We start from the raw sequence: 144,179 nt of genomic DNA, 5'->3' as shown, positions 1-144,179 counted from the left end.
CCTCTTTGGAAAAGAACTATGAACTCTCTGATGGGCGAGTTATCACCATGGGCAATTAGTGGTTCCGGTGCCCAGAAGTTCTCTCCCAACCATCTTTCTTAGGTATGGCATCCTGTGGAATCCATGAAGCTACCTTCACCTCCATCATGAAATGCATTGTTGAAATATATAATTTCAGGCCTAGTCCTGAGCACAATGAAAATCAAGATCATTGCCCCACCTGGGGGCAAATACTCTTGTCTGGACTGAAAGATCAATCCCAGCATATCTTTCCACATTCTAGCAGATGTGAATCATATGATGAATCTGGGTCCTCCATTGTCCATTGCCCATTGCAAAATGCTTCTAAATTAACTGGGTTTTTTTTTTGCTTGTCAGGGTCAAAAGTGTGTGATAATTGCCCCCCTCCCCAAAAGAAGATGAGATTGTCATGACATTGTTTGATTTGTTTTTGTTCTTGTTTTTGTTTTGTTTTGCACTTGATTCAGGATGTAAAAATTGGAATGGTGAAGGTAATGAGCAAACATCCCCAGAGTTTTACTGTGATATAAGTAATACTGAATGCACGTATTTTTGGGGGGTGGTTTTTTAATGACATTACAAATTATTCCATAATGCATTGTTACAGAAATTTACTTTCCTCTAGGAAAGTTATTCTGCTCTACAAATTAAAGCAAAGGAACTACTTAACAAAAATCTAGATGGGGGAAGGAGGGGGAAGGGTACTAGAATTGTTTTACATGTAAATTATGTAATTCTTTAAAGTTTTTTTTGTATTTTCCATCTTAAAATTTGTTCCTTTTTCAAAACTGACACCCATAATAGATAACCCCGTAAAATTCCTCCCTGCCCACAACATAGATGAGAATGAAGACTTTGTAGTCTCCCTAGTAGTTTTATGAGATTGATACCAGCACCTGGGGGAGGGGAGGATCTTTACCTGTACATTGACTTTAAGACCAGTTCAAATAAAAGTGCACGTGTTAAAGAAAAAAAATAAGAAATTTAGTTATTTTACATGTCCAGATTAATTTGATTGTGGCTTCTAAGAGAAACTAGAAGTCAGAGAAGCAGAGCTTTAGAGTTCCTAAACATCTTTATGATAATCTGGTCCAGGAAAGGAAGTGAATATTCAAAGTTCCAAGGTCAATGAGTAATAGAGTCTAGTTTAGCTTTCACAATAATCTTAGTTAAGTTTCTTTTCTATTGTATACACATTCATATGAACTAAAAAAAGATCCAGTTTTATTTCCTATGATCTTTTATTCTCTTCTGAAACATGAAGTTTCTCACATCTTTCTCATCTCTCAATTTGATTAGGAGATGCAGACTTTTCTCACTTTTGTATCCATAGCCAATCTTACCCAATCAGTACTGCTAGAGACAGGGCTATGCATAAGGTCACTTGCATTTCTTTGTGTACATGATTTTCTTCTCTGGCATTATGACTTCTTAAAAATAGATCAATTGCTTCCTACAGAGATATCTCATAGCGAAGCAGTTTGGTCAATAATCTAACCCGTACCAATACCAACCCCACCCAAACATCTGCAACTGCCAAAAGTCTTTTAGAACTCTTAAATGACACATGGAAAAATTGCAAAATTAAGTATTAAATGACAAATAAATTGGGTTTGAAATCTGATCTAGAAGGGTGAGGAAATTTCTACAACAGAAAAAAAATTCTCAATTATGCATTTTAAAATATTTCACAAACCATATTTAGCTGATGTGACATTGATAAATATTTAGAACTCTCAATATGGATGTTAAATAGATAAGAATATCATATCGTGTTTTCCTTGCAAAGCTTATTATGTCTGCATCTGAGTTCCAAAGAAATAGACAAATGCAAGGAAACAGAGGAGGGAAGGGGAAGAAGACCCAAAGAATTTTTAAGTTTAAAGGCAATTTCACAGTCCAGTCAAAGGTAGAGTATCTTTGACCTGATAGATATACTTTTAGAGAGGTGGTCTTTTGTAAATTTAAGTTTTTCTGTTTTTGTATTCCTTGTCTTTGAAGGACTTGAGACTAGGACTTGAGCAGTGGCCATGGCAACCACCTTTCACAGCAGTAATTCTGGGAAAGCTGAGCAGAACTGGAGCCAACCCTGTACCACTTTCCTTGGTAGACCTCAGCTCTATTATGCAAGTCGACCAGACCCTCTTTTCCCCAGAACATATCTTTTTTCAGCATAGCTAAGACAAGTATTTCAGAAACCATACAAGAAAAATGTGTTAATGTTCAATTTTGATCTATGCTTATCATGGATGCAAATGTAAAGTCTTTATCAGATTGCCTTCTGTTGGGGGAAAGGGGGGAAAAAGGGATGGTAGGAGAAAAATTATAAATCTAAAATCTTACAAAATATGATTGGTAGACACTATCATTGTATGTAACTGGTAAACAAATAAAATATTTATATACTATGAAAAATGTGATAAATGCCAAAAATAAATTATTTTAGACTTGATAATCTAGGCCTTGTTTGTGGTAAACGAATTTACATCCCACTCATTCTTATTTGCCAAGATGGAAGGACAGAAGGGAAAACATCTTGACATTTTTTTTCTTTCATTTGACAGTGAAATCAAAGAGAGTTCCATTTCTTTTACTTAGGGAAATACTTTAGTCCCTCTGGAGATCTTTAACAATGCTATTTTGATTTTTAACCATCTTTGCCTAAAGTTATAAAAATTTAATCTATGGTAAAATTCATTATATTAATTTCTTGAAAGTCCTGAAAGATAGAATTGCATGCCTGTAAACAGACCTCTGAAGCAAAAATATTACAAATCATATCTCTCTTTTCCCAAGGCAGGAAATTGACCCCTCCCTGATAATTGAAAAAAATTAGTTTTAGAAAGAAATTCATTTGATCATTTGTTTAATAAGGAAAGCCAAAACAAGGCTCCCCTTACTGCTAATTGAAAATCACTAAGGACGTTTCCTGAAACATCCCCAACCACCACCAAATTCCTTTGAGATCAGATTTTAACAAGAAGGACCATTAATACTAACCATAAAGTAATGTTATCTGACAGTATCAATAAATAAATAAAAGCTGGGGTGAAAGAGAGTACTTTCTTATTTATCTGTTGGAGTGCAAATTAAATCTAAGTCTGCTGAGGCTCAGTGTATCAGCCCAGAAAAATTATGGCATTAGTTTATTTGCGGTTTATTTGTGCAGATATTTTAAAAAGACATTTTAGGAAAGTGATTAATTCAATAGTAGTCAACAAATGTTTGTTAAATGTTTGTGGTGTGCATGATTCCATAAAAATGCTACAAAATCATAGTTTAGAATGGAATCAGATCTTAGCAACTGAATTGTCCAAAGAAAACTTTTTTTTACCCTTCATCCTCTGATTGAACAATGAAAAGGAAAGCACTACTAAGCAAAGCTTCCCATTTCACTTTTGGATGGGGGCTCTTCTCTGACATTATGCCTGATTCCTTTTTTTGCAATTTCCACCCAGAGTTCCTAGTTTTGCCATCTGGGGTTGTATATAGAATTTAATTATTCTGTATATAGAATTTTTTTTAGCTTTTACAAGGCAAATGGGGTTAAGTGGCTTGCCCAAGGCCACACGGCTAGGTAATTATTAAGTGTCTAAGGTCAGATTTGAACTCAGGTACTCCTGACTCCAGGGATGGTGTTCTATCCACTGTACAACCTAGCCACCCCTGTATATAGAAATTTAATACCTTTGTGGATTGCTTGTTTTATAAACTAGTCAAAGTGAAAGAAATTAAGTTTTTTTAATCTTTCTACAGGTGACACAGTGAGAGAAAGATAAAAACACAATGGCCTTCCTTCCTTCATGTCCTTGTGATTTAATTTGATGGTTATACAACCCAACATTATAATATCCAATGCAAATAGATTCATGGATGGAATTATCTCTATTCCAAAAATACTTAAGGATTATCCAGGCTTATTTCCAATTATAATCAGTGAGGGGTTACACATTGATAAGTCTAGTGTCTTAGTTTTGATTGAAATACCTTTTTAAAAAAAACACCATTTAGTTTGGGAAAACTGATATTGCACTGGTGGTCAAAGGGCTCTCTAAAACTGGGATTCAAGCACATTTGCAAATTCTTTTGAAGATGGGGGTACCTTTCTATATTGTTGGATAATATTATTTCTCAAAATCTGGAATTTTTAAGTTTATTGTTATATATATACATATATATATATACATATACCTTTGAGAGTCTGATGAAACCTTTTGATGTTTTTAAATGCAAAATATAAAGTGTACAGAACTACAAAAGAAACCAATTATAGTATCAAGGAGAAAAATTATGTTTTCAGATCTCATAGTAAGAACTTTTGTTCAAACTATTTTCTGTCAATAACTGAAAATGGAAGATTTTGATCTGCTATTTGATTTCCATGTAAAATTGTTTTGCCATCTAATAGGATATGCATTAGCTAAAATATCTGGAGATTTAGTGCTGCCTATAAACAAACTGAACACACTGAAATTTACAACACTGTTTCCCAACCCAAACTACATCTTAAACAAGTAAGATATCAAATTCTCTGCCACCTATTTTAGTTTCAACTTGTCAGCTCTTGGTGACTCAGGACCCTTTGGCTGAGAGCCTAGAAAAGAGATGAAGGCTAAGGAGAGAAGTAGGAAAAAAGAAAAAGGTAGAAGGGAAGAAAATGAGCTCTGTTGGTTGTTTTTTGTGTTTTTTTTATTAACTGAGAAAAAAATTCTGGGCACTAGTATTGGTCTATGGAAGAGCAATTGGAAAATACAACTAAAGCCAAAGACTATAACTGAGGTAGCAAATGTCTTTCTATCTAAATTGCTCAAGTTCAGTATCATGGTCCAAACTTGCCACTCCCTTTATCCTATGAAGCATAATTGTATTTTACTACCTAGATACATTAGGTACTTTTCATTTCACTCTGTTCTGGATCAGAGTCATAAAGACATGACGGAAATAAAAACCTGTTGGCTCTAAGTCAGAGCAGTTTGCCCAATAATTCTGTTGATAATGGGCTGCTAAGCAATGCATTGTTCTTTGGGACATTACAGAACATTCCAAGAAGAAATACTTAGAAAAATATTCCATTAGATCAGAATGAATTTCACAGGTCATAAGTAGGACCAAGTGCTGGAAAGGATTTTAGAAACCATCTAATCTAACCATATTCATTTTGCAAATGAGAAAATTGAGTCCCAGAAAAAAGAAGTAATTTGCCCCAAGTCACATAAATAATTAGCATAACTGAGATTCAAATTCAGTGCCTCTGACTCTAAATCCAGTTCCCTTTGGATTAAAGGAAGCACTTTGATGCTAGAGCATGTTTCCATTTTAACCTTTGTATGATTTTGTCCTAGACTTTATATTTGACAAAAGCTGTTCAAATTGAATGCTCCATTGTGAACATCAACCAAGAAAATGAATCTATAGGATTGAAAAAGTTGACATTGATAATATAGACTGCCCTTCCCCCAAAATCTAGAACAAAATCTGATGGCTTCTATCTCCTTAGTGCCATTAGGCTGAGATTTTATGAAGAGCAAGAAATCTTAATATAATTTGGAAATTCAAATATAATTTTTTTAATTTCCTTAAGTAGCTTGATGACTTTTTTCATATAGGATAATATATTTATATTTAAATTTATATTTTATATAAAATGTACATATCAATATATTCTCATAAATATACACACAAACATTCATGCATAAGCATATATAGATATAGATATAGATATCACATAACATGTATCCATGAGATATTATTTTAGAAGTATATTCTATATTCAAGTCAACAGAGTATATTGAATTTTTGGAAATCATTGAATATAAATGTGCCCAGTGTACTGGGACTTGGAAAAAAACATCAGACAAAATAGTGAACTCTACTATTCATTTATCTTCTAGAGTACACCCACTGTTCCACTCCTCCCCACCTCTAAATTCAAACTTTAAATAGGCTGAATCATTAATCACTCAGACTAATACAAATAATGATCTAAAGTAAAACTGGGCTCTTTCTGAAAATTTGCTGGTTCACATCTTCCCACAGTTAAACTTCTTTGGTTGATAAGACCCCTGCCCTCTGAAACACCTGTTCTATTTAATAAACTCCTCTATAACCTGAATCTCTTCACTTCATACATTTTATATCTTTTTTAACATTCCTGGATACCCTCTCCAATAATAGGTATTCCCTTTTGCATTCCCTCAAAGCTCCACCAGGAAGGCATTTATTCCTGACGAAAAAATATATATTATTAAGGCCCTCATTGATATGCAGACATTCATGTATTCTACCCTAATTGGTGCTCTACCACACTCTCCACAACATCTATTTTAAACATTTTCTCCTCAAAACTTCTATATCATTTCCTCTTCCTACTTTATTGGGAAAAAATAGAGGCATTATGAATTCCATCTGTTCTCCAACTCAATACTTCAGAATCCTTTGTTGTCTTCTTAATTCTACTCTTTGATAAAGAGATGTCTTGTTCCTTTTGTTCTTGACCTGCACACCATCATATCTATGCCAAGAACTGGTTTAGAGACACTATGTCTTTATAAGCTTCCATTAGCTAAGAATAGTTTTTAATATCTTTAAATTATAATTATGATTATAATTCTCTACCTAAAATAAACTTCATACAGCCAAAAGAAGGGAAGTATATAGACCTGAACAGCCATTATATTATCTACAGATGATTATTATAACAGTGTCATATTAATTTCTCTTTCTGCTTGTAGTCTCTACCCTTACTAATCTATCCTCTACATTGCTGCCAAATTGATATTCCTAAAACAGAAATCTGACTATATCATGGCCCTAATTAAAAAAATTTCTGTATTTCCACATTGCACTAGAATAAAACACAAACCCTCAGATAATCATTTAAGTCCTTCCACAATTCGGATGTGATCTATCTTTCCAATATTAGTTCAAGAAATTCTCCATTCATACATTCTTTTTCTGTCAAATTGGAATGCTAAGTGCTTCCTACATGTCAATCGATTATTTCCAAATGTTGTCATAGTAATGCTTCAAGTTTTTCTGTTTGTGAGAATCCCTATTTTTCTTCGAAACATAGCTCTGACAGCATAGCTTAAATGAAGTTTTCTTTATCCTATCAGCCAGTGGTATTCTCTGTATTGATATAACTTTATAATACTTTATGTGTACATTTTATATCACACACACACACACACACACACACACACACACACACACACACACACACAAACACACACCCTTCCAGAAGAATGATCTTGAGATCAAGAACAGTTCATTTTTTTTTTACTTTGTATCTCTAGCAATTAGACAAGTACCTGGTTAATAAGCACTTTTGGAACTTTTTTGAGTTAAATTCATCTCTAACTTAATCATACCAAGCTAAACCAAATCAAATAAAACTCAATGTTTAAAACTCAAATAGAGACCCTCCTGTGATGTAGATTACTACCCATCTATGTCTGCTCATCCCACAAGTCTCTTATTCATGTTTTCTCAAAAACAATACCTATGGGGGCACACAAAATATGTCAGAGACATTCTTGTTTTTCTCTTAACATTAGAAGAGTACTAGTGGAAGGAGCACTCTGGTCATCCACCTGTAATTTCTTACTCTTTCTACATTTTTCTATTCTGTTCCTCGCTAAGGATCATTGAACAAAGATACTGCTATTATTATATCTTCCAAGGTATCCTGAAAGCTCTGTATATATGAATAAGAGACACCTTGTTGTAAGAAGGTCTGTATGGCAGTATTTTGCTCTACTGAGCCGAAAACTTTATTTTTTAATCATCAAACAAAAAGCACAGTAATAGGTTTTATTCTCTATATCTTCCAGTAAGCTGTAATAAATGTGACCTATTGTTAAATATGTCTATTATTCCCTGTAAATACATTCTCTAAAGATGTTCTAAATTCACATAAAGAACCATGAAAAAGACTTCATATCATAGGGAAAGTAAGCATATATAGAAAACAATAACATATTATTGTTTTGTCATCTTTTTTGTACAATTAGACCAAATATATTTCTCCATGTCTTTACTGTATATTCTTCCTTTAGATACCTTATAAATCAGTCTCTCAATCTCTTGAAAATTATATTACCTCGAGCAGTTATTCCTTCTTTTGAGAAGGTTTTCTTCTGTAAAGTCTACAGGAGCTGTAGCATCAGGATTTAAGTATAATGATCCTACTGTGCTTTATGGAGAAAACAGTTTTTTAATAAAACTTTCTGCAAATCTTTTCCATTTTTCTTCTCTCTCCAATCATCTTTACATTTTCATCCTGCAATGCCCTTATTATGATTTTGCTTAGTTAGATATCTGGCCAAGCATTTTTAGACTGGATTTGCCCTTCACTACCTCACTATGCTAGCATTTTTGAGATGGTATTGCTTTAATAGACTGGGCGCATTGTTAGAATGCCCAAAGTATGCTTGCCAAAAAGACTATTTTATGGAGAACTCACACAGAGCAAGTGCTCACAAAGGGAAACAGAAGAAGAAATACTGGGACACTCTGAAGATCTCTCTGAAGAACTTTAGAAAACATTTTACAACATGGGAGTCCCTGGCACAGGACCACCCAGCAGGATGTGTCCTTATCAGATAGTATACTGTGCTCTATGAGCAAGGCAGACCTGAAGTAGCTCAAAGGAAACATGAGATACATAACTTTAGAGTAAGCAACCAGGGTGTTCATATGGATTATTTGTGTCCCACCTGTTGCAGAGCATTCAGAGTTCATACTGATCTGTTCAGCCACAATCAGACACCCTTTACTTTGTCTCAAACATAATGATGTCATTTAGGTCTTCTTCACTAACAAAGGACAAGAACCAAACCAAACCAAATTGCTTAGAATCCACCATGATGCTTCCTAAAATTTTATAGTCAAGTTCATATCTTAGTATTTTACTGCATTTGGCAACCATATCTCTCATTAGCAAGTAAATCAAATGTCTGTTAATTAAGGCACTTTCTGTGCTACCCTTGGTCTTCTTGTCAATGCAATTAATTTATTTCATTATAACTTCTGGATGAAAAAATTATAATTGATGTCAATAATATTTCAGTTGCTGAAATAATATAAGGCTAAATCATTCTATACCCCACATTTTTCTCATCTTCCTTTTTTTGTTTTATGACTATGCACAAATAGCTCACAAAAAGATAATAGCCACATACATAGTTAACATCCTGTTAAATATAGTTAGTTAAAATATAGTTTAATAAATTAAAATATCGACAATTTTATTCTTTGTGATCTCATTTGATATTTGGTACATTCAGTCCCTACTAATGCTTAATTTTTTTGCAAGGCAAATGGGGTTAAGTGGCTTGCCCAAGGCCACACAGCTAGGTAATTATTGTATCTGAGACCGGATTTGAACCCAGGTACTCCTGACTCCAGGACTGCGCCACCTAGCTGCCCACCTAATGCTTAATTTTGAAGAAAGTGTTTATGATATAATAATATACAAGTTTTGTATAACCAACAGATATTTAACCTCTCATTTCCCACCAATTTCTCTCATAAGCTCACTAATAAATCATATTTATTCTATTCTCACTTTTTCCTACTTGGTATTGGTCACCACTATAGAATGCCATCTCCCTTCTCTTCCTTCCCCCCCTTCTATCCTATTGGGAATTAATTAGCAATGAAAGCTGTAATAGTGTCAACCACTCACAAATAAATTTACTATTTCATCCTCAACAGCCAATGTTGGTTCATAAACTGTAGCTATTTTCATGGCTGTCTTTTTAGAAAAAAATATTTGTTGAGGACTTCCTGGTTTGAATCAAGAAGAGAACATGAAGCTAGGAAGTTCTTCCTCAAATCAACTTTAAATAAGTCTCTACATAGACTTTAAAACTTCAGATGCCACACACAAAAAAGGGTGAAACAAGTTCTCAACTCAAGATATCATGGGCAAAAGGGAAGTGTAACCTAGTATAAGCAAGAGATCTAGAAAGCTAGCTGAAGGTTCTTAACTAGCTCAGGTTAAACTAGTTAGGTCAGTTTAACAGTAGGACAGCAGTAAGGGTCCCAAGTCCAACTTGGAAGACCAAGTTGGAGCCCTGGGAATGCCTGTTCAGCAGAAAGTACTGGGTTGAGTGACCCTAATGCAGGGAGCAAACTGCTGCATAGATCATGACTTCACAGACAGAAAGCCAGGGCTATCCTAAACAAGGGAACAAACTACTACATAGGCTATGCCATAGCAAAGTGATAAACCAGAGACTAGATCCTGGCCCCAGCACAAAAAGCTTGGGACCACATTCCCCGTGCATTAGGAGTAGAGTTCAACCATCAAAATGAATAAAAAAAAGAAAAAAAACTAAAAGTACTAACCATAGAAAGCTACTATTCAGATAGGAATGACAAAAATGCCATCTCAGAAAAGGAAAGACAAAATGCCTACATGTGAATCCTCAAAGGAGTTTATGAATTGGCCTGAAATTCAAAAAGACATCTTGGAAAAGCTCATATGGGATTTTAAAAAACCAAAGAAGAGAGGAAGAAAAAATGGAGAAAAAGAAATAAGAATAAAGACTGATTGAAGAAATTAACTCCTTTTAAATAAAAATGACCAATTAAAGGAATGTAATTCATCAAAAATCAAAATCAATCAATTGTAAAAAAGAATAAACCTCATCAAAAACTAAAATTAACCACCTGGAAAAGGAAACATAAAACTTAACTGAAGAAAATAAAATTTTAAAAATTAGAATTGGAAAAAGGAAACAAATGATTCAATGAGACACCAAGATTCCATCAAACAAAACCAAAGACTGAAAAAAAATTGAAAAAATATAAAGTACTTTTTAGGAAAAACAACTGTACTGAAAAATAGGTTCAGGAGACACAGTTTTTGAAGTATAGGTCTACATGAAAGACTTGATCAAAAAAAGAGCCTAGAAAAAAGTCTTTCAGGAAATTTTCATGGAAAATTGTCCTTATATCTACACCAAAAAGGCAAAATATTCTTTGAAAGAATCCACTAATCACCTCTAGAAAGAGATTCTAGAATAAAAACCCAAACATTTGAAAAAAATTAAACACCGAGGAACCACAGTCAGCATTATGTAAGACTTATCAGTTTCAACATTCAAGGACAGGAGGGCTAGGAATATGATATTCCAGAGAATAAAGGAACTTGAATAAAAACAAAGAATCAACTATGCAAAATTCAGCATATTCTTTTAGTAGAAAAATATGAATTTTCAAAGAAAGAGGGGACTTTCAAAATTATCTAGTAAAAAGACAAGAACTGAACAGAAAATTTGATCTTCAAATATAAAACTCAAGAGATGCATAAAACAGTAAACAAAAAAGAAAAAATTTTAGTCAATAACATTAAACTGCATATATCACAACACCAGAAAATAATACTTGAAGTACCCTTGAGAAATTTTATTTCTCTTAGGTTAGTTAAAAGAAGCATACTAAGAGTGAGGATATGGGTATAGATAGACCATGAAAGCAATGATCTTTTAACTGATATGTTAAATCATGAGGATTGAATATAGTTGAAGAGAGTGTGGATATAAATAGATCTGAATGCGGTTTTGCTTTTTTTATGATACTTTAGCTCATGAGGGTTGCATTTCTATTGGGATAGTTGGAGGGAGTTAAAGGGTATAGGTTTAAATGGAGCACGAATTGGTTTTGCTTAAGAGGATTGTATTTCAATAGAGAGTATTTGGAAAGAGCATGTGGTATAAATTGATTATAATATGATGCATTGAGGGAAGTGTACTTGGACAGAGACTGTGAGTATAAAGTGACTATGAGGTAATGATGCGTATAAATCAATCAGTCCTTGAGAATAGTATTTCTTTCAGAACAATTAAAATGAGTATATCTTGACAGAGGTTGTGGATATAAGACTGGTTTAAAATAATTAAGACATCAAAAGAAGAATTATACCAGAAGCAGGCTGGGCATTAGAGGATAAATAAAACCCACATGAAGAGGCACAAAGACCTATTATAGGACAGGGAAAGAAGGGAGTTTGTAAGTACTAAATAAATCTTACTCTCAACAGATTTGACCCAAAGAAGGAATAACATGAATTCCCAACTGAGTTTAAAAATTTATCTTAACTTACAGCAAAGTAAGGCAGAGAAGGGGGGAAAAGTTGGGAAGAAGGGACTGAAGAAAGAGAGTGCAAAAGAAAAAAGTTAAAACAAAGTTAAAATTAAAGGGAAACATAAAAGTGAAAATGGAGAAGAAAAGGAAAAAAGGCTGATCAAGAGGTGGCAGTTAGAAGTAAAACATTGGTGAGGAGGCATAAAGGAAAAGAAAAGAGAAAAGTATAAAGGGGCAAAATAGCATGGAGGGGAATACAGAGTTAGTAATCATAAAACAGAATCAGATGAGAGAGTGGATTAAACATCAGAATAGTACAATATAGTGTTTACAAGAAACATATGTGAAACAGAAAGATACTTCACACAGGGTAAAGGTAAAAGACTGCAGCAGAATATTTCATGTTTCAGTTGAAGTAAAAAATGCATGGGCAGCAATTCTGATCTCAGACAAAGTAAAAGCAAAAAGAGATCTCATTAAAAGGGATAAGGAACATCTTCCTAAAAGGTACCATAGGTAATAATGTAATATTAGCATGAAATATAAATGCTCCAAGTGAGATAGCATCCATATTCTTAGAGGAAAATCTAAATGAGTTGACATAGACAGCAAAACTATAATAGTAGGAGATTTCAGTCTACCTCTCTCAGAATTAGATAAATCTAATCACAAAATAAACAAGAAGAAAGTTAAAAAGGTAAATAGAATTTTAGAAAGCTTAGATATGACAGACCTCTGGAAAAAATTGAATGGGGATAGAAAGTATTAAAACTTTTTAATCTGTAGAACAGAACATGTAATAGGGCATAAAACCCTTACAATCCAATACAGAAAGGTAGAAAAATTCATTGCATCCTTTTCAGATTAAGATGTAAATGAAATCACTATAATAAAGGCACATGAAAAGATAAACTAAAAAATTAATTGGAAATTAAATAATCTAATTTTAAAGAATAAGTAACAAATCCTTGAAATAATCATCACTTTCATCCAGGTCAATGACAGCAATGAGATATCGTAACAAAACTTGTGGGATATAGTAAAAAGAGTTATTGGGGAAACAGCCCAAAGGTGTTTCCACAATTTTCAAAGGCCCAGAAATTGGACAGCTGACTTCTCCAGTGCTGAAGGTTCAGAGAGAGAGGGGGGGGAGAGAGAGAGAGAGAGAGAAAGAGAGAGAGAGAGAGAGAGAGAGCTCCTCTGGAATATCCAGCCCAGATGACCTAGTCCAGTGATTGGGCTGCCACTGTGGATAGCCCAGAGACAGCCTCAACTGTCCCCACCATTCCCCAATGACCCAAGGAGTGGATGACTAAAATCCCCAGCACAGACATTCCAAAGAGAGAAACTCAAGCATTCCTTACCAGTCCACTTGTACTGCAATATCTGGTCAAATTTCTTATGAAAAAGTACTTCTTGTAGCTTTGGGGAATATCATAAAAATCATACTGCTCCTTTCTTTGCCTTTCTAAAAAGTTTCTATAAGTCATTCTTTCCTCTTAACAAAATTTTGACTCTGATACCTCATCATAGCACAAAGGCATCCCTTGATTCTTACACACTATGTCAGCAGATCACCAGTTCAAGAAGATCTCGTCATGATGGAAAAAAATTTGAGTAATGTCCCTGAGATTAGACTGACAATAATTTCTGAGGACCAGCCCAGTTAATCAAAGACAAATATATCACCAATATATCTGGTCCTCTAGTGAAATTTGTTTAAATTTTAATTATATTTATTTTATTTTTGTACAAATGATCTTTTTTATATATTACTAAAATATTCTTGTTTAAGAGTAAACATGGGGCAGCTAGGTGGCACAGTGGATAGAGCACCAGTGCTGGAGTCAGGAGTACCTGGGTTCAAATACAGTCTCAGACACTTAATAATTACCTTGCTGTGTGGCCTTGGGCAAGCCACTTAACCCCATTTGCCTTGCAAAATCCTAAAAAAAAAGAGTAAACATAATATCCCCTCCTCCCAAAAAAATATAGAGCCTAATAAGCAATAAAGGAAAGAGGAAAACATTAAAATTAAAATTGAAAAAAATAATAATAGGGGCAGCTAGCTGGCACAGTGGGCAGAGCACCTGAGGCCAAATCTGGCCCCAGACACCCAACAATCACCCAGCTATGTGACCCTGGGAAAGCCACCCCAACCCCATTGCCCTGCAAAAACCAAAAACAAAACAATAAAATAAAATAATAATAATAATAATAATAATAATAATAATAATAATAATAACAATGGTATCCAGGTGGCACAGTAGAAAGAGCACTGACCCTGGAGTCAGGAGCAATCAGGTTCAAATCTAGCCTCAGATACCCAACAATCACCCACCTGTGAGGCCCTGGGCAAACCACCCAATCCCATCTGCCCCACAAACCCCCCCCCCAAAAAAAATAATAAAAATTAAAAATGTGCTTCAGTATGTGTTCCAACACCACCAGCTCTATCTCAGGTGGATCACATTCTTTAGGGTAAGTCCACCACAAAAGCTACTTCCATATTTTTGTACTGTTGGCATTGCTGATCGCAACTCCCTCCATTTGTATTTCCTCACTACTATACACTATATTTTCTCTCTCCTTTCACTCTGTCCCTCTTCTTAAATGTGCTATAGGGTAGCTGAGTGGTGCAGCAGACTGATTACCAGCCCTGGGGCCAAGAGGCCCCAAGCCCACATACCACCCCTAAGGCCCAGCAACCACCCAGACCTGTGGTCCCGGGCAGGCCATTCAATCCCAGCTCCTTGAAAGAAGTGAAAAAGAAAATTTGTTATATCTGACCACTCCCCCATGATCCACCCTCTCTCTTTCTTCCTCTAGAAGTCTATACCACGTTGAGTATATATGCTGTTTCCTCTCGGAGCTACCTCTGATGAGAAAGAAGGTTCCCTCATTCCCCCTCACCTTCCCTCCTTCCATATCATTGCAATAGTTCATTGTAATAAAAAAAATTATTATATGAAATATCTTAGCCTATTCCACCTCTCCTTTCTCTTACTCCCATTACTTTTCCCTTTTAGCCATTGACTCCATTTTTACAATATATTATATCTTCAAATTCATCTCTCTCCTGTGCTTCATTTATAAAAGCTCCTTCTACCTGCTCTATTAAATAAGAAATTTCTTATGATTATTATCAGTATAATTTTTCTATGCAGGAATACATGTAGCTCTTCATCATTAAGTCCTTCATATTTTACCCTTCTCCTCTACTTTCTTTTTATTAAATTGTTTTATATTAAAGATATTATTTGAGTTTTACAATTTGCCCCCCAATATTACTTCCCTCCCCACCCCCCCACAGAAAGCAATCTGTCAGTCTTTACTTTGTTTCCATGTTTTACATTAATCCAAATTGAGTGTGATGAGAGAGAAATCATATCCTTAAGGAAGAGATAAGAAGTCTAAGAGGTAACAAGATCAGACAATAAGATATTTGGGTTTCTTCTAAATTAAAGGGAATAGTCCTTAAACTTTGTTCAAACTCCATGGCTCTTTATCTGGACACAGATGGCACTCTCCTTTGCAGACAACCCAAAATTGTTCCCAATTGATGCACTGATGGAATGAGTGAGTCCTTCAAGGTTGAACATCACCCCCATGTTGCTGTTAAGGTATACAGTGTTTTTCTGGTTCTCCTCATTTCACTCAGCATTATTTCATGCAAATCCCTCCAGGCTTCCCTGAAACCCCAACCCTCCTGGTTTCTAATAGAACAAGTGTTCCATGACATACATATACCACAGTTTGCTAAGCCATTCCCCAATTGAAGGACATATACTGGATTTCCAATTCTTTGCCACCACAAACAGGGCTGCTATGAATATTTTTGTACAAGTGATGTTTTCACCCTTTTTCATCATCTCTTCAGGGTATAGACCCAGTAGTGGTATTTCTGGGTCAAAGGGTATGCACAGTTTTGTTGCCCTTTGGGTGTAGTTCCAAATAGCTCTCCAGAAAGGTTGGATGAGTTCACAGTTCCACCAACAGGGTAATAGTGTCCCAGATTTCCCACAACCCTTCCAACAATGATCATTATCCTTTCTGGTCATATTGACCAATCTGAGAGGTGTGAAGTGGTACCACAGAGAAGATTTAATTTGCATTTCTCTAATAATTAATGATTTAGAGCAATTTTTCATATGGCTATGGATTGCTTTGATCTCCTCATCTATAAATTGCCTTTGCATATTCGTTGACCATTTGTCAAATGGGGAATGGCTTTTTGTTTGAAAAATATGACTCAGTTCTTTGTATATTTTGGAAATGAGTCCCTTGTCAGAATCATTAGTTGTAAAAATTGTTTCCCAATTTACTACATTTCTCTTGATCTTGGTTACAGTAGTTTTATCTGTGCAAAAGCTTTATAATTTAATGTAATCAAAAATCATCTAGTTTGTTTTTGGTGATGTTCTCCAACCCTTCCTTAGTCATAAAGTGCTCTCCTTTCCATAGATCTGACAGGTAGTCCTTGATCTTCTAATTTGCTTATAGTATTGTTTTTTATGCCTAAGTTCTGTAACCATTTGGATCTTATCTTGGAAAAGGGTGTTAGGTGTTTTATAATTGTTTTCAAAAAGTTTCTGAGTCTGTCTTGGCAAATAGACTCCCAGGTATTTTATATTGTCTGAGGTTACTTTGAATGGGATTTCTCTCTCTAGCTCTTCCTGCTGTATCTTGCTAGTCATATATAGAAAAGTTGAGGATTTATGAGGGTTTATTTTATAACCTGCAACTTTGCTAAAATTGCTAATTGTTTCCAGTAGTTTTTGGATGATTTCTTGGGAGTCTGTAAGTGGACCATCATGTCATCTGCAAAGAGTGAGAGTTTTGTCTCTTCCTTCCCAATTCTAATTCCTTCAATTTCTTTTTCTTTTCTCATTGCTGAAGCTAACATTTCTAATAAGACATTGAATAGTAGTGGTGATAATGGGCACCCTTGTTTCACCTTAATCTTATTGAGAAGGGCTCTAGCCTCTCCCCATTGAATATAATGCTTGTTGATGGTTTCAGATACATACTACTAATTATTCTAAGGAACAATCCAGGCCCTTCAATCCCTTAATGTTGATGCATCCAGGTCCTGTATAATCCTTACTATGGCTCCTTGATATTTAAATTGTTTCTTTCTGGCTGCTTGCAGGATTTTCTCTTTTATCTGATAGTTCTGGAATTTGGTCACAACATTCCTTTGTGTTTTCATTTTAGGATCTTTTTCTAGAGGGGATTGATGTATTCTTTCAATAACTACTTTGCCCTCTGGTTCCATGATATCAGGGAAGTTTTCCATCACTAGATCCTGTAATATTAAGTACAGTCTTTTTTTCTCTTAAATGTTTTCAGGAAGTCCAATAATTTTCAGGTTGCCCCTCCTCAACCTATTATCAAGGTCAGTGGTTTTGAAGATGAGGTATTTTAAATTTTCTTCTATGTTTTTCTATTTTTGGTTTTGTTTAACTGCTCTTGCAGTCTCATGGAGTCATTAGTTTCTTCAGACTCCATTCTTTTTTTTTTGAGAGGAGTTTTCTTCATTAACCTTTTGCAACTCCTTTTCCAATTGGTCCATTCTACTTTTGAAAGAGCTTTCCATTTGACCAATTGAGGTTTTGAGAGAATTATTTTCTTTTTGCATTTGCTCAATTGAGGATCTGAGAGAATTATTCTCATTTTGTATTTGTCCAACTGTATTTTTTAAGAATTTGTTTTCTTGTTGCAAGGTATTAATTGTCTCTCCTAAATTTTCTAGTTTATTTTTAAACTCCTTCCTTATTTCTTCAAGGAAGCCTTTCTGTGTTGAAGATCAGGTCATATTCTCCTCAGAGGTTCTAGGTCTCTCTGAGTTAGGGTCTTTCCCTTCCAAGAGTTTTTCTATGGATCCACCTTTCCACCGACCCTTCTTCATTTTGCTAAGACCTTGAGTTGTGGAGGGGCTGGTTCACTGGGGCTTGGGATCAATAGAGGCTTTACTCACTGAGTGAAATTTCTCTGGCTGGCCAGTAAAAGGTGTTGGTTGCTTTCTCTGGAGTGTCTGTGACCTTGATTGAGGCCTTCTCCCTTAGCTTGAAGGGAGGAGTTGGGGCTAATGAATCCTTTTGCCTTCAATCATTGGTGGGCTTTGCCCTGGCCTGTTGTCATCCCTCTCCCTATTGTCAGCTGGGCTGGTTCTTCTGTAGAAGTAATCTGCAATTGTTTGTTCCCAGAAGAGGCCTCAGCCACAATACAGGCATGGACTCAGAGTTCCTCAGACCAGAGAAGCCCAGGGATGGTGTGTCCTCAGCTATCCTGCTCCAGAACTCTCCCCCCAGCCCTCTTGGCAAGCTCTTCTTTCGCCATCTTGGCTCTGCCCCCGATGACAACTTTTTTTAAACATTGCAACTCATAAGACAAAAAAATTATTTTAAATGGTCATCAGAATTTGATTGAACAAAATAGAATAAAGAATGAAGATTTGTTATTTAAACTTCCTTTCTGAGGTCTGGATCATCTTTTCCTTCTTTGAGGAAATCAGAGCTAAAAGGGATGGACATAAAAATGATGATGCCTGTTGCTTCAGTAGGCATTCTAATATAATCATCACAATATGCCCAGGATCTCAGAGGTAGATGAAATATAGGCAAAAGAATAAAGAAGGATGATTCAGTCAAAGAAACACTATAAATTAAAGGTCACAACCACACAGTTGGTGCTTGTTCAGGAAACAAGGATACATGAAGAGACATTAATTAAACCTGTAAGAAATTCCTCCAATGTTAGTTTTGCTCTTCTTCCACTGGCAAAACTATTTTCACCACAAGGAGGGAATTAGTTTTTGATAAGTTTACTATTATTGATTTCCCTGGGGTTTTAATATGCCATTGTAGAGGGAACAGTTAAGATGTGCCCCATTACCAATTGAGAGGTTAAATACAAGTCATTGGAGACTGCCTCAAGTCATCTCATTAAAAATAAATGACCTGCAAAATTAATTCATACTGTAGAATTCTACCTTCTTTCCACCCACCCCCAACCTCATTATAGGCTACCTTGAAGCTAGAAAACTGTTAACTGCTCATACATGAACAAGAATCATAGTCAGAGGCTCTTGGAATTAAAAGAGACTTTAGCAGTCATCTAGATCAATATCTTCATTTTACAAAAAGGGAAATTGAGTACTGGAAAGGCTAAAATAGGCACAAACTTTCCTAGTCTCCAGATATTGTACAGGTATCCTGTTTCCAAGTATATCAGTAGGTTTTTTTTGGTTAAAAGGTTATATCCTCATTAGGGTTTAATTTGGCAGCTTCATCCATCATCTACTTCTGAATTGGTGATCAGGAGCATTCTGTGAATAGTAATATGAACACATAACTTCTATGACCAAAATCCACTCCCCTGAAAGACACAAAGCTAAAACCATGGTCTCTTGTAAATACCTAAACTGAATTTATGACTGTAGGATTCTTAAGGTCTTAGTTTTTCCACCTCTAAGGAGATTATAGTTCAACTCAATTCAATAGCATTCATTAAGTACCTATTATTTGCCCAGTTCTGTATTAGATACTGGGAATAAATAGACAAAAATGAAACAATTTCTGATTATAGTGAGCTTATATTCAACTCACCAACTTAACTTCCAAGAGAAGCTCACAAATCACTTGGAAATGTGAGAGATGCTGTTGTCATGAAAATATGTTGTTGTTATTATTACTAGTCAAATTCTGAGGTCAGAGAAATTTATAGTGAAGATTAAGTTTCCCTCATGAAGACTAACAAACTATCACTAGAAAAAATGTGTAATACTGCTGATAAAGAATATTTGAATAGAATGCCAACTTCTACTCTCTGATTTGGAGAGTCTTACCCTTCTGCTCAGCCTTCATAAGAATTTGGAATCTCCAATGAGTCTCTGAATTCCTACTGGCAAAAATGTCATCTAGGTACCAGTACCACCAATATTTTCCAAGAAGTAAAAGAGACAGAGAATAAAATTAGCAATAGAAGACTGCATAATTTAAAGGAAAGAGTAATAGATACAGAACTGAACGACATAAGTTTGAATCCCAAAAGTTCGACTTGGCCTAGGTGACCTTGGCAATTCATTTAACTTCTCTAGGTTTTAACATACAAATAGCCATCCAGTAAGATCTATAGTTTCCTTATCTATAAATTGGAGAAGTGAGTATGAGACTTGAAGATCTCTCAAGTGCCTGTCAACTCTAATTCAGAGATCCTTTGATCAGTCTCAGCACTAAGGTCACTTTTTTTCTTTTTCTTAGCAGATCTCTGTTTGTTGGACTGAACTTAACAACAACGTAATGTGATATTGTAGTATGAGAGTGATACTGAGAATCAGGCCACCATGTTCATAATTATAATCATGCCTCTACCACTCATTAGTTTTTAGGATATTAGTACTGCTTATACAAAATGTATATATGGTAAAGTGACATTTCTGGTATAAATCTATATCATTTCTTTAAATCTTCACAACAGGGTACTAGTGTGTGGTTTTTTCCCCAAATTGCTCCAAAGTTTGCCATGTTCAGTTTTTGTTATAGCTTTTGATATTGGTATTGGGTGTGAGTAATTAACATTATTTCCTTTATTTAGTTTTGCCTTTCTCTAGGGAGTGTTTTGTAATTGGATTTATATAGTTCTATGTATTGTTAGACATCCAAATATTTTATATATTCCAAAGTTATTTTGAATAGAATTTTTCTATCTCTTCATGGTTAAGTTATACCAGCAATCCACAAATATATTAATAATATATGGACTTATTTTATATACTTCAGTTTTGTCAAAATCACTTTATCAAATTTTAGTTTATCAAAATTTAGTTTAAAATTTTATCAAATTTTAGAGAACCCTTTTGGGTTTTCTAGACTGTGGTTCTTAACTTGAGACCTGGGAAATATTTTTAAACAAATCTATTTTAATATAATTGCTTTCCTTTGAAATATTTTATTTTATTCATTTAAAAATAAAATTCTACTTGAGGTATATATGCTATAGAAAACTTCCAATGGGGTTCACCATATAAAATAAATTAAGAAACCCTACTATATTGTTTCATCTGCAAATAGCAATAATTATTTCCTCTTTGCTTATGTTTATCCCCTCAATTTCCTTTTCATGACTTATAACTGGCATTTCTAGTATTACACTAGTACACAGTTTTCCCAATCATAAAATTATTAAATATGAGGTAAGATTTTAACTCATGTCTCACTTGTTTCCAAATTGGACATTTTATTATATTTCAATCAAATATACACTTTGAGTAAATTCAGTCTTCATAAAGGTTAATTGACTCTTTTCCTTTCTTCATTTTTATTGAACTTTAAATATTTTTTGTATTTGTTTTTTCAACAACATGCAATGGCAGTTTTCACCAATCATTTCTTTTTACAAGGTTTTTTTGGGTTCTACATGTGCAATTATGCTAAACATAAATCCATATTAATCATATTGTGAAAGAAGAATCAAATTCAAATGGAAGAAAAAAATGAGAGAAAAAATGCATAATACATAAGACAGTTAATAGAAATTGAAGATTGTAAGTTTTGGTCGGCATTTAAACTTCACAGTTCCCTCTCTGGATATGGATGGCAACACATTTCTTAGAATTTTCTTTGATGATTGTTCTGCTGAATGAACAAGTCCATCATAGTTGATCATCACCCAATATTGTTATTTTGACAATGGTCTTCTGGTTCTGCTTATTTCACTCAACATTAGATAATATAAAGTTTTTCCAAGTTTTTCTGAAATCCTGTTCCTCGTGATTTCATATTAGAACAATAGTGTTCCAGCACATTTATATACCTCACTTTTTTCAGTCATTCCCTCAATTTCCAATTATTTGCCACCACAAAAAGAGCTGCTATGAATATTTTTGTACATGTCAGTATTTTACCCTTTGCTAGATCAAAGGGTATGCATAGTTTTATTGCCCTTTGGGCATAATTACAAATTGATCTTCAGAAAATTTCCATTAGTTCACAACTCCACCAGCAATACATTAGTTTCCCAGTTCTCCCACACCCCCCCCACTTCCCCACATTCATCATTTGCCTTTAAAGTTATATTGGCCACTCTGATAGATGTGAAGTGGAACCTCAAAGTTTTTTTTTAATTTGCATTTCCCTAATTAATAATGATTTAGAATAGGTTTACATGACTATAGATAGCTTTAGTTTCCACATCTGAGAATTGTCTTTTCATATCTTTTTATCATTTATCAACTGGGGAATTATTTTTTCTTATAAATTTGACTCAGTTCTCTATATATTTTAGAAATGAATCCTCATCTTCCAGTCAAGATGGCAGAGAGAAGTCAGGCATTATGCTAAGTTCTCCTGGCTCTCCCTCAGAATTACGATGAAATGAGCCTCTTAACAGAATTCAAATCCATGAAATCCAGAAAGAGCAAAAGAGAAGAGCATCCAACAAGGTCTGTCTCAGGGGAACATGTGAGCCAGAGGCAAACAGCAGAGAGCCAATGTAGGGGTGGTGGGATGAGACTCTGGACTAACCTTAGAACAGCCACAGAAGCTTTGTAATTGGGCAGGAGAGACGTTGGAGAGAGAGTTCCAGTGCAGCAGGTGAGAGAGCTCCAGCACAGCAACTAGACACCAATCTGGTCAGTTCTGCTGGCCTGGAAGACCAGTACACCATGATCCCATCTGTTCAGTGGAGTTACCAGCTGAGTACCCCCACATCCTTGTGAAGGAAAAGGAACGTTCCCAGAACAAACACAGCAACAACCTCCCCACCCTCCCAGGCTCAGGTGTTGGCATCAGATCTCTCTCAGTACTGAGTGAATCTTAAGATTAACTATATAGACTGAGGGCCCAGCTCACATTGTTCAAGGATAATTCAGACTCTGCTGCTCCCCCCCCACCCCCAGGCCTAGGGAGTGGACAACAAATCAAGGTCACAGACACTACAGAGAAAGTCTCAAGCACCCTCTACTGGCCAGCCCACTTGGAGTTCCTAAACCCAGTCAGCAAAGCCTCTAGGGTTTTTCAAAACCAAAGGACTGTGAACCAGCCCCTCCCCCAACATAATATCCCAAGAAAATGAAGAAAGGCCGCCAGAAAGCAGGGGACATTGAAAATTACCTCAATGACAAAGACCATAAGCCAGAGAGAGTTAGAACTACTGAGGAGAATATAAATTTGTCTCCAACCCAGAAAGACTTCATAGAAGAGATCAGGAAGGAGTTTAAAAATTAATTGGAAGGGGGCAGCTAGGTGGCACAGTGGATAGAGCACTGGCCTTGGAGTCAGGAGTACCTGAGTTCAAATCTGGCCTCAGGCACTTAATAATTACCTAGTCATGTGGCCTTGGGCAAGCCACTTAACCCAATTGCCTTGCAAAATCTACAAAAAAAGAAAAATAAAAAATTAATTGGAAGAATTGGGAAAAGAAACACAAGAAGAAAATTAACATCTTGCAAGAGAAATTTAACACCTAGCAACAAGAAAAAAATCCTTGAAAAATACAATTGGAAAAGTGCAAAAAAGGAAATAATTCTTTCAAAACCACAATTGGACAAATGGAAAACTCCTTCAAAAAAGAGTTGAAGAAGGAAAAAGAATATTCTTCTCTAAACTAAAAGACTGGAATCCATGGAAACCAATGACTTTATGAGACAAGAAGAATCTGCTAAACAAAACCAAAAAATTGAAATAAATTAAAGAAAACATAAAATACCTCATTGGCAAAACTACTGACATAAAGTATAGATCCAGAAGAGACAACTTAAGAATTTTTGGCTTCCTGAGTACATTGAGCATAAAAAAAGGCCTAGACTCAATATTTCAGGATCTTTTGAGGGGAAAATTGCCCTGATATCATGGAACCAGAGGGCAAAATGGTTATTGAAAAAATACCTCAACCCCCTCCTAAAAGGGATCCCAAAATGAAAAAAAAAAAAAGGAATATTGTGGTCCAATTTCAGAACTATCAGATAAACGAAAAAATACTGCAAGCAGCCAGAAAGAAACAATTTAGATACCAAGGAACCACGGTAAGGATTACATAGGATCTGGTAGCATCAACATTAAAGGATCAAAGGACATGGAATATGATATTCCAAAGGGCAAGGGAGCTTGGAATGTAGCCAAGAATTCACTATCCTCCAAAACTGAGCCTTCTCTTCCAGAGCAAAAGAAGGACATTTAATAAAATAGGAGACTTCCAACATTTCCTAATGAAAAAATCAGAGCTAAATAGAAAATTTGGACTTCAAACAGAGACATGAAAAAGGACAAAAGGGAAAAGGGAAAACATGCTATCCAATAAGATGGAACTGGCTATATCCCCACCTAGGAGAAATATTCTCATAGCTCTTGAGAATTGTAACTCTAGGGTTGGAGACAAGATGGCAACAGAAGAGGATCATCTCTTAGGTGCTCTTTCTCTGATATTTCCAAACTTATAAAATAAGGACTCTAACTGAATTTTCGAGAGACAGAACCCACAGAGGGATCCAATGAGGCAGTTCTCCAGCCCAAGGTAACATGGAAAGTAGCAGAAATGGTCTGCTCCATGGGGTTAGAGGGGCAGTCCACCAGAGTGAAGGAACTTCAGCCTCCAGGAGTAAGTCTTATGAAAAAGCCAATAAAATTGATAAACCTTTGGTTAATTTGACTAAAAGAAAGAAAGAAGAAAACCAAATTACTAGTATCATAAATGAAAAAGGTGAATTCACTGCCAATGATGAGGAAATAAAAATAATAATTCAGAATTATTTTTCCCAACTGTATGCCATTAAATTTGATTAAGTGAAATAGATGAATATTTATGAAAATATAACTTGCCCAGGTTAAATGAAGAGAAAATTAAATACCCAAATAACCATATCTCAGAAAAAGAAATTGAACAAGCTATCATTGAACTCCCTAAGAAAAATCTCCAGGGCCAGATGGATTCATAAGTAAATTCTGTCAATCATTTAAGAAACAATTGGTTCCAATTCTATATAAACTCCTTGGCAAAATAGGTGAAGACAGAACTTTTCCCATCTCCTTCTATGACAACATTATGGTGCTGATACCTAAGCCAGGAAGGGCAAAGTAGAGAAAGAAAATTATAGACTAATTTCCCTAATGAATATGGATGCAAAAATCTTAAATTAAATCTTAAGAAAGAGATTACAGTAAGAAATAACTAGGAAATACACTATGACACTATGATTTATCCTAGGAATGCAGGGTTTGTTCAATATTAGGAAAACTGTTAATATAATTGACTATTTCAATAAAATACCTAACAGAAATCATGTGATTATCTCAATAGATGCTGAAAAAGCCTTTTACAAAATACAGCACCCATTCCTACTAAGAACACTAGAGAGCTTAAGAATAAATTGATTGTTCCTTAGAATGATTAGCAGTATCTCTCTGAAACCATCAACAAGCATTATATGCAATGGGGATAAGCTAGAGAAATTCCCAATAAGATCGGGGTGAAACAAGGATGCCCATTATCACCATTACTATTCAATATTGTATTAGAAATGTTAGCTTCAGCAATAAGAGAAGAAAAATAAATTGAAGGAACTAGAATTAGAAAGAAAGAAGCAAAACTTTCATTCTTTGCAGATGACATGATGGTATACCTAGAGAATTTTTAAAAATCATCTAAAAAACTACTTGCAACAATGGAAACTTTAATAAAGTCACAGGATATAAAATAAACCCTCATTAACTCCTCAGCACTTAATATATATGTATATATACATATATATTAATAGCAAGATACAGCAGCAAGAGCTAGAAAGAGAAATTTCATTTAAAATAACTTCAGACAACATAAAATACTTGGGAGTCTTCCTGCTAAGGCAGACTCAGAAACTCTATGAAAACAACTATAAAACCCTTTTCACACAAATAAAATCAGATTTAAATAACTGGGCAAATATCAACTGCTCATTGATAAGCTGAACTAATATAATAAAAATGACAATTCAGCCTAAATTAATCTACCTATTTAGTGCCTTACCAAACTTCTAAAAACTTACTTTAATGAGCTAGAAAAAATTGTAACCAAATTCATATGGAGAAATAAAAAGTCAAGAATATTCAGGAATTTAATGAAAAAAATACAAAAGAAGGTGACTTAGCCTTACCAGAACTAAAAATTATACTATAAAGCATCAACCATCAATACTGACTGGTATTGGCTAAGAAGCAGAGTGGTGGATCAGTGGAATAGAGACAGCAGGAAATGATTTTAGTAATCTACTGTTTGATAAACCCAGAGTCCAGCTTCTGGGATAAGAACTCTCTCTTCAATAAAAACTGTTGGGGAAATTGGAAGTTAGTATGGCAAAAACTTGTATTAGAACAACATCTCACACCCTATACCATGATAGGTACAGGATTTAGACATAAAAGACAATATTATAAGCAAACTAGGAGATCAAGGAGTAGTTTACTTGTCAGATTTATGGAAAGGGAAGCAGTTAGTTTATGACCAAGGAAGAGATTGAGAACATCATTAAAAACAAATTAAATAATTTTGATTACATTAAAGAAGCTTTTGCACAAACAAAGTCACTGTAACCAGGATCAAAAGAAATGTAGTAAATTGGGAAACAATTTTTACAACTAGTATTTCTGACAAAGGACTCATTTCTAAAATATATAGAGAACTGAATCAATATTATGAAAAACCAAGCCATTCCCCAATTGACAAATGGTCAAAGGATATGCAAAGGCAATTTACAGATGAGGAAATCAAAGATATCCAGTCATATGAAAAATTGCTCTAAATCATTAATGATTAGAGAAATGAAAATTAAAACAGCTCTGAGGCACCATCTCATACCTATTAGATTGGCCAATATGATAAGAAAGGACAATGTTCAAAGCTAGAAGGGATGTGGGACACTAATACATTGTTGGTGGAACTGTGAACTCATCCAACCTTTCTGAAGAGCAATCTGGAATTATGCCCAAAAAGGAATAAAAATGTGCATACCCTTTGATCCAGCAATACCACTACTGGGTCTATGCCCTGAAGAGATCATGAAAAAGGGTCAAATCTTCACTTGTACAAAATGTTCATGGCAGCTCTGTTTATGGTAGCAAAGAACTAGAAACTGAGTAAATGTCCATCAATTGGTGAATGGCTGAACAAATTGTGGTATATGTATGTTATGGAACACTATTATTCTATTAGAAACCAAGAGGGCCAGGATTTCAGAGAAGCCTGGAAAGACTTGCATGAACTGATGTTGAGTGAGATGAGCAGAACCAGAAGAACATTGTGCACCCTAACAGCAACATGGGGGTGATGATCAACCTTAACAGACTTGCTCATTCCATCAATACAATAATCAGGGACAATTGTAGAGCACCTGAAATGGAGACTATCATCTCTACCCAGAGAAAGACCTGTGAAGTTTAAACAAAGACCAAAGTCTATTACCTTCAATTTTTTTAAAAAAAAAGAATCTTATGTACTATATAACTTTGCTAGCTCTAATATTTTATTTTCTCCTCAAAGATATGATTTCTCTCCCAACACATTCAATTTCAATCAATGTATAGCATGGAAACAATGTAACCACTATTAGATTGCCTTCTGTGGGGGGAGGGGGGGAAGAAAAATTGTAAAATTCAAAATCTTACAGAAAATGATAGGTAGAAAACACTAATGTATATGACTGGAAAACAAATAAAATATTAATAAAATAGAAAAAAAAATTGACAAAAAATGAGTCCTCAGAAAAATTGGTTGTAAAAATGGTTTCCCAATATAATGTATTCCTTTTAATCCTAGCTGCATTGGTTTTGTTTGTGTAAAGACTTTTAATTTAAATTTAATTAATTAATTAATTAATTAATTAAAAATAAAATAAAACAAAATAAATTAATAATTTAATTAATTTAAACTCTCCATTTTGTCTTTTATAGTATTCTCTATTTCTTCTTTGGTCATTAACTGCTTCTCTTTACATAGATCTGACAGATAACTATTCCTTGTATGTTCAATTATTTTCTGAGAAAGATTATTTAAGTATTTAATTTCTTCTTTTTTAACCTGGGCAGTTTATACTTTTGTAAATATTCATCCATTTCACTTAGTTTTGTCAAATTTATTGGCATATAGTTGGCAAAATATCTCTGAATTATTACTTTAATATATTCTTCATTGTTTGTGAATTCATCTTTTTCATTTTTGATACTAGTAATTTGGTTTTCTTCTTTCTTTTTTTAATAAAATTAATGAAAATTTTATCTATTTTATTAGTTTTAACTCCAACTCTTAGTTTTATTCATTAGTTCAATTGCTTTCTATTGATTTTTAGAATTTCTAATTTGGTATTTCCTTGAGATTTTTAATTTGTCCTTTCTCTAGATTTTCTAGTCATATTCCCAAATTATTGATCTCCTCTTTCTCTATTCTGTTCAGATGTTTAGAAATATAATATCTCCCCTAATAACAGCTTTGGCTGTGTCCACAAATTTTTATGTGTTGTCATTTTCTTGAATGAAGTTATTATTCCTATGATTTGTTGTTCCACTCATTCTTTAAACTTAGATTATTTAGTTTCCAATTAATTTTAGGTCTGTCTCTCCATGTCCCTTTATTTAATGTGATTTTTATTGCATCAGGATCTGAAAAGAATGCATTTAACATTTCTGCCTTTCTGCATTTTATTATGAGGTTTTTTAATGCTGTAATACACACTCAATTTTAAGTGTAGGTACCTTGTCCTGTAAACAAAAAAGTTATATTCCTTTCTATCCCCATTCGGTTTTCTCCAGAGATGTAGCATGCCTAACTTTAAATATTCTATTGACCTCCTTAACTTCCTTTTTTGTTTATTTTATAGTTAGATTTATCTAATTCTGAGAAAGGAAGGATGAGGTCTCCCACCAGTGAAGTTATGTTATCTATGTCTTTCTGTAACTCATTTAGCTTTTCCTCTAAGAATCTGGATGCTATACTGCTTGGTACGTACATGTTCAGTATTGAAATTGCTTAGTTTCTTTCCTTTTCCCTTTTAATGAGATCTATTTTTTCCAATTGCTTTGTTTGAGATACCCCATTTTTATGTCAGCTTAGGCATAATATATTCTGAATCAGCCTTTTATCTTTACTCCATGTGTATCTCTCTGTTTCACATGTGTTTCTTGTAAGCAGTTTATTGTAGAATTCTGGTTTTTAATCCACTTGGCATTATTGGAGAGTTCATCCCATTCACATTCCCAGTTATAATTACTAACTCTTTATTACCCTCCATGCTATCTCCCCTCTGGTTTGTGCTTTTTTTTCTTTCCCTTCCCCTTTCCCTCCCACCAATGTTTTGTTTCTGAATACTGCCTCCCCCACTCTGTCCCCACTTCTATCAGCTCCCCTCCCTTTTCTTCCTTCTTTTCCTTTTCCCCTTCTTCCTTAACTCCTTACTACTAGTCCCTCCTTTGCTTCCCCACTCTTCCCCTCCTAATACTTAAAGGGTAAGAATACAGATACCCACTATACAGCCAAATCCTGACTCCAAAGCTTCTACTCCCATAGCAGAGAATTCAGGTTAGTTCCCCATATCACCCTGCCATCCCTGCTCTGGGTCTCTTCTCTCCACCCTGGGCTCCCCCAGATTCCCCCTTGACAAACCTTCTGGATGAATTTTCACTTTGATCTTTGGGAGTTTCTGTCTATCACTTCAAAATCTGTTAAGAGGATTTATTACTATTGGTTCTGGGGAAAACTCAGGAGAGTTTAACATAAAACCTGCCACCATCTTATCCAGAAGAATTTATTCTTTTTTTCCAGGGATATGTAGAGCCAAGATTTTAACCCAAGTCATTTCTTGTCCTGAGTCACCTAAATTCAAATCTAGTGTGGTTTTCCCCACCTCACACTGCTTATTACTAGAGAGGCTAGTCAATCTTTCTATTACATATTTCGCATTTAAAGCCATCACTTCAATTCTGTGTATGTATTCATAATGAACAACTCAAAATAGGCTAATGGTTCAAACTCAGGATTGGAATGTAATAAAGTCAAAGATCATGTGAAGTTTAATACAAAATAAATTTGGCTTAATACAAGATTTTAAAAGCTTCAACCACTGATTCATGTATACTCAACTGTCTCCCTCCATCTTAGGCAAAGCAAAAATATGCATGTAGAAAAATTTGCTTAGCAGTGGGGATTCTACCAAACCTGAGGAGCCCCAGAAACTCAAAGCATGGACTCAGTATATTTAGGCAGTTTAAGAAGTTGTGCCAGTGGTATAAGCCATAAGGCCAATAATGAACTGGGGGTGGTTATTTTGATTCTCTAAATCAAAGGAAATCCACTTTCCTCACCCATTATACTTTTAGGGAGATTGAAATGGTAAAGAAGTAGTCCAAGACTGAGACCTGCCTAGTATAGAAGAAATAATCAAATCAGCAGACATTTATTAAATGCCAATATGCACCTAGTAAATATAAAAATGAAATAATTCCTGTCCTCAAGGAGCTTACATTCTACTGGAAAGTGATAAATACAATATGTTCATTGAAAAGTAAATGTAGACTGTGTGTGTGTGTGTGTCTGTGTGTCTGTGTGTCTGTGTGTCTGTGTGTATATCTATGCATAGTAAATGCACTATCATTTGAGCAGGAACTAATGGGGGTGCAATTACAGAAGATCAGCACAGTTATATGAATTATTTGGTTAATGCATCCCTGAATCCCTGCCCTGGGAACAGTGTCCTGCTGTAAAAATATGAAGCCAATGTCTCTAGTGGGTTACAAGAGTCAGGAAAACTATCTGCTAAGCATATGAACAAGACAGTTGCTCCAACACATCTCTGTCTCGTCATCTAGGTCTTTTTTGAACAGGGTGTATGGAATAGGAGATTTAGGAACAGAGAAAATATGCTTTAAGAATAGTGCAAGAGATCCTGAATCCATTTATCCTTGTGAAGCTTGTCCTGTGAGCCACCGCTTTCTCAGAGATGAGAAATTGGAATAGCCAAGTAAATTGTATTTCTGGGTTGTTCTTCCAGAAAGCATATCCAGGAATTCCTTGAAGTAAACTGTGTTCATGAAGATACAGCCAATTCTTTTCCAATCAAAGCTATAAGACTTTCTTAATTCTCTTCCATGAAGATTTCTCTGGTCCTACTAGGCAAAAGTTCTCTCTTACCTCTGGAATCTAACTGTAATAATCTCTGTCTCTCTTGCTGTGTTTTAGTATTCCTCCTTTAACTGTAGGAATTTGTTTACCTGTAATATCTCTTAAACTAAATAATAAGTTCTATTAGGGTTGAAAATTGTAGGGAGGGGAGGGACTGCTGAATCTGAAATATAAAAAAGATAAACTTCTGAAATAGGTTTTTTTGGGAATTTAATATTAGAAAGAAGTCATGTAGCTAATGGATTAACAAATTAGGAGAGATCCTAATTATTGGAGGTACCAATAAGGCTAAATAGATCATGGACAGGGAGGAAAGGAAAGAAGAGGAAAAGAGAAAAGAGGAGACAAGGGGAGAGGAGAGAGAAACAAAGTTTAAAATCGCAAATGCTATGGACCACTTCCAGTTTAGCCATGATAATTCATGATTACCATGGAGTAGATATAGAATTACATGTCTAATCAAAGAAGCAAAGAAATTATGAGTTTGAAAGACCCTATGAATTATCTTATTTCTGTTATGACTAAGTTTAATATGTCTACATATAGTAGAAAGACTTCTTGAGTTTGAACTTAGGAGATGTGAGTTCAAATTTGGTATATGGTCATATGCAAGTTACTTCACCTCTATGGTACTGTTTCTTCATCAGTAAAAGGAGGGATATGGACTCTAAAGTATCAAGCAAATTCTTGTCTTAAAATCTTGCAATCAAGTGATATAGTGGGTAGAGAGCACTGGACTTGAAATCAAAGAAAAACTTGAGTTCAAATCTTGCCTCAGATATTCATTTTTTAGTTGACCATGAGCAAGTCACTTGTCCATTGCTTGGGCAACTGGTTGACTCAGTGGAGTCAGGAAGACTCACATTCTCGAGTCTGAATCCAGCCTCAGAAACTAAATATATGATCCTAGGCAAGTCAATTAACCCTATTTACCTCAGTTTACTCATCTGTAAAATATACTGGACAAGAAAATGACAAACCACTCCAGTATCTTTGAATGAAATTTCTATGAAATGAAGTCACAAAAAATCAGACACAACTGAACAACTAAACAATAAGAAGTCTCTTAATCTCTCTAGGCCTCTGTTTTCTCATTTGTAAAATGAGGGAGTCCATCTCAATGGCCTCAAAAGTTGCTTCCAGCTCTATTGGTGTGATGTTCTAACACGGTTGTTCCCTCAAACCTCTAGTTTCACTTTCTCCAAGGTAGAAGAACCAGGACCCATGGAAAAACAATCACAGATCTCTATCTCTGTTAATTCTTTGATTTTTGGCAAAAACAGCTCTAACTCTCCACTCTTATTTTCTATCTTGACTTGTGAGAAATGATGCAAAAATCATAAAGGCAATCTGTTTTGTATCCAGTGGCAGATATGAGAATTGGAACAGTGCAAAAGCATGACAAGTGGTAGGGAGGCAATTTGGCCTGCCATGTTTTAATTTACAGGATTCATTTGTGGATTCCCTCAAAATAACCTTCCTGAGGAACCCGCAGAGAGGTGAGATATGGGAGAGGCAACAACAGCAGCATAATCCAAAAATATTCCCCAATGGGAATCAATGCCAACACATGCTGAAGGAAACTAGGACACAATCTTTGGGATTTAGTTCAGAGACAGAAAGACCTTTTATCCTATTCATATACAATTCTGTATAATCAGAACTTTTCAAGGATTTATATCTCTTTGAATTAGAATTAACCTGACCATTTGTTATTATTTTCAGTCATTTCAGGATTGTCTGACTCTTCATGACCCCATTTGGAATTTCTTTGGCAGAGATACTGGAGTGGTTTGCCATTTCCTCCTCCAGCTCATTTTATAGAAGAGGAAACTGAGGCAAACAGGGTTAAGTGACTTGCCCAGGGTCACACAGCTAGTATCTGAGGTTAGATTTGATTACATGAAGATAAGTCTTTCTGACTCCAGGTTCGGCACTTTTATCTAACTCACAACCCTAGCCTGGCCCCATTACCATTATTTCCCATCTACTCTGCACACATTTTATATGTGTGTTATTGTTTGCATTTTTATTCTCCCATTAGAATGAAATCTGCTTCAAGCAGGCTATCCTCAGTGCTTAACACAGTGTCTTGAATGAATACGTGCTTATGAAATGCTTGTTAATGGTGATAATGATGATATTCTATCACAATATTTTACTTCTTACTAGTTTTCTTAATGAGATTTGAATTTCCCTGGATCAGTGAAGAAACTCCCTCAATCCTAAATGCTCCTTGAGGAATTTCTTCTTCTTTTTTTTTTCAGTCTGACCTTAGTATTTTTCAGAAGTCAGTAGTCAAGAATCAAATAACTCAAGGCTACAAGAGAGGTACAATAATAAGGCCAATTTTATATTTGTATAGTTTTTCAAAGTTTTCAAGCTGCTTTTCTCACAACTGTTAGAAGGCAGATAATGCATTATTAACATTTTAATATTTTTTAATAAATGAAATTCTGCCTTCTCTCCCCACCACTATTTTTCCACCTCCTCACCAAGAAATAAAGAAATTCAAAATCCCTATAACAAATGTGTGTAGCAAAACAAAAGCATTAGCCATGACTAAAAATATATAACTCAAACTGTACTCTGAGCTGTTCACTTCTCTGTCTGGAGTCTGGGAGCATATTTCATCCTGAGTTTTGTGGATTTTTTTTAGTTATATTATTTAGAGTTTCTAAATCATTCAAAATATTTTGTCTTTATAAAGTTTTTATATGTGTTTTCTACTGGTTCTGCTCACTTTTTGCATCATTTCATACAAATCATCCCAGGTTCTTCCAGAATTAACCCATTAATCATTTTTCATTGAATACAAGTATCCTATCATATTAATATACCATAACTTATTCAATAGATCCTTAATTGATGGATATCCCCTCACTTTCCAAGTCTTTATCACAACAAAAAGAGTTGCTATAAATATTTTTGCACATGTGGGTCCTTTTCATCTTTTTTATTTAACTCCTAGACATATAGACCAAGTAGTAATATCACTTGAGTATGCACAATTTAAAAACTTTTAAGGCACGGTTTCACATTGCTTTCCAGAATGGCCAAACTGGTTCATAGCTCTGCCAATAATATATTAATGCTTATATTTCCCCTATAGCTCCTCCAGAGGCTGTAATTTTTACTTTTTTATCAACTTTGCCATTCTGATAAGTATCAAATGGAACCTCAGAGTTGATTAAATTATCATTTCTCTATCAATAAATTGGATAAAAGGAGTCAAACTCAAGTGGAAACAGATCTCTGTGAGCAAATTAACTTTATCTGTGTTGTATTTTTATTTATTTTTATTAAATATTTTCCAATAAGGGATGTGGGAAATCTGGGACGCTAATGCATTGTTGGTGGAACTGTGAACTCATCTAGCCTTTCTGGAGAGCAATGGAATTATGCCCAAAGGGCAATAAAATGTGTATATCCTTTGATCCAGCAATGCTACTACTGGGTCTATGCCCTGAAGAGATCATGAAAAAGGGTAAAAACATCCCTTGTACAAAAACATTCATAGCAACTCTATTTGTAGTGGCAACAAATTGGAAATTGAGTGAATGCCCATCAACTGGGGAATAGCTAAACAAACTGTGGTATATGTACATTATGGAACACTATTGTTATATTAGAAACCAGGAGGGATGGGAGTTCAGAGAAGCCTGGAAGGATTTGCATGAACTGATGCTGAGCCAGATGAGCAGAACAAGAAGAACACTGTACACCCTAATAGCAACATGGGGGTGATGATCAATCTTAATGGACTTGCTCATTTCATCAGTGCAACAATCAGGGACAATTTTGGTGTATCTGCAATGGCATATACTATCTTGTATACAGAGAAAGAATTGTGGAGTTTAAAGAAAGACCACCTTTAATTTTTGTAAAAAGTTATCTTATTATGTAATTTTAATATCTCTTATATTTTATTTTTTCCTTTAAGGATATGATTTCTCTCTCAACACATCCAATTTTGATCAATGTATAGCATGGAAACAATGTAAAAACTATCAGACTGTCTTCTATGGGGGTGAGAGGAGGAAGTGAGAGTGGGGGAAAAATTGTAAAATCCAAACAACCATGACAAAATAAATAAACATTTTTCAATAACATTTTAATCTAGTTGAGGCTGTAATTGGAGTTTTCCTGACTACTCCTTGTCTGAGTCCATGAATTAAAGACCTAGAACTTCTTTTCAGATAGCAAAGGTTATCTTAGATTTCTTTCCCTAAAACCTGTTTATTGTTATCTTTTGATTATTTATCAAATGAAGAATGGCTACTATTTTTGTGATTTTTAATCTCTAGATAGTTCTTGCCAAAATATCTGTGATTTGGGGGTTTATCAAATGCTAGGCTACTGTGCCTGTTTACCTCTGTATCTGATTCACTAGATCCACTGATTTACCTTTCTGTTTCTCAATAAGTACAAAATTGTTTTGATGCATATTGCCTTGAAGGAAGGACCTTCCCTTGTCATTCTTCTTTATAATTTCCCTTGAGAATCTTGACTTCACGTTACTCCAGATAAAGTTTGTTACAAATTTTACAACTCTATCAAGTAATCCTTTAGTAGTTTTATTAATGTGGAACTGAGTAAATAAATTAATTTAGGTAATATTTGTCTTTTTATTATATTTGCCTCATTCTACCCATGAGCAATTAATTTTTTCAAATTATTTAGCTCTCTGCATAAAAAGTATTTTGTAGTTGTAATTACATAGTCCCTATTTATATCTTGGTAAGTAGACTCTCAAGTACATTTTAATTTTTGAAGTAATTTTAAATAGAATTTTTTGTATCTATTCTGCTAGATGTTCCTCTAAGTAAATCATCATATAATCTGAAAAAAATTTCATTTTTTGTTCATGTTTATTACTTTATTTTTTATCTTATAAATAGGATTTTTATGTTAAATAATAATGGTGATAATGAACATCTTTGTTTTATCTCTGATCTTGTTGGAAAGACAATATTTATACTATTACAACTATTACTGGCTCTTGATTTTATATAGATACTATTTATCATATTAAGAAAATATCTATTTATTTTTGTTATATATATATATATATATATATATATATATTAAATAGGAATGGATATAGTACCTTCTCAAAAGACTTCCATGCCTCTATTACCATAGTCATGATATTTATTGGTCTTTGTAAAAAAGAAAAGAATCAAAAAGAAGGAAAATATAAAAATACAATGGACAAAATTTATAATTAACAGTCGGAACTTTAAAAATAAAAGAAATCAACACATCCATAAAACAAAAGAGGTTATGAGAATGGATTAAAAAAGCAGAATCCAAAATTTTGCTATTTACAAAGATATTTCCATAAAAATTAAATGTTTAAATAAGAACCTAGAACAAACTCTATTGATTTCAACTGAAGTCAAAAAGGAAAGGGTAGCAATCCTATTCCTCCATCATCTTGGTTAGTTTTGAAAGGGATTATTAAATACTTTATATACCAAGGCTCATACTCCAAATTTAGAGAGCCATTTTAGAATGTAAATTGACTGTTAATAGGGTATATACATATTCACATATATGTACATACATTTCTATATGTCCACCAAAGGACTACAATAAGAATTGTGGTAAACTTTTGTGAAATATCAAAATGCATCAATCAAAATCAGTCAAGAAGGGAAGAATGAGGGTGGCTAGATGGCACAGTGGATAGAGCACTGACCCTGGAGTCAGAAGTACCTGAGTTCAAATCTAGCCTCAGACACTTAATAATTACCTAGCTGTGTGGCCTTGGGCAAGCCACTTCACCTCATTGCCTTGCAAAAAAAAAAACTATTAAAAATAAAATAAAAAAAGAAGGGAAGAATGGTGCAATAGATTTCACAGTGTACTTTTTGAAATTTTTGTGTATCTTATATACACAATGAGTTGGGTATATATATATATACATCTATATATGTGTGTGTGTGTGTGTGTGTGTGTGTGTGTGTGTACTTTTGTGTGTCCACATATAAGGGATTATTTATTTTTTATTTTTTATTTTTTATTTTTAACAGGGCACTTAAAAAGTGGGTCTATGATTCTATTGTTATAGGGTGCTTCCGAGTAAGGACAGTCCAATTATCAGTGCAGGTTAGCTCTCAGCAACTTGTCTTAGAGAACTGCTTAAAACAATAAGAGTTTAAGTGACTGGCCAATGGTCAAATAGCCACAGTATGTCAAAGTTGACACTTAAACTCATATCTTCCCAGTATCAAAGCTGACTCTCTATATTCTTTGTTTCAATTTTAAGTGAAGAAACTGAGTTTTAATGACTTGTCTGTAGTCAAACAACTAGGAAGTATAAATGATGGGACTTAACCCCACATCTTAACTCCACATACAATTTGAAATATTCAAATAAATAGCAAATATGGGATTGGAAAGAGATTAGAACTTTTATATGAAGAGCTAAGAATCATCTTCATAGAGATTATTATTAAATCCATGGGCAATGACAAATACACCAAGACTGTATATAGAGAGAAAAGAAGAAAGCCCAGGGCAAAGTCTTGAGTTATACTCTCAGTTAGGGGATGTGACATAGATGATAATCCAACAAAAACAACAAAAGAATTTAGGAGTTGTCAGAAAGGTAGGTGAAGAAACAGAAGGTAGAGAACCAGAGAGATAAGAGAGTATTTAAGATAAAATATAAAAGTTTGATTAATAGTGTCAAATGCAGCAGAAAAAGCAATACGCCTGAGGATTAAGAAAAGCCCATCAGATCTGACCATTAAAAGAATGTAGATGATGGATCTTTTGGAGAAAACGGTTTCATTTGAATGGCTTTAGAATACAGATTGTCATAGAATTTCAAAGAAAGTGAAAGGAAAGGAAATTAAGGCAACAAGTACAAATGTCTTTTCTCCATCATTCTATATAATTTGTATTATACATCCTACTTCTTGCCTCTTACCTATCCCCTGCTAGATCTTCTTGATAGCTTCCAGGCAAACAGGATTGCAAGTAGGAAAGTAGTTCCCAGAAGCATCTGACATTTTCTCCCTTAGCTACCTGCCTTCATCTCTTTCAAAATCATGTCATCACTGTGGCACCAATTACTTCCTGTAACAAGATGATGCTATTTCTACGAAACTTTAATAGAAAATCTTTTGGGAAAGAAAATATGGCCTCTAAATTAGCTTTCTGAGTTTTAGTCTCATCTACCATTGCAAGACGTTTTTCAGTGGTGACCTAGAGTCTCTTTGGACTTTAGGAAGATTGATTCATATACCTTCCCTTAGATAATTCCCTGAGCAATATTCTTACACACACATACACACACACACACACACACACACACACACACACACACACACACACACTCACACACTCACTCATATAAAACAAACACAATTTCATAATTTCTTCAATGAAGAAAGCTTTGATTTCTGTAATGGAAGACCTAGGTTTAAATTCCTGCTCTCTTACTTTCCAGTTATTTCACTTTGGACAAGTTATTTAGCAATTTTTAATTTATATTTTTCACACTTAAGAAATTAAACAACCATTTCTATGATATAGTAGAATACAATTCTATAATATAGTAAAATAGAATAAACACAAATCTATTATATATAACTTGCTATTCCTTTTAAATATATAATAAAATTATGTAACTCTTTTTGTCCCTTCCTCCCCTACCCTTCCCACCCTAGAGAGGACAACTATTAGCCATTTTTATAACACTGTTCTATACATGCTTCTGTATATTATTTATGTTTCTTGGTACAGATAATGACTTCATAGGTTCTTTGTCCTTAATTTGGGTATTTATAATTGTAAAAATTACTTTGATGTACAGAACTAAAACAATATTGCTGTTAAAATTTTTTTTAGTTCTGTACATTTTGTTCTTCATAATTTTGGACAAGCCTTTTCAAAGATCATTGAGTTCATTATCCCTCATAGCAGTATTTCACCAGGATTATATACATTGACTTGTTTAGCTTTCCACCAATTGATGAACATCCCTGCAATTTTCATTTCTTTATCACCACAAAGAGAGCAGTTTAAAACATTTTAGAATATATTGGTTATTTTTCTTTTTCCCTAATCATCTTGGGAAACAGACCTAATAGTAGTTGTTGTTCTCCTTCATTCTCAAAGAAGATCATGGTATCAGAAAGGTGATGCCATGGCTTGCAGGTGAATTGTATTTAAGTGAGAAAGGTTGTACAAAGTCACCAGCCTCATTCTCTCTCTAGAGCCAACTGGGTTCAGATTATGATGACTGGAAATGGCCATACATGCAGTGGGATATCTTGGTCTTTTTTATGTTAAGGTCTTTTCCAGGTCTCAGTTTGATTGAAGCAATACCCTTTCATAGTGGTATTGCTGGGTCAAGAGGTATAAGAAGTTTAACTCTTCGGGCATAATTCATGATTACTCCCCAAAATATTAGGCTCAGTTCACAGTTCCACCAACAGTGAAGTGGGGTCCCAATCGTTCCACATCCCCTCCAACATTTGCCACTTTCCCTGTCAATCATTTTAGACAATCTGAGAGGTAGAAAATGTTATCTCAAAGTTGTTTTAATTTGCATTTCTCCAATCAATATTTATCTAGAGCATTTTTTTCATATGACTGTAAATTGCTTTGATTTCTCCATCAGAAAACTGCCTGTTCATATCCTTTTGTCATTTATGGGGAATAAATGACCAGTATTCTTATAGATTTGACAAAATTCTTTATATATGTCAAATTTGAAACCTTTATCTGAGAAGCTGTCTATAAAACATTGTCCCCAATTTTCTGCTTTTTTCTGCTCTTGACTGTCACATTATTTTTATTTGAACAAAGCATTGTTAATTAATGTGATCAAAACTATCCATTTTATGCCTCTTGTTGCTCTCTTTTGTTTATTCATAATTGTTTGCCTGTCTATAAGTCTGTTAGATATGTTCCATGTTCTTCAAATTTTCTTGTAGTATCTCTCTTTATATCTGAATCATGTATGGCAGGTAGGCAGAGCAGGGGATAGAGCATTGGCCTTGGAATCAGGAGGATGGGAGTTCAAACCCAGCCTCAGACAATTGATACTAACTAGCTGTGTGACCTTGGACAAGTCACTTAATCCTGATTGCCCCACATCCAGAGCCAGCTCCAGTCATCCTGATTCATATCTGGCCACTGGATCCAGTTGACTGGAAGAGAAAGTGAGACTGGTGACAGCACAGCATCCCCTCAATCAAATCCAATTCATTTTCTTGTCATGGCATCACCTCCCTGATGGGGTCTTCTTCGAGAAAGAAAGACTAACATTATAATTAGTGGCACCTTTTTTGAAATCAATTCAAAATTAGACAAATAAAATTATTAAAATGTTCATTCCTTTTATCCAAAGAAGTCCATTATTAGACACCCCTAAAGAGGCCACTGTTGATAAGAAAGTCTCTATATAAGATAAAACATTTATATCAGCATTTTTGGTGATAACAAAGATTTAGAAAAAAATAGATGCTCATCAGTTGGTAAATGGCTAAAGAAAGTGTAGTACATAAATGTGATAGAAAATTACAATGCTATAAAAATTATGTACATGATAAAAACAGAGAAATATGGAAATCTACACATAAAGTTATGCAAAGAGAAAAGTCCAAGGATTACAATGTAAACAGAAAGAACTACCACAAAGAAACTGAAAAGTGAATATGGAAAAATTATAAAAAAACAAGGATAACTCAAAAGAAGAAGTGTGAGAAAACATCCTTACCCCACTCCTTGCAGTGGTGGGTGGTCTACTACTGTTGTATGTTGAAAATATTTTAAAACTATAATGATGATTGATAACTTATGCTGACTTTTTTCCTCATTTCTTTCTTTTGTATTCTTGGAAATTTGTTATTTGTTATATAGGATGTTATATTGTATGACCTTCTGGAAAGAGGAGAGGGATGCTAGGAGAAATTATGGTGATATAAAAAGATCTCAATAAAATTTATTTAAAATGTTTTTAAATACACATGGAGTGTACAGAAAAAATAATATCACTCCAACTGGTACGAGGTGTTTGAAATGTATGATTGGTCTATTTTAATCATTGAGCAATGTATTTTAATAGAACTAGACTTGTGATTTCTTAAGAAATTGATTTTGAATTAAAATTAGTTTCATAAGAGATTGTTCAGCTAAGTGAATTAAAGACATTAATTTTTATATCAAAATTTGGTTATAGGACAAATTATTGGTGAATTAAAATCTTGGTGATTCTATATAGCAAGAAGACAAAGTTTCTTCTGTGTTTGGCCAATTGTTTTTTAAAGCTTAATTGCCCCATTTGTGTCTATAAATGTTGCAATCAGTGCTAGTTCCATCATTGTAGAAAGTCTGAAACCTCCCAGGCTAACTTCTTAAAGGACATAATACTTGTTTGGAAGTTTAAATTCTATCATATTTGTATATAAATGCACGAAGAGTGAAAAGTAGCAAAGCAAACTTGGAACAAAGAATTGTCAATGCCCACAATCCTATGAAAAAGATATCCCATGTCACAGAGGGGAAATCTGAAAAATAAAGAGTCTTAGTTTCTTGTCTAAGGTCATACAATTAGCAAGTAGTGGAATCCAGACTAAGATCCATCTCTTAATTCCAATTCCAGATTTTAGAACTTTATATATACATATATATATATATGTATATATGTATGTATATATAACCACTGATACCAAGTCACTTAAATATTCATTATATAAAAGAAAATGTTAAATTCCATGACCAAACTAAAACCTAGAAATGTGGTTGTCTGTCATTACTTACGTTCTGTTTACTGCATTAATGAAGGCTTAAAGATTTCTGATGAGGGAGCAAGGGGTTATACCCCAATCCATATGCAAAGAACCCTGTAAAATAATAATCAAAAATTGGGTGGACCATCTCTTGGGACAGAGAGAGCAATAGTGAGTTCCAGATTCAAATTTTTACTACTGCTATATAACCAGTTAAACATGGTGCAATGAAAGGGGTGCTGAACTTCAAAGAAGTTTAATCTAGATTTAAGTCTTTCCCCACTCTTTAACTTGGTCTGATTAACTTTTATGAGATTCAGTTTTTCTCAATTTTAAAATGAATATAACACTATCAGAAAGAATCCAGAAAACATTGCTAAAAATTCCAAGTCTTGAGTCTGAAACTGAAGACTTTTTTCATCACTACTTCCATTAGAAGGTGAAAGCTTCAGAAGAAGGAGCTCTACTGGGGAAGCGAACAATTGCTTAAGAAAAATGGTGCTTCTGAAAGGGATTTAGATATCTGAATCACAACTTAAAATATGGGATTAGTGGTCTCCTGGCCAAGGATGGAGTGTCTCTAATATAGATTAATAAGAATGGTTACCTTCTGTCTTATACATCTATTCAAAAGAGATTTAAATGCAAAACAAATAAGTAACGGGGAAAATGTCTGTCTGTGTTTGCTATAATAGAAAAGGGCATTTGAATTGCAGTCAGGTAGATCTAGATTTGAATCTTGTCTCTGAGACTTACAAATTTAATGACTATGGCCAAGTCAAGTGATCTCTTTGCATCTCAGTTTTTAAATACATAAAATGGGGGAAACCATACTATGTAGAATTAGCTCATATATAAATGTATTATATAATAAAAGCAGTATAGAAATGTTTCATGTTGTCATATTTTCCAAGCTAAAAACTTTGGGTGGTAGTTGTAGCAGAGCAAGGATAATAGTTGTAGATATATCCAGAAATTCTCTGAAAAGAGAAAAATTGAAGGAGGTAGCAAAAAAAACTGTAAGTTAAGATGTCTATTGTGAAATGTACAAAGTAAAAATAGCACAAAATATGAACTAAAGATCCTAGTTCCAGGAAGCAAATCACTGATAATTGGTGATAGGAGATTCAATAAATCATGGTTATAGCTACGTAAACCTTATGTTTGTTACACCAACAGAAAGAAGTCAGAATTTCTCAAAACTTATTTCTGGATTTTCTTTCTATCAAAGAAAATTTTCTTTAGATTGAAAGTAAAGAATGAAAATAGTTAGAAGTAATTGTTATTCACCATCACTTGTGAGAGAGTAGGAGAAGACCTACCTACTTTTGATGATTAGATCCATTTAAACCATATGCTGGGTTACTGAAAGAACTGGCCCTTTGTGAGTAGTGAGCCATTATCAGTGAGTTTTGAAAGATGATGGATTATAGAAGTAATATAGCATTGGAGATGTAAGTGTAGATGCTATCCTAATTGTTTTCAAGAATGAGAGATTATTGACCTTGACTTTAATTCTAAGTTAATAGCATCAAGAAAAGAAAGTAGCAATTATAGTTATTTCTGAAAATCATCAAGATCAAAGCAAATTAATTTCATTTCAGTTTTTGACCTGGTTAGATGGGAAATGCTAAAAGTAGAATTTACCCAGATCTTAGCAAAGTATTTAACTAAATCTTTCATAGCATTCTTGTGGAAAAGATAAAAAAATGCATCCTTGATAATTAGTACAATCAGTTGGATAGCACCAAACTCAGAGAATTCAGTTTGACATCAAAAGGAATAAAATCTTCAAAGAATGCTTTATGGATATCTGTTGGCCAGAATTTTGATCAGATTTTTAGATGGTACAACATTGCAAAGGACAGCTGACATTTATGGAATGACAGAATCAGGACAGGAAAAGATCTTGACTAACTAGAACATTAAGAAGACATTTAGTAGGTAAATCTGACCATTGTATCAACTTTACATGTTCGTTAGGGGAGATGTGGCTAAACAGCAAGAGATCAGATTAGATGCATGGCCTAAATACAAAACCACATTTAAAAATTGAGTAAAATGAGAGGAGCCACTTTTTATAACTAAAGCTAACGGAAAATTTCCCTTTCAAGAAATTCCTAACCCTAAATAGAGGAAATCAAAAAAATCAAAATGAATAATCTGCTATATGTTTGGACCTATGATTTCACTGATATAGAGAGATTCTAGGAAAGGAAGCTGACCTGTCAGTGCCAGTCAGCAATTTCTCTGAAATTTATAATATTAGAAAGTTGGCTAGAGATGAGGTGTTGAATGCCAGAGGTAGTACTTACCTATACAGTCCAAGCAAATTAAAATGTAATTGGAAAATGCTTAACAAAATAAAAATATAATAGAATGTAGATTATGTCAATTTGTGGTTTTCTAGATAAGTATGTGACTGGGAGGAATCTATTACTATTTGAGTTCAGTGGCACTGGTGAGATATTAAGTGACTTGGACAGAGTCAAATATCCAGAACTTATCAGAAATGGAACTTGAACCCACATCTTCCTAACTCTGAGGCCATGTCTCTAACCACTACAACACACAGTTTAAATAAAAATCAAGTTTTCATACTAGCAAAATTAACAGAGACAGAAAAAGAGAGATTGTCAAGTGGAAATAAATGTTTGCATCAAATATCAATGACAAAAGTCTGATATTTAAGAAATCTAGACCTATCTCTGCAATATAATAAGCATCTTGCCATTTTCTATGTCTTACAATTGATCTGATTCTGGGGAATAGTCTGTTATCATTGCTACTGGAAAGACTCTATTCAAGAACCCAGTGGAATTTCACACCATAATTCCTTTCTGCTTCCTACTTTCACATCTGTCTTATTTCCCCTATTAAGCTATAAGCTTATCAATGTAAGGGCTATCTCATTATCTCATTTGTATCCTAGCACAATGTCTGGCACAGTAGGCATTTAATGATTGCTTTTTCATTCATTGAGAGATTCTTAGGAAATTAACAAAAATATCTAACAAGAACCTTTCCTCCAAAATATAAAAAGCAAAGGATTATTTCAAAACAATTTTCAAGGGAAGGAATAGAATCTGCAAATGGTTATCTGGAAACATACTCCAGATCACTAATTGTAAGAAAACTACAGATATAAGCAATTCACAAACAGCAAACTTAACAAAAATTAGAATGGCAGACATTGGAAGACTTATAGAAATACAGATACAACATATAATTGGAAAAAATAAAATAAAATTTTTAAACAATAAAAAATATTTTAATTATAAAAAAGAATTGTTTAACTACTTCCCACTTACTGGCAAAGCAGGATAATTTGGAACTATGAAAAAAGAAAAACTAAACTGTCCTGATCCTTTGACCAAGCTATCTTATATGTATACACACACACACACACACACACATATATATTTATGATATATTGAACAATATATACCAAAATATTCTCAATATTATTTGTATTAGCAAGACACAAGAAACAAAGTATATGGAATAGTAAAAAAATACAATATGTGAATGTTATGCAGTATTATTGTTCTTTAAGAAATTATGACTAAGAAACTCAGAGTAACAAAAGAAATGTTTAAATTAATGTAAAATAAGTAAAATTAAAAATGTAGAAACTAAGTAAAACAATGGAAATGAAAAGTTCTGAGGAAATGAAAAATCAGTGGTGGTTCTGGGGCATAAATAATGAATACACTATTCTACCTATAGCAGAGCAGTGGATGACTGCTTGGACAGAGATGTATATAAGTACAGATAGATATACATATAGTTCATCAGATGTGGTCACTGTAGGTAAATGTACTGGATGTTTTCTGGTTAATTTTTCCTTTTCATCTAAGAGAGGATTCAATTGTGGGAGTGGAGGAAGTTTCAGCATTCTTTTCTTCCAGAAAATGACTGTGATATAAAGACAATAGGTATTCAAAAAAATTTTAAAGAAAAATACAAAAAGTTGAATGCTTTAGTGTTATACATTTAATATAAGCCATTGGTATAATACCAAAGCCAAAAAAAGTTAAATGCAGTCTTAGCCTGCATTAGGAGAGGTATAATTAGGAGAGACAGCTAAGAGGCATCATAGAGAGGAATTGAGCATTTATTAAGTACCTTCCACATGCCATGCCAAATATCTTCTCAATTTACCCCCTGTAAGGTAGATGCTACTATTTTAATCATAGAGGAAACTAAGACAGATAGAGATCTAAGTTGCTTGACCAGGATCACAAGGCCAGTGCCTGAGGCTGGATTTGAACTCAAGTCTTTTTGACTCCAGGACCAGTGGTCTATTCAATGAGCCACCTACCTCCCAGTATCTAAATATCTAAGCAGATGACAATGTGTCATAGAACAGATTCTTGCTGGTAGATAGATTAATATAGTTCACTGGTCTTCAAATCCATTATAATTATAATTGTAAATAATAATCCACATAATTATAATTATGTGACCTTGGACAACTTCCCACACACACACACACACTTCGAACATCAGAGTGTGTGTGTGTGTATAAATATGTATGTATATATTTTATATATATACATATATGTAGTATATATATGTATTTCTATCTAGTACATATATAATGTAGAATGAAAAGAATAATGCATGTATCCATTGACTTAAAGGGTAAATGAAATCATGTATTGTGAAAGTGCTTTGTGACTATTTAACACCATAAAAAAGTGAATGACCATCACACACACACACACCCCAGTGACATCTGAGAATCCCCTAAGCATACAGACACAAATAAAGGACTGGGACCATGGACTATGATGTATCTCCAAAGCTGATCCGATAACTCATTACTCTGGGACTTCCCTTTCCTCCTGTTATCATTCAATCCTGCAGGGGAGATGAACTTATAAGGCATAGGCAGAGGTAAAGAGGATCTCATTGCGATACACAGAAAATGTCACAGACTTCATTTTGAGTGATGCATAGGGAAGTTTTGCTCACACTGACAGAAATGAGAAGAGAACACAAAACTAATGTGATCAAACACTTCCATAAGCTCCAGAAGTCCAGGGTTCTTGCTTATGGGATTGGATTGCAGCCTAATAGGTTCTCTTACTGTGGTGGATTTGAATTGCTACTAAGCGATGGAATATTTGCCCTGAAGCCAAGTGATTATAGTGATAGAGGGGTCTTAGGGGAGATGATCCTGGGACAATGATGGAGTAGATCAGAACACTTTCAGTTCTCCAGAGTTTCTGCACACACACACACACACACACACACACACACACACACACACACACACAAACACACTAGAGCATTACTCCAGAGCAGCAGAAATTTTGTCCTCCTAAGATAATACGAGAAGAATGAATGCAAGCAAGTCCCACTCTCCAGAGGTGGAGGTTTGACCTGAATGAAGTGCAGACACCACCCAGTAGACCCTGCAGAATCAACAAACAACAAATCCTGCAGGTAGATGGACTGAGAGGCAACCTCAGCCTTAGAAACTTTTGTCTTGAAGATGACATGAGGATCTAAGAAAACTGAAGGATTCTCCACTGTTGTGAAACACCAAATACAACTGTGCTGACAATATGCATCCCGCACTGTCGCTACCAGGTAAAGGAACTAGCATACACCCAATGCGTGCAGTGGTGAGGGGAAGGAAACCTGTTGACTGTGAGCACTTTCAGGAGAGCAGAATTCCTGGTTTCAATTTCAAGGCATAGAAGACAGTCGGAGGGGCCATAGGGAGCACAATCATTTTGAACAGTATAGCTGAGACTTGGTTTAGGAGTGGAGAGGAGAGTCCAAGTTGAGTCCCTGAGTTGGACCTCAGAAAATAACAGTAAGAAGACCCTGAAGATTGGAGCATTATTTCCTTTATGCAGGCCTACCACTGATTAAAATAATAACTGTTAAAAATCTAAAATACAACCAAAAATAAGTAAATAAAAATGAATAAGCAAAGGAGGAAAAATATGATTGTTTCTATGGGGATAGAGAAGATCTGGATTCATATTTAGTGGAAGATAATGGAACTTTAAAAGTCCCTTTTTTCAATGCAAAAATGTCAAATGGTCCCATACATTGAGAGAACTTTAAAAAAGACTAAAAATCAAAAAAAGGACCAAGGAAAAAACAGAAAAAATAAGAACAATCCAAAAAAAATTATGAAAAAATAGAAATAGAGAATCAAAATTTAAAGGAAGAAAATAATTCCTTCAAAACTAGAATTGGGCAAAGGGGAACTAATGACTTTCTAAGAAACCAAGAAATGAAAGAAAAAAAATAAAAGAGAAAGTGAAACATCTCACCAGAAAAACAATTGATCTGTGGGCAGCTCAGTGGCACAGTGGATAGAGCTCAGACCCTGAAGTCAGGAGGACCTGAGTTCAAATCTGACCTCAGACACTTAATAATAACCTAGCTGTGTGACCTTGGGCAAGTCACCTAGACCCATTTCTAGGCCAAAAAAGAGAGATAGAAAAACAATTTGGTGAAGAGATCAAAGAGAAATAATATAAGATTAGTCAATCTATCTGAAAATTGCAATTTAAGAAAAAGAATCTTGATACAATCATGGAAAATTGCCTTGAAGTTCTAGAACAAGAATACAAAGTAGAAATAGAGAAAAGCCCACTGATAACCATCTGAAAAAGATCCCAGAAGGGAGTCGAAGCTCCCAATTTAAGGAGAAAATATTGGAAGTAACAAGAAAAACAATTTAAATATCATGGAGCTACAATCAGGATTACGTAAGACCTAGCAGCTGCTATACTGAGGCACTATAGGTCTTGTCATACTATATTCCATAGATCAAAAGAGCTAGGGTTACAACCAAAGGTAACTTAGTTAACCAGTACTGAATTTTAAAAAGGCACATTTAACAAACTCAAATACTTTCAGATATTGATGATAAACCCCCCCAGAATTTAAGGGGAAAATTAGCACATAATATCCAGGAGAAATATAAGGTAAACACTAAAGACCAATTATAAGGGACTCAATAATATCAGATAATTTATTTTGTACATGTGAAAACATTAGCAGTACTTTTATCATTGTCATTATTTTGGGGATGGTTTGAAAGAAAGGTGTGGGCTGATCTGAGTATGATAGGGTGATTCTAAAAAAACTGAATTGTAGAGACAGATAAAAGAGATTAATTATCTCATACATATGAGGCATAAAAGGAAAAATTGATACAGAAGAAACCAGGGTGGGAAAGGAGGGTTGGTTCTGCAACCTTACTGTCATCAGGAATGCATTAAAGCGGGAACAACATATACATCTAGAAAGATAAAAGTCTTCTACATTCAGAAAGAAATGAAAGGAGGAGGGAATAGTGAGGAGAGGATAAGGTAGGGACTCAGAGTGGTGAGTAGGTTAAGGCACAGAAGAACAAGATATCAGAAAGAAGCAAATGAGAGGAGTGAGGAAGACTAGGGTAAGAAGGATGTGAAGGAAAACTAGGAAAAAGGAAAATATACAAGGAATTATAAATTAGAATATGAATAGGACAAATTTATCCATGAAACGGGATTGAATAACAGCTTAAAATTCTTAATTCAACAATAATTTGTTTCAGAAAATATTAAAAGGAGACATGACACAAAGATAAAAATCAAGTGCAGGAGTAAAATTTCATATGCAAAAAAGTAGGGTTAATAATCATGATCTCAAAATAAAAGTTAAGATAGATTTAATCAAAAGTGAAAAATAGAGAAACTACACTCTTTTTCTGCAATTCAATATTGCTTTTAGACAACTTTAAAATACCTAAACTGTTTAAAATACCTAAATGTATATCTGCAAAACAGGCATAGGAACAATACAAACAATACATAACAGACTTTTTAATATAAATCGGCTCCAATCTAAATAGCTGAAATAATATTTATTGTTTGTGGGTAAGGAAAAGCAATATGATTTTAAATGATAATTTTTACATAATTAATCTATTTATTCAATGTCATTCCAATTGAATTATTAAAAATTACTTTACTGAGAAAAATAATAACAGCTTATTTGGAAGAACAAAAGATCAGTAACTTCAAAAAAATCAGTGGAAAAGGTATCAATGAAGTAGATTCAGCAGTTAAACTATATTATGAGATGAGAGCATTGTTGAAGTATAAAAAATATAATTGAAATTATTTTTAATTAAAGTTTTCTTGTTGAAATAAAACCTTCGTAGCCAAGAATAGAAGGAATGCAGAAAATTGGTCAGAAAATTCCATTGACTATCTCTCAAAAGATTGTGATTGGGTTGTAATATTGCTGAGGTGCCAAGAAATGATGAGCTGATTGATATAGAAAAACATGGAAAGGCTTGGACTTATGAAGGAAGATGTTATCTACCTTTAGAGAAACAGATTCTAGGAGCAAATAAGTATAGCAAGACCTTACGTATATGTATATGAGTTTATTTGTTTATATATGTGTATGTATATAGATTTGTAACCTTCTTTAGTGTGGGAGGGAAAAGGAGTGCATAGCGGAAAACAAAAGAAAGCCAATAAGAAGCAAAGAAAAGCTGAGATTTTGAAAACAGTGTATAGTAGATTTGCTTGAAATGGAAATTTATTGCTTTCTATTGAGTCCTCTTTTATGTTCTGCTGTGTACATGGGAATGTTTTTCTCTTCTCATTTTGTATTTAAGTTTAAAATAATTATTTTTGTATTTCAATTCCAGTTGTGTGTGTGTGTGTGTGTGTGTGTGTGTGCAATATTAGTGCTAGGGATAAATGCATTGTTTATTATTGCACATTTTATTCTTGAGGATACCATAAAAGACAATGAAAACAGACAGGACAAACAAATTCCCAGGGTGACAAGTACATAGAACTTCAAATACAATTTCTGACAACCTATAGATGAATCAGAGCCACATGAGAATCAAAGTGCTTAAAGGCTGTGGGTGAATGATATTCTGTAACACAGATCAGAGACCCTAAGTGGGTATGAGGACATATTTAGTATGGTTTATGGAAAAAAGAATTAGGGCATCCTGGGAAAGCCTGGGGAAGATCCTAAACATCTCTCTAAAATTAAATAGATTCATCTACTAAAATTCTGAGTGACTCCCAATAACTTCCTATTTTTTGTACTTTAAACAATAAGATCTAATGATTTCCAATAAATGATAAAATTTTAATTATGATTATTTCTTAAGTTTTTTTAAAATGCTCTTTCTCTATATTCAAAGTCTTGTCAGCATGGCTGAAAAATATATCCATTTAAAATCCAGTGGATGATGTATGTGGCTGATCAAGCATGAAGAAATATTTGAAAGGAATTTCAGAATCATAAAAGGAGGTTAGAAGAAGAAAAGCATTTTGATTAAGATTCACACACCTGGTTCCAGCATAGAAATGATTTGATTAACACCCACAGAAAATCTTAGAAGGTGTTTCTTTAAACTGGTATAATAGTGACCCAATGAATGTATGCACACATGTCTCTGGAACCTTTTGGCAGAATTTCTCTTTTGGAAATGATAGCTGAACCAAATACTTTAGAGGAAAATGTAAAATAGAGTTTTACAAAGAAAATAACCATGAACAGTGGAACAAAGGACACGATAAGGAAGACATGATAAGGGAAAGGGCTAGGAACATCAAACTTAAAAGAATATCTCATATATATATAAGTATATATACATATATATATATATGGAGAGAGAGAGAGAGAGAGAGAGAGAGAGAGAGAGAGAGAGAGAGAGAGAGAGAGAGAGTTGTTAAACATTTTCCAGTACACTTCTGGTATTTAGGAAGGCTAAGATTCCTTTCCCTGCTTCTGATTTTCCTGGATGTCATTAAACTGAGACTTTACCACTTACCCAATGAGTTCTCTTTGAAACATTTTCACCACTTTCCAGACTTAAAGGTTGATATTTTGCCATTTTAAAGGTCAAAACAATTATATAAAAATAAGGAAATGGAACTACCTTTATAAAACTAAAACAGAATCATATTTTTGATTTTAAATAGATCATTTGTTTCTACTTCATTCTAATTTTTAAGTGACTCTACACTTAAGGATATGACCTCAACCATGGAACTATTAAATGTCATAAAACCATTCCAATACCATGAAACTATTAGACATAAAAGCTGGTGAAATTTCCTTTTCACAAAAGCATGACTAATAATTGCTTATACTCATGTAGCACTTTCTGGTGGCAAAATTCTTTATTCACACTTGCATCTCATCTGAATCTCACAATGTGAGATTATTAGTGTATGTCTTCTACCTTCAACAAACTCTAATTGATTGGAATGGATAGTGCCTCCATTTATAAAATGTGCCATCTTTTTACAGCCTCTAGCAAGGGGTTTTCAAGGATAACTGTGGCCAAAACAAAATGTCATTTTTCTGTGGTCATAATGTGTGTGTGTCTTTCTATATTTAGCTAGATTGGTCCACAGAGGAACTACACAATATAGCCAGTAAAGATGCATGTTTGACTGGGGGGGGGGGAGGGGGCAATTGGCAATGAACTTACTTGAATCACACTATTCTACTTTGTTTTATAGATATGAATGTTTCATAACACCAAATAGAGGCCACTAGATTTTGCAGTGCATAAAGTACTGAGTCTGCAGTCCCAGAGTCCTCAGCTTTCTATACTTATTAGCTATTTGACTCCAATTATATTATTTATTTTCTGTCTATCCTTAACTGTAAAAATGGGGATAATCAGTGACTTCTTCCCAGAACTTCTGAGAGAATCAAATAAATTATTTTAAAAGTACTTGGCTTAATAAATGTTTGTTCCCTCCTTCCCATGATAGCTACATATATGTTTCCTTGAGGGGAAGGATATTTTATTATCATGATCTTTTCCTCAGAAGTTCCCACAATATCTTGTACATTATGTGTAACTGACCTTTGAAAAGTTTCTAAGAAATGTAGATAATTATACTTGTATTACTGATCTTGCAGGGTGATTGTGAGGAAAATATTTTGTAACATGTAAAACACTATGTTTGAAATATTCCTTTATTGTTATTTTTATTATTAAAAAGATATTTAAATTATTAATTGAATTGGTTTGTTATATATCTGGCTGGTGAAAGAGGAAAAATTCAAATTCAGAACTTCTGATTTTTAATCTGGTGTTTTTTCCGTGATATTTTGAAATCTTCTTTTTGTCTTATAATGCAACCAATAAGAAAATGAGATTTAGTAACCCTTCTTTGAAATTTTTGTTAGTAATGCATTAATTTTGCATTTTGCACTAATTCAAGATGTAAAACTTTTAAATGGCAATTATTTTTTCTTTCCGTAATGTACAAATTTATAGAATAGTATATTCATTTTTCAAAAACAAATGAAAATTTTTATCTGTCAGGCAAAAAAACTAAACTGGCAGAGAGACATAGGTCTTTAAAAGATATAATGGAAAATAGATTGAGATATTATATATATATATATTATACTTATATATGTATATTATGTAATAATATATTTGTATATATTGACTATGTATATATATATATTCAAATCTTTTAAAATTTCTATTTAAAAACTACTTTGTTATAAAATATTCCACATAGAATTGACTGAAACTAAGACACAATCATTTGTTCAGTAAAGAGGATATTTAAAAATTACCTTATCATGCAACACATTGCTATCTATTGACAACCTTTCTCATTATTTAATTTTTTTAAGGAAGTAGAGTACAGGAATTAATAACCTAGTAAGAAATTGTCTCCCACACATTAGGGAAATGTCAGCACATTGTGCAGCATGGATTTTTCTCCACTTAGAACAGAGCAGAATGCAGATGTTACAATTTTGTGAATATAATATTTTTCAGTAAGAATTGCTATAGTTAGGGAAATGTGTTTTGACTTGAATTAAAGTAGCCTCCAATTGGTAATCTTTCAAATTATCAAGTGATCTAAATTTTCCTATTGTTTGACAAATGTCAAATTCTAACCAGGCAGGGCTGTTCAGATGCTACTTTGATAGAAAAGAAGATGATGATGATGATAATGATAATGATGATGATGATGATGATAATGATGATGATGATGATAGCATTTACACAGCACTTTAATGTTCATTAAGTGTTCTACAAATAAAATAATCTCATATGATTCTCATAACTTTGGAAGACAGGTGCTATTTTTATCCTCATTTTATAGTTGGAAAACTGAGGCAGATATAGGCCTGTGCCTTGAGTAACACAAACAGTATATCTGAGGTAATGCAACATCTAACTGCCTTTAGACATTCTGGGTAGAGCAAAAAGAAATAAGATGGTAGAGAAAAATTTGTTCATTTGAGTTTATTATTGTAACCTATTGCCTTTGTGAGATGATTGATACTTTCTCTTTCAGTGCAGATGTCAACTCTTCTCTACCTTGCCCTATTCTGTTCTTGACCATGAATTTCCAAATATCCTTCAAAGAGGTTTCACAGATTATATAGGATTATCATTGTTGATAATCCCAGGAAGAAATCACCAACTACAAAGGGGGCCATACAAAGAAAATCTGACAATAGTAAGCACGAAGCAAGTTGGCTTAATAGAGGTAAGATCTTTTGATCATAACTTTAGTGCTAGAAGAGAACTTCAAAAAAACATTCAATCCAATACCTTCATTTAACTGAAGAAAATGAGACAGAATTAATGTGGCTTGCCCAAGTAAACACTGGGAGAGACAGAATCATATCCTAGTTCCAACACTTCATCTCTCTTCCTTCCTTCTTTGCCTCTTACTGCTAGTTGTAATTTAGTTACCCATGAAAAAAGCTAACAATGGGATATAGCTTCTTCCTCCCTTATATATTTAAATGCTCATATGCATATATTCTAATCTTTTAAAAGATCTATTTATCTAAAAACAATGCTCTGAATTTTCTGTCCTCAAAGTGAGGCTATACATGTGGGGGAAAAAAAAACTAAATTGAGTCTTTTACCTTCTACCTGCCTCTTTTATGTCACCTTTAAAACCTATTAATAGTAAGACCAAAAATATAAAGAATATTCTGTAAGTGAATCAGTCACCTATCTCTCATTCTTTTGCCGTGGATATTTTATTCATTCTACTTCCAAGTTCCATGAGAGAAATTACACAGGAAGAGCAAAAGAGGAATAAAGGACTTGAGATAATGAATGAATGGGAAAATGATTTGAAGGCCTTGAGAAATGGGGAAAAGATTGGAGATGGAATTAAGGATTTTAGATTTGAAAATTCTTGAAAAGTTAAAGAAAGTGAGATAAAATGAAGAAAAAGATTTAGGGATAATTCAGTTGATAAATATTATAAGAGAAGTAACAAGAATTTGGATATGGCTATCAAGACATTAAAAGAATATTTAGGGAGTATTATGAATAAAATTTCTAGTGTTGAATATTCCCTAAGCAGATTGTCAACATTTCTCCAAGTTAGCAAGAAAGGCAAAAATGAGGATTTCTTTTCCTATAAGTAAGGAGAATAGGTGAATTTTACAATGAAATAAGCCTTCTGATGTGAGAAATGAACCAAAGACACATATAGTCTTTAAAGTCTGATATCCAGAGGCAGATAGGCTAGAAGAATCTCTCAGAAACCCCAGAATCAACAGAAACCCACAATCCAACAGGACTGGAATTCATCAGGAGCCACCTCAACAGTATAAGCTTAGCAGCTCTCAGACCAGGATATTCCAAAGTTCCAGTCAATCTACCCTGCCATGTCATAGAAAGTTATGAAGATAAATGCATTACTCCAAACCTCAAATATCTGAGGGACAATACCAATGGGTATTAATTAACCTATTTACTCAGTAAATTCTTAGTTCTTGGTATTCATTTTCATTTTGACTATACTTTCCTTTGAATTTCAGTTTCTGAGGGGTTTTTGGGGAACTCAAACGATTCTCAAAATACTTCCCCACATCAGTTGATACAACATTCCTAACAACAAATAAGAACTACAACTTTTGCTTATTTGTTTGGAATAATATTCATTTTTAAAACTATAGAATTAAAAATGGCAAAAGAAAACAATAAAACATATGTATATGGCACAAAATCCAATACTTAACTGACAGAGAACTAGCTAAAAGTGGGAAAACTAGTTCTATCTGGTCTAATCTGGTCAAAATCAGATGTTCAGAGTCAGTCTAATGTTAGAAGAAGTATACATGCATAGCCATTACTGTCACAAAAATGAAACTATATCAAAATTGTTTCTATCTCAACTAATTTCACTTGACTAGTTTTGTCCTCTAAGATAATAGTGTCAAGATCAAATAGATATATATCCCTACAGACCATATATTGCCAGAGAAGTCAAAAAATTAACATCATTTATATAATATTTATTTTCATTTATTTTCTTAAACATTTTTCAATACTAAATATTTCTAGCAAGTTTTCAAGTTTGACATCTCTATTCTAAGGGCACAATTCATGGAATGACAGATTCTTTAAGGTGAGAAATATCCATCAATAGGAAAAAGATAAATAGTGATACTCTCTGCTATACTATACTATTTGTCTATACGATTAACAATCGTAGAGAGACCTATTGTTTGTGGAGCATGTTTCTATGACAGGACAGAGAATCTTCCAAGACTTAAAAACAATACAATAAACTTTTTTTTGGTGAGACTTCCAGACAGAATTACCTAAGATTATGAATCTTGGGCAGAAAACTGAAGGACAAAGGGGCACAGATGGTATTTTGATCACTATTTCTGCTGAACAAATGCAAGGACTTTGGAAGCAAAATGCTTATTTGGGAAGCAGGAGAGTTAAAGCCTTGAATTTTGTATTTCCTAGGGTCTTACAAGCTAAATTAAGAGAAATTTAAACTGAAGAAAAGAGAAGAAAGGAGAAAAGTGTAAACTTTTTTCCTCTATTATAAAAAAAGAAAGTAGCTATAATGTTGAAGAATAGAAGCAGTAGATATTCAGAAGTTCATGGGATATAAACTTTAAAAATGGAACCCAGGAAACTGACCAAAAACCTCCTATAACATCAAGTATACATTTCACACACACACATACACATATATGTGTATGTATATATATATATATATATATATATGTATGTATGTATAATATATATAATGAAAAGGCATTAAGATAAAGTAGATTTGCTATTATAAAAGATAGAAGGCAAATCTAATTTCCTAAGTATCCCTGAGACTTAGTGGGATGGTACTTATAGTTTGACTATGGTTCTAAAAGAAAGCACTTTCTAAAAAAAGGAAAAGATAACACTGGATATTAAGATGACATACCAAATGTTACTATAAAGTAATAGGTAGAACTCTAGGCTCAGGTTACTTAGTTTCAGGGCTCTCTCTATGCAATCCTGCATTGGCAGAGTGAGTTTCCTCATCTTAGAATTCCCCATATCAATAAAATCACAGGTATAATCGTCATCCTTGCAATCAAGTGAAAAAAAAATTAGGAACTTGATTAAGGGAAATGTAAGAGGGAACATTTAGTTGAAAACTGACAAAAGCATAAAAGTCATAATTGGTTCTTTTGAGTATTCTACTACCCAATAGAAAGAGGAAATACATAAAGACTTCAAGAAATGGATGATCACCTCAAATAAATACATGTTATAGTAATGATTGGGGGATTTCAATTATCTGGACATCTGCTGGAACTTTTTCTCTCAGTCAAAAGCAGAGCAGCTAAGAACTTAGTGATAATTGGCCATAATAATATAATTATATCATTAAAATGGAGATATTAACAAGGGAGGATTATATTCTTAATGAGATTCTCAACAAAAAAAGAAAAATAGTTGCTCAAGATGAAATAATGAGCAGTAAATCGACCATTTTAGAATATATGATAGAAGAGAAAAAATCTAGAATTCTCTGACATGGAGCCTATATTTGAGGAGATCATATTTCAAAGAGTTCAGAGAAAAGATAGAAGGACCATATGATCTAAAATTTCACAGGGAGTCAGTTGAGAAAGCAGAGGAAACTCTCAACAGTGAAATTCTGAAGAATTAGAGAAAAACAATTATGATGGGAAAGGACAGGGGAAATTATCAGAGGATGAGACTTCCACAGGGAATGATTGGCAAACTTTGAATTTCAAAACATATGCAGAATATGAAAGTAAAGGCAGATAATGGATGATGAATGCCAAATTACTGTGTGGTTCTTTAAGAATAGTATCAAGAGGCCTGAAACTCACGATGAACTGTGTCTGTCTACAAGGGATAAAGACAAAGAAATAAGATTGTTTAGATTTGAGAAAATTATAGACATAGAGGATTGAAGAAAGAATAAGACATTCAAGAGAAAGCAAAGTTTTCAGCCTTTATTTGGTATATTCTCTGTCAAGCAGAATAAGTTTTGGACTGGACAGTTCCTGAGAAGAAATAACCAAAATGGCTAATACCCAAAGGAAGCAAGGAGATAGTCCATCTAACTTCTGTTATGGAATAAAGAAAAGTCTCTCTTTGGCAGTCATATTGCTCAAAGATTTGACTGGATAATTCAAAGGGCTTTAGTATAGGGATAACATATGCATAGTTCAATAGAGAAAAGTAGCTATCAAGATGGCTATAAGAGCACATGATTTTCTGAGTGCCCAAACTAGTATGACTTGTGATTGCTGAATCAAGGGAGAAGAGTAGACAGTTGCTTCAAAAAGTACACATACTGTGATTTCTTAGTTTGAGGTCAATGAAAATTTAATAAAAGTTAAGCTAGGTTTGCTCATATACTGCCTTGATTTGTTCAATCACCCTGGCCCAGATGAACTGTATCCTAAGTAACTGAAAATATAGGAAAATACCACTGTCAAAAATGTTTGAAGATTCCAGGGAAGAGAAAAATTCCATGAAGTATATTAGACTGGTGCAACTAACCTGATTTTTAAAATGCGGAAGAGTCTTCAAATGATTCATCTGATAGGTAAGTTAGCTTGAGGCTTATTCTTGAAAAAAATCTAGAAAGTATTTTATATTACATTAACAAATATCATGATAAAAACTGTTGGGAAAAATTGGAAGTTAATATGGAAGAAACTTAGATTAGACCAACACCTCACACCCTATACCAAGATGAGATCCAAATGGATACATAAAAAACAATATTATAAGCAAACTAGAAGATCAAGGAGTAGTTTGCCTGTTAGATCTATGGAAAGGGAAACAGTAAATCTAGCATTCTTTCCATTACACCACACTGTCTCCCTGTGACCTTCCTTGTCTCTTTTTATCCAGGGGAGTTGGGAACCAGATGTTATCTGCTTTCCCTTGACAAGAGAAAATATAACACTTTGCCTCAATCTTCAGTCTGCCCCTTCTTATGAAGTAGATATAAAAAAATAATTAAAATTCTCTCAAGAGTATGATGCCATCATTCTCTGTGAAACCATGTAATTGTTGGTTCTTTTATCAGGGAGCAGTCTTTCTCAGTCTAATCTTTCTCTCATTCTTTATCTTCTATCCTTGTCTCTTCTCACCTGGCATGGTGGGAATCTATATGCAGTTGAATCTATATGCAATCGATCTCTTTGTCAACCAAGACTAACTCAAAAAATTAAATAAAAATCACTTTCTGCTTTATATTGCTTGGAGTCATACAAATCTCAGTCTATCAGAGCAGTGCTGTTTCTATACATTTAATGACATGAGAACTCAGATTCTCAACAGCTACATAAAGGAGCTTCCCCACAAATACCCTAGGCAGCATGATGCTGGCATTAATTAGCCAGTCTGTGCAGTAGGACAGGAATTCAACACAGTTCACTAGACACATACTGACACTAACTACATACAGAATGCTATGTTAGGGTCTGGAAGAAATGCATACAAAGTGAAATAAGTAGCAGTGCATCTCTTCCTGTAATAACCAAGCATTATGGATAGACAGCTGGTCCTGGAATCTGGAAATCCTGGAATAAAATTCCACCTCTGACCCTTATTAGCTATAAAATCAAAATGCCTCTCTGGTCTTCAGTTTCTTCATCTGTAAATCATAATAATACCTGTAACACTTATTTGCCCGCAGATAGAGTACCCAACTGGGAGTCTTCTTCCTGAGTTCAAATATGACCTCAGACACTTATTAATTGTGTCATCTGATTTGCCAAAGTTTTCTCATCCATAAAATGAGCTGGAAAAGGAAATGGCCAATCACTCCAGTACTTATGCTAATGTTAAACATAATTTTCCTCAGGCTAAAATGAAATCACAAAGTTAGTTTTATGAATGAAGTTTAATTCTCTAGAATCTTACCAAAACTCACAGGGCGAATGGCATCCTTACAAATGCTAAAATTGACCCAACATTTTGGGAAATTTTTAGACAGTTTGAACAAAGAATAATAAAACTTTAGGCAGTCAATCAATGAGATTTCACATAGATGACATGCTTTTACAATACAATTCTCTCAAATCTTATAATATTTATTGAAAATTCCTATAAGTAATGTTTACAAACAACCATAGGATTTTCTCTCTTTTCATCCAGGATGTCTCTTATCTTAAAGTTTGTGGATCAGGTACTAACATTGAGATAACAAGATAGTATTGACACAGGTGTAGTCAACATTGTAGGAGACAGGCCTTACATAGAAGATTGCATTTTATAACCCTTAGTTGAAGGTTAAGAGCCTAACTTCTGATTAGGAATATATAGATCAAGAAATATGAATTCCATCTTAAAGAATATCATATTATACACTAATAAAAAATCCCAAATGAAGTACAAAGGGTTGGACACTACTGAAATGACTTAACAACAAAAGATAGTTGGTACTATAAGAGGATTAAAAGACCATTTAATTTCCTAAGATATAAAAGAGCAAGCCATTGAGGAGGATTGTAGAATAACAATAACTTTGCAGGAATGCCTTTCTGAATTCTCTTGGCCAATGTTCATGGTAAATACAGACAGTTAGAAAAGAGAAATCTTTTTATCTACTAATTTTCCCTAAAAAATGTATTATTTGATATTAATGAAGTCATTTTTAAAAATTTGCTTACTTCTGTGTGACCTTGTGCAAGTCACTAAACACCATTACCTTGAAAAATAAAAAAATTAAAATAAAAATAAAAAAATGTGCTTAATTTTCTAGGCTTTCTCATAGTTGTCCACTTGGTGCAAACTTTGTTAGAACCAAATTAACTGGCTTTTTGTCCATTGAATGCTTCCACATTATGTCATCATTTTAACCTTTGATTATGTGTTCTTGCCCTCAGAATACACTTCCTTTTCCCCCTTTATCTCCTGAATTCTTTTTTAAAATAAATTTTTATAGATAACTTTTATTTTTACATCACCAAAATTTTTCCCAGTATTCACTTCCTCTCCCACAACAAAAAAAAAAAATATTAAAGCAAAGAACAGGAAAAAATCAACATAACTAATCAATATATTTCAAAATATGAAAATATTTGCAATGTTTCATACTCATAGACCTCCCATTCATGCAAAGGAATGGAATGCAGTTACCTTTTCATATCTCTCCTTTGGAGCCAGACTTTGCCACATTTACTCCTGATTGTTTTATGCTTTCTCTTCATTTTTTTTTTGGTTCTTCTCCCTTCACTATTTATCAAGTCAAGTAAGTCTTTCCATGTTTCTCTGTATTCAGAACATTCATAATTTTAATATTCCATTATATTTATATACTACAGTATATTTAGCCATTCCTCAGTTGATAGGCATAAACCCACTTTTTAGTTCTTTATTCTTGCAAAAGGTGCTGCTATACATTTTGCTATATATAAGGACTTTCTTCTTAACAATGACCACCTTGGAGTATATGTCTAATAATGTAAGTAAAATGATATTGAATACATATTATGGTTCACATGTTTGTCATTTTACTTATATATTATGGCCCAGATGTGTGTCATTTTACTCTAAACCTAAACTTCAATCACAGGATTGACCTGTTACACCTGGTCCAAAACAGTGAGCCATAATTTCAGTAACAAATTAAGCCTTTTAGCAATAAAAAGTTTGTAGTTAAAAAAAACTTCACTGATTTTTTTTATCCTTTCTTTTATGTGCCTTTTTTCCTCCTTTGTGTACTACTTAAAAGGCTACTTTAGGTGCTATAAGAATACTGGCAACAGTATTGAAGGATGAGGGTTCCTATACCCAAAGGACTCTAAAACTGTGCAGATTATTTGATCCAGCAATGCCACTAGTAGATTTGTAACCCAAAGAGAATATTAAAAAGTGAAATAGATTCGATATAACAAAATACTTACAGCAGATCGTTTTTGTGGTGGGAAACAATTGTAAATTAAGGGGAGGCCTATCAGTTGGAGAATGACTGAACAAGTTGTGGAATATGAATGGAATGGAATATTATTGTTCTATAAGGAATAATGAGCAACTGGATTTCAGAAAAACTTGAAAAAACATATATGAACTGATGTTGAATAAAGGGAAAAGAACTAGGAGAACATTATACACAGCAACAGTAACATGGCGTGATGATCAACTCTGATACCTTAGTTCTTCTTGGTAATACAGTGATCAAAAATAATTCTAAAGACTTGTTTTGGAAAATTCCATTCACATCTAGAGAAGGAACTATGGAGTCTGAAGGCAGATCAAAGCATACTGTTTTATATGTATCTGTGTAACATTCTGTATCACACATATTGAATATTCACACCACCACTAGAATAAAAATTCTTTGGGGACAAAGAACTTTTCATTTTGAAAACTGTTTCCTTATGTATTGCCCATAATGACAATAATGTTTGTTAAATTCAGGGAATGACTAAAGTTTATTGTATTTCTGGAATCTTACCTACCTTTCTCCAAGATCCTTTCACTAAATCCTCACATACTGATCTCCTGAACTTCCTCTAAGTACCAACTAGAATCTCACCTACAAGAAGCCTTGCCTAAATTCCTCTTAATTACTGTTTTCCTTCTTTAAAAACTTTCCTCTTCATATTATATTATATTTAGTTTGCTTTGTATATATTTGTTTGGTTGTTGCCCCCCTTACATTATATTGTAACCTCCTTGAGGGCAGGGACCTAATTTTGTCTCTTTTTCTATGACCAATGCTTAGAATATAGTAGGTACTTAATAGGTGTTTTGAATTGAATAGTGAATTAAATTTTTCTGTGTGCTCCTTATTATTGCTTTTTAGAAAGAAGGAATGATTTTAACAAATTTGGTCTTGATTTAGCAGATCAAAAGCTGATTTGAACATTGTTGATTATCTTTGATGAAATACAGCTAATGTGCCCATTACTCAGGACACAGTATAGTAATCACATTTAACAGATGTTCAGTAAATGATGATTGATGATGACAATGATTCCCAAGGTAATAAAATCTATCTATAAGCAAAAGATGACAGGCCAGAAGTAACATATTACATACTCATTCTTTCTTTCATTCATATATAACACATATTTACCCTTTGACTCTGGTAATATCAGTCTCTTACTCAAAAACAAGTTGTGGAATATGAAAATAATGGAATACTATTGTTCTACAAGGAATAGTATGCATCTGCATTTCAGAAAACTATGAAAAACCTTACATGAACTTAGGTTGAATGAAGGGAACAGAACCAGTTGAACATTGTACACAGCAACAGTAACATTGTGTGATGATCAACTCTGATACCTTAGCAAAGTGCTTTCCATCTTTACCTCCAGTCTGTACTGCTCTTTCCTACAACACACTTGCAATTCTATCCCTTTCTATACTGGTTATATGCATTTGTTTGACATTTTTATCACACCCACAGAATGCATTTATTGTTTATATCATACATAGATCATACATGCAGCAGGAACATAATATAGGTTTACTGCATAAAAGAATTTGGTATGTATCCACCATAAATTATCTACACTAAAGACATTACACTAAAGATAGAAAACATCATAATGGAATTATATTTTACAGTTACAAAGGATATAGACATCACAGTAAGAATAAAAATAAGGTTTAGGATGATTAAAACAGAGAAGAGATAGAATAATAACCAAATAAGGCCACTATCCTAATTCAAGTCTTTTTATCCTATCTCCAATAGCCTCCTCATTGATATGCTGCTTCCAAATTTTCCTTATGCAATCCAACCTTTAAATAATGTCTCAAATGCTCTTCTTAATTGATTAAAATATACAAAACTCAGTCATTCCCCAATATATAAATGGACAAAGAATATGAACAAGAAATTCTCAAAGGAAGAAACTCAAGCTATAAACTATCATATAAAAATGCTCTAAATTACTAATAGAGGAAAAAGCAACTCAGAGGTTCCATTTCACAGTCAAAAGGTTGTCAAAGATGACAAAAGATAAAAATGGTGTGTCAGGGAGCTATGGGAAAATAGCCACATTAATGTACTGTTGGTGAAGGTACAAATTGGACTAACCATTCTGTAAAGCAATTTGGAACTATGCCCAAAATGTAATTAAATTTTCCATACTCTTTGACCTAGATTTACAATACCAGGCCTATACTCCAAAGAGATTTTTAAAAGAGGAAAAAGGCCTAGCCTTGTACCTCCAAAAAAAAATCAAAGAAAGAATAAAGAGGAAACATACAAAAACATTTATAGCAGTACTTTTCATACTAGCTAAAAACTGAAAATTAAAGTGATGCCCACCTTTTGGTGAATGACTCAACAAGTTATTTTATATAACTTAAATAGAATATCATTGCATCATAAGAAACAATGAAATGTATAATTTTAGATGAAGCTTGGAAGAATTCTAGGAATTGAGGCTGACTGAACTGTAAAGCAGAAAATTTTATACAATAATAAAATTTAAAAATAGCTTTGATAAACCTTGTAACCCTGATTGACATAATGATAAACCATGATTCTGGAATCACAAAGATGAAATATGCCTCCTATCTCCTGCCAGAATAATAGTACACTTAGATTTAAGAATGAGATGTACATTTTTAACAAGGTGAATGTATTTTACTGCCTTTGCATATATTGGTTATGAAGGAATTTTCCTCTATACTTTTTTGTTTAATTGTGTAGAAAGGGGGAGAGAAATACTAAAAACTGCTGAAAATGCTAAGAATTGTTAAAAAATTAAAATATATGGTGAGAAACAGAGGAAAAGTAATTGAAGTGATTTATTAAAAATATATAAAATGTTACATATTTTAGCAATATTTTTCTTAAGGTATAGGTTTAGACATGTAAGTCCCCAAGAAAAAAAATAAACTTCAGTTGCTCCTTATTACCTTGAGAATGAAACACAAATTTATTTACCTTGAATTTGAAACCTCTGCAATTTGAATCCAATATAGTTTTTTAATATTTATTTCATATTTCTCCTACTCATCCAATCTCTAGTCTTTCCCAATTGGAGCATAGGGTAAAATATTTAGGAACCTCATAGCTCATAACTGAATCTCACCATTTTATAAAAGAGAAACTAGGGTTCAAAAAGGCAACCTGCAAGTCATTTTCTAAATTCAATGTGCTAAATTGAATCTTTCATCCCTTTGCTATCAAGAATACACTCCCTTCTGACTTTTACCTCTGATTTCTTATCTTAATCCAAGTGTCAACTATCTGACCTCCCATAATCCCCTGTTTGTACTATTTATACTCCATGTCTCCTCAGATTAAATTTTATTTATTCATTTGGGTACATGTTGAATATCAATACCATCACCACTACCACTAGAATAAAAATTCTTTGGGGACAAAGAAGGTTTCATTTTGAATTCTGTGTAACTCATGCATTGCCCATAATGACACAAACATTTGCTGAATTCAGGGAATGATTAATGTTTAGCAACTGCATTTGCAGTGCATTTTACAGATATTTTAGCATTTTATCCTCAAATAACCCTTTGAGATAAGTGCTATCATTATTCCATATTACAGATGAGGAAATTGAGGCAGAGAGAGATGTTAAATGATTGGTTCCTGGTTACAAAATAAGTAAATATATCTCTCTGAAATTTTAATTCAATGAAGATTTTGGGATTAAAAATATTTTAGAATCATTGGTTTAGAATCAATTTCCATTGATTTTTCTCTCTATGCATTTTTTCTTGAGTTTTATCAACCTGATTTCATACTGTAAGTGCATTCTTTTAATGTCCTTCTTACCTTCTGAATACCTTATAGAGAGAGCCTTGACATAAGAATTGAGCTAACTAAGGTTCTACCGCTGAAGACCTTGGTGAATTATTTGATGAGACAACACTGGGCGGTAAACAGAGAGCTGAGCTCAGAATAAAGAAAAAAGATGGATTCAAGGCCCACTTCTGACATATGCTATCTAGATGAGGAAGCCCACTCTCTACTTGACAAAATTATAAAAAAGCAAATTAAATGCTATACAGCAAATATTTTAATTCCATAAAATTTTATGTAAGTTAAGAAGTGAGGTGATGTAGCAGAAATAGTCACTGGAATCTAGAGACCTAGATTCCAGTCCAGGCTATATGGAAAAGTTATTTACATTCTCAAATTCTTTGCTTTCTCATCTATAAAATGTTTGCAACAACAATAATAATATAAGATAGTATTTATATAGAGCTTTAAAGTTAATGAATATCTCATTTTATCTTCAGGCAACTCCATTTACAGATGAAAAAACTGAGGTAGGTAGCAGTTAAATGATTTGGCCAAGATAGGATCTAAGGCTGGTTTTGAACTCAGGTCTTCCTGACTCCAAGGTCTGCACTCTACCCATTAGAGCCACCTAGATTTGCTTAATTTACCTCACAGGTTTGTTGTGTGGAAAGTACTATATTAATGTAAATTATATTAACACTTTTTCATCAATCTCCCTTGAAGTATCAAAGAATCAAATATTGCTTTAAGGGCATTCCTTCCTGAAGTCTTCAAGAAGTTGATTCTACCCTTCCATCCCCAGTACTGCTCTTTCTTTGATTTTCTGTTGACTCTTATTTGTTTGTTTGTTTTTAGGTTTTTGCAAGGCAAACGGGGTTAAGTGGCTTGCCCAAGGCCACACAGCTAGGTAATTATTAAGTGTCTGAGACCTCATTTGAACCCAGGTACTCCTGACTCCAGGACTGGTGCTTTATCCACTACACCACCTAGCCGCCCCTTTTCTGTTGACTCTTATAAATTTCTTTGTGTGTGTGTGTGTGTACAATTTTAAAGCTATTCCTTTTTTCACAATTTCCCATTACTCATCAGTACCTGTTTGTGAAACCAGATGGTCTGGGGTGTTATCCAGATGCCATTCAGTATCCTTGGTAGGCTTCTCTTAGTAGATATGTGTGTTCCAGAAAGTGGATGTACATACTGCATTTCCAAGGATGACCCTGCATAGACACCAAATAGCAATAGGATTAACAGGCTCTTGTTTCTCCACCCCAGCTCCACCATTTTCCTTCCTTTATTTGCTCATCAAATATTCAGTGTGCTCCGACTAGGCATAAATCACTGTGCTGTATCTTAGGAGAAACACGAGGATAAATAAGACAGAGTTCTTGCCTTCAAGGAGCTTATGGCTTAGAAAAATTTTGAAGTGAAAAAAATTTTTTTTTAAAACTTTGAAGTGCTTAATTTTTAGGACTTAAGAACTAAATAATGATGAAATCTATAGACCTTAGTTTGGTCATCATATGGTATACTGCATATTGTATATTGTTCTTGTCCATCTTACTTCACATATTTTTCAGAATTCCTCATATTTGTTAGTTATTACTAAAAATACCAATCCATTATATTTCTTTGGCACAATTTACTCAGCCATCTAAAATCAAAGAACTCACTTGTTTCAACTGCTTTGCTATGACAAAAATAACTCTATCAATAGTTTGGTATATATTGATCATTTTTTATGATTTTCTTGGTGGGATATTTCTGTTGGGATCATTGGATTAAAGTATATCTTCAGTTCATTAACTCCTATTAAATAACTATAGGAATAAAAAATATACTAAGAAAACGAAATATAGTTCCACCTGCAGTATAGTAGAGTGTCCAAGTATCTGGAAATTTCAGAGAAAGAAGAGAGACCAGTTCCTACTGGAAGAATTAGGGAAGATTGGAGGACCTCAACTGAACATCGAAAAATGGGTAGGATTTCAATAAATAATTATGGACAGGTGGTTTTTCAGGCATTGAGAATTATGTGAATAAAGACCTAGAGACAGAAAATGTGGATAAGCATGAGATAGAGTTGTGTCTAGTTTGTATTCCCTTTCAAACTGTGATCCAAGGACCCCTAAAGGTCTTAAAAATTCATTTAGAGGGCCAATGAGATCAAAATTGATTTCTTAGCAATACTAAGAAATGATTTGTCTATTTAAATATCCCTCCTTTTTCCAACTATATATCCCATAATCATATATTTTCTTCATATATTTCAACTTAAACAATTTATCTCAACAGATTGAATGTAAAAGGAGGTTTGAAAATCCAAACACCAAACATTACAGTAACTTGTAAAAATATGTAAGATAATGTCACTTTTCTCATTTGGGTTTTTTTTTAAATGTAGTTACTTTTTCATTTAAAATATGCTATCATAATATTCAATACATTTGTTATTACTTTAATCAGTTAATGCATAATTATCCTTTAAATCATCCATTTTAATGTCTAATACAAACAATAGAAATAGATATAACCTATATAAACCTATATAAACAAAAATTCATAGATATGTAGATATGTTCAATAATTTCTAAGAGTATATATATATATATATATATATATATATATATACAGAGAGAGAGAGAGAGAGAGAGAGAGAGAGAGAGAGAGAGAGAGAGAGAGAGAGTCCTTGGAGCAGTTAGGTGGTATAGTGGATAGAGCACCAGCCCTGGAGTCAGGAGAACCTGAGTTCAAATATGAACTCAGACACTTACTAATTACCTAGCTGTGTGTCACTGGGCAAGTCATTTAACCCCAATGCCTTACAAAGAGAAAAAAATAACCCCCCCCAAAAAAGAGTATATATAGGATCCTAAGGCCAAAAAGTTTGAGCATAATAAGCATAGAACAAAAAAAGAAACAAAAAGGGGAAATGTATAGTGTAAGATGAGAGAAAATGTAGATTGAGTCAAGATCATGTTTATAACAAAACAGGTAAATAAACTTTATATTTTGGCTGTATTTCAACTAATGGATATGGCATGTTGATCATACTTAACTTATCCTAAGGATGGGTGATGGGGATACTTTAAGCTTCAGTTCACATTGAACATTGCTCATTAGTCAGATTATTAGATCAAAATTGACATTAGCCATTACACCTTCGTTTCTTTTGCTTTTCTTCTCTGTAGTCAATTTGCCTCAATCAAAAGACATTATTCCCTGAATTTTATACCATACGTAAAAGTTTTTCTAAAGGATTAACAAAGCAAATGACCAGGTAACCTGGCTAATTTCCATTAAAAGGCAAAGTCCTCATTTCAAAATGTTCAAAAATAGTGCCATTTTTAATTCCATCTGCTTCAATTTAGATTCCATCAGATCCGATTTATATCTTAATTTCCTGTTCTAAGCCACAGCATTTTCATTTTGATGGTGAGTTGATTAGTCTTCATTTACTTTGTATCCTCTGCTCCAAGTTATCTGATCTTAAAAAAATAAGTAATGAGAAGTCAGTTGTACTGATGTTGTTGCCTTATTTAACAGCTCTATCAATTCATATAATATCCCAGTAAGGACAATTCTTCTTGCACAAACCTTTTTTGGGTGTTTACTAAAATATTTCTTTCTCTAATAGGGTGGCCTTTTATTTTCCCTCAGTCTTGCAACCAGCCTACTTTTGTGTTTAAGTTATTAGAAACATTGAAACAGTATTCTTGACATTGCATCTGATTAGCAAATTTCAACAATGTATCAGGTTAAAGGATCTATACGGAGAAATAATACATGTTTTCTACACTCAAAAAGGATAGTCAAGCAGTCCATCTCTACTATAAACTGTGTTCCTTCATAAAATCATTTAGCCCCAAAATTTAGAGGTTTACAGCTATTCTAGAGACAAATCCAATAGTTTTCTATTTTCCAGATTAACTCAGAAAACATTCTTCTTATCAAATTCAATTAATAGACATCAATTATGTAACTCTGATGAGCAAAACACTGTGTTGGATACTAAGGATGAGGTAAAAACTAAACAGTCCTAGTCTACAAAGAGGTTATATTCTACTAAGGGAAATAAAACCTATATACAGATAAATATAAAACATATAAGAATGGGAGGGGAAAGACAATTACATATAACTAGAATGATTAGGAAGTACTACCTAGTTGTGCCTTGAAGAGATATTGCAGTTCTAGGAGATAAAGAAGTTTGGTGGATAGCTCATATAAATACATAAAAATGTGAGATGAAATTTTGTGTACAAGGAACAGCAAGTAAGGTATTTTGGCTGGAACTTAGTATACATACGGGAAGGAATTTAAAATAATTCTGCTAGGTATATATGGAACCAAACATGAAGTTCTCTAAAAGTTAAAATAATATAGACACACACACACACACACACACACACACACACACACACACACACACACATGTTTTTCCTAGAGGCAGTAAGTACCATTGGTAAGAGAGTGGTGTGCTCACATTTGTGCTTTACAAAGATAATTTTGTAGCTGTATGGAGTCAGTACTAAAGAGAAAAATAGACTAGGAGACAAATTAAGAAGTTATTTCAATACTTTGGATGGGGGTGAAGATTTCCAGGGCAAAGCCAAGATGATGGGCATAAACCTAGCATGCTCCCAGAGCTTTTCCCAGCATAGCTTTAAATGAAGGATATACACAGACAGATCCCACCCAAGTTACAGATCCCACCAAAAAAAAAAAAAAAAAAGAAAAACTTTGTACTCAAGTCAAGATATCATGGAGGATCTTCAGTAAAAGTTTGTCTCACTAGGTGTAAAGAGGAAGTATTGCCCAGCATAGGTAGGACAGCAGGAAAACCAGTGGGAGGCACTTTGCCACAATATAGCTCAGGTTCAACAAGTCAGTTAGGTAACAGGTCAGCAGGAAGGATCCCAACCCTAAACAAAGTCTGAGCTGGGGCAACATGCAGAACTGCATTGAGAGCAAACCACTGCATAGACAAAATCTAGCCCTAAAGGAGGTAACACCTCTGCATAAGCAATGCTGCATAGGCAACACCTTGAAAGTGATCAACCAGGGACCAGATCCTGGCCCCAGCACGGAAAATTTGGAGTTACAATCCCTGTATCCCAGGAGCAAAACTCAATTATCAGAATGAGCAAAAAAAAAGTACTAACCAAAGAAAGAGATGAAGAGATAAAATTGCCATCTCAGAAAGAGAAAGCAATGACAAATTGCTGACGTGTGAAGCTTCAATGGAGTTTACGAATTGTTCCAAATCCAAAACTCATGGAAGAGCTCAAAAAGGATTTTTTTAGAAAACAAAAGAAGACAGGAAGAAAAAATGATAAAACAAAATGAGAGTCATGCAGAAATATTTTTTTTTAAAAAGACTGAAGAAATCCTTTAAAAATAAAAATGATCAACTGGGAAAAAAAGAATATAACTCATCAAAAAGTAAAATTAACCAAGTGAAAAAAGAAACACAAAAGCTAACTAAAGAAAATGAAACCCTAAAAATCAGAGTTGGGCAAATGGAAACTAATGGCAATGATAAGACACCAAAATTTCATCAAACAAAGCCAAAAGGCTGAAAAATAGAAGAAAATATAAAATGCCTTTAAGGAAAAACAAACAACCTGGAAAATAGATCCACAAGAGATAATTTACAAATTACTGGCCTCAATAGAAAAAAAAGTTCCGGGAATATAACTTTCAGGGAATTATCATAAAAAAATTCCCTAATATCCTATAATAGGAAGACAAAATAGTCTTTGAAAAAAATCCATATACTTTGAGAAAGAGACTCCAGAATAAAAACTCCAAGGAATATTGCAGCTAAATTCCAGAATTCTCGGCTGAAGGAGAAAATACTGAAAGCAGGCAAAAAAGAGTTAATTTAAATAGAAATCAGAATCACACAGGACATATCAGCTTCAATGTTAAAGGGACTGGAATGTTAGAGGGTCTGGAATATTACAAACAAGAATTAACTACTCTGCAAAATTCAGCATATTTTTTAGGAGAAAATATGGATTTTAAATGAAATAGAGGACTTACAAAAATTTTTGATAAAAAGAATAGAACTGAAAGAAAATTTGATCTTCCAAATTCAAGACTCAAGAGATGAATAAAAAGGCAAATGGAAAGGGGAAAAATCACTAGTCAAGAAGATTAAATTAAATACAAGGAAAGATAATACTTACAATTCTTAAGAATTTTATTTATCTTAGAACAGTAAAAAGTAATATACTAAGAGAAAGAGTATGGGGATAGGATGACTTTGAAAGCATTGAGCCTTTGCCAGTATCTTAGCTAATGAGTATATATACTGAATATAGCTAGAAGGATTATACTTAGAGGATATTGGTATAAATGAGTCATGAAGAGATATTGATTACAGAGGTCATATTTTCTACTGGGACAGAAGGAGGGAGGGCTCTTGGAGAGTATATATATATATATATATATATATATATACATATATATATATATATATGTATATATATATATATATATATATATATAAAATTAAATCATGAAGTGATCTTATTTTACTAGATTCTTTAGTTAAGGAGGTTTGTAGTGCAATAGGAACACAGGGAGAAATTATACTTAGAAGGACTGGACATAAATAGATCATAAAGCGATTTTGCCTTATTCCATACTTTTGCTAAAAAGGGTTGTAGTACTATATTTGCAGAACTATAGCGATTAAATGAACCTGAAACTTTAGTTAACCAAGATTGGTCTATAGTTGGAGTAATATAGGAAGAGAGGGAGAGAGTGTACTTAGAGGATCTGGTTATAAATACATCATGAAGCAATTCTGCTTTGCTTGATACTTTAGCTCATGAGAATTGTCTGTCCAAAAAGCGTACTTGAAAAGAGGGTGAGATTTAAGTTGATTATAATTTGTTGTTATTTATGACTCTTGAGAAATGTATTTCTAATGGAAGTGAAGAGGGGAATGAACTTAGACAATGACTGTGAGGCTAACAAACCCTAAAGTCAAAGGCAAAAAAGTATAAAGGCAAAAATATTAAATGTATGCTTTTCAGATCATGATGTAATAAAAATTATATGTAATATAATGAAGCAATTGATCAATCAATCCTTGAGAAGTTGCTTCTATCAGGATATATAAAAGGAATATATTTTGACAGAAAGGTTGTAGATATAAGACAGGGTTAAAATAATAAAGGCATGAAAAGAAGGATTATACTAGAAGATACTAGAGGATAAATAACACCAGGTGAAGGGCCACAAAGACCCATTTTAGTAGAGGAGAAAGAAGGGAGAGTGTGAACATTGAGTAAATCCTACTTTCAACAGATTTGGCCCAAAGAGGAAATAATATTCCCAATTGGGTTTGAAAAACTATCCTACTCTACAGGAAAGTAGCAGGGGAAAGGGAAAGAAAGGAGAAGAAGAGAATGATATAAGGGAAGACAAAAATAAAATTAAAAGTAAAGTTGAAGTTAAAATTAAAAAAAGAAAAGTTAAAAGGGAAAGGGAACAAAACATTGTGAGGAAATTCAAGGGGAGAGGAAAGAGAAAAGTAAATATGGAAAAGATAGCTTAGAGGGAAATACAGAGTTAATAATCTTAAATGGAAATGAGAATGGAATGAACTCTCCCATAAAATGGAAAAAGCAGAACAACCTATAATAGGTTGTTTACAAGAAATACATTTGAAGCAGAGAGACACACCCAAAATAAAGGTACAAGACTGAAGCAAAATATATTATGCTTCAGTAGAAGTAAAAAAAAAAATCGGAGATAGCAATTCTGATCTCAGACAAAGCAAAAGCAAAAAGAGATCACATTAAAAGGAATAAAGAAGGAAAGTACATCTTCTTAAAGGCAACATAGGCAGTGAAGTAATATCATTATTAAGCATATATGCACCAAATGGTATAGCATCCAAATTCTTAGGAGAGAAGTTTAATGATTATATTGACAGTAAAATTATAATTGTTGGGGATCTCAAACTCTGTCACTCAGAATTAGATAAATCTAACCACAAAATAAGCAAGAAGAAAGTTAAGAAAGTCAATAGAATTTTAGAAAACTTAGATATGATAGACCTCTGGAGAAAGCTGAATGGGGATAGAATGAAATATACCATTTTTCTCTGCAGTACATGACACCTATACCAAAACTGGCCATGTACTAGGGCATAAAAACTTTACAATAAAATGAAGGCAAAAATATCAAATGTATGCTTTTCAGATCATGATGCAATAAAGACTAGTTGTAATTAAAAAAACTATGGAAAGATAACCCCAAAATTAATTGAATCCTAAATTTTAAACTTTGAGTGGATCAAACAATAAGTCATTGAAATAATCAACAATTTTATCCAAGACAATGACGATGATTATACATCAGACCAAAATTTATGGGATGCAGTCAAAATAATTTTAGGGGAAATTTTATATCTCCAAATGCTTATATGAATAAAACAGAGAAAGAGGAAATAAATGAATTGGGCATGCAAATCAAAAAAGGTAGAAAATGAACAAATTAAAAATTCTTAATTGAATAGAAAATAGAAATTCTGAAAATCAAAGGAGAAATGAATTAAATTGAAAGTTAGAAAACCATTGATCTAATAAATAAAACCAAGAGGTGATTTTTTATGAAAAAAAAACAAAAAATAGATCAATCTATGGTTAATATGATTTAAAATAATAAAAAAGGAATTAAATCACCAGTTACAAAAATGAGTGAACTTACCACCATGAGAAAGAAATTAAAGTGATAATTCAGAGCTATTTTGCCCAACTGCATGCCAATAAATTTGACAATCTAAGTGAAATGGATGAATATTTAGAAAAATATAAGCTAACAGATTAACAGATAAGGAAATAAATACTTAAATAACTCCATATCAGAAAAATAAAATTGAAAAAATAATCAAAAAACTCCCTAAGGAAAAAACCTCAGATCCACATGGCTTTACAAGTAAATTCTATCAAACATTTAAGAATTAATTCCAATCCTATAAAAATTCTTTTTTTTAATAGAAGTTTGCCAAATTTTTTTATAACACCAATTTGGTGCTGATAAATTAACTAGGAAGATTCAAAACAAGCCAAAGAAATTTATAGACTACTTTCCCTAATGAACATTGATGCAAAAATATTAAATAAAATTTTAGCAAAAAGATTGAAACAAGTTAAAACTTGGATAATTCACTATAATCAGGTAGAATTTATACCAGGTAAGCAGGAATGGTTCAATATTAGGAAAACATTTAACATAATTGTCCATTTCAGTAACAAAAGTAGCATAAATTCTATGATTATCTCAATAGTTGCTGAAAAAGCCTTTTACAAAATACAAAACCATTCCTATTAAAAAAAACCTCTAGATAGTATAGAAATAAATGGAATTTTCCTTAAAATAATAAGCAATGTTTAACTAAAACCATCAGCAAGTATTATATGTAATGGTGATAAACTAGGAGCATTTCCAATAAGATCAGGGGTGAAACATTTTCACACATACTATTCAATACTGTACTTGAAATGTTAGTTTTAGCAATAAGAAAACAAAAAGAAATTGAAAGAATTCAAATCTACAATGAAGAAGCAAAATTTTCAATATTTGAAGACAATATGATGGTATACTTAGAGAACCCTAGAAAATCAAGTGAAAAACTACTTGAAACAATTAAAAACTTCAACAAAGTATCACGATATAAAATAAACTCACATAAATCATCATTTCTATATATATGAACAATAAAGCCCAAAGGCAAACGATAGAAAAAGAAATTCCATTTTAAGTAACTATAGACATCATAAAATACTTGGAAACCTACCTCCCAAGATAAATTCAGAAACTAAATTAACACAATTATAAAATACTTTTCATACAAATAAAGTCAGATCTAAACAATTAGAAAAATGTCTGTTTCTTATGGTTAGGCTAGGCTTATTTAGTTCCATGCCAATCAGACTACCAAAGTCCATTTTACAGAACTGTAAAAAATGATAAAAATTTATATGGAGCAAAAAAATCTCAAGAATATCAAGGGAATTGATGGGGGCGGTGAATACAAAGGAAGCTGATATACCAATTCTAAAATTAGCCATAAAACTGCCAAGAAACAGAGAAGTAGATCAGTGGAATAGAGAAGGTATAAAAGAAACAGTAGTGAATGATTATAGTAATCTACTGTTTGGATAACCCAAAGACATTAACTTCTGAGATAAGAACTCACTATTCAACAAAAACTGCTGAGAAAACTGGAAAATAATATGGCAAAAATTAGGCCTAGACCCACATCTCATACCCTATAATAAAATAAGATCCAAATGGGTATAGAATTTAGGGTCATGCTATAGACCAATTAAGAGAACAAGAAATGCTCATTTTATTAGATCTATGGAAAGGGGAGAAATTTATTATTAAACAAGAACTAGTGAACATTATAAATTGCAAAATGGATCATTTTTACTATATTAAATTTAAATGTTTTTATACTAATAAAACTAATGTAACCAAGATTAAAAAGAAAACAGGAAGCCGGAAACAATTTTCACAGCTAGTATTTCTGATAAAGGACTCATTTCTAAAATATATAGAGAACTGCATCAAATTTATAAGGTTATAAGTCATTTGCCAATTGATAAATGGTCAAAGGATATGAATAGGCAGTTTTCAGACAAATAAATCAAAGTTATATATAGACATAAGAAAAATGCTCCACATCATTATTGATTAGAGAAATGCAAATTAAAACAACTATGAAGTACCAGCTCACACCTATCAAATTTGTCAAGATGAAAGAAAAGGAAAACGATCGATGTTGAGAGGATGTAGGAAAATTGGGACATTAATGAACTATTGGTAGACTTGTGAACTGATCCAGCCATTCCAGCAATCTGGAACTATGCCCAAAAAGCAATAAAATTGAAACTATTCTTTAACCCAGCAATACCAATTCTGGGTTTATATTTCAAAGAAATCATAAAAATGGAAAAAGTCTCCCATGTTCAAAAATATTTATAACAGATCTTTTTGTAGTAACAAAAAATTGGAAATTGAGGGGATGACCATCAATTGAGGAATGGTTAAACAAGTTACAGTCTATGAATGTTATGGAATACTATTGTTCTATAAGAAATCATGAGTGATCGGAATTTAGAGAAACATGGAAAGAATTTCTTTAAATGATGGTGAGTGAAGGGAGCAGAACCAAGGGAACCTTGTACACATTAGCAACAACATTGTGAAATGACCAACTATGATGGATGCATCTCCTCTCAGTAGTTCAGAGATCAAGGACTACCCTGAGAGACCTGTTATAGACATTGCCATCCACACCCAGAGGGAAAAAACCCACAGAAATCTGAATGCATACTATGTTCACTTTTTTAAAACTTTATGTTTTTCCTTCCTTTCTCATTGGATTTTCTCTTTCCCTCACTTCAAATTCCTCTTTCAAAAAATGAGTAATGTGTAAATATATCAAACGCAAATATGCATGTACAGGGTAGGGAAGAGAAGGTGGTAGAAAAATGTGGAGTTCATAAATTTGCAAATGGATAATTGCTTAAAAACTATGATTGCATGTAATTTGAAAAACAAAATAAAATTTCTATTAAAAATACTTTGGATGAAAGTGGTCATGAGGTAGTGGACATGAATGATAGTTTTAATATAGTAATTGATTGAATAGGGAGGAAGTAAAAGAAATGAATATGACAAATTGGTTTACTGAAAAGATAAGTTGGTGGTGCTCAACAGACTGAAGGAAATTAGAAAGTGTGGGTTTAAGGGGAAAGATTTTGAATTTTGTTTTGGTTATGATGAGTTTGAGATATTTATGGGACATTCTTGTCTCTTCTCACTTTATACTCTCATAGTACTTGCAATAACTCCAATAAGTTTAAATATCAATAGATAGATAGCTGGAGATGGATAAATAGATGATAGAGATAGGTATGTTTTACCTATATGTATCTATATGCATTCATATATATATATATATATATATGTATATATATATATATATGTATATACACATGTATATACGTCCAGCTTCAGTCTCTTTCTTTAACTCTAGTCCAATATACCTGGATTCCCAAAACAGAAATGATTATTTACTTACTTTAGACTCCCTGTTATTTACAGTGGATGAAGCACCACAGATTGTGTTAGGAATAACAACCATTTCCTAGTTGTGGAAAAGGCTTGAATATCCTTTTCCAAAGTTAAGTCAATCCACAGAATACCCAGAAGGGTCTCCTCTAATTTTGTAACAATTGGAAGAAAGAACAATGGAGTATAGGACATTAGTATGCTGAGGGAAGCCTGCTATATTAAATTGGTTAAGAAACTGGAAATTTTAACCTGGAAAAAAAAGATTTATATGGAATACAATAGCTATTTTTAAATGCTAGAAGTTATAGGCATTTGAGTGAGTACTTCAAAGGCAGATTCCAACTCAATATATAGAAAACCTACTGAACTGGGAATTCAGAACTGTTAAATAGTATAGTCACAAATTAAAGTGTTATGGAGAAATTTTATATGGGTAGCAAGAGAAAGTAGATGATGGCATTTTCTTCACTGGAGGTTTTCATTAGTAATGTTAGTTAGAGGACTTTGGTTCAAATCCTGAGTCAGCCAGTTCCTATCTATGTGACTTTGGCCAAGTCTAATGTTTTTTGGCCCTCAATTTCCTCATTTACAAAATAAAGGAATTACACTAGATGGCCTCTAAGACTGGATTCTCTGATCTTGTGGTCATAGAAAGGGTCAGAGCTATTGAATAAAGATCTATGAATGAATAAAGGATGGTGTTGAGTCATATTGTAGAAACTTATCTTTATAATCACAAACTTAAAAGCTATTTATTCTTTGATCAAATAGAAAGAAAGATGTAGAGAACACCAGTCTCCCTTTCTTTTTTAAAGCTTTGGACATTATTCACTGAGAATCTCTATGCCTATAGAATAAAGATGAAAAGCTTAACAATAAAAAGCCATCCCCCACATTGCTGGGATGAGAGACAAAGGGATCAGGATAAGGGGTAGGAGAGAATAAGAGGAAGTATCATATTTTTCCAGAATAAAATTTTATCTGTATTTGTCATGGGAAAATGGGGGGAGTTAAAAATTTAATTTACAAGTCATTTTAAAATTTAAAAAAAATTGAATTTGTTTTTAGTACACAATGTAAATCTTTTTCTTTTTGGTCCAATCAACTTCAACACTAAAGCAATCTTTCCATTTAAAAATTTAGTTCACTAATGTCAATCTGCATCTCATTTATAGCTTACATTTAAGAGAATGACCTGGAAAACTGAGAAATCAAATGACCTACCCAGGGTCTCAAAGTCAGTCTAAAGCAAGGTGGGGGTCTTATTGAATCCAAGTCTGACCCTCATATATTTGACCAGGCTGACTCCTACTTGCTCAAAGTTCAAAATAATTTTAACAAGTAAGATCTAACTGATCTTTTCTGAACTTTTTCTTTTACATCTCTCCTCCAAATTTTTCATTCTCTTTATTTAATCTTAATGAATTTATCATTGTAACTAAGTATTTGCTGAGCCAGTTCTATTCTATACCAAAGTAAAGCAGGGGAAATTAGAGAAAGAGGAAATCAATGAAGTAAACATGCAACTAAAAAAATTAGAGAAAGAACAAATTAAAAATCCTCAATTAAATACCAAATTAGAAATTCTAAAAATTAAAGGAGAAATTAATAAAATTGAAAGCAAAAAAGTATTGAACTAATAACCAAAAGTTGGTTTTATGAAAAAACCAATAAAATTGATAAAACTCTGGTAAATTTGATTAAAACAAAGAAAGAAAAAAGGAAAACAAATTGCTAGTATCATAAATGAAAAAGGTGAACTCACCACTAATGAGGAGTAAATTAAAGTAATAATTCAAAATTATTTTTCCCAACTCTATGCCAATAAATCTGATAATCTAAGTGAAATGTATATTTGCAAAAATATAAGTTGCCCAGGTTAAATGAAGAAGAGATTAAATACCTAAACCACCCTATTTCAGAAAAAGAATTTGAAAAAGCTATCATTAAACTCCCTAAGAAAAAATTTCCAGGGCCTGATGGATTCACAAGTGAATTCTACCAAACATTTAAGGAACAATTGGTTCCAATTCTATATAAATTCTTCGGAAAAAATAGGGAAAGATGGAACTCTGCCTAACACTTTCTATGAAAGCAATATGGTGCTGGTACCTAAACCAGGAAGAGTTAAAACAGAGAAAGAATAGTATAGACCTATCTCCCTAATGAATATAGATGCAAAGATCTCAAATAAAATTTTAGCAAAATGATTACAACAAGTTATCATTGGAATAATACATTATGATCAAGTAGGATTTATCCCAGGAATACAGGGTTGGTTCAATATTAAGAAAACTGTTAGTAAACTCAATTATATCAACAATAAACCTATCAGAAATTATATGATCATATCAATAGATGTGGAAAAAAGCTTTTGACAAAATACAGCACCCATTCCTATTATAAACACTAGAGAGTGGAGGAATAAATGGATTGTTCCTTAGAATAATTAGCAGTATCTATCTGAAACCACCAACAAGCATTATATTCAATGGGGAGAGGCTAGAGGCATTCTCAATAAGATAGGGGTGAAACAAGGGTGCCCATTATCACCACTACTATTCAATGTTGTATTAGAAATGTTAACTTCAGCAATGAGAGAAGAAAAAGAAATCGAAGGAATTAGAATTGGGAAGTAAGAGACAAAACTCTCACTCTTTGCAGATGACATGATGGTCTACCTAGAGACTCCCAAGAAATCATCCAAAAAACTACTGGAAACAATTAGCAATTTTAGCAAAGTTGCAGGTTATAAAATAAACCTTCATAAATCCTCAACTTTTCTATATATGTCTAGCAAGATACAGCAGGAAGAGCTAGAAAGAAAAATCCCATTTAAAGTAACCTCAGACAATATAAAATACTTGGGAGTCTATTTGCCAAGACAGACTCAGAATCTTTTTGAAAACAATTATAAAACACTTCTCACACAAATTAAATCAGATTTAAATAACTGAGCAAATATCAACTGCTCATGGATAGTTAGAGCTAATATGATAAAAATGACAATTCTACCAAAACTAAACTACCTGTTTAGTGCCCTACCAATCAAATTCCAAAAAAGTACTTTAATGAGTTAGAAAAAGTTGTAAGTAAATTCATATGGAGAAATACAAAGTCAAGAATTTCAGGAGCTTAATGAAAAAAAGTGCAAAAGAAGGGGGCTTATCCCTACCTGATCTAAAATTATATTATAAAGCATCAGTCATCAAAACTGCCTCATATGGGCTAAGAAATAGAGTGGTGTATCAGTGGAATAGACTAGCTGCAATAGAAGGAAATGACTATAGTACTCTGCTGTTTGATAAATCCAAAGAGTCTAGCTATTGGGATAAAATTTCTGATAAAAACTGCTGGGAAAATTGGAAGTTAGTATGGAAAAAACTTAGATTAGACCAACACCTCACACCCATTACCAAGATAAGATCCAAATGGTTACAGGATTTAGACAAAAATCAACACTATAAGCAAATTGGAAGATCAAGGACTAGTTTACCTGTCAGATTTATGGAAAGGGGGGCAGTTTATGACTAAGGAAGAGATGGAGAACATACCAAAAACAAATTAGATGATTTCGATTACATTCAATTATAAAGCTTTTGCACAGATAAAACCACTGTAACCAAGATCAAAAGAAATGTAGTAAATTGGGAAACAATCTTTACAACTAATGATTCTGACATAGGACTCATTTCTAAAATATACAGAGAACTGTGTCATATTTTTTTAAAAAAGCCATTCTCCAATTGACAAATGGTCAAAGGATATACAAAGGCAATTTACAGATGAGGAGATCAAAGCAATCCATAGCCATATGAAAAATTGCTCTGAATCATTAATTATTAGAGAAATGCAAGTTAAAGCTTCTCTGAGGTACCACCTCACACCTCTCAGACTGGACAATATGATCAGAAAGGATAATGATCATTGTTGGAAGGGTTGTGGGAAATGTGGGACACTATTACATTGTTGATGGAGCTATGAACTCACCCAGCCTTTCTGGAGAGAAATTTGGAACTATACCCAAAGGGGAATAAAAATGAGCATACTTTTTGATCCAGCAATACCATTACTGAGTCTATACCCTGAAGAGATGATGAAAAAGGATAAAAATATCACTTGTAGAAAAATATTCATAGCAGCCCTGTTTTTGGTGGCAAAAATTGGAAATCAAGTGAATATCCTTCAATTGGGGAATGACTTAGCAAACTGTGGTATATGTATGTACGTCATGAAACACTATTGTTCTATTAGAAACCAGGAGAGATGGGAATTCAGGGAAACCTGGAGGGATTTGCATGAACTGAGGCTGAGTGAGATGATCAGAACCAGAAAAACACTGTACACCCTAAGAGCACCATGGGGGTGATGTTCAACTTTGATGGACTTGCTTGTTCCATTAGTGCAACAATCAGGGACAATTTTGGGTTGTCTTCAATGGTGAATATCATCTGTATCCAGATAAATTGCTGTGGAGTTCGAACAAAGTTCAAGGATTATTGCCTTTAATTTAGAAAAAAAAACCAGATATCTTATTGTCTGATCTTGTTATCTCTTATACTTTTTGTTTAAAAGAATATGATTTCTCTCTCATCACACTCAATTTGGATCAATGTACAATATGGAAACAAGGCAAAGACTGACAGATTGCTTTCTGTGGGGGGGGAAGTAAGATTGGGGAAAATTGTAAAACTCAAATAAAATCTTTAATAAAAATAAAACGAAGTAAAGCAGGGGAATAGAGAGAACATTTACTGCTAGGGACTGTGGAGATAGTCTGAATTTAACAGCTAATTGGCACCACCACTCCTCATTTCTTTTTATGTCATGCTACTCTGTATCTTGAAAGAATGTACTGGACAGGACAGTATAATGAACTAGGTGTGAGTCTAAATTATGGTTCCTGGTTTTTCCCCTTACTAGTTATTTGATGATCAGCTAATCTTTGAGGGTCTCAATTTCCTTATCACCAAAAGATGGTGTTGAATAAATCTTTGATTCCACTTTTGGCCAACTCTTTTTTGACTTGCAAAATATTGCCAAGTGAATGTGTTTATCATGAATATTGCAATGTTCTCAGTAACACTGAGAGATGTCTTATTGTTCTGTATGAGAATGTGTGGGTAGAGGAAATTAACTTCAACTTACCTGAATAATAGGGAAACTATCTGTACCTTTTTTGGAAAAAAATTTAAGAACTTTTTAATTTTTGAACGTTCATAACTTCAGCTGTTACAAACACATAGTCACTAATATAAAGTCTTGTCCATTGTACAAAAATAACCCACCACCTATAAGTTGTGTACCACAAGTCTTTTTTTTTATTTCATTTTGCTTTGTTTTACCATTGGTAAAGATGACTTTATCCATTCATCCATTTATATCACATGTTGGCATTTAATTCCTGTTTTTATCAGTGAAATGACACTATGTGAGATGATTGCTCAGGATTAGTGGGTTTAGTTTTTGATCCTATAGCAGCAATGTTTCATTTATGTAGAAGTATTGACTTAAACACCCCCCCCAAAAAAGCTCTTTTTTCCTAGTATTGTTAGCCCTAAATGTTGGGGAGCAGTCTTTTACTAAGTACTAGGAGGATAATCATTACTCTCTGGTAATTACATTACATTACTGGTAATCATTACCAGAAATTTACTTCATTTAACCAAGGAGGACTTCCTGATAGATGTATGATCTCAGAAACTATTAGATTGGACAGCTAGGTAGTGGAAAAGATGGTGTCAGAGCTGAAATCCTGAAGACTCGTTGTCTTCTGTTCAAATTTGGCCCCAGATTCATTCATTTTATTTATTTATTTTTATTTAAGGCATTGGAGTTAAGTGACTTGCCCAAGGTCACATAGCTAGGTAATTATTAAGTGTCTAGAGAAGATGAGAAGGGGTGGAATCAATATAGGTAGACAATTTGACCTTGACAGGGAGAAATATAGCTTCTTCATCAGAGATTGGAATAGCAGAAAATTAGAGATTCAGTTTAATAGATTCTTTGGAGCTCATGAGAAAAAGTTTTAGGTATATGATGTCACAGAGTTCCTTGAACTTGGAATATTCATCACCTGGGGAATACAACCCACAAATGTGAGTTTGGGGGAGGAAGCTGAAAGGGAATGCTTTGCCACCAAAAGCAATGACATAGACTTTAAAACTCCATGTTTGCTGATGTTTATGTCTGAATCACATTTACCTATTAACTCATATTTTGGAGTCTCAGAAAATACAGAAGAGGAGATATTGTCATTAGTATGCTTCTCAGGGGAGAGACCAGCTAAGAGGGTCCAACTGATGAACTATGACTTCAACAGAGAAAAAGTTAAGATAGAAATAAGCAGCAATCTGATTCTCAGGTTCATTGTCAACATCATCAGCAAAATAACAGTATTAATAAGAAATCTTGGTAATACAGGGAACACATAAAATTGGAGATAATAGATGGAAAACCATTCCCAGGCTGACAGAGAGAAGGCTATAGAATTTACTGAGCCAGGCAGTTGCTAAAAAAAGACCCAAGAGTAATTATATTGCATATTTTGTCTATCTTGGTAGTATCATAATTTATTCATTGTAAAACTTATGAATTTCAAAGAAAATAATAACAATGTACAAAGTTTTGTCCACCAATGTCCAATGTAGAATCTACTCAACCAAAGAATCATCAATTACATATCAAGGAAAATAATTACATATAAAACTAGATATAGATGATTCAGATGGATAATTCATGTTCATTGCACTTACATTCTGCATAACAGATTGTAAACTTATATCATGACTTGAACATTCTACCAGTATTTCTAATTCTATATGAACATTAACTTCTGCATTTTGACAGCATAGCAATACAATCCCAGTTTATCATGTGCTGTCATGTCTCTCCTGAATCAATCTTTAATGAAGCCTTTTCTGAATAAAATTTTGAGTTTCAATTTTATTTTGTTATAATAAAGTATACATATATTATTAATTTTAGCCATTCTTTCATTACAAAAGGTCAAGTGGACTATGTGTTTCTTTTTTAAATAGCAACTATTTTTGATATTTTAAACTATTTTCTGTTTTAAATCAAAAGGAACTAATGTCAATGTTATTAAAAATTAGCTTTCCAGGGAAAAAATAAAGGACACTTTGTGAATAATTAAACAGAAATATTTTACATTTATGTGAGTGGCAATTTGCAAAATGTTAAGATTTTTGAGGTTGCATTTTGCAATATTTCCTGAAATATTAATAATTATGTGTTCTATGTGATAGATTTATCTTTATATGTTCTTTAAATTTGTATTTGTTCTTTAAGAATAATCGTTTTCAGGGCGGCTAGGTGGCAAAGTGGATAGAACACGGCCCTGGAGTCAGGAGTACATGAGTTCAAATATGGCCTCAGACACCTAATAATTACCTAGCTGTGTGACCTTGGGCAAGCCACTTAACCCCATTGCCTTGCCAAATAAAAAAAACAAATCTAAAACAATAAAAAAAAGAATAAAAAGACTAATTGTTTCCTTTTCTTATTCCACCTTTCATTGCACTTCAGGTAAGGTATATTTGGGGTTTCTGTGTGCATCAAGCTAAATCTCAGGTAAATATTTTAAACCAGTCTGCAAAAGTCCCCTTCCATTCACTTCTTTCCCCTCCCTTTCTTTCCTTTTTTCTTTCCTCCCTTCTGATATTTAATCCTTAGTTTTTCCCCCCTTCTTTTCTCCTCTACCTTTTTTCTGCACTTTCTGGAAGACCTTAATTAAAGAAAATGTCTCTTGGACTCAAATCTGATCTCAATAGCACTGGCCAAAGATTTAGCAGAATGACAATATACAAAATACAAAATAAACTTCCATTCATATTGTTACTAGACAAAGTACTCCAAAGATCGGTCTTCATTGATCTGTCCTCTTTTACCCTCAGCCAGACCCTCATTATAAGCTATTGGCACCCGTAGGAGGGTAAAGGATCTCAACTGAGCCAGTGATAATTTGAAGAAGATCTCTGACCAGAAAAGAAGAAAACTTGAATTCAAATTCATTTCTTTTCTAATACTCTAGTTATGGAGGTCCCTAGGAACCAGGGACCATCTATATTAGTTGGAGATAATAATGATTGACCTGAGCAAGCCATAAGCTCAGGAAGAGAAATAGCAACTATAGGTCTTTGGAGGTTAGTAATCAGCTTTGGATATCCACAATTGCAGGAGTTAGGAGTGGAAGGCGAGACTATAACCAAAATTACTTATGATATCTAGGAGACAGGAGATGGCATCATTGTTAGAATGTATGTAATAGTCTATGCTATTATGTGCCATGCATAGCACATATTTAGTATGGAAAATACTTTTCTCATTACTATATTTCTTTATTATATATGCTAATACAGTGGATACTAAAGTAGAACTATTAAATGAGATCTTAGTCTACTATAAGTATTATAAGCATATGCAATCATAATGTGAATGTCATATATTAGATATTTATGCATTCATTGTGTCAGAAAATTGAGAGGATTAATTACAAATACATTGTATAACAACTTATGTTGTTTGTGATTATGTTCATAGATGTTCAGGTCTACCTCACATAATTTTCAGGGATTGCAAATTTTTCATTGCAAGGAGGAAACAATAGTAAAGGGCTATAAATCCACCCACTTACTTGAAAGACTTCAAAGGCAGTTTATGCATGTGTTGATACAGGTACATTTTGGAACCAGATAACGTAGGAAGGAAAAAGTTCAAGGAATGGAAAATTTTAAGAGGGGATAAGTTGAAGGTAAAAGGGAAGATTTGGGGAATGAGAGTCTCCTAGTAGTGCTTTTACATTTTTTCTCTTCTTCCTGTAATTAATTTGTAATCTGCAAAGGAATCTCTTCTCTCTCTCTCTCTCTCTCTCTCTCTCTCTCTCTCTCACACACACACACACACACACACGCACACACGCACACACACACACACCACACTTTTCCTGTGTGAATGGGATGAAACTTGAAACTAAATAATTGCAGTTGGAGATTGAGAAGTGAAGAAAATGGCTTTTGGAATAAGACCTGAGGTCTAGATATTGCTTGCTTGTGAAATACATGCTCCCCTGGTAGAGACCAGCAAGAACCCTCTGAGTTTATATACTATAGCAATAGATCAAACACTGAACCCTGACATACTAAATCAAGCAGTGAACTTGGAATCAAGAGGAACTAGTCTTAATTCCTCCTTCAGATATTTATTAGTTATATGATTCTGGGTAAGTCCCTAAATGTCTGTGACTCTCACTTTCCTCATCTGTAAATAAAAAGGTTGAACTTAATGATCTCTGCTTCCAGCTCTAAGTCTATGAACATATGATGCTCTGAAGTTGGGTTTCTTTTTCATAAATTGGAACAGTCCTTGTATGAACACCTTTCCTCATCTCTCCATGGGTGAGAGGAGAGGAAAAAGAAGGGGCACGTCAAGAAGATAGACAGCTAGCTCTCTGAGAGTCAGGGAGAGCTTTGAAGTTTTCCCACGTTATCCACTGGTTTTAGGTGATCTGATCGGAAAGGATTTCATTTGAAGAACAGTATTTGATCATTTCTGTTAATTATGGCCAAGCACTGGTCACTGTCATCTGTTAGTTGAGACACAGCAATTGGAAAACCTTATTGCAAAGCTAACTTGTCCAAGTATGCATCAATTGTCCAAACTCAACTTGGTTTGCATCATTTTTCAACAAATGAGTCAGGTGATAACTATAGCTATGCAGACTCCACCCTGGCACCAAGATTCATGCCTTGGTGCCAGAATGAACAAGTTGAAGTATAAGTAATTTGGGGGTCACAAAGACTCATCGGTAATTCCTATAATTGCTACATGTAAATTCTGAGAAACCTTGAAGGCTTCTAAAAACATCTTCAGAATTATCTCTTCTTGCTGATTTATATAAACTAATGTATGACTAATCTCAATTTATATCCTATTCTTCCTTGTGTTGATGTCTCCAGATTTTTATTGTCTTCCACTTTGTATTAAATTTTAGTCCCCCCTTACTATTCAACAGTGACTAAGGTGTTCACTCCCATGATTGGAAACCAACCCTTTTCAACAATTCTCACCCTTGGGTCCTCACTCTCATTTCATCTTCTTGGTAAATACATTCACATACATCCACACATACACATATATGCATATCCTCATTACTATATCCTCCATGTTTTATTTTAAAATATGTCTTAAGAAAATAAAATAAAGATTGATACCAAAAGAGACTAACATTATAGAAAGAATGAGGAATAGCAAGATGGACGCATCAGTATTGATGAAATATCTTTAGTGTTCAAACAAGGGTTTTGTATGCACTAAGTAATTCTTAATATAACAGAAAATATGTTTTATAATATTACTTTGGTTATATATATATATATATATTTATCTTATTTTGATGCTTTTTTATTTTATTCTTTAATTTTGAAAGAGTAAATGCCAGTCTGACCCTGGTACATAGCCTCACCCTTAAATGACAAATGTGTTTGTTCTCTGGGTTTTGCTGCTGGGTGGGCCCAAGGTCATAGTTAATGGGCTGTGACTGAGTGGACTGTGTGACACTGATTGATGCATTCTAGAAGTTCCTACCCCATTATGGACCAGAATCATCTTGCACAGCAGGTATATAATAAGTATACAAATCAAGTACAAGGGATATAAATAAAGGTCAGTATCTTACAGTGAGCCAGTATTGAGGTAAGCAAAAATGTCTCATGCTTGAAAAAGAGTTCTTTCCATTTGCTACACTGTTTTTCTACATAAGCACATGTTGCCAAACACTTCTGAATTTCCTTCAGTTGGAATGTTGCCACTACTGCCATCCTCATTGTTCTCCATGGCAACAGCCATCACTAAGAGGAGGCAGAGAGGAGGCTAGCCCTGGTGATGCTCTTAAGAGTATACCAAAAGAGATCTCCTATCTTTGGAACTATTGTGACCTAGAAGAGATAAATGTAACAGGGATCAAATAATATCCAATCACTTTAACCTCTGAGTTCTCAGACACTTACTTGGGTAAATCACTTAACCCTGATTGCCTCACATCCTGGGTCATCTCCACTCATCCTGATCCACATCCGGTCTCCTCCAGATGGCTCTGGAGGAGAAAATGAGGCTGGTGACTTAGCATAGCGCCCCTCCCCCCCAATCAAATCCAATTCATGTGCTTGTCGTGCCATCATCTCCCTGATGTCGTGGTCTTATGGACAAACATACTACTTTAACCCAGCAGGTTTCACCGTGGCCAGCAGAGGGTGGCAGTGATCTGACTGAGGGACTAGTGAGTCAAAGATTCTAGATTTAGGCTTATAAAACATCAAGAGATATCGGGATTTAGGGGAGAGGTAAGAAGTACTTAGCTCACAACAGCAAGTTAGGATCTCTGAGTTCAATCCTTATTCCATTCAAAAGGCATCACTGAGAAGTTTGTAGTTTCACAACCAAATGAAAGACTGGAAATGCAATGATAATAACTGATAGTTTATCACATCTAAAGATTTCAAAAGTGATTTATATACATTATCAAATTGTGTTTTTTGTTAATTTTTTTAACCAATGAAAATCTCTTTTTTCCTTGAGAAGTAAGTAACCCTTATCACAAACATACATAGTCAAACAAAACAAATTCCCTCAACAACCATGTCCTCTCACAAAAAAATGCTAACATTTATATACTCTGCCAAACACCATACTAAGCACTTTTATGAACATTATCTCATTTGATTCTCACAATAATCCTAACAGATAGGAGCTATTATTATTATTATTCTCAATTGGTAGATGAGGAAGCTGAGGCAATCAAAGGTTAAATGACTTGCCCAAGGTCACTAGCCAAGAGTTAGTTAAATGTCTCAAGTCACATTTGATGTCAGGTATTCCTGACTCCACACTTGATGCTCTATCTACCCCACATTATTGCCTTTAAAAAAGTCTCATTCTGAACTTATTCCAATACCTCCATGTCAGGAGGTATGATGTTTCATCATGAGTTTTCTGGAGTCAGGGTTGATTATTACATTGATCAGAGTTCTTAATACCCAAATTTGTCTTTAAAATATTATTGCATAAATTGTTTTCCTGATTGTACTCACCACTCTGCATTAATTCATGTAAATCTTCCTAAGGTTTTCTGAAATTGCTCCTACATCATTTTTTAAATGACACAATAATATTCTGTCATACTTATATGCCATAACTTGTACAGACATTCCCTAATTGATGGACACCTCCCTCAGTTTTCTATTCTTTTCCAAATGCAAAACAAATTGCAAAGAAATATTGTTGCATATTCTTAGTTCAAGATTATTTTGTTTAGGACCAATCACTTTCTTAATCATCCCTCCTTTTTATTTCCCCACTCTTTTTCCCTTATCTATTTTCCCTTTGGTGAAGCATACTTCCATATCCAGTTGTACGTTTGTGTGAACTTCTTCTTCTTTTGAGCAGTACAAATGAGAATGTGATGAAAGAATTGCTCATTTCCCAATCTTGTCTTCCTTGTTTGTGTAGACTTTTTCTTGCACATCCAAATTGTGACAGATATTTTTTCCCATTTTTCCTTTCTCTCTTTTTCCTCCTAAGGTATTCTAATTTCCCTCCTTTTCTATTTTTTTATATCATCAAAGAGAATCATTCTCATAATCTCTATTTTATTTGATAGAGATTCTCTACCTGTATGATCCAGAATGATTAGGCGCTGAGAAAATGTCATCTCCCCCATAATAGAGTATAAACAATCTATCTTTTTTAGCCCCTTATGATTATTCTTTCATGTTTACTTTTTTATATTTCTCTTAATTCCTGTTCATTCCCTTCAAAATTTCTACCAAGCTTTTATCTTCAAGAATATTTAAAAGTCCTCTATTTCAATAAAGATAAATTTTTTTCTAATACAAGATTACTCTCAATTTTGCTGAGTAAGGCACTTTTAGTTATAAGTATGTAATCTGTTCCTTCTGGAATATATGCTACAAATTATCTGTTTCTTTATAATGGTGTTGGCTAAATCTAGTATGATACTGTCTTTGGCTCTCTAGCACTGAAATTCTTTCTTTCAAGTTGCTTGCAACATTTTTTTCCCTTTGACTTGGAATCATGCACATTGACTCCCATGTTCCTAGGACTTTTTCCATTTTGTTTAGTTTTTTAAGAAGTGACCAATGAATTCTTTATTTTCCAAGTTTCTTCTGGTTCAAAGCGATCTGAACATCTGAACAAAAAATATGATGCCTAGCCTCTTTTTTTTTTAAATCAAATACTTTAAGATAGTTCAAATATTCTTCAAGATTTTTTTCTTGATCTGTTTTCAAGTTAGTTGTTTTTGCTATATAAGATATATTTTGTTCTATTTTTCCAGTCTTTTGAATTTTGTTTTAATATAAGTCATACAATATTAACTTCTATTTGTTCTATTTCAATTTTCAGAGACTCTGTTGCATGGGCAAGATTTTGTACTTCTTACACCAAACTATTAATTTCCTTTATAATTCTTTCTTCCAAAGAATTCTTCATTTTTTTCTCTAGTGTTCTCATTTCAAATATACAATTATTTTTACTTCTTTAAAATAGGATATATAGTCAAACTTGTATCCAAGATATGTTTTTCTTTGAGACTTTTCTTATAGATGTTTTGATATTATTTCCTTCTCTGAGTTTATGTCTTGAGCATTCCTGATATTATACAAATGTTGCAAGGAAAAAACAAAACCTTTGCTGGGTAGAATAAGTTTTGCTTGTTTAACCTTCCAACTTGTTTATACTTCTCAACTTCAGACTATATGTGAAAGTCAAGTTCTGGAGGGAACATCTGGACTGAAGTCTTGTTGCTACTTTCTTGAGTTATTGATTATTATATTATTCCAGGATCTCAGAAAAAGCCTCTACTGTGAATCTGCAATCTTTTAGTACCTTTAAAGTTGTTCACTGCAGAGGACTACCTACTTATTTCCATTTTGCCTTATACATTCTTAATTTGAGTTGATCTGAGCAATAGGCTTGTGTACATGCCCCTAGATAGAGTTTCAGTGGACTATTGCAAACTTCAACCACTATGCAGCAGCTGGAAAGCTCTGCTACTTCATACAGTTAGCACTGCAAACTCCCCTTTGATTCCAGAAGCTTGAATCCTTGTTAGTCCCCTGAGATTCCACTCTGCTCCTGAGATTAGAGTCCAAAGCTGCTGCTTGCTTCCAAACTTGTTTCCTACTCAATACTCAGCCCAAGACTCATAATGACCTCTCATCTTGGAATGCCAATCTTAAGTAGATGTTTCCTTCTCAATCCATCTTGGATCGGTGACTCAGAACTGAATAATAAGCTAGATAATTACCACTTGGCACTCATTCTTCCACCTTACACAAGTTCTATGCCAGATCGGGAGCCACTTCTTGTCCAGTATGAAATCTCTCCCCATAATACAATTTATATATCAAAAAAATGAGAGACTGAAGAGAGTAAGAATTGTGTCTAGAGTATGAACAAGGGTCTATGGTGGAATTTGAATCTGGATGCTTCTGTCTCCAAAGCCAGAAAACTATGTCCAGATGTTCAGCTCTCTTTGAACCAGAAGAAACTTGGAAAATAAAGAAGTCATTGGACACTTCTTAAAAAACTAAACAAAATAAAAAGTTCTAGGAACATGGGAGTCAATATGCAAGCTTCCAAGTCAAAGAAAAAAATATTGCAAGCAACTAGAAAGAATTTTAGTGCTAGAGAGCCACAGCCAGTATCATACTAGATTCAGCAGTGCATAGTCCAATGCTAATTCAGACAGAATATTTTCTTACAAATAGCATTCAATATGAAAATAAATTTTTATTTCAAAAATTAACTTTGAATATTTTAAGGATAAAAAAGTACCATTAAACAATTCTGAAATACTTTAAATATTTCATAAATATACTAGAAAACATTAAAATTTGAAAGAATTTTGAGTTCTGGCCTGTTACAATTTGAGTCTACAGGGATATTAAACAAGGTTTGCAGCAGGTTAACTGAAACTAAAATTCTTCCAAAAGGGGTATTGGCATAGTTTTTGAAATATTAAACTAGGAACACTATGATGACATTCAGATCTCTTCTCATAAAAAGATACAGAAAGAAAATAATGTTACCTTAATTCTATTTATACTATGAACTCAACATGTTTACACAAACATTTCCTATATCCCATTCTCTTTGTTCCTTTCTGGCTTCTAAAAGGACTAGTATTCTGTATAAAGAACTAAAGGGGAAAAAATTAATGTTCTCCACTCTACAAAAAGTAGTCTGTGATGCATGGAAGGAGGGAGGGAGAAGTCTTGAGAGTATAAACAATACTTTTCAGTATTTTACCCAAAGCATCAAAAAAAATAATACAGAGAGCTCAGCTGCTATAGGAAATACCTGTTTGTTAAATGACTTTTATTTCACCTGTCCCTTCCATGATTTAATGATCTCAGGACCTTTTTTTTCTTTTTGGGGTGGGGGGTGTCAGTGTCAGGAAGATGAATGCAAACATTTAGAAGGAAGAGAGAGATACCATGGACAACATCAAAAACTTAAAGAATAAGAGTGGATAGAAAATGACTTCTGGCTATTGAAATTAGAATTAAAGGTCTTGAGATCAGACTCCAGGATGAAATAGCAAAATTAGGCTCTTCTTTCCCCTAGGTTTCTACTATTAAGTATATTCATCTTGTAGTATGAATGATGAGCTAGCCAAAGTCAGACTAATTTAGAAGTTCCTGCCAGAAGATAGCAATGAAAAAGAAACTGGTTACATGAAATTTCAATCTGATCTAGATCCTTAATCCATGCACCATGGTGCCAGGAAAAGCAGTTTAGTCTGGGAGAACAGAGATCCTTAATTTTCACCTAATAAATGACTCTACAAGACAGAATTAGTTCATTATCAACTAAGATCTGGCTTATATTATCTACACTCCTTTGCCCACTTGTAGGATGAGTGATATGTTTATTTTCCCTCCTAGGAGAACTAAAACAGTCTGGAATTTCTAGGTTGAGAACAGCATTTGATAGTTATATGAGGTTAGACTCCACTAACTAACAAACAGCTTAAAATTAGTTGTCTTTTTATATATCATTTATGCTTTTATAGTTTTTATGTGAGCAATAAAACACTGTGTTTGGTTGAGGTATTTTCTTCTTTTTTTCGTTTTCTTTTTTTTGTGGTGGTTGACTCCATTATACTAAAATCATGTGACTAAAGCTCAATAAAATATGGTAAGTTCAATGGAGAAATGGGAAGAGGCCAATAAATGGGGATAGGTGTATTTATATCTAATATGAATGAATAAATACATATTAACCACAATCACTAAACTGATGATAACCATTCAGAGAGAAAGATGGAACCAAAAGATAAAAGGTCATCCACTCCATGAGACCCATTGAAAATCTGTCATTTTCTCTTTATTCTTCCAATCAACAGGAGAAAGTATATTCTTGTCTAGCTGGGCATGGGGCAGGCAAATCTCTTGATCTTTCTAGTTTAAATAGAATTATGTTGGTAACTAACGAAAAGGAGCAAAAGATGTAGGAAAGGCTCAGTTGTCCATTCATAATAAATACTTTTTTTTGCTGGCTGATAAGTCATTTTATTTCTCCTTGAGTTTCTTTTAGTGGATGTAATACTTCTATCATTTGAACTTTGGCTTTTTCTAGTAATAATCAAGACCTAAATAGGATCATTAAAAATAGTACCACATTTGCAAAGTGCATCAATAATCTTATTTGCAAGTACATCAATAGTTCTATTTGTGACCCACAATGACTCTGTGAAATAAATACTTCAGATCCTATTGCTGCTGCTCCTCCCATACACACTTTTTGGTCTGATTCTGTTGACTCATCAACATAAAAAGTCCAATTGTGTAAAATCTCTCCAATGATGCATATAAATAACTCTTTTATGACCTAAGGTCATATAAAAGTACATGACTGGTATACTGAGAGGTTGTATCTAGCCCAGGGTCACTTAGCTGGTGTGCTCTAGGGGCAATACTAGATAGAACTCATGTCTTTCTGATTATTTATTCACTATATTATGTTGCCTTTACATTTTTAAATTTTATTTTATTTTTCCCTGATTACCTGTAAAAAGAAATTTCAATATTCACTTTTAAAACCTTGAGTTCCATATTCTCTCCCTTCCTCCTACCTCAATCTCACTCATTGAGAAAGCAAATTATTTGATATAAGTTTAAAATGTATAGACATGAAAAACATTACAATAGACATGCTGTAAAAGTTAACATAATAACCCCCCAAAAGAGAAACTTCCTCCAAGAGAGAAACCCCAAGAAAAATTAAATTAAAAATTGCTTTAATTTCAGACACCATAAACGATGTCTTTGGAAAAGGAGATAGAAAAACTCATCCTCTGAGGTACCCTGTGACTTTGTGAGAAATCATAGTCTAATAATTTTTAAATTATCTCTTCTGAATTTGTTTTTCAAGTCAGTTGTCTTGCCAATGAGATATTTCACATTTTCTTCTAGTTTTTCATTCTTTTGGTTTTGTTTAATTGCTTCTTGATTTCTCACAAAGTCATCAATTTCCCTTTCCTCCTTTGAATTATTTTCTTCAGTGAGTTTTTGGATCTCCTTTTCCATTTGACCAATTCTCATTTTTAAGGCATTCTTTTCCTCATCAGCTTTATGGATCTCTTTTTTTTCATTTGCCCCAGTTTGATTTTTAAGATGTTATTTTCTTCAGTAGTTTTTTTAAATCTCCTTCACAAAGCTGCTGACTAGATTTTCATGATTTTACCACATAAATCTCATTTTTCTTTGCAATTTTTCCTCTGTTGCTTAATTTTCAAAATTCTTTTTGAGTTTTTCCATGACCTGAGACCAGAAACCTTAGATGTAGAAGTTTTGACTTTGTAATCTTCTTCGGAGTTGTATTTTAATCTTCCATATGACCATAGTAACTGCCTATGCTCAGATTATTTTTTCTTCTGTAGTTGGCTCATTTCCCCAGTCTATGACTTGATTTTAATTCTTTATTAAGGTAGGACTTTGCTTCCAAGATGCCCCAAGCTTTTGAGGGTTTTTGCAGTTGTTTTCAGAGATACTTCTAAGAACCTGCACATTTTCAATTCTTCCAAGGTCTATGAGAGGCTATGATTACTCCAGAAGCAGCTTTTGCTGCAGATTCAGTGGCTCCTGAAACCTGCTCCTGGTCTACTGGGATCAGGTCCACAGTGCTGAGACTTAAGCAGGACCATGCTCCAATCTCACCCTGGTGCAGGAGAATTTTCCTACTGATCTTCCAAGTTGTCCTTGGCAATCCCCTATTGCCTTTACTTTTTAGTTAATCAGGAAATTAGAGGTCAAAGAAATTAATTTCTCATGATCACATAAGATTGAAAGTTATAAACTATAACTGATATAATGATTATTCTTGATTCCAGAGGATGAATGGTGAAAAATGCTATCCATTATAAAGAACTGATAGATTTAGAGAACAGACTGAGAAATAAATATCTTTGTATGCTGTTTGGAAAATTTATTTCATTTGATTATGCATATTTGGTTTAAGAAATGTAGTTTTTTATCTTTCTTTTTGCTGATGGGATATGGGTAGGAGAGAGAAAAAATAAATAGATGCCTGTTAATTTTTTGAATAAAGCTATAGGACTACTACAGATATGAAATGTTGAATCAGATGAGGTCAATTTATTATTAATTTTACTTAATTTTTTATTTTACTATAACAGACCTCTCAGGACTATATTTTGGCACATTTTTTGAAATATTCTCATTTCTAGGGAAAAAGGAAAATTAGGAACACTATGATAACATTCAGATCTCTTCTCATAAAAATAGAGACATATAGAAAGAAAAAAAATTACCTTAATTACATTAGTACAATGAATTGACCTTTGGAGAGGCTACTACCTTCATAGGTAAATATTTGTGACATAAAAAAAAGATACATCAATAAGATTGAAAGAAAGGGGTAGAAAAAAATACTGTCCATAGTAGAATTCAAAGCCAGATCTCTTCTCTCTCCAACTATATCATATTTCATGTTGCCACTATAGCATTCCCTTTTACTCTGGCTATTTTCTGGCCCATGAACAAACAGCTCACCCTTCCATCTTTTTTTTAATTTACTTTTTAAATTACTCCATACAGTCACATAAAATTAACCAAGGGGCGGCTAGGTGGAGCAGTGGATAGAGCACCGGCCCTGGAGTCAGGAGTACCTGAGTTCAAATCCGACCTCAGACACTTAATTACCTAGCCGTGTGGCCTTGGGCAAGCCACTTAATCCCATTGCCTTGCAAAAACTAAAAATTAAATTAAATTAACCGAAAATATACTTATCCTCCCTCAGCAAAAAAGTACAATATTTTGAATTATCAAAATTATAACCCAATGTATAAAGTAGATAAATAAATTCCTATCTACAATAGTCATCTTCTCAAGGCATCACTGCTGAAACTCCTAGAACTGACTTCGCCATTGTTTTCTTCACTATCTCTGGGACTTACCAGAACAAAAAGCCCTTCCCTAGCCACTATTCCTATTATATTCAATTCAGCTATTTCTCATTTGAACACAATTCTTGGCATTGTAGGTGCTCAAAAATACAAATTCCTTTCCTTCCCTTTATTATAATGTAAGCTTCTTAAGGATAGGGACAGTCTCTTGCAGTTGTATCCTTGATACTTTATGCCAGATATGTAATAAAATGATAATATTCATTAGCATTTTTATTTAGCATCTACTGTGCTAAATTCTTTATAAATGTCTCACTTGATCCTCACTCCTGGGAACTATTCTCATTCCAATTTTACAGTTCAAGAAATTAAGCCAAATAAATGTTAACTGATTTGTCCAAGGATTCATAGCTAGTGAATGTCTGAGGTAAAATTTGAATACAGATCTTCTTGACTTCAGTCCAAGTACTCTAGCTCTTATGTTACATAGTAGCCTAGTATGTACTTATTAAATTATTTTTCATTCAAATACCAACAGTACTTCTCACTATGCTACTCTATGAATAATAATTTAACTTGTAACACTGTTTTTCAAAAAACAAAATTCTACATTGCAGTTTATTTAATCAGAACATAATCATTCTACTTTGCTTTGATATTTTAGCTTCCTAATAGTTTCTTTAAAATAGTTTCCTACTAACAGTACATTCTGTGTTTTTGTCCCAGCACAATAAGAAATAAGGAATTATTATAAGCTAAGCACTCTTAATATGTTTCTATTAGTCTATTAAATCATTTCAAATCTATATAGTGCCTGGACCCCTTTTCTTTTTTTCCCCCCAAAATCTGGCAAAAATCCATTTAATAAAAAATAAGCTTCATTATTCAGTTAAATTTTCTCTTTGCATGTATTTTTTTTCCACTCCTTGAGAGATTTGGAAATTAAATCATAGTCACATAATGATGACTAGATTATAAATTCCTTTGGAAGAAGTCAGGTGACTTATTTATCTTTGTATTTCCTTCAGCACACATCACAGTTCCTTGATCTGGCAGCCCTCATCAATTGAGTCTTTCTAGCCCACTGATGAAATTACCAATTGTAATAGGAAGGTATAGAGAAAATGAAGTGTTGAAGGTTTGTCCCTTTCAGACTTGGAATAGTCCTTTCAGGGGTTGGAATGGTGTTTTTTTTTAATCATGGAAAAGGTGTGAAACCCTAAGTGACTTGACTCATCCTCTAAGTTTTTTTTAATCTCCCCTCATTCTACCAGTGATCCTGGGCTGAAGAACAAAAGAGAAAGTGGAAATGGGAAGAAATGAGATGGATCATTGCAGGAGAGAAAGTTGAGGAAGTGAAGGTGAGATGATCTAAGACATGAGGGCAATGTGCCTTATCTTTCTGGAGCTACCTAAATTTGCCACCCTCCCTTTTCCATGAAGGACCAGCTGTGCCAATAAGAAATCAAAGGTCTCATCTAGTGGTGGGACTCCTGAGACCTGGAAAATCACTGGCTCTGGGAGCAGCTGTTTTCCATCAAGTCTACCAGACCCCAAGTTCATGTCCCCATTCCAGAGGAGGAGTCATGCATCCTGAGTCCAGTGTTCTTCCATCTTCATCTAAAAACAGCTCCTTCTAGAAGAATATTATGGTTACTTGGCATTCCTTGCCTACTCATAGGAATACTATGGAGAACTGAATAAAATACATTAAGTAAACTGGATTCCCTGGAACTCCTGAATGTGAAGCATCTTACTTATGTACCATCCCTAAGGTCCCTTAAAGTCCCTAAAAGTAGCATGTTTTATCTAAACTTTAGGTCTCCCCTATTGTCTATCACAGTGTTCTACACAAAGTAGCTGCTTTATAAATATTTATTGAATTTAACTGAGTCAAATTGATTGAATATGGGTTCATAAGTGCCTGTGTTTCACTAAGTGGATTTTGTTGCATTCATACCTTGTTCTATATTCAGAAATGTGATTTACTGCAGTTAAATTTCCCTCACCTAGCTGTCCAAAGCTCTGGACAAAAGGGTTTGAGATATGCTGAGCATTTTCCTGAATAGACTTCATAGTTAGGAACTCAACAAGAGATTCAGCCACCACCTACCAGACAGGTATTGTTGTCAGTGTTGAAGCTAGGGAGCATTTTTTTGCTCTGCAGACAGAAAAGCGAATAATTGGCCTCAGCTGGTTCTATTTATATCCCAAGATGTGGCAGAGAAGTCATTCTCTTGATAGGATTCCACCTTATCTGTCTCTATGAGTTTTACTCACTCAGGAACAATGAGATTTGAAGAGGTGGTGGCAAGCTTTTAACCACTGCCAGGATCTTTCCTAACTCATTTCACTCTGATATTGGAGAGAAGGTTGAAATAATAGTGAAAAGGGGAAAGGAGGAAAAGGGGGAAGAAATGTATTGGTATCCCTAATGGAATGATCATTCTTCTCTAAGATACCCAGAACTATAAGACATATGTTCAGAGAAATGAGTTTCTAAATTTAATAAAATCAACATCCTGAAAACAATGTCACATTCTCTAGACCAGAGAGTATTTGCACTGCCAGTGGTTTTTGTTTTTCTTTTGCAAGCATTTGAAGAAGATTCCCAAAACTAAAAACTATTCTGAAGAAAGGAGGCATCATAGTATGGTAGATACTCATGAGACCTGAGTTCTACTTTTGCATTTGCTAGATTTTTGGAATTTTCAATAAAATAATAATAATAATAATAATTTCATACAGTGCTTTAAAGTTTGCAAAGTGCTTTATATCTTACAAGTCTGGAATGGAGATGATATTACCTTTTTTACATTTCACAGATGCAGAAACTGAGGCAACAGGAGGTTAAGTGACTTGCCCATGGTTAATTTTGAACTCAGGTTTTCCTGTCCTCAGATGCAGCAGTTCTATCCATACATCACTGAGGGGTTGGACCCTTCTTATTCTAAGTTAAAATCTTCTGAGTTGATAGATTCAGAGAAGATTGGGAATTTTCCAAATTATCTTAGATATTATGAACCATTTAACATGAAATTAGCTTGTAATCTAACTAATAGGATGTTTACATGATTTGTAAACTTTCCATCTTGCCAAATGCTTGGCAAAAATCCATTCATAGACTTACAGCTTGTTAGAGCTGGAAGAGGATTTAAAGATTATCCCAGAGAACGGCCTCGATGATTCGGTTTATATTTAGTTCAGTGTTTTTCCTTCCCAGGCCTCCATCCTACTTCGAGGTGGAAGCAGACAGTCTTAAAGTAACACTCCCAAATTTGCACCCTCACCCTTCCCTAAGTAATTTAGCCAAAAGCTCACAGTGCAAATATCAGCAATAACACCCCTTTACCCCTACCCTACTCATCCCCACCTTCTCAGAAACAAGAGTTCTCCCACATCATATTTATCTCTGAGATAGCTAGGTCATACAGTGGATAGAGGACCAGACCTGGAGTCAGAAGAACGTGAGTTCAAATATAACCTCAGACACTTAAACTTAATAGTTGTGTGATCTTGGACAAGTCACTTAACTCTAATTGCCTCACATCCAGTACCATCTTTAGTTACTCTGATTCATATCTGGCCACTGGATGCAGATGACTCCAGAGGAGAAAGTGAGGTTGGTGACTTAGCACAGCACCGCCTCACTCAAATCCAGTTCACTTGCTTCTCAGGACTGTTGTCTTCTAGCATGAAGGACAAACAAAATCATCACTACCTCTGGCCAAACCCAAGAAAGGAGAAATGTTCTAGAATAAAATGTCTATTTCACTGATGCCTGAATATTGGGAAAGACCCTTCCTTCAGAGTTGTCCTGTTCCTTTAAGCTATATATCATTTCTCTACTCTTGCCCCCCAGAGTGATTGTGCCCCCAGAGTGAAGGCAGAGGGGGTCCCTCCAACCTTGGATAGTTAGTGCTACCATTTCTTTTATGTCAGTTGTGTTTCTTTTTTCCTACTTTTATTTGAATAAGTGTTCCATCCAGATACGGAATAAGAAAATTGTAACTTTGTGAACTCTGAAAGGGTTAAGTGGGCAAGTCATGAAAGGAGTTAGTTTTCAGGAGGGACTGTGAACTTTGATGGAGGAACAAGTTGCTTGACCCATTCCAGTAGAGTATCACCCCATTGACTGAGAAGCTGTGTCCTCAGCAAGGAAATGACTCAGATAACACACACACACACACACACACACACACACACACACACACACACAAATACTCCCTAAAGACCAACATGGCAGAAGGGAAAGGAATATGACTCCAGTTTTGGGGGAATTATTTTCTACTTGTATTCTTGTTATATCTTCTTTAAACATATCCCTTTTGTAAAAGGTAATTGGTGCTAAATCTTTATTGATGATATTTAGGAGATATCCACTGGTTAAATGACACTGATGAGGCTAACAGCACTCTCTCTCTCTCTCTCTCTTTCTCTCTCTCTCTCTTTCACACACACACACACACACACACACACACACACACATAAATATACATAGTCAATAAACTCCATTAGCTCCTAATTACCACAAAGATCAAATATAAACTCCTCTGTTAGATATATAAAGCCTTTAACAACTTTATTCCTTCCTCCCTTCCAAGTTTTCTTCCTTATCACTCCTCTCCAGGCCCTCTGTGACAGGCACAGTATCATCCTTATTGTCTCATCCATGGTCCCTCCATATTTCCCATACTTTGCAATAACTGGGTTATTGCCCAAAAATTCAAATCCTCTTTACCTATACCTCACAGAATGCTTGGTTTCTCTCAATATTCAACTTAAATACCACTTTTTACATGATGACTTTGTACTCCCTCTGAAAACTTCTCTGGCATTAGTGCATGTTTGTGTGTGTGTGTGTGTGTGTGTGTGTGTATGAGATACATAACACACACAAACACACACACACATATAAAAATGTCTATATGTGTAGCAGTATAGTAGTGCATATGTATATAGTATATATGGTAATATATTATATATTATGTAAGATTCATAGCATAGATTGTGTGGGTATATATATATATATTACATATAATATACAATATACACTACATGTAATAGTAGTAGTTCAGTTGGGTGCAACTCTTTGTGACTTCAAGGTTTTCTTAGCAGAAAACTAAAGTGGTTTGCCATTTTCTTCTGCAGCTCATATTACAGATGAAGAACTGAGACAAGGACGTAATTAAGTGACTTTCCCAGGGTCACACAACTAGTCGGAGTCCAGACTTGAACACAGGAAAAGGAGTCTTACTGACTCCAGGCCAGTGCTCCATCCGCTGCTCCCCCGCAGCTGCCCATTACTAAGTAAAGAGTCTGTTCATATCTCAAAGACTCCATTTTTCTCATCTGTAAGTTGAAAGGATGAACTTAAAAGTCTTTAAATTCCCATAGGCTTCTTCTGTTCACTGCCCCATGCTCCCCCTGCATACTTTCTCTTAAAGGGCAGAACTAGGAAGAAAAAGAAATCTATTTAGCATGAGGCCATTGAAAGTTTAAAAACTTCATTATCAGAGTTTTTCTTAAGGAGAATTTTCCATTTTATTATCAAGATAGATATTTTTTTAAACAGTTATGATTTCATCAGTGTTGTAAGCTTCAAAAGAACCTTCTCTATCAAAATACATCAGCATCTTTTCTACCAATTTGGAAATTGAAGAATTCCTAAACAGTATACACGACCCCTATGTGAGTAGTACACACACACACACACACACACAAAATCATACATACACATACATTAGGGTCTTGAGAATAGGCTCAGTGAGAATTAAGGGACCTGTCCAGGGTCATGTAGTTAGTTTATGTCATAAGCAGAACTGGAATATGGATCATCCTGTTTTTATGACCAGCTCTCTATCCACTATACAAATATGCTCTGGAGCAGCAGTATTCAAACATTTTTAATGGAAAACTAAATCAATTTTGAACTGGAATTCCCTGTATCCATATATTTACTTATTCATAAATGATATACAGGTTACATGAATGAATTATGTATGTGTGTATATGTGTAATATATATGCATTATAGTTTTACTGTTGTTCAATAGCTTAAGCTGTGAACCTATTCAGGATTTTCATGGCAAAGTTATTAGAGTGGTTTGTCATTTCCTTCTCTGCCTTATTTGATAGATGAGGAACTGAAGCAAATAGTGCTAAGTGACTTGCCAAGAGTTATAAACAGGAAATTTCTGAGGGCAAATTTTAATTCAAGAAGCTTCCTGACTCCAAAACCAGCACTCTATCCACTGCACCACCTAGCTGCCCCTATAAATTATGTACCTATGTGTAATATGTATAATTCATATCCATTAAAAAACAAAACCAGAAATTATTAAAAAAAAAAAGATGAGCTACTTGCATCTTCAGAAAGAACTGATAAAGAAAAGTCTAAATAAAATGATTTTGCATGAATATACACATTTGTATCTAATGGTAGCATCTCTAGGGTTGGGTAGAAAGGAAGGAAAAAAGGAGGGGGAAAGAAATTTATAAGATAACTTTATTATATATTTAAAAGGAATAGCAGGTTGGACAAAACAGATTTGCAGTTTCATGTGCAATCATCATTTTTTATTGTGCAATGTTATGGAAATGATTGTTTTATTCCATAAATTAAAATAAATAAATTTGAAATTTTTTTTAAAAATGAAGTAAAGATGAAATCATATTTGATGAATAAATAGAGAGTCCAAAACAGGGTTTTGTTGAGTTTTGGAGTGATTCTGAATCCTGTGTGGCTCTGGAAAAATCAATTAATTTCCTCATCTGTAAAATGGGGAAGCATCTATCTCCCAGGGGAAGATCTATACTTTAGGAAATACCGTGGCAGTTGAGAAGAAGAGAGATTGAAGTGGGGAGGGCAGTAAGGAAAGGAGACCAGTGGGCAGGTAGGTACCTGTTTCGGTAACTCAGATGAGAGGTAATGAGGGACTGAACTGGGATGATGATTATATGAAAATAGACAAGGGGTTAGATGGGAGAGATGTGCAGGAAGAGATGATACATAGGCTAAAGGAGAGGGCCAAATCAGCGAGATGACACCGAAGTTAAGAGCTTGGGTGACTGGAAGGATGGTATGCCCTTGATGTTAAAGGGGGTGGGAGGATGAAGAAAGGTAAAAGGGGCGGGGGAAGGGCAATATAATGAGGCCTTCAAATCTCTCAATCCCTCCTATACCATCAATGTCTGATCATCTTCTCTGATTCATTCCAGCCCACTTGATATTAAAGGGCAAAGGAGAACTCTTCCTTGCCAGTTGCTGCCCTAGAGAATACTATATACCCCTTAAGAAGATATCTATTTGCTTCAGAAAATGATCTTAAAGATAGGATGGAGGAATGTTGAGGTATAACAGACTTTAAAAAATAATAATAATGTTTGATTTATCCAAAATTCCATATTAAAGACATTTAATAATCATTTTAAAAAATTTTGTGTGCCAAATTTTCTCCCTCCTCCTTCACTTTCTCCTTCCCTGAAATGGTAAACAATGTGACATGTATTATACATGTGCATGTGCAATCATAGAAAATAAATTTTCATTATTCATTATGTTGTGAAAGAAGATATAAACAAACAGGAAAAAACATGAAAAAAATAAAGTGAAAAATAGTATACTTTGATCTTCATTCAGATGGAACAGACTTTTTCCAATGACACCTATTCCAATGAATACTCTGTTTTCATAAGAAAAAAAGAGAATTCCTGGCTTAACTTTCTTACCATCATTTATTTAAGATGTAACTAACCTGAGTTTGCAAACTCAGATTCCTACTCTATCTGTCTGCAAATTCAAGCTTGAAATATTTGATATATCTCTGGTGCTTACCAGCTAGTTTCCTATTTTACCTGATACAGATTTCCCCCCCTTCTGCCATATGTTCTTTGGTCTACAAATATTATCTTCCCTTATTTGCTCTCTGAAATTCCATTGTACCCATTCTGTGTATGTATAAGGTGGTAGAAACTGATGTTCTGGGATCAATGACTTCATTGTTGTTGTTCAACCTGCTCTCTGAACTGCAGGAGTAGGGTGAAGGGATGGGATCCCCATCTATGTGCTTTTGTTTGTATAACTGGTGGCAGTAACTAAATTATGCATTCCTGAACAATTTTTTTGTCATACCTTGAAAGATCAAAGACTCCAAAGGGCTAGGGGATTGGGAGCCTATATAAGGTAGGGGAAAAGGGAAAGTTGGGGGATATTGGGGATGATTTTGTTGGAGGAAAACTTTATGATTGGCTAGGATCTTGACAGTGATATACAGATTATTTTTCCACTTTTGACTGCTTGGTCACATACCCATTGGGAGTGATGCCTTCTGGGACTCCAACTTTGGAGATCAAGCTTCTAAAGAATATATCTATGAAATAATTGATGTAATATTGAAATAAATATTTGAACATATCATCATGTTTCACATCATGATATGAAATATATGAAACACATCATATAACAAATACGAATAAAATGTGTCTAGCTTTTGACACTGAGACCATGAAGTCAGTCTTTTAATTTCTCATTTGCCAGTCCATTCTTCCATACTGTATTATAAATTGAAGAATAATTTCAACTGTATCAGTGAAAAGAATTTGCTTCCTAAGCTTCCTAAGCTAATGAAATCACAGGTTTATAAAGGCAAATTGGTGACACAGTATATAAAATATTAGAGGTGGAGTTAGGAAGAACTGTGTTCAAATCCTGCCTCAGACATTTACCAGCTGTGTAAATCTGGACAAATCATTTAAACTCCATCTGCCTCAATTTCCTCATGGGAATAATGATAATAGTACCTACCTCCCAGGGTTGTTGTGAGAATAAAATGGAATATTTGTCAATGTACATATGTGCTAATTATTATTATTTTATTAAAAAAATCTTAAGGAATTTTTCTGTTTATTGTTAATGTTGTTTAAACTAATTTGCATGTATTGTTTACATATTCAATGAATTCTTATCTGAGGCATTCCAGTAACATATTTCAAATTGCAAATTTTTCAAACTACAGAAATTTCTTTTTCTATATAAATATTTTATTTGTCTTCCTTATGTACAAAAGTAGTTTCTACCTATCAATTTTTTGTAATGTTTTGAATTTTACAATTTTCCCCCACCCTCCCTTCCCTCACCCCAGCCCCTCACAGAAGGCAGTCTGGTAATCTTTACATTGTTTCCATGCTATACATTAATCAAAATTGAATGGGTTGAGAAAAAAAATCATATCCTTGAGGAAAAAAATAAAATATTAGAGAGAGAAAAATTATGTAGTATATAAGACAATTTTTTAAAAAGAAATTGAAAGTGATAGACTTTGATCTTTGTTTAAACTCCATATTTCTTTCTCTGACTACAGATGGTATTCTCCACTGCAAATACCCTAAAATTGTCCCTGATTATTGCACTGATGAAATTAGCAAGTCCATTAAGACTGATCATCACCCCCATGTTGCAGTTAGGGATGAACCATGTTCTTCTGGTTCTGCTCATCTTGTTCAGCATCACTTCGTGCAAATCTTTCCAGGTTTCTCTGAAATCCCATCCCTCCCTGGTTTCAAATAGAATAATAGTATTCCAAAACATACATATTCCATTTGTTCAGCCATTCCCCAATTGATGGACATCCCTTCAGTTTCCAATTTTATGCCACCACAGAGTTGCTATGAATATTTTTGTACAAGTGATGTTTTTAACCCTTTTTCACGATCTCTTCAGGGTAAGTACAGTGGTGGTACTGCAAGATGGAAGGGTATGTATATTCTTATTACCTTTTGGACATAATTCCAAATTATTCTCGAGAAAGGTCAGATCAGTTCACAACTCCACCAACAATGCATTAATGTCCTAGATTTTTCCACATCACCTCCAACATTGATCATTGTCCTTTCTGGTAATATTGACCATTCTGAGAGGTGTGAGGTGGTACCTCAGAAATGCTTTAATTTGCATTTCTCTAATCACAAACTATAGAAATTTCAAATGCATGGCATCTCTGATTAAAATAGGTAGAAGGAATCCCTTTATACCCCTTAGAAACAATAGCCCATTTCTTGCCCTGGAATACTAAGGTGTGGCCATGTATTTTTGTCTAAATTGTATCTTAGTGTTTAACTCTTAAGAACAATTTCCCTGTTTATTCAGTATTCTCCTAAATTCTGGCTAATGGTCTGTACCTGAAAACACAAGAAGCTCTTGGGGAGTGGGGGTGGGGAGGACTGAATGGATTTAGAAAAATATGGAAGGCATAGCAAAAGTAATTTCAAGAGGACTGATTAATTTAAAAAGCAGTTGAATGTTGTGCAGGTGGGAAATCAGGGAGCCACTGAATTATTAAACAGAACTTGTTTTCATGCAAATGTGTTTAGAGATAAGAAGGCAAGCAAATAAATTGAACTCTCAGCAAAACCACTTTATTGTAAATGTTTAACTAAATCTGCATTTAGGGCTGAGAGGTTTCTCCTGACTCAAGGTGCTTTCACACATTTAAATGAAAACACAGAGAATGTTTTGTATCTGTACTAATTCAGTTTGCAGTGTTAAAACCTTGAACATACTACAATTTGTTGGGGGAGTTTTGGCAAAATGTTTTGGGTAAGTTAGTGAGTCTAATAGTATATTCCAGAAGATAGACAAATTGAATATAAGATCTCACTGGGTGATCTAAAGTTTGGGGAAGTTTGTATGTAGGGAAGGAGCTTATAACCTTTGGAATTGGAATACCTGTAACTAATTGTTTTTGAAGTCTGAGGAAATATTTCACTAAAAATAATTTGCATAATTTTTGTAAATGAGTCCAACTCAGGCAAAGGAGATTGGTTGATGCTTTAAAAAATTTTTTTATTGATGCTTTCTGTTTTTAGATCTCCATAGAATCCCATGGATCCTTATTCTTTCCCCTTCCCAGAGCCATCCCATATGATAAATAGTGTTTTGAGTTTTTTTTTAGAAAGGAAAAAAGTCAGCCTAAGTGATTAATACATTGAAAAAATCTGAAAACAGGGTGATGATCAACCTTGATGGACTTGCTCATTCCATCAGTGCAACAATCAGGGATAATTATGGACTATCTGCAATGGAGAATACTATCTGCATCCAGAGAAAGAATTGTGGAGTTTGAAAAAAGACCAAAGACCTTTAAATTGGGGGGGGGGAACCTCATTATCTTACTATGTAATTTTGCTATCTCTTATACTTTATTTTTCTTCCTTAAGGATATAATTTCTCTCTCATCACATTCAACTTAGATCAATGCATACTATGGAAACAATGTAAAGATTAACAAATTGCCTTCTGTGGGGGGTGGGGGAAAGGTAAGCAAGATTAGGGGGGAAATTGTAAAACTCAAAATAAATAAAATATTTCTTAAAAGAAAATGTCTGAAAGCATATGCAATGTATGCCTCCTACTTTCATGGGGGGGGTGCTGGGAGGTGGGAATATATCTTTTCATATCTCTTCATTCCAGTCCTACTTAATCTTTATAATTTTTTTACCTTTACTTTTATTTTTTTTATGTATCACTGTTCTTTCCATTTACTTGGTTGTAGCTAACTATATGTATTATTTTCTTAACTCTGTTTGCTTCACTCTATCAGTTCATAAAGCTTTCATTGCTTCCCCGTATTCTCACCATGATATTCCATTATATTCAATCACCACAGTTTAACCATTCCCCAACTGATGGGAATCTCCTTGGTTTTGAATTCTTTGTTCCTGAGTCATTTCAGTTGTGTTCAACTCTTTGTGATCCCATTGTGGGTTTTTCTTAACAAAGAGACTGAATTGGTTTACCATTTCCTTCAGCTCATTTTAAAGAAAATGATGTTGATGTTTGTCCTTCATTCTCAAAGACCATAACATCAGGAAATGTCATGACGTGCACATGAATTGAATTTGAGTGAGAGAGGGCTGTGCTCAGTCACCAGTCTCACTTTCTCCTCCAGAGCCGTCTGGGTCCAGTGTCCAGATAGGAATCAGGATGACTAGAGATGGTCCTGGATGCAAGGCAGGCAGGCAGGGTTAAGTGACTTGCCCAGAGTCTCACAGCTAGTGAGTGCCAAATCTCTAAAGTTGACTTTGAATTCAGGTCCTCCTGACTTCAGGGCCAGTGCTCTATTCACTATACTACCTAGTTGCCCCTAAAAGGGTAATAAGGACCTCCATCTTTTATGAGAAGGGAATGTGACCTCACCAGGGACAGCTCTCTCCCTTTCCTATTCTTCTTCTCTCCCTCTACCAATAAAAAGAGGGGAACACAGAGGGCCATCTCTTCTCTCCTCTCCACTTCATCTCCATTTTTCTTATCAAACAACCTACTTCAAGGAGGGAAAGGAATAAGCTCAGGAATATGTATTTCATATAAATAATCATACTCAAGAATATTATAAAACACAGAATATTATTCTGTGTCATCTATGCTTTGATATTTATAGCATATCAGAATAAGGCCTCTCCATTTAAAATACTTCCAAATTATCAAGTGGTTAAGGTCATGATTTTTGTCCAGAGATCCACCTTTGAACTTTCAGCTTTGATTTACCTTCTCTTTCTGAGGTTACCTCTTTTTGATACCATATCAATATTTTCTATGCATATATTGTCTGCATGTTGTCTTCTCCATTAAAATACTAACCCCTTGTTATCTCTTAGCAGTGATAACATTTTTGCCCTTCTTTGAGTATTGGCGGATAGATACATATATAAATACTACCAGTTTTACTAAGATGTTTTCATCAACATGAAAGATACTAAAGACCTGCTTCTGGGAGCCTGAAGGACAGGAACATACATGGACATTCTGCTGCGATCTACTGAAGGTTGGGAGCAAATTTTTTCCATTATTGGTGTAAATGGAACTGCAGCATCTTTATGTATTGACAGCACCAGTGGGTGCTTTTGCAATTTCCATTGTATTACAAAGTGAAGGACTCCTTTATCCATGGCATGCAATAAGGGGGAAGGTCTGAGATGGCCTTCTCCTTTCCCCTTCCCAATGTCAGCTATAAAGCCTGGAAAAACACATTTGTGACTTTGACTTTAAAATTCATTCTTTTCTATTCTACTCCATTTCTAATAGATTTTTTTTTCCTTTCTATTCCTGGGTCATGGGTCATGGTGATAAAAAAAAAGTCCAGGAATGCAGGTTGGATGTTGCAACTAGGCAATTAGAGTGTCACTCTGCAGAAGGTGGATCTGTGGCCTTGGACTTGAACTTGGTGGGAATAGTGATATGTAGAAAGGTAATTTAGCAATGAGACTAAAGTCATTTCCCTTTCCCTTTTGTCCCCTGAAGTATTGGGAGAAATGTGCACATTTTGGGGGGAGAAGTTTGGGGAGGGTTTATTGGGTTTGATTTTTTTCTATTTCATTGAAGGAAATTTAGTAGTTACATAGTAGTTACATGGAACTGGAGCGCTAGTCTCTAGGCTCCTAAAATGAGAGACTATAGGCAATAGGGGTTTGAGCTGATGGTAGAAAAACATTTTCTCACTCCCTCAGGATATTAGAGAACCCTTTGGTGAGTAAAATGGAACAGACCTGGATCTGAGAAAGTGGAGGCAAGAATGAGAGGGAAAGGGTGGAAAATGTACAAGTCATTTAGGGAAAGTTTGTTCTTGTGTAAATAAAGTATATTTGACAATTAGGAGTCGAGTGACTCAGATTTAGATTCTAACTCTTCTATCTATTCCTTAAATGACTTTGGACAAGTTATTTCATTTTTATTATCCTCATATTCCTTTTTTTTTTCCAATTCATTTTCTATTAGATGAGGGGCTCAGGCTCTATATCTCTTCAGACATTAAACATTGATCCTATGAATAATGTACAATATCCAAATAGCCATGGATTCATACCTATAAGTTTTTAATTAGTCATTTTAAATGATGAATAAATATTTCTTCTTCTTTCCCTCTAATATTCAAGAGACAAAGTAGTGAGAAGCTATAATATCTAATGATTATGAATTTCCTTTTGTCATTAAGAACTATTAGAGTGGTGCTTAATTTAAACAACTTGAGAATCACTCAAGTGACTGCTATGGATTATGGAAATCTATGTATCATATAAACATTTTTAAAAAGAAGCTCAGGACTAAAAAGATTACTTATATTCTTCTTGTTCTATTCCCTAACCTCTCTGGGATGAAAGGAAGCAGCAACTGGATGAGGATATTGTTTTGGAATATACTTTCATCATTGTTGTCTTCCCTGTTCTATCTAAAAAGTATTTGGGGGGGGGGCAGCTAGGTGGTGCAGTGGATAGAGCACTGGCCCTGAATTCAGGAGGACTTGAGTTCAAGTCCGACCTCAGACATTTAATAATTACCTAGCTGTGTGATCTTGGGCAAGTCACTTAACCCCATTTGCCTTGCAAAAAACCCCCAAAATGATGTAAAAAAGTATTTGGGACTTCAATTGATACTGTAAAAAGGATGATTGTAATGATATTGTGAGGGTAAAGTGATAAACTGGAAAGATTCATTATTAATGGTCTTCCTACCTTTGAGCAATAGCTATAACTGAGGTCTTTGATAATGTCACATTTATATAATTGTGATCAGGTGGAAAGAACATTGGGCTTGAAATCAGGAAGACTCATTTTCTGGTCTCAGACATTTAGTAGCTCAGCTCTGTGACTCTGGGCAAGTCCCTTAACCCTGCTTACCTTAGTTTCCTCATCTGTAAAATGAGCTGAAGAAGGAAAGGGAAAACCACTTTCATATCCTTGCCAAGAAAATCCTATATGGAGCCACAAAGAATCAAATATGACTGAAATGACTAAACAACAATTGTCATATACGCTAGTTTACTGGATGCCTATGAGAGCCCAGCTAGACCTGAAATCTTTTATTATTTTCTGCTTCGAGATGGCAGAGAAAATCCTACTTTGTGCTAATTGTTTTTTCTCCCTAGAGATGTATCCTTGGTGGAAAGGACAGAGGTGTTAACTCAGTACTACCCAGGCTTATTTTTTTTGAATGGTCAGAATGTATAGAATGGTTATTCCACACCTCTGCTTTTGCAAAGTGCAAGCTAGTTTTTCCCATAGAAGAGAAAATGAAAAGGACTCAAAAACTATATTTGGGGACAGTTAAGTGACACAGTAGATAGAGCACTGACCCTGAAGTCAGGAGGACCTGAGTTCAAATTTGATCTCAGACACTTAATAATCACCTAGCTGTGTATCCTTGGGCAAGTCACTTAACCCCATTGCCTTGCAAGAAAAAAAAAAAGAAAAAAAAGAAGAATGTATTTGAACTATCTAGGTTATCAGGTAGAATGAGATAGATTTTTTCTTTGAAAGAAGGAAATAAAAGAAGGCAAAGAAAATAGTGAAACAGGGGAATTGAACTCTCCCTTTTGTCAAAAAGTTTGGAGGGTAGAAGAATGTGACACCAAGACAGAAGAAAAGGGATGACTGAACATTTGGAGCCCTGTAATAGATATGAAGCTCTTCTGCTAACAGAAGGAGAAAGGAAGTTGAATCGACTCTCAATTAATTAGATTCTAGTGCTTCAAGAAATGTTGAGTTCAATTCTCAGGAGACACATCTTCCTGATAGTGATGGTCAATGGAAGAAGTGAGAATTGAGTGGTTGATGATTCCTTGCAGGGGATTATCTTTGTTGATTGACTACTGGCTTCCTAGGGTATGTATGTATCTGTGATGAGATGAGATGTGAATCAGACTTTCAAGAAATGTCAAATCCAATGTCTGATGATTTATATGAGAAAAAAATGAGGATATTAGAAAATATTGCCAAAGAATATAAAGCCCTAGAAAAACAACTGAAGACCTTAGGGATACAGGTGGCAATTTAATCACTACTTCCAATTAAATCAAAAGAGAAAAGTAGATTTGAGATATGAACAACTGGTCAAGAAAATGGTAGTTGAGAATGGAATTAGATTTCTGGACCTTGGCTCTTGACCAGGAACCTACCACATGACAGGAAAAATATATTTATCTGGTATTTTGCTAGTCTAATAAAGAAGGCTCAAATATAAAAGAAGAAAAATTCCTTCATATGCCCACTTAGGCTGGTATCATAAAGAGTACCAGATATAAAATATAAGAAGAGCAGAAAAGAAGATGAATATTTGCAGGAGAAAAATAGAAAGATTTATGCATATAAAACATTTTCTCAGCACCTATGTATATATCTAGAAATTATAGATAATAATGAAAATGAGCTCAACTGATTAACAAGGTTTTATTTAGTGTGGATAAGCTGCTTAGAAAATCTAGCTAAAGATTAAGTACAAAGGACTATGAAGGGACTGGGAGATAAAGCTAAGAATTGAGAATGACTTGATAAGGAAAAGTTAAGTATTAGTGATAAAGGGAATGCTTCCTCTTGATTTACATTAAAAGTTGTTCTAAGTATCATCTTTTTAATATAATGATTGTTCAAAATTATTTAACTTTAACTCAATTCAACTCAAAAAATACTTAGTAAGTAACTATAATATAAAAATAACTGAGCTAGGGGACTCAGGAATATAAAAAAATGGAAAAAAGATACTCTACATCCCTTCATGGGAGACAGATACACAATTTTTTCATCTATAAAATAGGTATAGTGATAGCATCTCCCAGAGTTGTTGTAAAGATCAAATGACTTACTTGGAAAGTGTTTATCCCAATGCCTCACACACAGTAAGCACTATATTAGTATTAGCTATTATTATTATTATTATAGTCTTATTATTATTCCCCTGTATTGCAACTTTCTCACAGGACTGATAATGTCTTATGATCTTACTTACTAGGGTTAAAATTCAAGAGGTCTAGAAAAATGTTACAAAGCTTCCCAATGACAATAAGATTTCTCAAGATCATAAATTTACTGAAAAATCAGAGTATTCCTATTCTGATTACTATGTTTAACCAGCAGGGCACTCTGCCTTCCCGACAAAAGTCTCTAATGAATAGATTTCTTTTCATAAAAAGAGGAATTAGAATCCTAATGATTCAAATACATCACACTAGATGTATCATTTCAGAGTTTAGGAACACTTCTCTTTGATAATATACCAAAATCCCAATGGAAGACAAAAAAAAAGTTATTACCAATTTATCTATCTATCTATCTATCTATCTATCTATCTATTTAAAACATGAAAAGCAAAACCAAATTTATTGTCATTTAAATGACATTAATCAAGATGAATCTATCTTCAAATCAGATATCTGGAAAAATCATTCCATTTATCTACAAGTATTAGAATTCTATACTAGATACTTTCAGAGACCAGTATAAAGAAGTTAGCCCTTTGAATCTTAACAGTCAAAAAGGTATGTCACCAGAATTTCCAATTCAGAACACAAGATTAACCATGCTGTGAATAATAATCCCCCCAAGTAATTTATCCAATTCAATATGAGTCCAAATTTAAATTGTGCCACAGGATTCTAGCTACTTTTCCTTATTCATGAGAATATCAAAATTTGCAAAATCAAGTAGAGAAATCTCAAAACCAACTTTAACTTCCTGAGGGAAAAAACAGAACCTTTTTCCAAGTGGAGTTCACAACTTTAGAGGCATGGAAATGTTCCTATTCTCCTCTTCTTTCAATGAGGTCTAAAACCCACTTAAACTTTTTGCAGCACTGTACCAAGTCTTGGGCTTTTCTTTGTACATTTTGATAACTGGCAAAGTTGAAAGCATTATATTATCCAGTTTAGGTGAAAATCATTTGGTCTATATTCCTGCTTTGAGGAAACCAAAAATAGAGTTTAAAAATGTATCTGCTTCTAAGAGCATTCTCTCATTAACTTCTTCTTGGCCTTAATAAAGAGTTAAATTAAGCAAAATATTAATCTCCAGAATTTGTCCTAATAAGGGACAATGGTAGCCTCCAGAGTTTGGTCTCAAGAAAGAACAAGGAAATAGGTTAATATACACATTTATTAGATTTCTCTTAGCCTGCTGATTATACATATTTGTTTGGAGGCCCATATAGAAAACCTGATTGTCCTCAAAATGGAGTTTTTGAGAGGGATTCTTATACAATTCTACTATCAGAAGGTGTGATCAGATAAAACTGCTTCTGACTTGTGCATCAAGGTTGTAATTCTCTATTCAAGATGTGTTTCATATCACTCATGCTAGATGCAAAGGATTTTAATCAGCAATTCCATTAAAAAGAATGCTAGTTCTCTCTTCAAGCTCCAGACCTTTGTACTTTATCATTTATACTAAAGACCTCCACGAAAACACTGGAATCTTTACCTTCCAGGATATTGGTGCCATCAGTGACCATTGTTACAATGGGAAGATTCATATTTGTTATAAAAGAGAAAAGCAGACAAAATTAATTTTAGCTTTTGATGACTGTCAACATTTCAAATTGTTTCATTTTAACATTGTCAATGTAAATAGTTCCAACTTTTTCCAGTTTTCTTTTCCTTTATCCTTCCTATATTCAAAGTTCTTTAAACCACAAAATTGTACTTCTCCTATACTGATTCAATGCTTCACTCTTCTTCAGTCTAATTTCTCAATCCCTTACCTCTTTATTTCAAATCCAGTCAATCCATCTTTATAACTAGTTCCCTTTCTTCCACTGAATCTCTCCTTTGCAAATCAGTATATTTTTTTAAATACAACTGAAAGGTATTGCAAAACTCTATGTGTCCCTGATTAGAATTGAAATTTCTACTTTATTATAGGCAGTTTCTTATTTTTGTCTAGTAAATTGCTTCCAATTTGATTTCTTAAGAGTTTGTACATGCACACGGTCTATTTGAATTCCTTTAGGTGACTTTGTTTCTAATTCACCTAGGCAATTAAATTCTGCCAAAACATTAACAGAAGGCCACAATGGTCCACTCTCAAAATCTCAAAATGATACTTCTAATTTTTCCAAAGTATTTGTTTTTCTTAGCAAAAGATTCTAGAGTGGGTTGCCATTTCCTTTTCCAACTCATTTTACAGATGAGGAAACTGAAGCAAACAGGGATAAGTGACTTGACCAGGATCAAACAGCTAGTATCTAAGGTCAAAATTGAACTCAGGAATAAGTCTTCCTGATTTCAAGCTTCACACTCTATCCACTGAGCCACCTAACTGCCATTAGCAATAATAATAATAAAAATAATACTTTTTACTTCCTCTTTATAATGTCTGGTTCCCAGAGATGACAATAATCTATCTACCTAGGATGGGAGACTTCCACAAATCCTTGCAAATATATTAATTTGTGAGAATTGAAATTCCCATCATCTGACCATTGCTTACTCTGTTGTTCAGTTGTGTTTAATTTATGGTGATCCCATTTGGGTTGTTTGGTGCTGTTTTTGGCAAAGATCCTGGAATGGTTTGCCCTTTTCTTCTTCAGCTCATTTTACAGACAAAGAACTGAGACAGTGTAAAGTGACTTATCCAGGGTCACACAGTTAGTAATTGCCTGAGGTTATATTTGAACTCAGAAAGAGGAATCCTCCTGACTTTAGATCCGGTGCTCTATCCACTGCATCACTTACTTAGCAGCTCCCATTGCTGACAAGTTTTCATTATTTAATTCTATTGTGTGTCCATTCTAAATGTGACATGAGACCACTAATCACTTTAGAGATAAATCTTTTAGCAATTTCCTGAGTTGAGAGAAAATTTTGACCAAATGACCAGAGGAGACAGAGAATTTGGTTTATTTTTTTTGAATGCTCATGATTCAATCTATCCTCAGATTGAATCAAGGGCCCCCCTCTTCAGAGGTCATCCACAGAAAGGTTTTTATCTTCTCATGTGGAAAAAGCTATCCTCTGCCTCCGCCTTGCATCTCAGAAACAGTGAATTCTGGAACCTCATGTCTCCTCAATTAAAACCAGAAGAACAAAGATCTCTCTTCTCTCAAGCTCTCCAACTCAGACCCTCATATATCATAGAGCAATCCTTCTACACTATTAAAGAAAGTCTTGTGCTGGTAAATATTTAATAATTGAATTTTCAAAAAAATGTAAAAAAACATGCTTTTAAGTTAAATCTTTGTTACTGACATTTTCTCCATCATTTTCTTAAATCTAGATAATCAGCAAAAATAAATAAAATCCCAGTTTGTAATGTTTGTTTCTATGGTATAAATGGTCATGCCAAAAACTAAACTCTTGGCTGACAAGAGCCACTACCAGCTGGTTCCAACACATTTCTGGTCTTATACAAATAAACTTGAGCATGGGTTACATACATAAAGAGTTATAATTTATATAATAAATCAGAGATTCAAAGAAAAGCCTGCTACCTTTTCTCTGGGATTAGACTACTCTCAGAATGAATCCAGGCCCTGGACCCATATCTAGATCCAGAGCAGAGGTATTTTTTAGAACCCCTCCTATAGATTATAGATACCATCTTTTATTGGAAACTATCTGCTTATTGGGAATATAAGGTTTATTGGAAATAAAAATCAAGTGTGCCATTTGAGTAAATAAAATATAAGTATGTGAAAATCATTATCCTTATAGAAGATTTCTACTTGAAAATGGTGTCACATCTTCACTACATGTAACTCCTCTCTACCACCCTGAGTTAGGGCAAAATAGGTGAGGGAGGGAGGAGGAAAGGAGCAATTATCTATTTAGTGTCTACTAAAGTGTAAGGCACTGCACTTTACCAATAGTTTACCAATATTTCATTTGATCCTCACATTAACATTGGAAGGAAGGTACTGTTATTGTTCTCATTTACAATGGAGGAAACTGAGACAATCAGAGGTCAGGTGACTGACCAGGGTTACACATTGTCCAAGGCTAAATTTGATTTCTGCTCTTGATTACTTCAGGTCAAGGCTGCCACCTATCAGAATTCATGGTTCCTTTCATTTCTAACATAGTCTATTGTTTTCAGGTCCACTTTATTTGGAGTGGGATACATCACAGCATGTCTATTTGTCCAAAAACCTCCAAAGACAAGAGTTTTTTTATCCCCATTTTACTGATGAAGAAACTGGCAAGAGACAGAGAGGAGTGATGAAAAGTAACATAAGCAAGGCCACTCAAACCCACATCCTCAGGGTCTTATTCCAACGTTTTTTCTCCCCTACTCTGTTCCCCATGCTGTCTCTGTATCTGCCCATGTAGTGAAGATTTAAGGACAAAGAGACTTTGTTGATATTTCCCTATGCAACTGCACTCATATGAGATTCAAATAAGATAGAAACTAGGAGATTCAGACTAAAATAATGTTTCCAGAAAGAGTCCTTAATGACTAGGTATGATTAACAAATATCAGAAAGAAAAGGGAAGTTTTCTAAAGTCAAATTTTTCAATCCTATTCAACACCAGTTTTCCAAGAAGGATTAGAGATTCCTAGATTAGTGATAGATGATAAGGGTAGCAATGCCTGGGGGACTAAAATGTCCCACTGGGATTTAATGAGCTTTAATTGATGCAAAAGTATTCAGGAACAAATGACAATTATACTCCTATTGGACATCTTAACTCTGGATTCAGTTCCATTCAGCAAACATTTATTGATTACATTCTAATAGAATAACACTAAGGAGTAGATTTAGGGGAAGGTTCACTGAAGCCTGAAAGAGAAGACATGCTAAATGTGGTATAGTGGTTAGAGCACTGGATCTAGAGACATGAAGATTCCAGTTCAAATGTGAACTCAGAAACTTCTAACTGTGTGACCCTGGGCAATTTAATCCTATTTGATTCAATTTTATCAACAGTAACTTTGAGATAATAATGGCATCTGCCTCACAGGGATTTTATGAGGATGAAATAATATTTGTATTTGCATATAGTAGGTTTTATCTAAATGATCATTTCCTCCTCCCCTTTGAAATGCAAAGATAACTCCCCTTCCCCACATTTAAAAAAAACATGCTTGGTATTTGTTTTATATGGAGTTATATATGAACATGGTATTTCTGGTATAATGATATAATGAACCATTATATTTAATCATTACCATGTGTGAAAATCATTATCCTTATAGATTTCTACTTACTTTCTACTTATACAACTCCTTGAAGGCTAGAACTATTTCACCTTCCATATTGTATTTCCATACTGCACAACCTTTCATAAATGCTTATTGATTGATTAATTGGTTGGCATCAACATCCTCCCTTCTTAGCCCTCAGCCATCTATCAACCCCTCCTAGATTTAGGGAAAATTTGGCACTCCAGTTTTAACAGGATGAGGAAAAATAGTTGAATTGAAGCTTTCTTCCATTGAAAGAATGGAAGTGGTAGAGAATGAGGGAAAGGGATTCTCCAAATTTTATAAAAAGGAGCATATTATCTAGAAAGACATGCAGAGGGGCGGCTAGGTGGCGTAGTGGATAAAGCACCAACCTTGGAGTCAGGAGTACCTGGGTTCAAATCCAGTCTCAGACACTTAATCATTACCTAGCTGTGTGGCCTTGGGCAAGCCACTTAACCCTATTTGCCTTGCAAAAAAAAAAAAAAAAACAACAAAAAAAAAAGAGATGAAGAGCATAGAACATTATCATGTTCAGATCTTTGTGTGGAGTCCTATCATTTTTACGGATGCAGTTACCCACAGTCTTTCAATGTATCTCCTTTGAAAAGTAACATACACTTTTGGAGGATTTCCTTTCTCAGTCTCAGAAACTTAGAGCTGAAAGTGTTTTTTAAATTGAAGTGATTTGTCCAAGGGCTACGGCTTATTAATATGACAAGGACCAGAAATCAAGGATTTAGTTTCTCAGATCGGTGCTTTTTCTAACAAAACATACTGCCTTCTCATCTCTCTAAGAGTCCTTTTCTTTCTCTCAATTTCTCCTAAGACTGTTTTCCTCAGTTAAGAAGACAATATTTAATTCCCTTTTCCAGCTGAAGGTCAAAGGACAATGTCAGCACACAGACTTTGTGCTTTCTCTCCCCTCCTATTTGCTTTACACTGACCTCCTTTCATTAGTTTTAAGAAGACAAGTAGGCAGGATGCCATAGCCTTAAGAGTGGCATTTTTCAAATTGCTGTGAAATTGGATAATTAGACTTTTGCAAAGTCACAGAAAAAAATACTAAGTTGCTTCTTGGTCATAATAATTTCTGAATTTCAACTGAGCTAATTTGTCTTCATCAGGTTGATCATCTCTGAGCATCCTCAGAGGACTGAATGGAAAGGTGATGCCCGCTCCTTTCTATTGTTGACAGCAACCTTTTCAAAAGGGAAGAAATTGAGTCTCCAGGAAGATACATCTAAGCAGAGACAAATTCCTTTTTTGAAGCACTTCTGAGTACCTTCAACCTCAAATTCTCTTGCTTCATTGGCTAGTGACTTTCAAGTATCCAAATCAACTTCCTTCAAAAAATATTTATTAAATGCCTATGTCATTCAAGGCACAATAGGGCATACAATAAAGCAATGAGCTCCTCAAGGAGTTCACTTTCTATCATAGTCTCATTCTTCTTAACCTCTCCAGTCTTTGATGGCTGTTGATCATTCTCTTATCATTACTACTCTTTTCCTCTTTAGGATTTTGGAAGAGCAGATTCTCCTGGTTCTCCTCCTAATCTTCTCTATGTCATTTGTCATTGGATTTGGCAATTAAAAAAGTAATTTGGGTGAAATGATCAAGTCCAAAACTAAGTTGTAAGGGGTTAAGTAGAGAGTGAGAGATGAAGAAGTGGAAGCATATATTATAAACAGCCATCTTAAGGAGTTTAGTCACAAAGGGTAAATGAGGTACAGGATGATAGTACAGAAGGAAAGACCAAATAGGGGCATGTATAGAAGACTATCAGAAGGAGCCAATAGTTGAGAGAAGCTGAATAAGTGAAAGAGTGAGGATGTAAAAAGGGCAATCAATATGGGGAAATGAAATAGAATGGGATCACTTGTGCATGTAGTGGAGTTTGTCTGGATAAGAAGTAAGGTCACCTTTTCATACCAGAAGGCAAGTGAGTGATATGAGATGAAGAAGATGCAAAAAGAGGGAGCTCACAGAAAATGGACAATTTTTTTCTGTAAAATATAAACCAGCATTTTTTATCTGAGTGGGAGTACAAGCAGGAGGAGCCATGAAAGGTTTAAGGAAAGATAAAAAGTTTTGGAAGCGCCACTGTGGAGAGTGGGAGAATGAGTTGATAATGAAGACAGAATAGGATTGTTTAGCAGCAATGACATCTAGATGCAGCTATATAACATAAATTTTTAGTAGACCCAGTCAAAGTGGTTAAGTGAATAATTTCCCCTTCCTTTATTCACAACAGCACATTTATAAGAATGAAGGCAATGAATTGTGGGAGTGATCAAAAACTGAGATTCTTCAGGATGCCATTGGTGATATGAAAAAGGGACTAGACAAGAAAACAATATGGATTTAAATTGATTCACCTAAGGATAAAGATGATTTAACTAGAAGAAAGTGGCTAGTAAAAGACTGATGCCTCAGAGATCTCATGGGTCAAAGGATTAGAGTCCACAGTATAAACTAAAAGGTTTTGCAAAAGAAGGGAGAGGGAGAAATGGGAATCCAATATGTTATGGGAGAGAGAGAGAGAGAGAGAGAGAGAGAGAGAGAGAGAGAGAGAGAGAGAGAGAGAGAGAGAGAGAGAGAGAGAAACTGCATATAGAAGAAGATCGTCATTGCAAATTCCCACACTCCATCATGAGGCTTTCCCTCCCTTTCCACATAAGAACTAAATTATGGTATAGTCAGAAGAAAATAAACTGGGAGCCAGAAAATGGGATTTTGTCAAGACTCTGCTACAATCTCTGTAATTTCAGCTAAATCATTTCCCCTCTTTGAGTCTAGTTTCTTTATTTGTAAAATGTGAAAGTTAAACTAATTTGTCACCAAGATCCTTTCCAGTTTTTTTATTTGATATCTTGCATCCCAAGACTATCCTGCTCATGAGGAACAGTTAGAGAATAAAACCAAAGACAGTAGGACAAAATGGAAAGATTAATAGAATGAATTTCTACTCCAAATTCTTTTCAAAAACAGCACATGGGAGGGTAGGTTGCTTGCCTTCTCTGAACCTCATTTTCTAACTGTTACATGAAGGGATTAGACTAAATAATTCATAAGATCCCCAATAGAACTTCACTTAGAATGATCTCTAGTCAAATCCAAATTAGAATATGCATTCCTTCTGCAACACCCAGAACAAAGAGTTAGCTAGCTTTTATTGAAAGACCTCAAAAAGAAGACTTGAACTTGGAGTCAGGAAAACCTAGGCTTCAATTCCGCTTTAGACACAAAGGTATGTTACTCTGGGAAAATTACTTAACTTCTCTGTTACTAAGTTTCCTCATCTGTTAACATGAGAGGGTTGGATCTAATGACTTTCAGATTCCCTTGCAGCTATAAATCTATAATGCTATTTAAAAAAAAAAAGAACCTGCTTAAGTCTGAAGCAGCTGATTTCACATTGTACTACCCTAATAATTAAGGAAAATTTTCCTTTCACCAAACCTAAAGCTGTCTCTCTACAATTTCCATACATTCCTTTCAGTTTCCTACTGGGTTCAAACAAGATAAATTTACTTCTCCCACATGACAGACCTTCAAATATCTGAAGACAGTCATTCTCCATCTCTCCCCACACAGCCAAGTTCTCTCTCCTCCAAGTTAGTTATGCCCCGTTCTTTCAGTTGATCCTCATACAAAGTAACCTCAAAGTCTTTATCATCTTGGCTGCCTTCCTTTGGATGATCTCCAGTGTATTAGTGGAGGCATGGGATAGTCAAAGATTCTCACTTCCTTTGTTATGTACACTAAACCTCTTTTAAAGTAGCCATGAGCTTTTTTGACTGTTGTATCACACACATTTCAAGCTTGCAATACACTAGAACTCCAGATATTTTTGACAGGAAATAGCTATTTATTTATTAATTTGATTTTTTTGAGCCAGAGTTTAGGACTTCACATTTATCCCTATGGAATTTATTTTCATCTTATCAGGTTCAGTCTAATGTTCAGGATCATAAGATCTTTTTAGAGCCTGACTCTGGCCTCTGTTACTCCTCCTAGCCTCCTAGCCCCTTGTCATTTGCAAATAAAATAAAAATCATGTATTCTTTGGGTCTGATGGTGCAGTGGATAGAACACTTGTCCTGGAATCAGGAGGACCTAAGTTCAAATCTGGCCTCAGACACTTGGCACTTGCTAATCTTGACTAAATGAAATCCTTTGCAAGCTGCTGTAAGTTTGACCATCTGGGGAAGTGGCATGGGGAGTAGATAGTGTTTGCAGCAATATGAGTCAAGCCAAATACAAGGAATATGGGGAAGTGAACCATTAGATATGAAGGGCATAGGGCAAGCATAACCAATTATTAAAGCATTGAGTTGATATTCCAATAAATTTGAGATGAGAAGAGATGCACAAAGCAAAGGAAATAGATAAGAGCCCTAATTGTCTCACAATTAGGGCCATCTCTAGTCAGTCTGATTCACATCTAGACACCAGACCCTGATCAGTGATCATTCTTAACCTCTTTGCCTCATCTCTCTCATACCTAATCTTAATAACTGACTAGGTGTGGCCTCAGTCAAACTGTGACCTGCGAAAGACATAATTTTAAAAAGTCAAGGTCTTATATTGCATCGAGGGCCATCTCCAGTTGTCCTGATTCATATCTGGCCACTGGACCCAGATGGCTTTGGAGAAGAAAATGAGGCTGGGGCCAGCACAGCACTCCCCACTGAAATCTAGTTCACATACTTGTCGTGGCATCACCTCCCTGATGTGAGGGTGTTCTTTTTTTTTTTTAGGTTTTTGCAAGGCAAACAGGATTAAGTGGCTTGCCCAAGGCCACACAGCTAGGTAATTATTAAGTGTCTGAGACGGGATTTGAACCCAGGTACTCCTGACTCCAGGGCCGGTGCTTTATCCACTATGCCACCTAGCTGCCCCTGTCACTGTCTTCTTTGAGAATGAAGGACAGCAACAATGCTACTAGGGCTCTAGATCCCCATTACAGCAAGGAAGACTTGAGCCAGCCACACAACTACCTTGATGCTCCAATTCAATACTATGCAAGAGAAAAGCTGTGGTGACCCTGTTAAATCTTCAGGGAAATCTTTTTTCAGTCTGACTAAATTTTCCAGTAAGCCTGCCTTAGAAGGATGACTAATGTGGATGTTAGTTGTGGTTCAGTTTTTTTCAGTTATGTTCAAACCTGTGACCCCTTTTCGAGTTTTCTTGGCAAAGATATAGCATGGTTGGCCATTTCCTTCTTCTATTCACTTTACAAATGAGTAACTAAGGCAAACAGAGTGAAATGACTTGTCTAGGGCCACACAGCTAATAAGATTGAAGTCAGGAATATGAGTCTACCTGACTTCAGGGCCACTGCTCTATTGATTATTCTACCTAGATGTCACAATGCTTCATACCAACACTCTGCATCATGTAGGCACTTTTCAGTCAAGTCGGTATTCTTCATGAATACATTTGGTCTTTTCTTGGCAAAGGTAGTGGAGTGGTTTGCCATTTCCTTCTCCAGCTCATTTTATAGATAGAAAACTGAGGCAAACAGGGTCATGATTTGGCACCAAGAGAAAAAATCTCTGAGGTAAGAGACAATTTCAAAGTCAGCAGAAGTCTGAGAAAAGGAATGAGATAACTTTAACCCTAAGTGCTTACTACTCAAACCTTTCCAGGAGCCTCTCCATCTAATGCTAAAGGCTTCCATGAATCTAGCATAATGAAAAAAGTACCCAATGGCAGGATCCAGGCTCTCACAACAGGCATGGAATTAGAATGACCATATTGGTATTCCCCATCAATATCAACTCGTGCTTTAATAATTGATTATACATGCCTGTGCCACTCATATCTTATGGTTAAGTTCTCCATCTTCCTTGTGTTTATTTAAACTCAATATTGATGCCCATGCCACTTCCCCAGATGGTCAAACTAACAGCAGCCTGCAAAGGATGTCACTCAGTCAAGATGACCACACACCTCTATTGGTTTCAGACTGGATAAGCTCATTGCAATCCAAATGCCCCTACAGTCAGGGTCTTCAATATAGTGGAGAAATCTTGAATGAGTTTATAAAATGTGTTTAACTAAAATGTGACAATGGTTTCAAATTCTTATGAAATAAACTTCAAAGAGTAAATAAGTAAGAAGTCTACCTACTTAAATTCAAGTTAGGAAATTCACAGGCAACCAAATTCAAACTGCATGGACTCATATTGAACAGACAGCTTTCTTTTGTCATCACAAGATTCTCCAGAAGGCGAGGGGGCTGGTGCCTTGCTAACAATGTTGATTGTGCGCCATTCATTCAAGGTACTTTTGGATTCAACTAACACATTTCCACATACCACCCCCATAAGGTATACTTGGAATCCACTCTCTCAAACCCTTTCTGGTTGCTAAGTTATTTCTTAGAATTTCTGCAAGTTTAGGAAAGTTAACTGGAAAAAAAATGACATTCAAAAGGGCAGAAAGTCTAGTAGCATAATCACAACTGAGGTGAAAAGATTAGAAACCACCAGGTTTGATTAAATCCCTTGTTATTTGGTGAATCCCTGGTAGAGATTTGAGCTTTCACATCCATCAGACCTTCTCTGTTGGGCAGCAGAAAACATTCAAGTGACCCAAGCAAAGTCTATCTATAGAGCTTCTGTATGAACACCAACAGCCACAGAGCAGTCACATTGTAAGGGAGCTGTTCTTCTCCATTCACAATTGGCCATGATCCAACAACTATAAAACCCAACAAAGAAAGCTACCTTCATTTGAGCCCAGTCAAACTGACCTTCTAACTATATTCCCTGAATATGAGAAATCTGTCTTCTTCTCTCCACTCCCTTGTACACCAGCTGGCTTTCTTATTGCTAGCTAGCTCTTGCTAGCAATTTATTTCCTCTTCAGTCTATCCTCAACCCAGTTGCCCAATTGATGTTCTTAAAGTGTAGGCCTGGTCTTGTCACTCTCTTACTAAAGAATTTTCAGTGGTTCCCCACTGGCTCAAGAATAAAATATAGATCCCTCCAGCTGCCACCTAAAATGTTTATGATCTAGCTCCAACCTTTCTTTACAACCTAATTATATAGAATTCCCTCTCGGGCATACTACATCCCAGATAAACTGGCTCCCTGACTGTTCCCCATACATAATATTTTATCTCCAAACTCCATGCCTTTCAACAAGCTTTCCTTCATGTTTGGAATATCCTCTTTTTCATCTATGCCTCACAAAATACCCAGCTTCTTCCAGAGCACAACTTGGGCTCCACCTACTAAACATGTACTTTTCTCATACCACTATTTAGTAATGGTTTTCCCTCCAACTACTGAAAATACTTTGAATTTTCTACATTCTTCATACATGTCCCCACTTCCCATGAATGTATTCTAGAAGACAAGCACTAGTTTGATTTTTGTCCATCTGATGGAGAGTTGGTCCTTCTTGCCAATGCCAATTCTTCTACATGTGCTTTTGATGCCAACTCCTCCTATTTTTTCTAACAGATTGCCCCCCACTTCTCTCTTCCTTCTCTCTCTCTCTCTCTATCTATCTCTCTATCTATCTCTATCTCTCCTTAACATTCTCATCCTTAAAAACCCCTTGCTATCATTCTCATCTTCCCTTCCCTTCTCAACTAATTTTGAAAAAAATCATCTACACTAGAGACCTTCATTTCTTTTCCACTCACTCTTTTATAAACCATCTGTAATCTGACTCTGATATCACCCTTCAAACTGAAACTGCTATCTCCAAACTTACTTATGATCTTTCAATTGCCAGCTGTAATGGCATTTTCTCAGTTCTGTTCCTCTTGACTTCTCTGCCGCTTTAGAGACTATTGGTCATCATCATCTCCTTCTAAATACTATTGCTTATCCCCAGGTTCTAATGACACTGTTCTCTCCTGGTTCTTTTCCTCCCTGTTTCACCATTCCTTAGTCTCCTTTGCTGGTCATCTAAATCATATCCACTTATAATGATGTCCCACCAGGTTCTGTCCTCAGTCTTCTTTTTTTTTTGCTCTATAAAATCCCTCTTAATGAGTTTATCATCTCTATGCAGATGATTCCAAGATTTGAATATCATCCCTGAATTCTAATTCTGCATCACTATATATCTGCTGGATATTTCAAACTGGATGTCATTTATGTCAACATATCCATAACAGAACTCATTATCTTTCTCCAAAAACCTTCCTGTTTCTAAACTTCCCAATGGAGAGTGCTGTAATCTTCTTAGTTACCCAGGGTCACAACTTTTCATTCCATCTATATATTTCAAAACTCTATGTAACTTCCTTAAGGACAGCGACCTTGTTTTTTGTCATTCTATCCTCAGCACATAAAAGAGTTCCTTCCACATAGCATTATAAGAACCATCCAGAAAAATCATTATAAGAACCACATCTGTTGCAGTATTTGGAGACCCTACTTTATCTCATTATTCTTTCATTTTCTCTTAAGATTGTAAACTCCTTATGCAAAATGTTATTTTTCTTTTTCTTTTTTTGTATTTACATTTCTATTCCCAGCTTTTAGCACAGTTCTTGGCTAAATAGTTAAAAACTGCCATTTTTTCTTTTTAAATTTTTTTCCAAATACATGTAAAGATATTTTTCAACATTCATGATTTGTACAATTTTGAGTTCCACATTTTTCTCTCCTCTCTTCCCTCTCCCCTCACCAATATGGAAAGTGATCTGATTTTAGGTATACACATACAATCATATTAAACATATTTCCACATTAGTCATATTGTGAAAGAAGAATCAGAAAAAAGAAAAACCATGAGGAAAAAAATCAAATTTATAAAAGTAAAAATAGTGTGATTTGGTCTGCACTGAGATTCCATAGTTCTCTCTCTGGATATGGATGGCATTTTTGATCACAAGCCTTTTGGAATTGTCTTTGGTCACTGCATTGTTGAGAAGGGTTAAGTCTATAATAGTTATCATGTTGCTGTTGCAGTATATAATGCTCTCCTAGTTCTACTCACTTCACTTTTTAAAAGTTATTATTGACTCTGTGTTGTTAGTATGTGTTTTCTTTCTGGATCAGTGTCCTAGGGAGGTATGGTTTATTTTTCATATTTTAAGGATCAGTAAGAACCCTTGAAAGGAGCCTGAGGTTCTATGCATGTCTCTGTGGAGGTAAGAAGGATTCAGGTAGAGGTCAAGTTTTGGTATTTGATAACCAAGATAGTAATGGTTAATAAGGGTTGTAATCAGATCAGTCTGGACTAACTCATATTTGAGTCTTGAAGACTGAGATGAGCTACCCGTAAAAGGAATAGCACCATCACCAACTCTTTCTTGCTAGCCTTATTTGTTAAGAGGTCCATGAGAAAAAGGTGATGTGAAATACAATTTTGTAACTCATGCTCTAAGGATTTCTTCATCTACTTTGAACAAATACATGGCTCAAACAAGCAGTAACATCATCAGTGGCTCTGACTCTAGCCAGTGGGAACCTGGGCTATTTTTAAATACATCTCAGAGTTATTACACATTATGTACTTAACATTGTCACAAAGCCAGAGTGATTTAATAGACATTTAACCATGTAGATCAATGATTAATGCTCATGAGTCTTCTGATCTCTACATTTCAAAAACTAAAATTAAGGGGAAATAGAGCTAAAAATAAGAAATGAAATAAAGTTTTAAAATAAGTTCTTGAGAATCTGCTATAAAATGGATTTTTGGCTGAAGAACAAGGGACTTAAGTTAACTATAAAATCTTGAGCTATTGAGTGGAAGACATCATAGAGATCCAAAATGAAAAAGTCATCTTAGGTCATAGGTCACAGATTTCTTCCCTCTGGGGTAAATTTAATTCCTTATAAGGCTATATTGAAAAGTTTGTTTTAAAGAGACTCAGTGCTACTTAGTCTATTATACCAGAGATTCTTAGAACACCAATCTTTTCCTTCCCTCAATTTTATCTGTAAAATGGGTACAAAGATCTATTTCTTAGATGTTATAAAAGATCTAGTCAAACCCTCAACATTCATTCTGTTGTCTGCTAGTTCTCACAGGCTCCCATAGATGAGTTTACTGAAATTTTGTATGAGTTCTTCAGTGCTTAGCAAAGTGTAGGTTCTTAATAAATCTTTATTGACTGACTAATTGACTGACTTCCTAACTTTAGGCTCAATTCCTTTGATTTAGTTTAAGTGACAACATCAACTTATGTCAGAATGCTAAAATGGTGGCAACTGTTCTGGTTTGAAATGATAAGAAATAGGTACCAGAATAATTTCTGATGCATAGCACTAGCAGAAAAGTGCACAGCATGCAGAGAAACAATGGAAAACTGACTGGGAGCTTTGCTCACCTGAAAAATAATGCTGTCAGCAAAGCAGCTGCATCTTCAGCTACAGGTAGGGAATACTCACTGAAGATTTACCATCAACTCTATCTAGGACACTGCAAATTATGCCTGAGAAGTCAGAGGACAGTTGCTGGTGTTTATTCTTCATTCTCGATGAAGACTATTACTGAGAGGAGGTGATGGCATCACAAGTGAGTTGGATTTAAGTGAGGAGGGTGCTGTGCAAAGTCACCAGCCTCACTTTCTCCATCAGAATCCAGTGGCCAGATAGGACTCAGGATGACTTTTTAAAGCTAGATCTTTCCCAGGTCACAGCTGGACTGTGACAACATCCATTCAGTCATTAAGAATGGGTGAGAAAGGGCAGCTAGGTGGCGTAGTGGATAAAGTACCGGCCCTGGAGTCAGGAGTACCTGGGTTCAAATCCGGTCTCAGACACTTAATAATTACCTAGCTGTGTGGCCTTGGGCAAGCCACTTAACCCCATTTGCCTTGCACAAAAACCTAAAAAAATTGGTCAGAGATGAGGCAACAAGGTCAAGAATGACCATTTCCAGAAAAAAAAAAAAAAGAAAATTATGCGGACCTGCTAGAAGAGCTGAAAGATAATGGGAAATATGTGAGGGAGTCTCTGGTTTAAATGTGTGTGGTCTCATTCTAGTAAGAGAGAAAATATATAAATAATCAGATACATATAAAATAAATATAGATAAGTTTGGCTCTTAGGTGGCAGAGTGGAGAGGATGTTAGGCATAAAGTCAGGAAAACCTGATTTCAAATTCAACCTCAGACACTTACTAGCTGTGTGACCCTGGGCAAGTCCCTTAACTCTGTTTGCCTTTGTTCTTCATCTGTAAAACAAACTGGGAAAGGAATTGGCAAACTACTTCAATAACTTTGCCAAGAAAACCCAAATGGAGTGACAAGGAGTCAGATACAACTGAAAAAAACTGAACAACAACAAATAGAGTAAGTGGGTGGTAACCACGGAGGGGAAGCCACTAGAATCTAGGGACACTGGCAAAGGACTCTTAGAGAGGTGGAGTGTAAATTGAAAGAAATCAGAACAAATTGTAAATGATGAAGGACACAGGGATGAGCATAGACAGAGCCAAGGCAAAAGAGACAATATATGGATTATTATGTGTGAGAAACAGTTATGAAGTCAGTTGATTAGACCATAGAGTAAATACAGAATGGAAGTAAAGTAAGAAAACTGGAAAGTAGGAAAGAGCTAGTTTGGGAATAGTTTTAAATTAAAAAGAAAGGAGTTTATCCAGGAGTTAACCTAGGATTTATTGACTGGGCGGTGAACAGAATGACTTGGACTGACCTGCATTTTAGGAAAATCACATTGACAGATGAATGTTGAATAGATTGGAATGGGGACAGAATTGATGCAGGGAGACCAATTAGAAGGCTATTGCAATAGGGTAGGCAAGAGGTGATAAGTATCTAAAATCAAGGGATCACTTTATGAGCAGAGAAAAGGATATGTATGATATGAGAGAGATGGAAAAATAGGAAGGAGATTGACAACTTATTGGCTACGAAGGGTGAGTGAAGAAAAAAGATGATAGCAATGTTGCAAACCTTAGTGTTTAGGAGAGAGTCTGGTATCTTTGATAACAATAGGGCAGTTGAATTCAGGAGGGGGGGGAATACCGGGTATCCCAAACATCTTAGAGCACCTTAACACTTTAATAGTTTAAAACTTCACTAATATGTAATAGCTTAAAGTTGCACTAAGACTTTTGGACACCCTATATAATGAGAGATGTCTACAGGAAATCCAGTTTGAAATATCAAATGGGCAGTTGGTAATGAGGGACTCAAGTTCAGGAAAGAGACTAGGGGTTGATATATAGATCTGGGAATCACCTACATTAGCGATGATCACTGAACCAACAGGAACTGATAAGATCACCAGAGTACAGAGAATAAATAAACAAATAATCAAATGAATGAATGAATGAATGAACAAATAAATAGATGAATGAATGAATGAGAGCTTCTAGGACAAAGCCTTAGGGAACACTCATATTTAGTGTTGATGATGTAGATAAAGATCTAGCAAAGGAGACTGAGAAAGAATAGTCAGACTGGTAGGAGGAGAACACAAAGAGTTCAAAGTCACTAAAGCCCAGAGAAGAAACAGGACTCAGGAGGAGATGATGACTAAAGGTCAACAAGGATGAGTGCTGAGAAAATGACATTAGATTTTGTGATGAAGATGTCATTTGTAAGTTGGGAGAGAATATCATTTCAGTGGAATGATGAGGGTGGAAGTCAAGGGCTTAAAAGAAATCAAGAGGAGAAAAAGTGAAGAAATAAGAAGTAGAGGTTTTACACCTGCCTCTGACATATATTGATTCTGGAATCTGAGCAATATCCTCAGGTGGCTCACTAGCACTAAAAGTTGCAAATATATCTATATGAAGTGGTATATTGTTTCTTCATCAAGAGTACCCTACACCAATGAAATCACAGAACTGGTTTTTTTTGTGATTTGTTTGTAAGTTTTGGTTTGTTTACTAAACACTAGTAAGAAATCAGCTAATAGTTTTCTCTGTTATCACCTGCCTTAGACAGTGGTTACTGTTCTTTTAGATTCTGTACTTCAGCCTAATTGGTCAGTCAGTCCTCTTAAGAACCAATACACCTGCAATGGTGGAAAGCAGACCGGACTTCAGATGCTAGCAGAGAAGATTTTTGTTTAAGTATGATTCTGATATTTACCAACTGGGTTACTTAGGACAAATCATTTAATCTCCCAGAGCCTCCCTCAGCTCCCATATCTAGGAAATTGATATACCATTGGGAACTGGGTAAAACCTATGAAGTCTAGATAATATCTACAGGAACTAGATAATACCTGTAGGGACTAACCAGGTGATACTCATGCTGTCCAGACAATACTTCTGGGAACTAAGTAATACCTATGGGAGTCAGGGAATGTGTTGAAGGCAAATAGATAATGCCTATAGGAAGTAGGTAATACCTAAGAGAACTAGGTAAGACTTTAGGAAGTACAGAATACTTATGAACAATAGGAAATACCAATAGAAATTAACAATGTCTATGGGAACTAGATAATACCTATCAAAACTAGCTCATATAGATTGACGAGAGGATCGGATGAGGTGATTATAGATAGATAGATAGATAGATAGATAGATAGATAGATAGATAGATAGATAGATAGATAGTCTTCTGAACATCTTAAAGTGCTACATCAATAAATATCAGCTATTATTAATTTCAATAGCTAAATTCTCTGTCAAATTAATTTGAAATTTGGTTGGGGTCATAGGTATTTATTTAAGATTTGAGAATAGAAAGCAAAGACTTGCCACCTTGGCAGAATAATTCCCTACTGTATTTACAAAGATTAAATTAGTTGTTAAGAGAACAAATAAGACAAGTTAATAAGAGATCAAAGTGTAACTTCATGCAATTTCATGTTTATAAACTTAGAGCAGTTTTATGAGTCTCTATTCCCAAGGGAAGTCAATATAAAATTGGACAATTATTCCACCCTTCGCTTCAGACATATCCTTATCACCACATTTCCCTCTAACTCCACAGAACCTCCCAGGCATTTATGTCCCTTTAATTTATTGAATGGAATAGGATACTGGTGCTGAACGTTTCATAAACATCACTTACATAGTGAATGTGCTTTGGCCCATTATTACAGATTCAACTACATTTCAGTTCAGAGTCCTAGAGGTATACTGAGTGTTTGAAGGCTGTCTACCTCTTTACTGCCATTGACTCAAGTCCCACTTTCTCCCAATTTGGGGACCACTTAACATCAATTAATATTTACAAAAAGATATATACTATCAAAGACATAAGCAAGAACAAACAAAATTGTACAAACAGACCTCCAGTCCTTCCCCCAACATCTATCTCTCCTCTATCCCATCTTTCTCTCTAGAGAAAATTTTTCTAACTTAACTCCTACAAAGCACTACATAATGCCACAAAATAAATGTATAGATGAGTCATGGCTGTCAGATAGTCCTTATCTCACCTTCTATTTAATCATACCTGAAAGTCACTCCTTGCTTCAATGGGGCATTGATGCTCAGTTGGCTAAAAATCCTGGAATAGACCTTGGTCACCATAACATGAAACAGTGGAATACTCAGAAGTCTAGTAGCCCAAATATTTATTCACCTAGTGTTCTGAAACTGATGAGAATAGAAACTCAAATTCCTTTCATCACCAAAAATGGAAAAAAATCAATGACACATGGCCTCAGACAGGGAAATACCTAAGGTTGCTTGTGTCTTGCCAGATGTCATTATGAAGGCATTAAACCAAAAACAGAGAAGCCAAAAAACTTGGCCAGAGTCAACTGGGAACTTTTTGAACACATCTAAAGCCAACCAAAACACGTCTAATTTACCACGATTAGAACAGTTGCCAAATATCTGTACGTGGTCCAACATCTCTCCAAGACACTCACCTTACACATCAACACAACTCTCATAGAAGCAATTTCCATGTGTAGAGATTTAGTCAGAGGCATTCCACATAGGTGCCAGTCTTCAACTAGAACCTGGAATAATCAGAGAGAATACACCATCAGAATGAAGCTCTGTACATGGTGGGGAAATGAGGCATCCCTTCCTCTATTGGGAGGCACTCAGGGAGTGAAAGCTGAGTTGATGGTGATTGGTCTGGGTGGGAAATGTAACCAAGGCCAGAGTCAGAAGCAGTCAATTGAGGTGGCAGAGCAGGGTCTCATACCAGGAGATTGAAGATGGCAATTGTTCCACCCTATACTTCAGACACATCCTGAACACATTTCCCTCTAACTCCACAGAACCTCCCAGGCATTTATGTCCCTGTAATTTATTGAATGGAATAGGATACTTAGTGCTGAACATTTCATAGACATCACTTATATAGTGGGTGTGCTTTGGCCCATTATTACAGATAGTCAAAGTTGAGCAGCTGGTAGAGAAGCTAGGGTGAGCAGATAAGGATATATAAGGGAGTTATAAGATTAAAGATGTCAAGAATGAAGTCCAAATAGAGTCAGAAGGAAAAGGCAATGGATTCACAGAGAGGAAATTGAACCAAGAAAATTGTGGATTATTGAAGCATCAGCAAGGATAGCCCCATCTTTCAGGAAGAACTTATCTCAAACTTAAAGGGAACTCCTCCAAATAAAACTGAGGAAATTGGTATGGTCCCTGAATAAATGAGGATCTAGTCCCTGAAACTGAGTTCACCTCCAGTATCTGAAGTTTTTGTTATCCTCCTAAGCATACTATCTTATGCTATCTATTTATAATTGTAACTTTGGTTATCAGTTGAGCAAGTTATTCAATTCTAAATTTCTTTCTTTAATCTTTTAAAATTTTATCTATTTTTCCAAATAATTTTTCTCCTTCCTTCCTTCTCTATCCAACTGGACTTCAACGGAAAAGAAAAACAAAATCAGTAAAAACAAGTATTCATAGTGCGATGAAGCAAATACCCTCACTAACCATATCCAAAAATGCATCTATTGATTCTGCATTTTGAACCCATCAGCTGTTTTTTTGGAGGAGATAACTTTGAATCCTTGCCAGGAAAATCCCAATGGCCCAGAGATTCATCTTCAGAACAATTCAGAAGTTTGTCATTACAATGATCAGAGTTCTCTAAAGAGTATTTCAAAGCTGTCTTTCTATAAACATTATGTGAATTGTCTTCCTCATTCTGCTTATTTCACTCAGTTTCAGAGAAAATTCAGACCTATTTGAACTGAAGCAGAGTAAAACAAATTCCCAAAGGATAAAAGATTTAGCCCTAGAAGGGATCCTAGAGATCATCTTCCTCCCCATAGATAATAGAATTTGCTCAAAGCCTCTAATAGTTCCAGTAATCCAACCATCTCTGGAAGCAAACCAGCCCCTGGGAATATAAATAAAATAGTCTGTGTTGGCATATACTTAGATTCTTTTGGTCCAATTATATCATAGCACCCAGATTATTTTTATATTAATCTTTCCTCTCCAGTCTCTGTAATGGATATTTTTCTACCAATGGAGGACATCTAATTTGTCATCAGATATCTCATTCTTGATCATAAACCTCTGCCAGTGACCAAGTAAATTCAAGAGAGAGGAAAAAAAGATGATGATGAAAGGAATTGGTCTTTCCTGAAATGGAGATAGGAGATGAAGTTTGATAATTAGAAAGTAGGACATCTGGTTTTGAGTTCTGGCTGTGACAGGAAAAAAACACAGCTTCTCAGTTTCCTTTTTTTTGTAAAATGGGGTGAATAAAATTTGGACTACCAATGAACATTAACATGAGGAAAACACTTTGTCAACTTTAAAATATTATATATATATATATATACATGCAAATTATTATAATAAAAAGAAAAATTATTTATGCTATCTTATATCTCAAGCTCTAAGTTGTATGAGGCAAAGAATATCAACTCTGAAGCCAGAGAACTAGATTCCAAATCTTCCTCTGACAATCTTTTATCTGTAAGTCCTTGAGCTAATCACTTCCCTTACTAGCACCTAAATTCCTCATATGTAAAATGAGAAGGTTGAAATGTATTAACATTGAGATTGTCTCAGTCTGAGGTCTATGATCCTATAAACTCCAGGATACTCTTTCCCTTTAAAGAGATACTAAGGAGTTTATCTTATTTATGATATCCTATATAATCCAACTGAGCTTTATCATCATGGCTTTGCAATATGGTTATCACTTCATAGAAAGGTAAAGGGGAAATTAGGACCCAGAATAAAAATCTACCTCTTATTATACATACCCATACCTGTTCTCTAAGATACTCCTTTATACATACACGACTTTACTCTATCTTCTCCCTTGCACCTATAAGGCAGATAGGTGGCTCAGGGGATAGAGCACCAGGCCTAGAGTCAGCATCTTCCTGAGTTCAAATCTGACTTCAAACACTTGCTAGTTGTGTGATCCTGGGCAAGTCACTTCAGCTTGTTTGCTTCAGTTTCCTCATGTATAAAATATCTGGAAAAAGAAATGGCAAACCACTCCCAGAATTTTTGCCATTCTTCTTTCTCAAACATACTTCTCTAATTCTTCCCCCCCTCAAACAAACCACCCTTTCTCCTAAAGCCACCTCTCCACACTGTCAGACCTAGTTTTGCCAAAGGGCCACATGTGAACCCACAAGACAAGGTGTTTAGGCCTTCTTACATAAGTCCAAGATATAAGGATGTTCCTCCTTCCCTGTGTCAGCTACATTACCAAGTGAATAGTGTTGAGTTCAAAGATGAAAAGAACTGAGTTTAAATCATCAGTCACTTCTCAGAACCTCAGTTTCCTCACCCATAAAATATGAAGTTTGAACTTAATGGGCTTTAAGGTTCCCTTGCTAGCTCTAAGTCTATAGATCCTTGTACAACTATTTCTCCAGCCTTTTGATATATCAAAGAAAAGAAAGAGATTGATTCCATTTGGATTTAGATTAAGGAACATCAAACTACACCTAAAGAGACAAATCTTGGCCAAACCCTTCCAAATTAAATATAGTAAAATTTTATTTTGAAATGCAAAAGAAATTGTTAGCTTAAAAACCATACAAAACCAGGCCAGTAGGTCATGGTTTCCTGATCTCTATTTTATATTAATAAGGAAATGCTATTTTTAATTTCATAATTTCCCAGGGCTTGAAGTGAATAGACTAAAAGAATTGGATGGATCCTCCAGTTCTCAAAAAAATACCTCACCAACATTCACTTACAGCTTTAAGGGTTGGGTAGAGATTAAGTAGTCTAAATATTTCAAAGAAATTGGAGTTCCTTCTATTCCCCCATTCTTTTGCCCTCTCCCCTTACCTTTCATACCATTCCCTTCACCTAGAATAGACTAACCACCACCCAATCTCTCCTTGATGAAGTTGCTCTCTTCCTTAGGAGATTTCCCTTTCCTTCCTTTCTTCAGGGGACAATTCAGATGCCAATTCTTTCATGAAGCTTTTCTTTTTTTTTTAGAAAGATTTTATTTATTTTGAATTTTACATTTCCCCCTTTCTTGCTTCCCTTCTCCCACCCCACCCCCACAGAAGGCAGTCTGTTAGTCTTTACATTGTTTCCATGATATGCATTGATCTAAGTCGAATGTGATGAGAGAGAAATCATATCCTTAAGGAAGAAAAATGAAGTAAAAGAGATAGCAAGATTACATAATAAGATAATGTTGGGCTTTTTTTAAATTAAAGTCTTTGGTCTTTGTTCAAACTCCACAATTCTTTCTCTGGATACAGATGGTATTCTCCATCACAGATAACCCCAAATTGTGCCTGATTCTTGCAATGATGGAATAAGCATGTCCATTAAGGTTGATCATCACCCCCATGTTGCTGTTATGGTATGCAATGTTTTTCTGGTTCTGCTCATCTCACTCAGCATAAGTTCATGCCAATCCTTCATGAAGCTTTTCTTGATCTCTCTCCCTCTAAATGAGTGGTCTTTCCCTCCTCCAATTTCTCATAGACAGATGGTACAGTGGGAGAATGTTGACCTCAAAAGTCATAGGACTCAAGATCCAATCCTAGCAATGGCACTTTCATCCTTCTAGCACCTTGAGTATATCTTTGAACCACTAGGGGCTTATGTTTTCTCATTTATAGAGAAGGTTGAGCTAAATGATCTGTGATGCCTCCTCCAGCCCTAGACCAATGATCCTTAGAGCCCAGATAGTTCAAACATGAATCATTCCCTTGCTCTCTCTTATAAAATAACATTTGGGCACATGTTGGGGTTTGTTTGTTTTTCCATCTAATGCATTTTAAACTCCTTGAGGCCAGTATCTGTAGTATATCTATTTTATTAATATGTTCTAGTGTTTGTATATTTAACATTTCAAGCATTTTATTAAATTTAATTGAATTTAGGAAAATAAAACAAAATGGAAGGAAAAGTTAAGGATGAAGGACAAGAATTCGAAATGTGAGAGGAGCAATATAGACTGGCTTGCATTCATTCAAAAGAGGGGAAATGAAGAGAGTCACACATTTAGAAAAAGTTCTCCAAATATCCCTATTTATTTAATTGTATCATGGTCTAAAGAAAACCTTTTTTGAAAAATGACATATGGTGACTTTAGTCAAAGGACATGCCAAGGAACCCCCAAGAAAAGAAAATGTTTGGAAGCATTCAAAATAGAATATTAGGAGTAAGCTTAGTTCACTTCTCTAAGTATTAGTTTCCCCATCTGTAAAAATAACAGGATCAGACTTGATCAGACTTGATAACCTCTAAAATTCCTTTTAGTTTTCTAGTCTTAGAGGCAGGAAAGGATCAGATTTCTACTTGACTCTAACGTTGACTATCACTGTGACCATGGATAGATAAATCATTAAATTTCTCTAAATCTTAATCTGCTCATCTGCAAAGTGGGAATAATAATATCATACTATAAGGGACATCACAATGGAAGCCATATAGCAGGAACAAGAAAGAATTTCTTAAAAAATCTTTTTTTAACCTCAAAAAGGCTTTGTTATATAATCCACAGGGTTTTTACAAGGAAATCAATTTGTAAACTCTAAACTGTTTAACCATTAATTGTTGTTCTTATCCTCTATATTTGGGGTCTATCTTCTAATCATAGGACTGAAGAATAGTAGAACTAAATTATTATACCATATGACTGCTTAGTTGAGGAGATATAAGCTAATGAAATCAGCATCACAGTTGGGAGTGTTGGATTACATTTGAACTACTTCTAAGGGAGGCTAGGCCCACTGGAACTCCAGAGTTCTTAGCTGCAGTAGACCTTAAACCAATCAGATTTCTTCATTAAGTTCAGTACCAAATGGAGGTCTTCCTGGAGCAAAGTTGCCTAAGGAGAGCCTAAATGGCCCAGATCAGAAATAAATGAGGCCAAAGCTGTGAGAGAAGGCCAGTGAACAGCCATCTCATTACCAGCCTAAGCAAAATAGATTGGCTCAAAATAAACAAACAAAAACAATCAAAAGTAATCTCATAGGGGCAGCTAGGTGGAGCAGTAGGGGGTGGCTAGGTGGCACAGTGGATAAAGCACCAGCCCCGGAGTCAGAAGTACCTGGGTTCAAATCCAGTCTCAGACACTTACTAATTACCTAGCTGTGTGGCCTTGGGCAAGCCACTTAACCCCATTTGCCTTGAAAAAACCTAAAAAGAAAATCCATAGAATAAATCTCCAATTATGAGTCAAATGACTCTATTCCATGGCCTTAGACATATCCAACTGTGTTCACATATCTTAGATCTCTCAGATCACAAGGGAAATTATGGAAGAGTTTGAATGACTCTAATAACCATATCTAAACTGAGAAGCAATTACCTAACTGAAGATGGATTAGAATCATAATTTTACAGTAGAAAGAGCTCTGTATGGGGGGTCAAAAGTCTTGGGTTTGGTCTATCTCTGCCATTTATCAGTTGAGCAAATTAAAACCTACTTAAACCTCAGTTTACCCATCTATAAGAGGACAGAATTTGACTAAGTGACTTCTACTGTCCCTTACAATTCTCTAAACTTGGAACCAGTAGAAACATGAGTTTATAGATTGTCAGTTGCTTTACAAATATTATCCCATTGATCCTCACAACCACTCTGAGAGGTGGTTGCTATTATGACCTCCATTTTACAGCTGAGGAAACTTAGGCAGATTGAAGTGAAGTGACTTTCCCAGGATCACACAGCTAGCTACTGATTGTCACAGGTTAGATTTAAATGTTTCCAACTTTCTATGCACTGTGGTGCCACCTAGCTGCCTAAGTTCAATGACAAAGGGCAAATAATCTAGTTTGCTAAATTTGAAAGTGTTTCTCCATCCTCAACCTTATTTTTTGAGGGCAGTTAGGTTGTGCAGTGGATAGAGCTCTAGCCTTGGAGTCAGGAGGACAGGAATTTGAAACCAGCTTCAGACACATGGTAATTATTAGCTGTTTAACTTTGGGCAAGTCACTTAACCCTGATTGCCTTGCGTCCAGGACTATCTCCAGGTGTCTTGATTCATATCTGGCCAGTGGATCCAGATGGCTCTGGAGGAGAAAGTTAGGCTGGTGATTTAGAACAACATCCACTCACTCAAATCCAATTCATGTGCTTATCATAGCATCACCTCCCTGTTGTCATGGTCTTCTTTGAGAATGGACAAACACCACCACCACCATCATCATCATCATCACTCTGCAGTCCTGGACACTGCACTTTCTCAGTTCTCCTTCTAACTGTCTTGTATCAAGTACCTCTTCCCCAATTTCCATTGTGATATAAAAAATTTGAGATATGTAACCACAGTTGAATATGGTCTAAGTATGATCATGGAAAAGCCTGAAGTTCAGTCACCTGAGGCATAGCAGGGTACATTCTATGGTACTGAACTTTTTTTTTTGCAAGACTAGGTCTCTATATTTTGTTCAGGTGAGTTTCTCCCTGCCTTTAGGAGACCTATCCTGATTCTCCTATAAGTTGATGGTCCTTTGTCCTCAAAATACTTGGTCTCTATGTTTGCTTTTCTCTGCACAAAAGAATGTAATTTGTTGAGGACAGGGACTGTTCCATTTTTGTCTTTGTATTCTCAGAACTTGGTATACATGAAGCACTTAATAAATGCAAGTTTAGCATTAAGTGAAGTAGTGCCATTTAGGAAGGGGCTACCTAGCAGAAGGCACTATTATCATCATTCCCATTGGTCTATTATTGAAACTTGGAGCTCCGAGGATTAATAACCCCCAGGAATTCAAACAGTGCATTGGGATTTCTAGGCAGTGTATTATCTGGACCATATCTGTTATAGTTGGCTAATCCTATTTTATCCACAGGGAATCTCACCCTGACAATCAAATGATTTATAAATATATTGGGATGTAAGATAAACCAGACAATGGAGATGTTATCAGTCTCAGGGCACAAGTAGGATTCTTCTTACATTACAGCTCAGATGATTTTGAAAGCAATCTGACTAAATAAGGAAATGTACAAAATTTACTGTTGGGGGACTTTTTGAATTTATTGTCCCTTGGTCTAAAGGTTGAAAATAGCATTGGAGTTTGTGGCATAAAAAAGCACAATAGGGAACTTTACATAGACTCTTTTTTGTACCAACAAAAATGTCTCGTCTACATCTATATGTTTTATGTTTCCACATGTGATTTACATCTTAGAGTGCTGTCCTCACAAAAATTTCTTTAGGTAGGCATTGCAAGTACTATTGCTCATATTTTACACATGAAAAAATTAAGGCTCAGAGAAACTAAGTAATCTGTCCAGAGTTACTTTTTATCAGAGTCAATCAAAAAAGGTCAAATTTCTCCTAGTTCTACCTTCAGTGATTTGAAAGGGACTTTAGAGATTAATCATATTATCATTTTAAAGATGGGTAAACTGAGGTTTAAAGAAGCTTTGTTTTGAGGAGAAATTGGAAAAAAGTAGACTAGTATATTTCTCCATGTCTTTTTTTCCCAGCATTTTAGATTCCTTTCCCTGAAATTTTCCTATTTCTGGTGAAGGTTTGTTAAGGCTTTTGGTTTTTGTGGGACAATGGGGTCACATAGCTTGTATCAAGTGTCTGAAGATGAATTTAAACTTGGATCCTCCTGTCTTCAGGGTCGGTGCTCTATCCACTGTGCCTAGCTTCCCTGAAATTTCTCTATTTCTGTTAAAGGAACCTCCATTTTTTCAGTGTCCCATTTCTTAACCTCAGTATTATCCTCAAATCTTAATTCTCTCTCATCCCATGTATCTAATTAGGTTGTCAAATCTTTTTATTCCATCCTCCACAAAGTCCTCCATATCTATCCCATTCTCTCTTCTTAAGCAGCTACCATCTTAGTTCAAGCCCTCAGCACTTCTCACCTAGTTTATTTCAACAATCTCCTGATTGGTCTTCCCTTCCTCAACCCACTCACCATCCAACCCATCCTAAATACTGATGCTAAAGTGACTTTCTTTTAATGCAAAAAATGACAACTACACTTCTTCCTCACTACTCAACCCACTCTAGTGTCTTAAAATATCAGGAATAAAATATAAACCCCTCTTTTTAGTTTTTAAAGCCCAATGAAACCTAGCCTCGATTTACCTTTCTGACTTCACTAGACATTACTGTGCACTTGTGATCCAATCAGACTGGATTTCTCTCTTCTCTCCTCTACTCCATCTCCTACTTCCATGTCTTTGTACTAACCACCCCATATTTCTAGAATATATTCCCTCCTTACCTTACTCTCCCTCATTGAATGTCACAGAATATCATTCTTCCTCTAAGATACAACTCAGGGGGCAGTTAATTGGTGCAGTGGATACAGCACCAGCTCTGGAGTCCGGAGGACCTGAGTTCAAATCTGACTTCAGAAACTTCATAATTACCTAGCTGTATGACCTTGGGCAAGTCACTTAACCCCACTGCCTTGCAAAAAAACTAAGAAAAAAAAAAGAGACACAACTCAGGTATTATCTTCTAAATGGAACCTTTCCTGATCTCCTCTAAGCTAATTCCCCATCCTCCCAAACTACCTTCTACTGAAATATCTTGGTACATATTCTTCTTATTAACTTTATATTATTACATGGTTTTGTTGTCTCTCATTAGAACATAAGTTCTTTGTGAATAGGGAATGTCACATATTCCCAAGGCTTGGCATATGGTAAAGATTATGATCATGCCTGGCAATTTCGAATGATTTCCTAGCTGGCTGCCATTGTCACAAGCTAAAAAGAGGAAACATGGAAAATTGAATAGCAGGGAAGATCAGAAAAATTTCCTCACAAATTACTAGACTCTTGGCAATCTGGAGATTGATTGACTGATTGATTGAATTCTCCCTCATGGCTGTTGTAAGTAGTCATTGCTCTATCATCATCTCTAGGAGGCAGATATCAGTTCCATTCTCTTGAAAGCTATTTTTTTCTTAATCATGAAAGTAAGCAGCTGTGACTGTCGGGGCCTGCACAAATCAATGCTTAGATTATCCACAATCAATCTGACCTAAAAAGAGGCAGTTAGCCTTGCCTATGTTTCTCCATGACACCAAAATACCAGATAACGGTGTCAATCTGTCTGTTTTGGCTTTATGGTACCAAGCATGTGGATGACTACTTGAATTTCCTGATTTCTCCAAAGGATAATTTAAAGGAAATAATTTGGAGGAGAAGGTCAACTCCAAATGAAAGTCCGATCTCTATAATGTAATTATATCTTCCTTGATCAAATTCCCCAGAAACTAATTCATTTCTCTCTTTGATTTTACTTTTGTAGATATTGTAATGCATTGAAAACTATGTTGGGTATGTTGATAAGGGACCCAAGTTTGATTGCTTATACTTATTTTT

At 34.5% G+C, this 144,179-nt stretch overlaps 1 long non-coding RNA gene across 1 annotated transcript; it reads right to left on the bottom strand.

Moving 5' to 3' along the window:
• Positions 1-42,039: 42,039 nt before the first annotated feature.
• On the bottom strand, positions 42,040-134,000 carry LOC141519934 (uncharacterized). The gene is made up of 3 exons (XR_012477479.1): positions 133,905-134,000; positions 67,118-67,242; positions 42,040-42,119 (listed from the first exon to the last, which is right to left on the bottom strand). It is a non-coding gene; the product is annotated as an uncharacterized LOC141519934 (long non-coding RNA).
• Between the last annotated feature and the right edge of the window lie 10,179 nt (positions 134,001-144,179).

This window comes from Macrotis lagotis, chromosome 4, assembly GCF_037893015.1.
Source record: "Macrotis lagotis isolate mMagLag1 chromosome 4, bilby.v1.9.chrom.fasta, whole genome shotgun sequence".
NCBI classification, from domain to species: Eukaryota; Metazoa; Chordata; class Mammalia; order Peramelemorphia; family Peramelidae; genus Macrotis; species Macrotis lagotis.
Note: the sequence above shows the minus strand (reverse complement) of the source record. Positions and strands in the feature narration are given on the sequence as shown.